General features: G+C 43.0%; 2 protein-coding genes and 1 long non-coding RNA gene across 5 annotated transcripts in view; 1 reads left to right on the forward strand and 2 right to left on the reverse strand.

Annotated features, from left to right (window-relative positions):
* The first annotated feature begins 2,017 nt into the window (after nt 1-2,017).
* On the forward strand, nt 2,018-117,824 carry CCDC9B (coiled-coil domain containing 9B). 3 transcript variants are annotated; one of them, XM_061611455.1, is made up of 13 exons: nt 2,018-2,110; nt 3,719-3,841; nt 12,580-12,693; nt 15,103-15,207; nt 16,901-17,065; nt 33,568-33,720; nt 70,370-70,554; nt 72,304-72,359; nt 73,330-73,383; nt 74,573-74,678; nt 88,363-88,420; nt 90,947-91,702; nt 114,264-117,824. In XM_061611455.1, exons 3-12 carry the CDS (start codon nt 12,679-12,681, stop codon nt 91,667-91,669), a joined length of 1,620 nt encoding a protein of 539 aa, XP_061467439.1. In that variant the 5' UTR covers nt 2,018-2,110; nt 3,719-3,841; nt 12,580-12,678; the 3' UTR covers nt 91,670-91,702; nt 114,264-117,824. The 3 variants fall into 3 exon arrangements, with proteins under 3 accessions (XP_061467439.1, XP_061467438.1, XP_061467437.1); XM_061611454.1 differs by lacking the exon at nt 3,719-3,841; XM_061611453.1 differs by lacking the exons at nt 2,018-2,110; nt 3,719-3,841 and adding an exon at nt 11,916-11,965.
* On the reverse strand, nt 17,468-24,230 carry LOC133377416 (uncharacterized). Its single transcript, XR_009760705.1, has 3 exons — nt 24,117-24,230; nt 20,383-20,476; nt 17,468-17,611 (listed from the first exon to the last, which is right to left on the reverse strand). It is a non-coding gene; the product is annotated as an uncharacterized LOC133377416 (long non-coding RNA).
* Nucleotides 117,825-141,179: 23,355 nt separating the features above from the next.
* Nucleotides 141,180-144,179, reverse strand: part of INAFM2 (InaF motif containing 2) — a 3,537-nt gene continuing 537 nt past the window's right edge. The window contains exon 1 of the mRNA XM_061611456.1: nt 141,180-144,179. This exon is cut by the window's right edge and continues 537 nt beyond it. Within this exon, the coding sequence (XP_061467440.1) occupies nt 143,896-144,179 (284 nt within the window). The 3' untranslated portion in view covers nt 141,180-143,895.

Raw genomic sequence — 144,179 nt, forward strand, 5'->3', positions numbered from 1 at the left:
AAGATCGATTGAGGAGACTATGGTGTCTTATAGGATATGTAGTTTTTATTAACACATATTCACAACCTGAACATAAGATGGAGGGGTTCTCAGCATTATCAGTCCAACAGATCTTGTTTTTCCATCAGGCTTGTAGGTGGCACCCTGAAGCCATGATACAGAGAACAGGCCTCTCTGTATGTCTTTCCAGTTTCACCACAAGATGACACTAAAAGCACAAGCAACTCCTTGGCTCCAGGATGGGGCAAGGAGGGCCTCTCCCCTGAAAAGAGTTCCAATAGTCACAGGATCTCTCTTTGCCACACCCTTTTGGATATACAGATTGCCCATTCAATAAATTCCATAATTCACTGACTAAACCATTAGATTAACAAAGGAAAATTAGTCAGACCAGTGGAGCAGGTTTTGCCCTTTGCAGATTCCAACTTCCAGATCCAAGGTTACAGGCTTGAAGGGGACCCAAAGAAATCATCCGTCTCAACCCTCAATCCCATAACAATAACAAATGACCATGTCAAAGTATATTTGATCAGCCTGCATGAATTCAAGTCAGCAGAGCTGGATGAAGGTCACCCAAGGATCACAAGAGTTAGCTGTGTAACTCCCTAAATAAGAAATCAAGAAGAAACAACAGAAACAAATACAAAAGCAAATGGAAGAAGGAATTATAGACCAGTTAGCCTGTGTATAGTAGTTCAGATCTTAGAAGACCTTTGAATCAATAAGCAGTACATTTGCAGGCATGAAGAGGAAATTAATTGGCAGAGAATACAGCTGACATATCTACCAGGTGTTGCCATCTACTCCTCAGGATATCTGTTATTTCCAAAAGCTGGGAAGTAATACTTCAGCTCATCCAGAGTTGGTAAGACCATTTTGAGTTGTGTCTTCAGGCAATTGCTGATGCAGATACAGCCTCAGAAGGGGAACAATTGTTAAAATAAAACTTCCCCCAATCCCTTCTCCGATTGCCCTTTTTTTTCTTACCCTACCGCTATCACATGGAAGGGCACCTGGGCGGCATGCACACACTCTATACATTTAAAGCACATTTCAAACACTTCACACACTCCCAAGCCCTGGGAACTGTAGTTTGCCCCTCTCAAAGCTTCACTTCCCAGCACCCTTAACAAACTACTTCCCAGGATTCTTTGGGGGATGTTTTAAATGTATGGTGTGTACACATAGGAAGACTTATGAATTAGCCCTCAAAGTCTGCATTTGTCTTCTGTGGCCAAGATACAATGAATTAATGCATAAGGAGGAACTGTGCACACAATCAGAGCTTCTCTGACATTTCTTTCTAATGAAGCTGCTTGCACTGTTGAAGAAGAAGGCTGCTTTTCAGGGTAAAACAACAACTGAGGCAGGCTGCCTCTTCAGCATGTGGTAGAAACCATAAAGATCTCTTCCTCTGTAGCATCTTCCTCTTTAATTTCTTCATGGTCTCATCTGAACATGTCCCAGGAACCAGCAGTGGTCTATCAACTGCAGAAAAACCACCAATACTTGAAATATAGGATATTCTCAATTATGGGAGGGGTGGGTTGATTTGCCCAGTATGATTCTATGGTTTCTAAACATGGGGATAGTGAAGATCAAGTTTGTCCTGACTCCTGGTCCAAACTTTCCAATGAAAGAACAATTTGGTCTCAGATTCACAAAACTCTCTGAGTTGCTATGAACATCCACCCACCAGTCAAACTGCTGTATACAGACCCTGTGAACAGCTCCAAGGGAAGTCCAGCTGTTGACATGCCAATATGCCCTTCCATGTCCCTCACAGCATCCAGCTTTTTGCTGTATGGGCTGCGTTGTGGCACCAAGGCATTAGGAAGTCATAGGGAGCAGCTAAGAGGTACATTCCCATCGCAAGGCAAATGAAGAGTGGAGCGGAGGACACACCAGCGCTCTGATTGCCTGCCTCTGCTTTCGTATATTAGACAGCCAGTGCTTTTGGCTGGGAGCCCAGACAGGGCTTTTGTAATCAAAACATGATCTTGTATGCTGTGCAGCCAGTACTGAGAAAGGCCGTCTGATGGCTCTCCTCTTTTAGCTCTGCTGTGGAATTCGCCGAGCTTCACCTCTGATGTCCAAAATGCACCGACCTGTGAGTGCTGCCTTTGTGGTAACTGGGAGGGATGTGGGGGAGGCATCCTTACATTCAGCAAACCCAAGAAATGACTTTTTTTGGTCCTTTCCCTTTTTCATTGTGTTGTCATTTTGGGGTGTTTTGTTTTTGGCCAGCAGATGTATATCTGAACGATGTGGGAGGGCAGAAATGTGGCTTTTGTACAACAGGTTATGATGTGAACTTCATTTAGGAGGACATCAGCTCCCCACAAGGAGGAGGAGGAGGGATTATTTTTAAAAAACAACAACAGCATAGAATGTTGGGCAACGATGGACATTTCCCATCCCAAAGATGGGAGATTGGTGCTGTGTCTATCAGCGCACAGACTGAGCATGTTTACTAGAGAGCTTGTGCATTGGCTTAGCTGACGAAATGCTGGGTTGAAGCCCTCTCCTTTCCTTCATTTCCCATCCCCCAGGTTTTTTCTCTCTCATGAGCCCTGCTTCATTCTGAGTCTTTCATATCATAAATTGCTGACTTTGAAAGGGGAGGGGGGAAACCTGTAGCCAGAGCCAAGATCTGTGCAAAAAATCCCATCCACCCTCAAATGACAGCAGATGGGTGAACTTTAAATGCTGGACACAATGCAAAAAACAAAAAGCTGATCTCCCTGAAGCTCCAGTATACTACCCCCTTGCTTTACTTAGCCCCTCCCTTTCTGTTGCATTTTAATAGAGAAAGATATCCCTGCATGTCTGATTCCCCTTCCCCTTCTCCTCTCCTATTGGCCCCTCTGTTTTCCAAGCAAGCAGGCATGCCTTCTGATTCACAGCCGCTGCACGTTTGTTCTGCTAAAGCCATTTATAACTTCCCTGCTCTAGTCACTGTGGCATACGGGTACCCAACTCCCCGGAAGAGCTTTATGCCAGAGAGTGCGACAGGAGTGTTTTCATCCAAAGTGGCAGCAGAGCCGACATTCTTTCCAGAAGCTGCTTGGCAGCATGAATATCCTCTTGTTACTGGGCAACTGCAACACAGCACCAACAGCCAGAAAGAAAATTGCTGACCATGCTTCAGTGTGCTGCTCAGTGTTCACCGGTGAATCAGTGCGTGTCAGGCCTCAAAGTGCTGCTTTGCAGTTCTGGGGTGATTCAGTTGAGCCTTTGTTGTTGCTGCTGCTGTGTATATGCATACATGCGCAAGTATAGAAGGGAGGAAAGGAATCTCTTCTTTGGGCCCAAATCTTGGAGACATTTCAAATAAGAAAAACAAGTGGGACCTGCAACAAAATGCTGCAGTATATTCTCACTGCATAACAGCAATGATGGGAGTTGTAGTCCAACAATATCTGGAAGGCAACACATTGGCTCCCCCAGCTTAAGACCTTTCTGTTTGGCAACCCTTTGTCTAACTACTATTTGCCATTTTTAGTGTTCTGGTGACAAAAAGTAGTATAAAATTTCATAAAGATATAAAAAACTCCAAAAACACAATTTTAAGTTCCAGCCACATTTCCCCACAAATGCTATCCCCACACTACAAATGGAAGTGGGGCTTATGGGAAATCTTAAACCAATAAGATAAATGTTTTTCATATCTTGCAGTTAAACCAGAATTTTATATTATTTATCTACTTACATTTAGATCCTGCCTTTCTTCCATCAAGAAGCCCAAGACAAAGTACATGTGGTTCCCAGTCACCCATCCAGGCACTGATCAGACTCAGACCTGCAGAGCTTCATCCCAGTGGTGGCCTCAAGTGCCTTTGTATTAATTTTTATTTTTTATTAATAGTTGCATGAGATCAAGCCCTCTTTGAAGGGGAGTTTGAAATGATACGTTGCATTCCTTCCTGGATTGAGCACTATTGCATTTTCATAATTCCACTAAAAGGTCCATTGCAAGAGCAAACACTGTTTTTGATTATTACACATTCTGTACTATCTAATTTTTATTAAATGTCACAAATGGCAGTGTATTGCTAATTTGGTTTACAAAACTACAACATGACTGTATTATATAGGTACCGAAGATAACAGGCAAGGACAATCTGTCACTCAATGATAGAGCACATGCTCTGCATGCAGGAGGTCTTGGGCTAAGTCCTTGGCATCTTCAGCTTTCAAAAACTGCTCTTATACGGCAGTGCTGAGAGTGTCCCCTCTCTGCCAGAGACCTTGGAGGGACACTTCTGAACACACCAGACAATGCTGAGCTAGATGGTCTAACTCAGCACAATGTGACTGCACAATGGGAAAAAGACTGACGTTCAGTGGTAGACCCCATGCCTTGCATGCAACAGGGGTCAGGTTCAACTCCTAGCACTTCAAGATAGGTCTGGGAAACAACCCTCTGTGTCTCAGACCCTGGCGAGCTGCTGTCGGTGCCACTGAGACATCGACAGCCTCAGGCCCAGGGACCAATTGCAGCCCTTCACGCTTCTCTGTCTGGCCCTCAGGAGCCTCTCCAGGCCAGGCCCCACCTTTCACCAGCTCTACTCTGCACCCTCCTTGAGTGCTTTTGCCTGGTTGGAATGTTGAATGGTGATCATGCTTTTTGCTTGCCTGAACGGAGGAGAGAGAAGCAGAAATCTCTGCCTTTGGTGTGCTTGGAATGTAACTGATTGTGCAAAATCACCTTTGCACAGTTCGCATCTGTCGCCCTGCCTACTTTTGTCTCTGCTTGTCTGCTTTTGTCTCTGCCAACCACTGGCACGTGGCTCTTGAAAGGTCGTCCATGAGGGAATGCAGCCCTCAGATTGAAAAAGTTCCCTACCCCTGCTGCTGACAATACTGAACTAGTTGGATTAATGGTCTGACTCTGGATAAGGCAGCTCCTTATGTTCCTATTATATGACTTTTTGAAAAGGCTTTAATAACCAATCTCTGCACAGATTAACAATGTCTTCTATGGAATGTGGCTTGGCCACTGCATATTTTTGTAATGTACACAATTACAGGAGTGTATTTCAGCATACACATTGTGCTGATTCCATTCTGCATATGAATGGACCTAACCCCTAGCTTCCCTACTAATTATATGCGGAGCTCACTCACCCATACAAAGAGTGCACACAGGTCAATGGGAACCCAGAAAATTATGGTCAGGTAAGGTCAACATCTAATTTAAACCAATTAAAACGGTAACAACAATATTTATGAATTTTCAAAAGCCACTTCCTCACTCTCTTTTCACTCACCTGCAGGTGAAAAATATTCCTTGTAAGGAAAATTTGCATATTGGGCTTAAACTTCCTCTTTCAACAAGCCTGTTAAGTAGAGACCTTATCCCAGTTTGCATTTGTTTTGGAAAGGCTTTTTAAGGTGTTTTAAAAGATTTTTTAAAATACGTTTTTGTTTTGTTTTTGAGACGTTTTAAGATGTTTTTAGTGTTTTGTCGTTTGTTTGCCACCCTGGGATTCTTCTGGAAGAAAGGGCAGGATAGAAATGTAAATCATCATCATCTGAGTCGGCATCCACCCATCCAGTTTCTTTATAAAAGGCTATTGGTACACTGTTAGGATCCAGATGTGTAACTAAATAACACATGGGTACGGGAGATGTGGCCTTTACCCCAGTGCTTATTCACCCTGAACAAGCCTTCCCCAACCTGCTGCCCTCTAGATCAGAGGTTCCCAAACTCCCCACACACACACAGACTCCTTGAAAAGTGCTGATGGCCTTACTAGACTGCTAATTATTTTTCTGCCGGTTGTAGCAACAGTAATGCACTGTGTCAGATGTTGTGTGATTTTTAATTGTATTTCTATTGCTTCCTTTATTTCTTACATTGTATTTTATAGTATTAAAATTATAGTAGTATAGTATAAGTTTATTCCAGGGCCAAAGGCCAACAGATAACGAAAACAAAAAAGTCACATAACAGTAAAATCAGTACAACATTTGTAAAAACTTGCAAAACCGAGCAAAGAATAATGGGATAAGATACAATCAAAATAAATTTAATAACAAGACACAAAGCTTAAAATAGAAAAGTTAAAATTCAATTATGAATTTGCTCCATTATGGGCAATATCCAATGAAATCGTACTTTTAAAATTAGCCCTTAAATTTGTGGCACCTATAGTAAACAGCGAGACATTATACGTGATCTCAGGATTAAGATCGGACATTAAGATAACTATATTTCCCTCGATTGAGATCGACCTATCATTGTACTGCACAGACCTAAGAAATCTGGCTCGGGGACCATTACAGATGGGGCAGGAAAATAGAATGTGAGGAAGATCTTCTGGCTCAGATGTACCACAGATGCAAAACTTTTGAACATTGGAAGTATCAGAGAGCCAGCCTTCTCTAGCTGCATTGGGCAGCGAGAAAAAACGTAGAGCTGTAAAGGCATGTCTTAAGGCTAACGGGAGGGATGATAAAAGATAAAGTGAGCATTCAGAGTCTGACTTAAATCTCCAAAACCATGGGGCAGTCTTTGAATTCATGAGTGATAGTCTATCTACATTGTGAGAGTGATGAAAAATGACTTCTTGGAGGTGAATGAAATTTGAGATCAAGTTAAATTCTCGAGGAAAAATATGATAGATATGTAGCAAATCCTCTAGATTACTAAGCCACAATTTAGAGGCCAAAGGTTGTGCAAAACATGCATTTAGAAGTTTTCCATCGGGGAGAGAATCGAACAATCTCAAAAACTTCAAAAGAGCATAATGAATGCGGGCAGATAATGGGGGAAAACCAGTCTCCGAACGCAACATTGCTGCTGAAGTACCTTTTGGAAGTACCAGAATGCGTCTAAGGAAGTCATTTTGAGAAGATTCTAAGATTTTTATAATATTCCTATCCCATCCCCAGACCGTTACACCATAAAGTAATTGAGGAATCACTTTAGCTTTATAAATTTTCAAAATTGGTGAGATCAAATTGCCTCCTGACGTACGGTAGAATTTTAGTATAGCTCCTATTGTTTTTGCCACCATAGTTTTAATATGATATATATGCGGTTTCCAGGATAGAGTATCTGAAAATAAAATTCCCAAGTATTTGTATGTTCGGGACTGTGTAAGCTGAGTATCTGCCATCCGCCAACGGTGGCTCTTGTATCTCTTTCCAAAAACTAGAATATTTGTTTTATCATAGTTTACTTTTAAGTTTTCATTAGTACAGTAAATTTGTAAACTACTTAATAACCTCCGAAGACCAAGAGGAGTTAAGGAAAGAAGAACCATATCGTCAGCATAAAGTAACACAGAAATTTTCCTGCAGCCAACGGACGGAGGAAAAAATTGCGGGCCTGATAATGCAGAGATAACATTATTCAAAAATAAATTAAAAAGAAGGGGAGCCAACAGGCAACCCTGTTTAACTCCCTTTTCCACCATTATTGGGTCAGATAAAGCTCCTGTTTTGCTGTCTCTCACCAGGGCAAAGGTGTTGGTATAGAGTGCTCTGATGAGAAAGAGCAGGCGAGGGTCGATGTTTAAATCGTGCAACTTGGACCACAATAAATTCCTATCTATCGAATCAAAGGCTGCAGCGAGGTCCACAAAAGCCGCATACAGATGTTTTGTTGGACCTGCGATGCTCTGATTCACTAGAAAATGAAGGGTCAGGCAATGATCTATAGGTGAAGACCCTTTACGAAAACCTATTTGTTCTGGGTGAATTAACTGGTGGAAATCTACCCAGTCATTCAGCTTATTGAGCAAATATTTGCTATATAATTTAGCAACTACATTCAATAAGCTAATGGGTCTGTAGTTACAGGGGGCCAAGGGATCGCCTTTCTTATAAATGGGAACGATTATGCTATTTTTCCATCCTTCAGGAATCAAGCCAGAGTCATTAATTCTAGTAAATAGGCGGGCCAAGAGGCCCACCACTCCGGGAATTGTCTAAAAATCTCAGGAGGGAGGAAATCTTCTCCAGGGGCTTTCCCATTTTTTAAGGAGTCTATTAAGGCTTTTATATCGTTAATTGTTATGGGGGGCCAAGAAGTCATAATGCCATTATTTAACATACTAGGGTAGGTATTAGTGACTATATTTGCATAATAAAGATTAGTAAAGTGAGAATGCCATATTGCCAGCGGGATCTGCGCAGCATTAGAATTATTGGCAGAAAAGGATCCAGATTTGACTATTTGCCAGAATTTACGATCCTGATGTTCAGAAACTGCTAAGGATAAGCGCTGCCAACTTAATTCAGCAAACTTAGCTTTTTTTTCTTTTAATAGGCTTTTATAAAATGCCTTAGTTGTTTTAAAGGCCAGATAGGTATACTGTGTCTTGAATTTCAAAAAAAGAGAAAGGGATGACTTGAGATTTCGTTTCGCGACTCTACAGTCCTGATCAAACCAGGAAGATGCCTTAGATATATGGGGCGGACCATTATTATAACAAGTTAAATGAGGTCTAAGATTAGAAAGAATAATTTGGAAGACCAGGATGGGATCTTGAGAGTCGTCAATAATTGATTTACGTAATGTTTGGAAAGAGCTACTATGGAAAAGGGAATTACAGATAATGTTAAGGTTTTCCGACCAAGGAATTCTTTTCACTGTTTTTTGATGAGCTTGTAATGGGGGAGTAGATGTGGTATTATTGTTAGAGATCTTCAATCTTAGGAGTAGAGGAAAATGATCACTCTCAACACGGTGATCCACGGACAATTCAATAACATCCTCACAAAGTTTATAAGACACCAAAAAGTAATCTATCAAGCTGGCGCCATGCTGTGTCCAATAGGTGAAAGAACCTTTAGAAGAATCAAAGTGAGTACCATTTAAAATTACCAACGAATGAATTGAGGCAAAATCAATTAACAAAGGGCCTTGGAGATTTGACTTTTGATCTTGAATACCAACAGAAAAATGATAGTCATGAATTATTAAATTATCAAAATGGGATATAGAGTTATAAGGCCAGGAGTTACCAATTCTGGCGTTCAAATCTCCACAAAGAATTATTTTATCATTAGGAAATTTAGTCTCCAAAAGGGATAGAACCTCATCCAGCCTGGCCCAAAGATCAGAAGCATCATCTACAGAACTAGTGATAGGGGGAAAGTAAACATTAATGCAGATCATATGATCAGGCCATGGACCTTTTATCCTCAACGTCAACACATTGAGTGGGAGGATTGTAGGGATTAAATCAATTCTTAAATTTCGAGCTTTAGATACAAAGTTGTGAGGCCCCCACTAGGGCGGCCCTTTCCCAAAGGTTTTACCGCTAAAATAGAATAGGAAAAATAGTCTGTCAGGTACATAGTTGTTAATGATAAAGCCCACGTTTCCTGCAAACAAATAATCGAAAATGAATTTAAATATTCAATAAGGTCACTATCATGGCGTTTGTTCGCCCAACCGTTAATATTCCAAGAAAGGAGGGAAAACGATCAGGAGGAACTGATTTCATCAAAGAAACATGAGGGAACAATACAACCATTTAGGGCTGAAGGTTTTAAAAAAATTCTCGGGGGGTCTACTGAATTTGTTACTACGGACTGTGGTTCTAAGGAATTTGATTGTGGACAAGAATTAGGAGTAGATTTAACAGACTCAATGTTAAATATATTAACAGCGTTATTAACATCCAACTTTGAGGAAGGGAAGACTTTAACTTCTGATTGGTACACTGTTAGGATCCAGATGTGTAACTAAATAACACATGGGTACGGGAGATGTGGCCTTTACCCCAGTGCTTATTCACCCTGAACAAGCCTTCCCCAAGCTGCTGCCCTCTAGATCAGAGGTTCCCAAACTCCCCACACACACACAGACTCCTTGAAAAGTGCTGATGGCCTTACTAGACTGCTAATTATTTTTCTGCCGGTTGTAGCAACAGTAATGCACTGTGTCAGATGTTGTGTGATTTTTAATTGTATTTCTATTGCTTCCTTTATTTCTTACATTGTATTTTATAGTATTAAAATTAGCATTCCATAGAATTCAAATTGTAATACAATACATTAGAAGAAATAAAAGCAATAAAAATACAATTAAAAATAAATATGAATGTTTAAATATGTATATTTATTTATTTTATTTATTTAATTAAGCTTATATACCGCCCGACTAGCAACAGCTCTCTGGGCGGTGAACATTAAAAATACAATAAAAGATAACACAATATAATATAACACAATACAAAACTGTACAGTCTAAAATCAGATTATAATAGTTTAAAATTAACATGAATTAAAATGCCTCAGAGAAGAGAAAGGTTTTAACTTGGCGCCGAAAAGATGATAGTGTCAGCGCCAAGCGCACCTCCTCGGGGAGACTATTCCATAGTTCGGGGGCCACCACTGAGAAGGCCCTAGATCTTGTCACCACCCTCCGGGCTTCCCTATGGAATATAAATATAAATGTATAAATATGTATATGTAAATATGTATAAATAAGAATGTGGCCATGCCATGGACCACCTGAATGAAGCTTGCAGACCACTTGTGGTCCATGGAACACAGGTGAGGATTTCCTGCTCTAGATGCTTTGAACTACAGCTCCCATCATCTCTGACATTTGCCCATAATAGCTGGGTCTAATGGGAACTGTAATTAAAAATGTCAGGGGTGCACCAGGTTGGGGAAGGGTACCCTACCTGACAGGATTTTTAGGGTTGCCAGATTACAGTGCTGCAAACTGGGAGACCAGAGACCTAATGTACAGCTCTTCAAGGTGCAGGAGCACTCCCAGAGGTTAGCCCTCATAATCCTATGTTCTCTTTTCACAAGCCCAAGGTCTTTCTGTTTTCAGATCACCCTTGCTGGCCTACTCCCTTCTTATCAAGAGTGCATCACCTCTTCTATCTGTAGGCCCTGCATTCAAGTTCTCCACAAAAGAGAATTTTTCTTCTTCTTAGCTCCTTCTTTCTTCAGCTGAGTTCACTACTCTCTCCCTTTCTTCATCTATCATGACTGCTCATGACAGCCTCTGTGCCAGCTCAGCAGTCATGTCCCTCCCACCATCGCTTCCCTGCCAAAATATGTAGCTACACTTGTCTTTAGGTCCTGCATTTGATCCCCATTCATTTATTGGTCAAGCCTTCTCCCAAATCTATTGGCTTTGTGAATAGCCCCAGACATCACATTTGTTGCCAGTTAGGTGGTTACCACCAACAAACCCTTAGAGCATTAAATACAGATTGAATGTTAAAATCAGTTTTTGGCAGCGGGATCTCATGGCTGTACAAGAGCCTGACGTTTGAGTGCCTCCTAAAATTCTAGGATATGATAAGTACTATAATCTATTTATACAAAATTCCAATTCCATGCAATATGCTATAATTGCTACTATATGGTTGCCAAAATGGGCAAGGGATTATCCTTATGCTGCAAATACATTAGACCAGCTTTCCCCAACCTGGTGCCCTCCAGAGGTTTTGGACTACAACTCCCATCAACCCCAGCCAGCACAGGCTGATGGGAGTTGACTCTGCTGGCTGGATGATGGGAGTTGTAGTCCAAAACATCTGAAAAGCACCAGGAGGGTGAAGGTTATTTATTAGGGATGGGGGATAACTTTGATTCAGTTTGCATTTAAAGGCAAAGTTACCTAATTTGTACTTTCTGAAACAATATGCAAATCGAAACACAGTCATCCTTCAAAATCACAAAACTTTTGCAGTGCAGTTCTACAGGCATGTAATGTGGGCAAAAATGCATATACTAAGGTAAAGAGTGCATTTAAGTGCATTTATCAGTGAAAAGAACATACAAAAATGTGTATATTAGGTAAAATTGTACACAAAAATGTGCATGTTAGGAGAAATTCACACACAAATATTGATGAAATTTCATGACTTTAAAAATAGCAAATTGGTGTGGAAATGTAGAGAACTGAACTTAAGAATGGAAAAATGAGAAACTGAGAGAAACCAAAATGGACAGATTCACCCATCCGTATGTGTTGATGGTAAGTAGCAGAGCAGAAGAAATTTGCACTCAATATATCTTGTTCAGAATCTGCCAGGTCACATTATAAAACTTGATATCCGCAGGAGATCTAGAGTCAGATGTCCCTGTCAACATTTAGACACCAATTCCATACTTGATATTTGACACCTAAATTGAATATCTAGCTTAGGAAATTGTGATTTACCATAAAAGTCTTTTAGGCAGGAAAATCCTTAGAAAGGAAGAGTGTTTTTGATTGAATGCCAAAATATATGCAAGCCTACATACCTCAGATATTACTGGGCTAGCTCTCAACCTATTCTGCAGAGACAGATAGCCACATCAGCTTTTAATATGGATTCTTCTTTTGTCTAGGTTTCACAGATTTTTTGTATAAGGAAAGGAAATTTTGCCTTCAAAATCTAGTATCAAATTTTTGAAAGACTATCTCATTGAAATTGGGGTTTATAGGCCCAGTATGGAGTGGAGCATTATTTCATGCGTCCATTATTGTTCATAAAGTTATCAGCAGCAACTTGAAAAAACTTTTTCTGTGGTAATCCTTGCAGTAATCCATGAGCTAATGGGACTTATTAGAATACTGCCCTAAAGTTCTTTGTTTGGTATTATTAGGATGCCACTGTAGATGATGCAGTACTGCGGAAAAAAGAACAGAAAGACGTTGAACTGGATAAGAAAATTATAGCTTTGAAGAAAAAGAATGAAGCTCTTATGAGAAGATATCACGTATGTTTGACTCTAGATTCTTGGATGTGGTGGTGTTCCATAGCTCAGTTTCAGACCCTTCTTGGTAATACTTTGAAGCCTAATGTACACTGATACTTTTTTAAAAAAACATCAGTTTGTTGCTGTCTTTGTTCAATTGGCACCAGTAACTTGAAGTATGGTTGGTGATGTCATATTCACTATTTACTACCACGACTGGAATTTCAAAAATAAGATTATTTTAATAAACCCTGCACAACAAATCAGGCTGCCAGAAATGTAAGAACCCAAAATAAAGTAACCTAAAAACACCAATTAAGGAGGGGAAGGAGAAGGAAGCCTATGGCTAGAGAGTTTATACTTGGGCACTGCTGCCAGAAGCTTGCTCAGCGACATAGACTCAAGGGGCTGTTGAGGAGACAGAATTATCTTCTGTATGGTTTACCATCTATTGAAGTGGCTGAGTAAGATTTTCCTGATCTTTGGAGTGTGATGTCATCAATAAGCTAGTAATGGGCTGAAATTAATAAAATGAAATTCAATAAAGACAAATGCAAGATTCTGCATTTAGGCCACAAAAACAAAATGCACGGGTACACGATGGGAAATACCCGGCTTAGCAGTACGGCGTGTGAGAAGGACCTTGGAATTGTAGTGGATCGCAAGTTGAACATGACCCAGCAGTGCGATGCTGCGGCAAAAAAGGCAATTGCGGTTTTGGGCTGCATAAACAGAGCTATAGTTTCCAGGTCGAGGGAAGTAATAGTCCCACTATATTCTGCATTAGTCAGGCCTCATCTGGAATACTGCGTTCAGTTCTGGGCACCTCATTTTAAGAAAGATATAGACAAGTTGGAGCGGGTTCAGAAGAGGGTGACGAGGATGATAGCCGGTATGGAGAACAAGTCTTATGAGGAAAGGTTGAAGGAACTTGGCATGTTCAGTCTGGTGAAGAGAAGGCTGAGGGGTGACATGATTGCACTCTTTAACATAGTCACATAGAGGAGGGTACAGATTTGTTCTCTGCTGCCCCAGAGGGTAGGACTAGGTCTAATGGTTTTAAGTTGCAGGAGCGTAGATTCAGATTGGACATTAGAAGGAACTTCTTGACAGTAAGGGCAGTTCGGCAATGGAACCAACTGCCTAGGGAGGTGGTGGGATCCCCTTCGCTGGATGTCTTCAAGCAGAGGCTGGACAGCTATCTGCGGGAGATGCTCTAGCTGTGGATTTCCTGCTGTGAGCAGGGGGTTGGACTCGATGGCCTACAAGGCCCCTTCCAACTCTATGATTCTATGATTCTACGAATAGCTCTGTATTTCATTCTATAAGTGTGCAACAGCAGTCTACCTTGGAACAATGTCTTGAGGCTGTGTTTGGGCATGTGAGATTTAATAGGCTGAAAATGAGACTGGAGACCAACAATAGTCTTTACAAGAGCTGAAAGTGGCTTTAGAGAGGCATCACTTCCCATAGCGTTCACATCTTTCTTTTGCTGCCTCTTGGTCAATCAGGTTTTGCAGGTTTCCAAAACAATATAAAAACCTGTTTACCAGAGGTGAAAGAAGTGTCCACATACGACATGAAACGAGGGGCTCCTCCGGACATCCTTTTCATTGTGTGTTCATGATTGTTTGTGCCGGTTATGCTATCAGGGCGGTGACACAGGATCCCACTTTCAATACTGTTTGCCCCTACAATGGCTTTGCGGTGCTCACACTGCTTCATTTTCAGTTAGGGCATATCCTGCTGAATTCCCATAACTTTTTATACCACAAATGTTCTAGTTTATTTTGGTCCCACTTTTGTTGTGTTGCTGTAAACTGCCCAGAGAGCTTTGGCTATGGGGTGGTAAGTAAGTAAGTAAGTAAGTAAGTAAGTAAGTAAGTAAGTAAGTAAGTAAGTAAAGAAAGAAAGAAAGAAAGAAAGAAAGAAAGAAAGAAAGAAAGAAAGAAAGAAAGAAAGAAAGAAAGAAAGAAAGACATAGACGACAGACGACAGACGACAGACGACAGACAGTCCCTCCAGACAGCAATAACATGGGAGCGTTGAGGAAGTACTGCAGAACAAATGAAGCAGGACAAATCCACCAGTAATGCACTATTATTGTGTCAAGAACATGTTGCAGAATATACCTTCAATAAAACACCAGTCTGGAAGGACCTTAAGCCTCTTTCAAACTATCTTCAACTCTGAAAAAAAACCCAAACGATCGCATGTCTTAGTAAAGCCCTGGTAAATATAGAAATCACCTGGAAGTTGCTATTGTCAAATGTCAAATATAGCAGTGGTGGCAACCCTGTGTTGGATGTACAGGTTCTCATAACTTCCTTATGTTTCTCCCTTTGAGACAGTTTGTTTTGTTTCTAGTGTTCAGCTTGTTTTATTGTTGTTAGGCTGATCTCATAGAGGATCTGGATATCACTTTTTCAGGAAATAGAAGAGGACAGAAAGCGAGCAGAGCAAGAGGGAATGGCTGTTACCTCAAGGAGAGCCAGGCCAGATGGTCTCACCATCACCATCACCAAAGCCCATAATGTAAGCACTCCACCTCTTCCTGCCAAGAAAAGATTTTTATATATTCTGTTCTTACAAGGTCAGAGGTCTGTACTGTGATAGAATATATAATAAATATATAGACCAAGAGGCTTCAGGCCTTATCAGCTCTCAAAACAACTTACAGATTCCTGAATATAACAGTGATATTTGCAAGCACATCAAGAGATGCATACATGCTCCCAAACATACAAGTCCAAGGGGATCCAAACATGTCAGCAAAAGTACATGTGCATGAACAAAGCATACATGCACGCAGTAATAGATGGTGCGGTTGGGCAGAGACACTTACCTGACCTCCTGACCCAGTAGGTGTGTGACGGCTGATTGCCAGGTGGGCGAGGTGGCAGTGAGAGTAGTATAGTGCAAAAGCACTGCCGGGAGCGCTGGCTTGGCTTGGCTAGTGTGTTTGCACTGTGCCAGCTTCACTGCTACCTCAGCCCTCCACATGAATGTTGTGGTCTTTTGTGAATCCAACATCTGATCCAGTCTATGGCTGCTATTTTTTCATGAGAGCTTGGGCTTCCCTCCCCCCAACAGGTGAGTGTTCAGCAGCAATTTCTCCCTTTAAACCAGCCTTTCCCAACCCGATGCCCTCCAGATGCTGCTGGACTACAGCTCCCATCATCCCTGACCATTGGCCATTCTGGCTGGGGCTGATGGGAGTTGTAATCCAAAACATCTGAAGGGTATCATGTTGGAGAAGGCTACCCTAAGCCAATGAAATGATGAGTAAAGTGATCAACCTGCTCCAAGCAGAGTCTTTGGCTGCTTGGTTGTGGGATATGTGTGGTGCCCACAACAGTTTTCCAGTTTGCAAATGTCTCCACTGGGCTAAAAAGATTGGTGACCTCTAATGTAAAGTCTTGCGTAGTTGTTCACAGATGCTTCTCCAATAGGAGATGACTCTTAAATTGATGAGTAAATTTAAACACCTCTATGAACCATGGTTAAAAGACCGTAAGAACATAAGACTGTAAGAACATCAGAGCAGCCTGCTGGATCAGGCAAATGGCCCATCTAGCCCAAGATCCTGTTTTCACAGAGGCCAGCCAGATGCCTATGGGAAGTCTACAAGCAGGATCTGAGCACAAGAGCCCTCTCCCCTCCTGTGGTTTCCAGCAACTGGTATTCAGAAGCATACTACCTCTGACTATAGAGGGAGAGCATAGCCAGGATAATAAAAAAGAGTCATTGGCGATCACTCGTGGCTGAGTAAGATTGTCTTCCAGGGTAAGGTCTTTAACAGTGGGTCTGTAAGTGACTGTGGAGGCCAATTCTGGATCCACACAGCCTCCCACAGTTAGGACATAGGAACAGCCCAACATATCCAAGCCATTGCATTCTCTATTTCTGATTAGTAAAGGTCCACACCACGGCAACGTCATTGGGGTCCTAAACCTTTGACATTTCAGACAAATGTCAGATTTATAAGTGAATGATGCTTTTTTCCTCATTGGATTTATGGGTTGTTCCACAACTTGAACAAAAGGGCTAGTTATTTCTCTGGAAAGAGTTTCATGGTATTTGTACTGTTGCTGGCAAAAAGTGTGTGGTCATAGATCTCTCCTGACATTTTCACAGCTTCTTCTTTTGCTAGCTGTTCAGACAAAAAAAAAAGTTAATATGAAGATGCCTTGACCTTTTCCTAGCCAAGTATGTGCCCCATTTTCAGGAGAAAAGAGTTGTGAGTGAGAAATGGGGAAGCAGCTGCTCTCCTGCCTCCAGCTTTGGGATTGGCAGCGAGGAGGAGGAAGATGATGAAGAAGCTGATCACTTGTTTACATTCAGGATGGGGAAGAGAGTTCAGTTGGCCGTTACCATGGACAATAAAGCCAAGGTGAGTCTTTTTGTTCTTAAGTGCTGAATGGGATTCAATTGCATACTGGCAAATTCGGGTTGCACAATTATAGTTGATTGGAAGGTCTTGCACAACAAACCAGCTTCCCCAGAAGACTGGACTTTTTGCAATAAGGAAAGTGATAGGGAAATGCACAGGAAAGTGTGGGATAATGCTTGATGCAACATCATCTAGTCTCCCTGCAAACTTATCAGAATGAATTATCATTTAATAATATTATTATTAATTTCATTTATGAATCACTTCCCATGAGGCATCCCGGAGTGATTTACAATATAATAAAAATATATAAAACAGTTCAATAGATAAAAGCAGTTAAAACAATTGCATATATAAAAAGAAGTTTTTAAAACACACACGTGTTTAAAACAACAACAGCACATATGTAAAACCAATTCAAATCCAAATCCAGACACCATTTGGAATAAAGATATCTGCTTAGAAGGCTTGAAGTAGCTAACGTTGTCTAATCTCTCTGCAAACAAATCAGGAGGCATGCTCGATAAACAGGACATCTGGAAGCACCTGTTAATGCAAGGAAAGGAGACTGAGGAGAGACTTCAGCTTTCTTCCTCTCCAATAAAACTTTATTGATGCTTTCAACAATATTGTTCTCCCCATTTCCCCAATGCTTTTTGTTTCTGTGTTCAGTTTCTGTTACAACTTTTTTCCCATGCCTGGGTACCACAAATTCAAAAAAAGATGTTGACAAATTGGATCTTTGCTGCTTAGCCCCAGAATATTTTCTTTCATGCCATCCTTTCTTCTGCAGGGATTTAATTTTTAGAGTTTCTTGGCTATATCCTGCTGTGAGCAGGGATCTCAGAACATGGTAGCTTTCTTTCAGAATTCCAAGAACTACAGTCCCCACCCCCTGTTCTTCTAAATCTAATCTTTATGATTGCTGGGGGGAAACATACAAAATTTACATGGAATGATTGTGAAAGCCCAGACACTACATAAGGTCTGGATCCTGCTTCCATAGCCAAGGGCCCAAATACTCTCATTTTGTACAGTTTCCTGCATCTTCCATGACTCCCCATCTCTGTTTCTTTAATAAATCTCTTTTTCATACCCACAGAGAGCATGAATTTCAAAAGTATCACATCCAGTTTTCTGGAGAACTTTGGATTTTTATCTGAACTTCTTTTCTTAGCTTCATTCTCAGGATTTTCTTCTCAGTTCTTTTACTGAGAATCAGTGGATGTCCAGTACAAACTATAGATAAGAGATCTCAATTACCCTGATATCTGTTGGAGACAAATTCTGCCAAACATGGCCCCTCCAAGAAATCTGACTTGTATTGGAGATAACTTTCTCCTACCAAAAGTGGAGGAAGGAACTAGAGGATCATCTATCCTTGACTTGATTCTAACTAATAGAGGTGACTTGGTGGATAAAGTGGCAGTTACAGGGACTTTAGGGGAAAGTGACCATGCTATACTAGAGGTCTTGATTTTAAAGGAAGCAAAAGCTGAGAGCAGTCATATCTGTACCCTGGACTTCAGAAAAACCGATTTTAATAAACTCAGAGAGATAGTAAATAAGGTTCGGTGGCAAGTGACCCTAATGAGAAAAGGTATCCAAGACGGGTGGGAGTTTCTAAAAGAGGAAATTCTAAACACAAAATGGCAAATAATTCCATCAAGGAAAAATGGAGGAAGACAGCAGAAGAAGACAATGTGGCTTCACAGAAAGATTACAGATGACCTGAAAACAATAAAGGACACATACAGGAAGTAGAAGGAAGACCAGACCACAAAGGAAGAATAGCACGGAATTGCATGGATGGCGTCAGGAAGGCTAAAGCTGAGAATGAGCTGAGGTTATCGAGAGATGCCAAAAGCAACAAAAAAGCTTTCTTCAGGTACATCCATAGTAAAAGACAGAGAAGAGAACTAGAAGTAAAAGAAATGGTGGTACAGCTACTCAATGAGGATGGCAAAATGATAATAAAGAAAAGGCAGAAGTGCTCAATTTGTACTGTTATGGGTTTGGGGTTTAGATGGATGATTTCTATGAGTCCCCTTCAACCTCTGATTTGGAACCCTGCACCTGGATGTGAGAAATCTGTTCTGCTGGCCAGATCTCCCTTTCTTAGTCTAGTAGAGTGGCCAGGTGAGTTAATGCACATATCAAGTGCCCATTAATTGGTGAATGAGCCAGGGAGATCCTATTGTTATTGAAACTCTTAAGGAGAGCCCCTGCCCTCCTGAGGCCAAGGAGAGGCTTGAGTTTTGAGTTGAGTCTGAGGAAAGGCTGGGGACTGGAGGCAGACAGAGATGCTGGCTCTCTGCATCATGGCTTTGGGGTGCCTCCTGTAAGCCTGATGGAAAATGCAAGATCTGTTGGACTGCTGATGCCTTGAACCCCTCCATCCTAAGCTCAGGTTGGAATGTGTGTAAATAAATAAAGCATATTTCATAAAGGCACCACAGACTCCGCTGACCTTCTTCCAAGGAAACCAAACCCTGGGTAAGCACAGTGATCCCAGGATCACTGCTCAGAGATTGGGGTGGCACACAACAGTACTTCAGCTCAGTCTTCTCCCAAAAGAGGGTCTATGACCCTCCTGGGAAAGGTGAAGTTGAAGGGGCAGGATTGCAGGTTAAGACTGATAGACAAATGGTCAAGGAATACCTAATCACTTTCAACAAGTTCAAATCTCCAGGGTTCCATGAACAGCATCCTAGGATATTGAAGGAAATGGCTGAAGAACTCTCAGAACCATGGTCTATTATCTTTGTGAAATTGTGGAGGATGGGTGAAGTGCTTCATGACTGGAGGAGGGCTAATGTCCCTATCTTCAAAAAGGGCAAAAAGGAGGAACCTGGGAACTACAGATCAGTCAGCCTGACATCAATCCATTGGAAAATTCTGGATCAGATTATAATGTAGTCAATCTGTAAGCACCTTGAAAACAATGCAGTGATTACTAGAAGCCAACATAGATATGCAAGAACAAATCCTGCCAGACTAATATTACCTCAGTTTTTGATCGGGTAACCTCCCTGGTAGACTGTGGGAATGCTGTGGACATAATATATCTCAACGTCAGCAAAGCTTTTGACAAAGTGCCCCATGATATTCTGATTAGCAAGCTAGCTAAATGTAGGCTGGATGGAACAACCATCAGGTGGATCCACAGTTGGCTACAGAATCGTTCTCAAAGAATGCCTATCAATTGTTCCTTCTCAAACTGAGGGGAAGTAACAAGCAGGGTACCGCAGACCTCAGTCCTGGACCCAGTGCAGTTTTTATAATGACTTGGATGAGGAGGTACAGGGAATACTTACCAAACTTGCAGATGATACAAATTGGGAGGGATAGCTAATACCATGGAAGACAGAAACAAAATTCAAAGGGATCTTGATAGACTGGAGCATTGGCCTGAAAACAACAGAATTAAATTTAACAGGGATAAGTGCAAAGTTCTACACCTAGGAAAAAGAAACCAAATGCACAGTTATAAAATGAGGGATACTTGGCTCAGCAATACTACGTGAGAAGGATCTTCAGATTGTTGTTGATCACAAGCTGACTATAAATCAACAGTGTGATGTGGTTGCAAAAAAGGCAAATGCTATTTTTGGCAGCATTGGCAGAAGTATAGTTCCCAAATTGCATGCAGTAGTGGTTCCCCTCTATTCGGCAGTGGTTAGGCTTCATTCTGAGTACTGCATCCAGTTCTGGACACCACACTTTAAGAAGGATGCAGACAAACTGGTTCAAAGGAGTAGAACGAGGATGATCAGGAGACCTGAAACAAAGCCCCATGAGGAGAGACTGAAAGAACTGGGCATATTTAGCCTTGAGAAGAGGAGACTGAGGAGAGATATGGGGCTCATCCAAACGGAGCGGGACAATCCACATTTTCCATATCTGGTTTGTCATTTGACAGTCCTCACTTTGCCTGTTTGTTCACTCTTTCCTAATAAAAAAACCAGCTTTTTTTGCACCCACACACACAGCGAGAGAACCCATACTACTTCTCGCTTTTTCCCAGCTCCGCCCATAACACTCCCCCTATCAGCCAATTGGTCCACAAAAATATGACGTATGCACCTCTCCCCCTTTGCAACAAAGCACAAGGTGCATGCGCTTGAACGTACGAGCGCGAAAGTTTGAATTTCCTGATGGTTTGGTAGTAGTGGCTGTAATGGAGTTCCTTGTCGCTCACCACTCTGGAGCAGCGCCGGCCGGGGGGGGGTGTCTCCAGGTGCCCCTGACCATCCAGGGGGATTGTGGGCAGTGTAAGTAATCAGCACAAGTAATCGCCGGGCAAATCCACCCCTAACCCTTGGGCTCATTCACTGCAGGGTTCAGCCCCTGACCGTTATGCGGCTCAGCAGCAGGAATGCTGCCCGAGGGAAGCAAACAGCCCCCTCCCATGGGTGGCCGCTCTTGGCTCGGGCAGGGAATGCGGGAAAACAGCTCCGCGTGCTGCTGTGTCAATCTGCGCTGAAGCAACCAGCACAGGCTTTGCAGTTTTCCCTCTGATAAAAGAAACATGCAAACCACTTATATGCCTATAATTCCTGTATTTTTGTTTGTTTGTATTTGCAATATTTCGCAAAACCGATGTTATGCTTTTCTACCTTTACGCATATTAACGTTTCTGGAGATACACATGATTGCAATTCCACTTATTTCTCCAGAACAGCAAGTAAAGACATGTCATGTCTAGGAAGGTAGACCACCAGTCTCTATGGTTGCAGGTGGCTGAGACTCTCTAGCAAACCACTTATATGCCAATAATTCCTGTGGGATTTTTGCTTGTATTTGCCATACTTTGCAAAAGCAACTGTATGCTTTTCAGCTCAGCTTGGCTGTGGAGAATCTGCAGGCTGTGGTTGAAATTGACAAGACTCAAAGAGAGTAGCCCTGCAGGCAGGAAAGCGAAATTGACTAAGGGTGCCTGAGTGTCTGTAATCCAAGAGGAAAGCTTCTATTTCTCTTCTTCCCCCCTCTCCCTTGACTCTGGATGCCTGGAAGCAAAGACCAATATGTTCAAAAAGGGCATTTGATGGGGGGGTGAGGGGTGGGAGGTGGAGGTTAGGCAAAGATAAATATTTTCTCCCTTGAAAAAGTTTACAAACAACCACAATTGCAGATCTCACCCTGAGCGGCTGCCCAGTTTGCAGGCTGGCTAAAAATTAACTGCTGTTGCTGCTTCTGCGCAAATGTGCTTTTTTACATCTGCGCAGTAGAAGTTGCAGGGGGGGCCCTGACACCACACCATTGCTCTGATAGGTTCCTTTTTCCCAGGCTTTCCCCGGCATTCGCACACATGTGCAACAGTGGAAATACGTGATTGGCTGAGAATGAGGGAAGGGATATGGGGAACCACCCAAGAACCGCCCATCAAACGCCCACAGCTGTAAAGTCTGCGGTATTGCATCCGAGCGCCTGAAGGTACAGCGGATGATTCCCGGTTTAAAAAAGCAAATCACATGATTTGCGGTATTGCAGGAGCGGATTTAACCGCGCAAATATGCGCAAAAGTGTGTGGCGTCATATGGACGACCGAAAAATAATGAAAACACAAAGCGATCATGTCACACATTTTACAGTCATCTGGATGGGCCCATGATAGCAATGTTCAAGTACTTGAAAGGTTGTCACACAGAGGAGGGCCAGGATCTCTTCTTGATCATCCCAGAGTGCAAGACATGGAATAATGGGCTCAAGTTACAGGAAGACAGATTTCAACTGAACATCAGGGAAAACGCCTTAACTGTTAGAGCGGTATGACAATGGAACCAATTACCTAGGGAGGTGGTGGACTCTCCAAAATCAGAGGCATGAACAGGCAGCTGGACAGCCACCTGTCAGGTATGCTTTAAGTTGGATTCCTGCATTGAGCATGGAGTTGGACTCCATGGCCTTATAGGTCCCTTCCAACTCTATGATTCTGTTCTATTATTCTATAAGAAAAATCCCAAGAAGGGTGGCTGATGCTTAGAAGCCCCAACAATATGAAAGGTTGCAACAAAAGCCTTAGGCATTGAAAAAAAATCTTCCCACAAATGCTAGCACAGAATCAGGATGTCAGAAGCAATGGCAGTTTTTGTTACACTTAAGCCAATCCAGCATCCAATAGATCTTCATTCATTCATTCATAGGAGAGGAAATCTTTTGGAATGTATTGATATTCTTCTACTCCATGTTGTTGAACTGTGTTTTACTGTAATATGATCTGTATTTTAACATGTTTTTTGTATTTTCCTTTTAAATGTAATTGTGGTGGCCTATGGCTCTGAACAATAAAGATTTCATTCATTCATATTGCCTGGAGGTCATTCATTCATTCCATTTGTATACCGCCCCATAGCTGAAGCTCTCTGGGCAGTTTACAACAATTAAAAACATTAAATACAAATATACAAATGTAAAACACATTTTTAAAAAGCAATTTAAAAACACATGCTAAAATGCCTGGGAGAAGAGAAAAGTCTTGACCTGGCACCAAAAAGATAACAGTGTTGGCGCCAGGCGTACCTCGTCAGGGAGATCATTCCATAATTTGGGGGCCACCACCGAGAAGGCCCTCTCTCTTGATGCCAGACTCCCAGCTTCCCTCCGAGTAGGCACCTGGAGGAGGGCCTTGGATGTTGAGTGTAGTGTACGGGTGGGTTCATGTCAGGAGAGGCGTTCCATCAGGTATTGTGGTCCTAAGCCATATAAGGCTTTATAGGGTAAAACCAGCACCTTGAATCAAGCTCGGAAACATACAGGCAGCCAATGCAAGTGGGCCAGAATCAGTTTTATATGTTCGAACCATCTAGTCCCTGTTATTCATCTGGCCGCTGCATTTTGCACAAGCTGCAGTTTCCGAACCATCTTCAAAGGCAGCCCCACATAGAGCGCATTGTAGTAATCTAACTTGGAGGTTACCAGAGCATGGAAAACTGAAACCAGGTTATCCCTGTCCAGATAACTGAAGTTGGTAGAAGGCACTCCATGCCACCGAGGCTACCTGAGCCGCAAGTGACAAAGATGATTCTAGGAGAACCCCCAAGCTACGAACCTGCTCCTTCAGGGGGAGTGCAACCCCATCCAGGACAGGTTGGACATCCACCATCCGGTCAGAAGAACCACCCATTAGCAGCATCTCAGTCTTGTATGGTACAGGCACTGGTTCAGCACATTCACAGCCTCACCTGAAGAAGATGAAAAGGAGAAATAGAGCTGCGTATCATCAGCATACTGATGGCAACGCACTCCAAAGCTCCGGATGACCGCACCCAATGGTTTCATATAGATGTTGAACAGCATGGGGGACAGAACTGACCCCTGCGGAACCCCATACTGGAGAGTCCAGGGCGCCAAGCAATGTTCCCCAAGCACCACCTTCTGAAGCCAACCCTCCAAGTAGGAGTGGAACCACCGCCATGCAGTCCCTCCCACTCCCAACTCAGCCAGTCTTCCCAGAAGGATACCATGGTCGATGGTATCAAAAGCCGCTGAGAGATCAAGGAGAATCAATAGAGTCACACTCCCCCTGTTTCTCTCCCGACAGAGGTCATTGTACAGGGCGACCAAGGCTGTTTCTTTCCCTAACCAGGCCTGAAACCCGACTGAAATGGATCCAGATAATTGGTCTCATCCAAGAATATCTCGAGCTGGCCTGCCATCACTCGTTCCAGGACCTTGCCCAGGAATGGAACATTTGCCACCGGCCTAGTTATTAAGTTTTTCTGGGTCCAGGGAGGGTCTCTTTCAGAGTGGTCTCACTACCGCCTCTTTCAGGCAGCCAGGGACCACCCCCTCTCATAGAGAGGCATTAATCACTTCCCTGGCCCAGCCGGCTGTTCCATCCCTGCTGGCTTTTATTAGCCAAGAAGTGCAAGGATCCAGCACAGAAGTGGTTGCATGAACCTGTCCAAGCACCTTGTCAACATCCTCAAGCTGCACCAACTGAAACTCATCCAAGAAATCAGGACAAGGCTGTGCTCTGGATACCTTGCTTGATTCACCAGCTATAACACTGGAGTCGAAGTCCTGGCGGATGCTAAAGATTTTATCCTGGAAGTGCCTAGCAAATTCACTACATCAGGCCTCAGATGGTTCTACCATGTCCTTGGGGCCAGTGCCCGGACAATTCTGAAGAGCTCTGCTGGGTGGCAGATTGATTTGATAGTGGCAGCAAAATATTGTTTTTTGCTGCCCTCACTGCTCCTAAATACAGCTTACCATAGGCACATACCAGTGTGTAATTGCATCCACCAGGAGTTCATCTCCATTTGCACTCAAGCCGTCTCCTATATTGTTTCATTGCTCTCAGCTCTTGGGTATACCATGGAGCCGTATGAGCTCTACACAGGAGAGGGCGCTCAGGAGCAATCATGTCAACCACCTGGGTCATTTCTGTATTCCACAGTTCAACCAGGGTTTTGACAGGAGCACCAGCCCTATCAGCCAGAAAACTCCCCAGAGCCCTTTGGAAACCATCCAGATCCATTAGTCTCTGGGGGCAGACCAACTTATTAGATCCCCCACCCTTGCAGAAGGGAAAAGCCGCTTTACGTCTAAACTTCAGCAAGCAGTGATCTGTCCATGACAGAGGGACTGATGTAAGCCCCCCCCCCAGTCAGATCACCATCTCCATGTTGCAAAAACCAAGTCTAGAGTATGCTCTGCTACATGTGTTGGGCCAATGGCATATTGGGACAGTCCCATGGTTGTCATGGAGACCATGAAATCCTGAGCCACCCTGGATAAGGTGGTCTCGGCATGGATGTTGACATTCCCCAGAACCAACATTCTGGGGGATCTCAACAGTACACCCGAGACCACCTCCGTCAGCTCAGCTAGGGAGTCTGTTGGGCAGTGGGGTGGGCGGTACACCAACAGAATCCCCAGTCTGTCCTGCTGACCCAACACAAGGTGCAAACACTCCAGACCAGTAGTCACATGGACAGGGTGCTTGCAAAGGGAGATGGAGCTCCTATAAACCATAGCAACCCCCCTCCCCGACCCTCAGGTCTACCCTGATGCTGAACCAGGTACCCTGGCGGACATAGCTGGGAGAGACTGACTCCTCCCTGATCTCTCACCCAGGTCTCGGCTATACATGCCAGATCGGCTACCTCATCCACAATTAAATCATGAATGAGGGAGATCTTATTATGCACCAATCTGGCATTTAGGAGCAGCATCCGGAGGTCTGAGAGCTGGCTGATAGGGCAACCAACAATCCTGCGGGTGTGGGGAGGACCAGAACAAGGCACAGTCATTAACTGCCTGGGCCACATTCCCCTTACCTGGCAAGTCTTCCTCACAATACCATATCTCCTCTACCTGTCACTACACTAATTGGGCCTCCCTCAAGTCTCCCCACTTGGCTCTGAGTCCTCTCTCCCAGGCACATGACTCAAGACCCGCAAAAAGCCAGGCAATCTGCAAAGCAGGAACCATCTCAGCCAGCCACCTTATGTATCCCCTCCAGGAAATGGGCAGGTAGATGATATCAGCAGCAGCTGGCTGAGTACCTGGGGCCTGGTCCTGCAAGATGTGACACCTGCAGAGCAGAAGTCTAACAGGGAGTGGGTGGTGGTGGTAGCTGAGCAGCAGCAGCAGCAGGCAGGCAGGCAAACAGCAGTAGCAAATGGCTCTCCTTCTTCCCTGGGTGCTGGTGGTCCCCTTTCTCTTACAGGCACTGGGTCTCGCTTTTCCATCAGGCTTGTAGGAGGTATCCTGAAACCATTGTGCAGGGAGCAGGCCTCTCAACATGTCTCTGATTCCCAGCCTTTTCTCTGACTAGCTAAAAACACAAACCTCTCTTTTGGAGAGTGGGCTCCCATGTAGAGTTTCAATAGGATCTCCCTGGCCCATTTGCCTGTTAATGGGCACTTGACAGACCCATTAGCCCACCTGGCCACTCTATTAGACTAATAAAGGAGACTCACCTGATCAGCCAAGCAGGCTTCTCAGCTGCAGACCCCACACCCAGCTGCAGAGTCCCAAATCAGAGGCTGGAAGGGGACTCATATAAAATAATCTATTTCAACCCCCAAACCCATAATAGTATTATCAGAGTACCACTACAGCGGCTTTCTCTGGTATCAGATGTGTTTGCCCATATAAATCTCAAATCCTATATGTACATCCTTAGATGTAAGTCCTGTTGAACAAGGCAGGACATCCATAGGATTGAGCTGCACAGGTACATTCAGGTACATTCAGATCTGCAGCTTTTTGCATGCCGCAAGCTGGGGATCAAATCTGCACCACATCTTGTGATTTGCTAGCATTTGTGCCCTGCTTCCCAGTTAACTAATGAAAAATCTTAATCCTATAAAGGAAGTACCAGCTTTTATGCTCTTCATGTGAACTGAAGTATTACCCTGTCCTGCATCCTTGCCATTATTTCATACCTCCCTGAGCCTTCTGCCCATGGGTGGGGAACCTTTTTCAGTCCAGGTACCACATTTCTGCATGGCCACATAGGTGTGATGGGTGGAGCCAGAGGCAAGAGCAAGCAGAGCAGTGAATGGAACTCTTATTTTTGTTCAGTAGGCTGCATTGCAGCCAGGCAAATCAATGCTCCATCAAGGCAAGCAAGAGGCATTATTACAATTCAGAGACTGAATTCAAGCTCCTGAGGAGGGTGGGGAGCAAGGCTGGTGAGGGGGTGTGGCCTGGGGAGAGTATTGAGTGTCAGATAAAGAGTCTTGGAGGGCTACATTTGGCCCCTGGGGCTGAGGTTCTCTGCCCCAGTACTCAGGCGTTCTAATCCCCCCACAATTAGAACCAGGGGTGTAGTCGTTTGGGATCTTGGGGAAGGGTCTTACATACCTTACTTTTTGGAAGCTGGGCCCCAGCAGGGCCCCTATGTCTCCACCATCCTATGAGCCAGTCAGTATGAAAGGGGGTGTTAGCCACTGAGAAGAGCCTTCTACATGCTTTCTTGTCTTTTCCTGCTGATTGGAGCTAATCAAAGTGCAAGGAGGTGAGTCAGTCATTAGCTAACACTCTCCCTTTTCATGTTTATTGGTTCCTAGGAATGTCTGTTTTGGGGAGAGAAGGCATTCACAAGGATCTCATTCTCAACCCAGCAGCAAAAAAATAAAAAGGTTGGAAGGAGGCGTGGCTGTGATTATCATGACAGGACCTTGCACCTCTGAATTTGCCCCTACACTACTGATTTGAACTGCATGAGAAAGAGAGAGTGGGAACACGCGTGCTAGCTCGGCCCCATCACTGTTCTTGTCACACTCCACAAGCTGCACTGAAGCACTGGCAGCAGGGAACCTCTTGTACTTATGCAGGTTCCCCGTGTGATCGAAATCTAACTCCAAGAAGTCAGAGTTCAAATAGTATGGCAAGGGGGGGGGACCTCAGAACTGAGGGTGTCAAATGTGGCCTGCCAGGCCTTTCTGTTTGGCACTCAGGGCTCTGTCCAGGCCATACTCCTTTCCCAGGTCACAAACCTCACCAGCCCTGCTTCATATCCTCCTTCAGTGGTTTTGCCTGACTAGAATACGGAAGGCTGGCTCGTGCCAACTCTGATAGACGAAAATATGTGTGCCTACTGGGCAAAGGGAGAAGTCACCTTCATTGGTCTGTCCGCTTTTGCCTCTGATCACTTTTTGGTTCTGGCCACACTCACCACTGACATGAGGTCCCCAGAAGGTTGTCCAGAAGGAAATGTGGCCCTTGGGTGAAAAGGGCTGCCCTTTCCTATTGTCTGGGAGGCCTGCATGGCTTTCCACTTCAGGCGCTATCCCTCCAACTTGTGGAGGGTTGATGGGGCCCTCAACAGAGGGGTGGCACTAGAGCTCTCGTTCCCACTTTCCATCATTGCTTGAGGGATCAGAACAACTGGATAGGGCTGTTATCTTCTTGTTTTATGCTGAATGTGCACGATTGCAACCTTGTACCCATTTCCCTAGAGCAGAACTAAACAATATATGGTGCATGGAACAGCCCCCTAAAACGGCAGCCTTGTCCTAGCCTAGTGGTTCCCAAACCTTTTTTTCCACCTGAAAATTGCTGAAGGCCTTGGTGGACCATTTAATGATTTATAGCCATTATCATGTGCTGTGCTAGATGCTGTATGATTTTTACCGGTATTTTTATTGCTTCCTTTATTTCTTATATATTGTATTTTACTGTATTCCACAGAATTCATATTGTAATACAATAACATACAATATAAGAAATAAGAGAAGCAATAAAAATCAGTAGGAATATTTGTGGCGATGGATATACCATATTCTGTCTTGAACTACGGACATACTGTGGACCACCTGAATTAAGCTCTTGGACTGCTTGTGGTCCATAGACCACAGTTTTGGAACCTCTGCCAATTTTATTTTTGTGTAAAACTGGTTATTAGGCATGAGATGTAACCCAAAATAAAACCCTCCAAAATGTTCTTAACTCCTGAAGATCATTGCCAAAGTGGGATCCTGTGAAAAAGGAATGTAGGGGGAGAGGAACTGGAAAGTTGCTATAAAACCTTTTCCTCATAATCTATCCCATGCTGTATTACAACGTGAGTGCAGGGAAAACCCCTGCCTGTCTTGTTTGCTTAAACAAATCAGGATGAATGCTCAATAAACAGGCCTGAAAAAAAGAGCTGCCCCTCCCATCTTCAGCCTGATGAGGTTTGCCTGTGTTGCAGCGTGCTGCTGAGGTACTTGGGGCACCTCTCCACAGCACGGTGGAACTGCAAGGGGATGATCTCCCAACCCCAGCTCCAACCTTAGGGTGTACGTGTGCATGTGCTGGCAGTGGGCCTGGTGATGTTGTGCTGCACTTTGGTTGTGTTCTTAGTGCCACAGATGAGTTGTGCAATATACACAGCTCTCTTCCTTGGCTTGGAGATGAGGGGGAGGGATTGTTCTTGATTTTGTGCTGCACTTCATGCTGTGGCATCAGAGACAAAGGGCTCACCCATACCGTCATGTAAAATACTAAAAATCCACATTGCCCTCATTCTGTATTGTCCCCTGGTAGTCCAAACTTGATCCTTCACACTCAGAGTAAACCTTTTCCACATCCATGCTTGTAGGCATGTCCTTTTCTGTTTACTCTGCCCTTTTGCTGTTTGCCTGCCTCTGCCCCCCCCCTTCCATGAGTCCACAAAGTGTGGCTGGCTTGTTTACAAACTCCCTCTCCCTCCTTCCTCCCCTCTCAGCACAGAGCTGACTACCACGCACATCAGCAAAAATGCAGAGGGGACGAGATGAGAGAAGGCAGCTGCATTCTCCCCATCTCATTGTCTTTTGGCTCAGGTAATAGAGGAAGAAGGGGGAGGCACGAGGCGAGCTGAGCCAATGGGAACCCACCAGAAGCAGGAGGCCTGGAAGGAGGTGGAGGTAGAACCACCCACATTGGTGTATATTAGGAAAAATTGCATAGAAAAATGTAGATATCAGGAGAAATTCACACTTAAATGTTCATGAGAACTTAAAAAAATCACATACTGATGTAGAAATTTGGAGAACTGAACTTAAGACTGGAAAAACGAGAAACAGAGAACAACCAAGAACCAATGAGGTGCGCCTGGCGCCAACACTGTTATCTTTTCAGCACCAGGTCAAGACTTTCCTCTTCTCCCAGGCATTTTAGCATGTGTTTTAATTGGCTTTTAAATATGTGTTTTTAAATTTGTATATTTGTTTTTATGTTTTAATTGTTGTCAACCGCCCAGAGAGCTTCGGCTATGGGGCGGTATACAAATGTAATAAATAAATAAATAAATAAACCAAAATTGACATATTTGCTCATCCCTAGTTATGTGGGATCCTGGCAAACACAATTTTGGACCCTTGGATGATAAGGGAGTCAAAGGTGTACTAAAGAACGATAAGGAGATTGCAGAGAAGCTAAATGAATTCTTTGCATCTGTCTTCACAGTGGAAGATATAGGGCAGATCCCTGAACCTGAACTAACATTTGCAGGAAGGGATTCTGAGGAACTGAGACAAATAGTGGTAACGAGAGAGGAAGTTCTAAGCTTAATGGACAATATAAAAACTGACAAATCACCGGGCCCGGATGGCATCCACCCGAGAGTTCTCAAAGAACTCAAAGGTGAAATTGCTGATCTGCTAACTAAAATATGTAACTTGTCCCTTGGGTCCTCCTCCGTGCCTGAGGACTGGAAAGTGGCAAATGTAACGCCAATCTTCAAAAAGGGATCCAGAGGGGGTCCCGGAAATTACAGGCCAGTTAGCTTAACTTCTGTCCCTGGAAAACTGGTAGAAAGTATGATTAAAGCTAGATTAACTAAGCACATAGAAGAACAAGCCTTGCTGAAGCAGAGCCAGCATGGCTTCTGCAAGGGAAAGTCCTGTCTCAGTAACCTATTAGAATTCTTTGAGTGTGTCAACAAGCATATAGATAGAGGTGATCCAGTGGACATAGTGTACTTAGACTTTCAAAAAGCGTTTGACAAGGTACCTCACCAAAGACTTCTGAGGAAGCTTAGCAGTCATGGAATAAGAGGAGAGGTCCTCTTGTGGATAAGGAATTGGTTAAGAAGCAGAAAGCAGAGAGTAGGAATCAACGGACAGTTCTCCCAATGGAGGGCTATAGAAAGTGGAGTCCCTCAAGGATCGGTATTGGGACCTGTACTTTTCAACTTGTTCATTAATGACCTAGAATTAGGAGTGAGCAGTGAAGTGGACAAGTTTGCTGATGACACTAAATTGTTCAGGGTTGTTAAAACAAAAATGGATTGCGAAGAGCTCCAAAAAGACCTCTCCAAACTGAGTGAGTGGGCGGAAAAATGGCAAATGCAATTCAATATAAACAAGTGTAAAATTATGCATATTGGAGCAAAAAATCTTAATTTCACATATACGCTCATGGGGTCTGAACTGGCGGTGACCGACCAGGAGAGAGACCTCGGGGTTGTAGTGGACAGCACGATGAAAATGTCGACCCAGTGTGCAGCAGCTGTGAAAAAGGCAAATTCCATGCTAGCGATAATTAGGAAAGGTCTTGAAAATAAAACAGCCGATATCATAATGCCGTTGTATAAATCTATGGTGCGGCCGCATTTGGAATACTGTGTACAGTTCTGGTCGCCTCATCTCAAAAAGGATATTCTAGAGTTGGAAAAGGTTCAGAAGAGGGCAACCAGAATGATCAAGGGGATGGAGCGACTCCCTTACGAGGAAAGGTTGCAGCATTTGGGGCTTTTTAGTTTAGAGAAAAGGCGGGTCAGAGGAGACATGATAGAAGTGTATAAAATTATGCATGGCATTGAGAAAGTGGATAGAGAAAAGTTCTTCTCCCTCTCTCATAATACTAGAACTCGTGGACATTCAAAGAAGCTGAATGTTGGAAGATTCAGGACAGACAAAAGGAAGTACTTCTTTACTCAGCGCATAGTTAAACTATGGAATTTGCTCCCACAAGATGCAGTAATGGCCACCAGCTTGGATGGCTTTAAAAGAAGATTAGACAAATTCATGGAGGACAGGGCTATCAATGGCTACTAGCTGTGATGGCTGTGCTCTGCCACCCTAGTCAGAGGCAGCATGCTTCTGAAAACCAGTTGCAGGAAGCCTCAGGAGGGGAGAGTGTTCTTACACTCGGGTCCTGCTTGCGGGCTTCCCCCAGGCACCTGGTTGGCCACTGTGAGAACAGGATGCTGGACTAGATGGGCCACTGGCCTGATCCAGCAGGCTCTTCTTATGTTCTTATGTTCTTAATTTTCGGCTGGTTCTCAAGGCTGGGCCAAAATTGTGGAAGACTACTTGTTTGAAGTTGAGCCTATGGGATTTAAAAACACCATATTTAGTTGTGAAGAAGAATGAATTCAATCAAAACCTGACTTGGTTTTTAGATGTCCTTGCAGATTCAATGGGTTGTATCCAATGTGCTCATCCATACTCAGAGTAGACCCATTGAAATGAATGGACATGACAAATTTAGGTTCAGTGATTTTAGTGGGTCTACTCTGAATAAAACTTAGTTGGAGACAACACAGTAAGTAACCTGTGTACTGCCATCAAAACCTAGTGAGATTTTTAATTACACAGAATAAAAGTTGTATTGTTTCTGCTATATTTTGCTTAGTTGTGTTGGTTTTCATCCAGAAAAACAATTCCCATGATGAGAAACTTTTTGGTTTGGAAGCTGAAAGAATTCACCAACCCTGAGGGGAATTAGCTGATCTTTACACAGCTTGGTAGAGGTGAGGAAAATTACATGCTGACAAAATGTTGAGAGAATTCTTGTTTAGTTTAGTGCTACAAAATGACAATTCCACAACAGAACTATCTATATGTTATCAACAAAGGTTTACCATGTTGAGTTTCTAACTGATATTTTTCCCCCTTAGGAACTAAATTGGTTACAACTGGTAACTATCAATGAGAACCTGGCTAAATGGAATTTGCTGTTAGTTATAAATCTTTATTTAGCACCAAAAAGGCATGCTTACTCTAAAAATGCACCTGTATATCCACATTGCACGAGGCAGGAAACTGAGCACACTCTTACTCTGCCTTTTATAGGGAAAGCGGATTGTCAGTGAAAAACAGGGATCCGAGTGTCTTGTGAGCCCTGAGGAGGCCCCAGATATCAGTAAAGAAGAGATGGATCCGTTGGTTGCTTTCCGCAGGGGAAGACAAATGCAGATTGCAATTGCAATGGACAACAAAGGCAGGGTGAGTATTTTTCAAAATGGCTTCCTCTGGTTCCACTTCTCTGCTTGGACTCAATCCCCCCCCCCCAATGTTAATACATGTTATCGGGCCTGTTTCTCTGGGAAGAGGGGCTGACAGTGGCTTAACCATTGGAGTGGTTTAGCCATTGGAGCTCTGTCGGGAATAGGAGTCTCCTAACAACTCTCAGCACCCTTCCCAAACTACAGTTCCCAGGATTCTTTGTGGGAAGCCATGACTGTTTAAAGTGGAATAAATGTCTGGTGTGGATTTGGCCTAACTGAAGTGCCATCGTCAGTCAGTTTAGAGTCTAAACTTTAGACATTACTGAGCTGGATGGGCCAATAGTCTGACTCAATTCAAGGCAGCTTTCTATGCACTATCTCTGCTCCTTTAACTTTAATACAGTGATGGGACACTTCCAGCCTGCAGTCCAGCTGCAGCCCATGGATCTGGCCCATGGTCTTTTCTTCTTGGCCCTGCCTCCCCTCCCCCTGCCCCTCCCAGCTGCATTTCAGTTAGGCTTTGGGGACAGAGAGAAGTCTCTCACTGATGCCAAAGGGAGCATTATTTCTAACTGTAATTATCACACTATGGAGTGGGGGTTCACACAAATGGTAGCTCTGAAAGGAAAAGCTAACACTTCTGTACTCATGCACAGTGAGCGAAAATGCGATGGGGGAGAGAGGGGGTAGCCCCACCCACTTTTGGCTTTGGCCCTGCCCACTCTTCATATGTGGCCTCTCCAAAAGATTTCTCTTGAGAGAATTCAGCTCTTGGCATTAAAAATACAACGCTCCTCAAGGAATACAGCCCTGTTTTAATAGCTGCTCAACCCATAGAAAAGTAGTAAGTGAAGCTTCTCCTTAGCATGAAGGCCAAAGCTTCACTAGCTACATTTTCTCAGATTGCTGTTATGCACAGGAACAAGATGGTAGCCTTATTTAGAAATGTTGTGTGTGTGTTTGAAAGTTACACAAGATAAAGAAGTGAAGTGTGTGTGTGTGTGTTTGAAAGTTACAGAGGATAAGGAAGTCAAGTACAAAACCCAGGTTTTCAGAATGACATTCCCTGATTCTAGCCAAGAGGCAAGACTTCCTCATTCAGAATAACACCAACCAGGAGGCTGCCTGATGTGCTTTCTGGGCCAAAAAAAGTAGATTAAAGTAGATTTCGGAGCTCAGCTTCAGCTGCCTCAAACTGATGGTGTCCGAGTGACATTCTGCTGATAGAAAAGGGGATTAACCCAAGAACAGCACAAGCTGTAATTCAGCTGCCGGGCCTACACTCTGCCCTGTTCAGGAGGAGAGAAAAGAAAACTTGTTGACATGGTGAGCGGGGGCATTCAAGAGTTTTACAATCCCAGATGGGCTGTTTTCTCAGGCAAGATGGATGACAGGCCTGCAGGGAATTCATGGGCACATTGAAACAGAGAGTGTAAATCATGCTGGGAGAGGCGGCTAGCACAGCCAGTTCAAGGCTCTCCCTCTCCGCTGGCACTTTCCCCCAAAACAGTGTGCCTTTGTGCTCGGGTCCAGGGCCTGTGATGCCTCCCAGCATGAAGTACATGCAGATTTGGGTCTGGAGTTTAAAAGCTTTTTAAACAATACGTTTAGCAGCAAATGCCTTTTTGTGTAAGGGTGCATGTGACACAGTGCTTTACAGACTTTGCCATTCAGTTGAGATACGTTAGATAAACACAGAGATGGCAAAGAAAGAAGTGGGGAGCCACAAAAGCGGTTAGGGGTGAGAGGAGGGGGAGAACCTTTTCTATTTTGTTCCGAAATAGGCTCCTATTACTGAATATCCTGAAGGTAATGTGTGGAATCTGTATCCTGCAGTGTGGTGGGCAATGTTTACAGTAAAAATGCCATGAAATGACCTTTTATCATCTGTCTAGGCTGCCCTGTGAGTATGAGCTTCCACAAATATTATTTGTACATTGTAGAACTTCTCTGAGCTAGATGGTTGCAGTGGGACAAAGTCAGCTGATTTCAGCCATTTATAGTATGTCTCTGATTGCCAAGTGTACAGTGTAAAGACACATCTGCCCAACAGACTCATGGGAATTTGTTCATGTGTGATGTAGCATGATGTTCCTAGAATGTAAAGTAGGATGGCTAAGTAGGGCAATATTTTCCATTTGCTGAATATTTACACTGCTCTTTTCCCTAAGTACTATAAACATTTCCCTGTTTTGTTCTAATCAGAACTTTCCCATCTCCCTTAAGTGAGTGGAGAATTTGAAATATGAGCTCGCCAGTGAGGGAAAGGGCTGTAGCTCAGTGGTGGAGCATCTGCTTTGCATGTCAAAGGTCCCAGGTTCAATCCCTGGCATCTCTAGGTGGGGGGGGTGTCCACTGTATGAAACCCTGGAGAACCGCTGACAGTCAGTGCAAACAACAGTCAGCTAGGTGGACCACTGATCTGATTCAGTACTGTATAAGGCAACTTCCTACCTATTCCTATCTAAAAGCCCTGTTTTTGAATCAGGCCCAGCCCTTTTTGAATTCAAGTCCCACTTGAAATGGGATTTGCTCATCCCACTAGGCAGCCCTTCCTGCTAGTTTCATTTGTCTTTGAGAAGGGGAATGGCTAACTGGCAGTGGGAAGGACTTGCGAAAGACAGGAGAGAAATATAGAAAGCTGCCTTATAGCAGGTCCAACTTTTTATCCATCTAGCCCAGTATTGTCTACCTTTACTGGTGGTGGCTCTCAAGGAACTGAAGCAGAGGTCTTTCACTTCACCTTCTACCAGGTACTTTTAACTGGAGATCTCAGGGATCCAACCTGAGATCATCAGCATGCAAAACATGTGCACTCTGCCACTGAGTTATCCCCCCCCCCCGGCCGATCACTGTTTAACTGAAAATAGTCCCCCTATACAAACTCTCAGGAACATCATTTCCTGCCAAGGAAGATGGGATTTTTTTTTCTGCACCAGGAATGCCATTTCCCATTTAGGACCAACTAAAAAGGTTTCTCCAGTTTCTCTGAAAACACTGGGAAAACTTGAGTAGTTTTTCAAGCATTTTCAAGAAAAGCACAAAAAATGAATGGTTTTGAAGTAAGCCAAGAGGGGTTTGCACACCATTAACCTCCCCTTACAGAGAGATGTGTTGGACTGCGACCTGGGAGACCAGGGTTCAAATCCGCACATAGCCATGAAGCTCACTGGGTGACCTTGGGCCAGTCACTGCCTCTCAGCCTCATGTAAACCCTATTCGTAGGGTCACCATAAGTCGGAATCGACTTGAAGGCAGTACATTTTTTATTTTATTTTTTACGGATGTCCAAGCTGTTCCTGCCTTGGGAGTTTGCACTTTCCCCAAGTTGGGAAATGTGAAATTTCTAATTATTAGATGAAGACTGGGAACAAGAAGGTCAAGGTGTTTTTCTTGCATTCCATAACATCCAAAGCTGTCATTATTGCCCCAGGTTTCAGATTTTCCAATCTCTTGACTGTACTGGCTCCTCTATCTTTTAATATCTAGACAGTCAGACATCAGGTGGGGATAATGATTATCTCTATGGCAATCATAGCTAACCTGTTACCTTCCAGATCTTCAACTTTCATCAGGCCTCAGCCAGCATAGCCAATAATATGGGATGATGGGAATTATAGTCTAGCCATTTCTGAAGAGCACTAGATTAGCCATCCCTACTCCGTGGCAACAAAGAGATTTACCTGCTTGATTGGTCCACAACCAGCTATTGTTAAAGGTTGCTTGCCCCCTCTGCCAGTCTGACTGGCAAACCTGTTGGGGATTGTGAATGAAAGATAGTGGCTTGCCTAAACTGGGGTAGTTGTGTGCCTATCATTCCAGCACTGGAGAGGCGGAGGCAGCCTGCATGCAACATTCAAAAGCACTTTTTCAAAAAAGCAAAAGGTCCACATAATTCAGGAGTAGCTCTACAGATGTTGCTGGATTCCATCTTACAACAGCCCCAGCCAGCATGGTCAATGATATGGAATGGTGGGAGTTCTAGTACGGAGGGCACCAGGTTAGCCACCCCTGAAATAATGATAGGTAAATGCAGCAGAAAAAGGTCAAGTCTTGGTTCTAAATTAGTAGAAATGTTTTTGATCAAAAGATCACGGAATGGATATTGGGCAAGTAATTCTGTGATCTGTGTTGCTAGCTATGCAACAGGTGCAACCACTTATCTCATAACACTCTTAGGCCAATTAAGATGTAACAAGAAACCATGGTTACCCACTATATAAGGAGTGGCTAACCTGTAGCCCTCCTGATATTGTTGGACTCCAACTTCCATCAGGCCCCAGCCAGCATGGCCAATTTGCCGTCCTGGACTCCTGCTGGGAGGAAGGTCAGGATATAAATGTAATAAATAAATAAATAAACAGTTGGGATGATGGCAGTTGTAGTCCAACAACATTTGGAGTACACTAGGTTAGCAACCCTTGATCTTGTTGTGCTGTGTGTAGTTGTGTTGCTTAATTTCGTTTAAAGGCAACACCACAGCAGCAGAGAGTAACAGCAGATGTTGAAATGCAAGTGTGCCAGCGTGTGCGTGCGTTTGCCTAAGAAAGCAGGCTTTTACCCTGCATCAGCATCACTGAGACTGGAGACTTGGTAAAATAAGAAAAGCTACTTTATTTATAGAAATACATAGTAGATAGAAAAGGCATACCTAACTAACTAGCTAAGTTGGAGGCATAACGCCCAGGTGCAGGAGTCAGCCCCATGCTTGGAGAGAGAGAGAGACAAAGGGATATCTCCTCTCTGCCGGACAGCCAGAGAAGAAAGGAATGGAAAGGGCGGAAGGAGGAGGGGCAGGTAAGCTTCCCTAAAGGCATCACAGTCTAGCGACAGAAGGAAGTCAGAGCATCACAGGTAAAAGGTAAACAAAGCCTATCCATCTGGAGGACCCTAGCTCTATCTTCCTTCTGGAGCTTAAACAAAAGAACAAAACAGGAGTTACTCTTGCCCCACGTCCAACAGATCTACATGAACAAACCATATCACATGCTCCCCACCCAGTCATGCACCAGAGGAAGAGACTGGAAGTGTCTGCCTCAGATTTTAAATAAACCATAGTTACCCAGGATGTCTATATTCAGGGAATTGTCGTTTGTTTATAACAGGAAGGCGAGCCTGTGGCCCACCAGGTGTTGTTGGACTACAACGCCCATCATCCCATACCATTGACCTTACTGGCTGGACTTGATGGGAGTTAGAGCCCAACGTCATCTGAAGGGCCACAGGTTAACCACCCTGGTTTAAAACTATGATTAATGAGAACAAGCCAGGATCAAACCATTGTTTCAATGCCTGGGTGTTCTCACACCATTGTCTAAACCTTTTTTTGTGCCACTGGCCATATTGGTTCATGGCCAACCCTTCAAGAGCTACATGGTAAAATAGGCATGGCCAAGATGGAAAATTAGGCATGGCGGAGGTGGGAAAATGGCATGGCCAAGGCAGAAAATTAAGAACTCAAGAAGAGCCTGGATGGACCAGACAAAAGGCCCATCTAGTCCAGCATCCTGTCCTCACAGTGGCTAGACCTTTTTAATACCTTTTCCACAACTGCCACTATACTTATTTATTTTCTATTTTCTTTTCAGTTTCCTTCTTCTTTGTTATTTAACTTTCTTCTTCTCTCCAAATCCTTGCCTTCATTGATTTGATTAACTCCTCCAATTCATCCCCTTTCATAAGAACATAAGAAGAGCCTGCTGGATCAGGCCAGTGGCCCATCTAGTCCAGCATCCTGTTCTCACAGTGGCCAACCAGGTGCCTGGGGGAAGCCAACAAGCAGGACCCGAGTGCAAGAACACTCTCCCCTCCTGAGGCTTCCTGCAACTGGTTTTCAGAAGCATGCTGCCTCTGACTAGGGTGGCACAGCACAGCCATCACGGCTAGTAGCCATTGATAGCCCTGTCCTCCATGAATTTGTCCAATCTTCTTTTAAAGCCGTCCAAGCTGGTGGCCATTACTGCATCTTGTGGGAGCAAATTCCATAGTTTAACTATGCGCTGAGTAAAGAAGTACTTCCTTTTGTCTGTCCTGAATCTTCCAACATTCAGCTTCTTTGAATGTCCACGAGTTCTAGTATTATGAGAGAGGGAGAAGAACTTTTCTCTATCCACTTTCTCAATGCCATGCATAATTTTATACACTTCTATCATGTCTCCTCTGACCCGCCTTTTCTCTAAACTAAAAAGCCCCAAATGCTGCAACCTTTCCTCATAAGGGAGTCGCTCCATTCATTCTGTTAATGAGTCCTTCCCTTCATTAACATCTCCCAAACTCATTTTATTTTACTTCCATCAAAGTCAGTCTGTTCCTTTCCTTAACCCCTCCCAAACCCATTCTATTTGTATTTTCTTTTTTTCTTTTAAAAGTCTTATTATTATCTCTACTTTGTCTTCCATCCAAAGTCAGTCCATTTCCTTCCATAACCATCTCCCAATTTAATTAAACAAATCACAGTTCCCAAAGTTCAAACATTACAGGGAACTGTGGTTTGTTTAAAAGTGGAAGTTTATGCTTTTGATATGCTCCTCTTTTGCATGTCAGAAAGCAGAGAGAAGGGGGGAGCACATGACCCTGAGCTCAGGAAAGCTTGTTCACATTGCAGGAAAATGTTTTCAGTTATGTCAGTCTGATCCATAGTCATAGTCTCAATTAATAGACTAGCTGCAGAGAAAAGCCAGTTTTCCCAGCAATACAACATGTAGCTTGAGGATGCCTGGATCTTCACAATGAATGAATGCAAACCAACCAATTATTGTATTAAAAACTAATTGCCTGAAAGGGCCCCAAGCCCTTAAGGCTTAATGTTACTTTGACATGCAATGCCATGCTATAACCCCCAGAGGGAGCTAAAGCAGTAGAACCGAAAGCAATATTTGCAAATTCAGGCTCTGGACACACGTGCACTTATGCTGGTTTCAGTGTGTCTCCACCTCTGTGTTGTGAATCTTGGGACATATGATGTCAGTCAAATGCCACACTTTTTACTCAAAATCTGGCATTTAAAACTTTTTTCAGTCCATTAAGGAAATCACACAATGCAGATCAAACAAAATGAATGCACAACATACATTAACAAAGATCAAAGCAGGGTGGAAAATCTGTGATTTTTGAGATTGGAAGCATTTTCCCTTCAAGCCAGCTTTACAGTAACTTCAAAACTGTTTGGTCAATTAACCCATTGTGATTCCAAGGTGTGTCCAATGGAAATGCTTTGCTGTGGTTGGTCCTAAAAGGTCTGTCAGCAGTGGGGCTGGGTATATTCCAATCAAACGATAAAGATGTGTACAGCTGGGTGCATATTCATTTCAAACTGCACCCAGACACAATGGTCTCGCTGCTTTTTAAGGAACTAGTGTAAAGGTAGCCTCAGTCTTCTAAAGGCACCATCATTGTAGTGTCTATGTTGATCCAATTTTTGAAAGTGTGGAGAGATGACAAAGAGGGAGGCCAGAGAATGCAAGCACATGCAGTTATATATACTTGCATTTGAGGGTAATGACTAAGGGTCTTAGGTAAAGGTTTCCCAGTAAAGCTACATTTTGAGGAGAAATATGAAGAGAGAGAAGTAGCACCATGTCAATACTGAAGGAAGGAGAGAGGAAGGGAAGAATTCCAGGCATTGGGAGACTTATCTTTTTAACACACACACACACACACACACACACACACAAATTTTATTTCAACATTTTCTATCCTGCCATTCTTTAAAAAAACTATTTAAGATTGATTAACTTTATTTACTATGGCAAGCACACAAAAATCAAAACAATATATAAAAATCACATCAAACAGCTTAAAAATAAAAATTAATTTGAAAAATCAGAATCCTATTGTGTTTGCACAACCCTATTACTTATTTATTTATTTATTGCACTTGTATACCGCCCCATAGCTGAAGCTCTCTGGGTGGTTTACAGCAACCAAAAACATTAAAACAAATATACAATTTAAAACACATATTTTAAAAACAATTCAAAACACAATTTAAAATTTTAAAACAATTTAAAACACATGCTAAAATGCCTGGGAGAAGAGGAAAGTCTTGACCTGGTGCTGAAAAGATAACAGTGTCGGTGCCAGACACACCTTGTCAGGGAGATCATTCCATAATTTGGGGGCCACCACTGAGAAGGCCCTCTCCCTTGTTGCCACCCTCCGAGCTTCCCTTGGAGTAGGCACCTGGAGGAGGGCCTTTGATCTTGAACGTAGTGTATTGGTGGGTTTGTATCGGGAGAGGCGGTCCATCAGGTATTGTGGTCCCAAGCCGTGTAAGGCTTTATAGATCAAAACCAGCACCTTGAATCAAGCTCGGAAACATACAGGCAGCCAATGCAAGTGGGCCAGAATCGGTTTTATATGTTCAGACAGTCTGGTCCCTGTTACCAATCTGGCCGCTGCATTTTGCACAAGCTGCAGTTTCCGAACCATCTTCAAAGGCAGCCCCACGTAGAGTGCATTGCAGTAATCTAACTTGGAGGTTACCAGAGCATGGACAACTGAAGCCAGGTTATCCCTGTCCAGATAGGGACGTAGTTGGGCCACCAACCGAAGTTGGTAGAAGGCACTCCGTGACACTGAGGCTACCTGAGCCTCAAGTGACAGAGATGGTTCTAGGAGAACTCCCAAGCTGCGAACCTGCTCTTTCAGGGGGAGTGCAACCCCATCCAGAACAGGTTGGACATCCACCATCTGGTCAGAAGAACCACCCACAAGCAGCATCTCAGTCTTGTCTGGATTGAGCCTCAGTTTATTAGCCCTCATCCAGTCCATTGTCGCAGCCAGGCACCGGTTCAGCACATTGACAGCCTCACCTGAAGAAGATGAAAAGAAGAAATAGAGCTGCGTGTCATCAGCAACTGATGGCAACGCACTTCAAAGCTCCGGATGACTGCACCCAACGGTTTCATGTAGATGTTGAACAGCATGGGGGACAGAACTGACCCCTGCGGAACCCCATACTGGAGAGTCCAGGGTGCCGAACAGTGTTCCCCAAGCACCACCTTCTGGAGCCGACCTGCCAAGTAGGAATGGAACCACCGCAATGCAGTACCTCCCACTCCAAACTCAGCCAGTCTCCCCAGAAGGATACCATGGTCGATGGTATCGAAAGCTGCTGAGAGATCAAGGAGAATCAACAGTCACACTCTCCCTGTCTCTCTCCTGACAAAGATCATCATACAGGGTGACCAAGGCTGTTTCCGTGCCAAAACCAGGCCTGAAACCCGACTGAAATGGATCCAGATAATCGGTCTCATCCAAGAGTGTCTCGAGCTGGCCTGCAACCACTCGTTCCAGGACCTTGCCCAGGAATGGAACATTTGCTACTGGCCTATAGTTATTAAGATTTTCTGGGTCCAGGGAGGGCTTCTTCAGGAGTGGTCTCACTACTGCCTCTTTCAGGCAGCCAGAGACCACCTCCTCTCATAGAGAGGCATTAATCACTTTCCTGGCCCAGCCGGCTGTTCCATCCCTGCTGGCTTTTATTAGCCAAGAAGTGCAAGGATCCAGCACAGAAGTGGTTGCACGAACCTGTCCAAGCACCTTGTCAACATCCTCAAGCTGCACCAACTGAAACTCATCCAAGAAATCAGGACAAGGCTGTGCTCTGGATACCTTGCTTGATTCACCTGCTATAACACTGGAGTCTAAGTCCTGGCGGATGCTGAAGATTTTATCCTGGGAGTGCCTAGCAAATTCATTACAATGGGTCTCAGATAGTTCTACCTTGTCCCTGGAGCCAGAGTGTAATAGCCCCAGGACAATTCTGAAGAGCTCTGCTGGGCGGCAGATTAATGATTTGATAGTGGCAGCAAAATATTGTTTTTTTGCTGCCCTCACTGCCCCTAAATACAACTTATTATTATTATTATTATTAATTACATTTGTGTAATAGCCCCTGGACAATTATGCCTTAAAATGCCTATTTTAGGTCTTGGCTGCTCACCATAAAGGAAGCAGCGGGGTGAGGTGAGGTGCTTTACCTTAGGCAGAATGTCCCAGCATCTTCATGCCACAACAGAAAAGGCCGTGTCGCTGTTACCCACCAGCACTACGCCAGACAGTGTGGGGCCTAGAGTGGGGCATCAGAAGGCTTATGGCAGGGACGGGGGATCCTCAGGCCTGGAGGCCCAATGCAGCCCTCCAAGCCCTCTGTCTGGCCCTTGGGACTCTTCCTGGGCCATGCCCCCCTCAGCCACACCCATTACTGGCCCTGGTTTGCATCCTCCTTGAGTGTTTTTTGCCTGGTTGGAATATGTCCTTGAACTCTTGATAATGCTTCTTGCTTGCCTGGATGGAGTATAGAGAGGGGTGTGTGCATGTGTGTAGGAACGAAGGTAGAATTCACATTCATTACTCTGCCCACTTTTGCCAGTGGCATGTGACACCCCCCCTCAGAAGGTTGTCCGGAAGGGTGCAATCCTCAGGCTGAAAAGGTTCCCCACCCCTCTTTGAGGGGCTGGCCAGATTCATATGGATGGATGGCTTCTTATGATACTCTTAAGATCCCATTTTACCTTCACAACAACCCTGTGAGGTAGGTTAGGCTAATGACTTGCCCGAGGCTGACGCTCATGGCTGAGCAGGATACTGGCTCGCCAAGATCCAGTGTATGTGGGACTTAGTACCATTTTCCTTAAAATATATGCCTTGACACCTGGGCTGATAAAGTGGTAGACTATGCAAACCAATGTACCACAGAAGCTTCCCAGCATTTGGCATCAGTCACTGTCCTGCTCTTTCTGCTTCAGTGGAGACCAAATGGAATTGCAGTCTCACTTTCCCCTCCCATAGAAGGTAATAAAGCAAATCCCGATAGTCTAAGAAGCAGAAACATTATTACTGTCATATCTTGCACACTTCTATTACCTACCCAGTGCCCAAGACTTTCCCCTGGCATCAATATCTTCCTTGTCAGCAGAGAATTAAGTAATGCCTCTCTGTATGGGTCTTTTAGTATCAGGTTTCCTCAAAGCCCTCTTTGTTTTCTGACTCCCCCCCCCTTTCATTTTGATAATGGCTGTATTTATGGCTGCAGTTTCATGCAACAGTGCATTTGAGCTTCAGGCTTCTGTATCTGCATCCAGTGGAGCATGATGGTTAATTAGTATGCTGCAAATCATCTTTAAATTGGACAACTTATATGGTTTGTGAACTCTTTTAATTGTTTTTCTATTAACAGTGTTTAGAGCGATAATATATCACAAGTTAATAAGCTTCCTGTCTATAGAAGTAAGTGCCACATGATGGTAGGAGTGTAATGAAAAATGGAACAAACAGAGGCAAGCCCTTCTGGGCTACTCAATACCTTCAAAATGTTCATTTCTTTTGAAAAATTTGAAAGTGGAGGAGGAAATGGGTGAAGGACAAAGAAAGAGTTAAGCAAACTTTTCTCCACTCCGTACCAGCTCAGAGTCAGGGGATATGTTCTAGGCGGCTCAGTGCCAGAGCACAATCCTTGCATGCAAAAACTCCCAGGCTCAGTCTTTGGCTCAGTGCCAGAGCACAACCCTTGCATGCAAAAACTCCCAGGCTCAGTCTTTGGCATCTCTGGATATGAGTGACAGATTCGTGTCTGAAGTCCTAGAGAACCACTGCTAGCCAGTGTAGTCTTAAAGACAATATAGAACTAGGGGAACTTCTAGACTGTTGCTAATTTTGGGTGGGATTCAGTCAATTAGTGGCAAACTCAAGTTGCACAATTATTGTTGATTTGGAGGTCTTGCGCAACAAACCTGCGTCCCGAAAAGATCAGACTATAAGGAAAGTGATGAGAAAATACACTGGAATGTGTGACATAACTCTTGCTTTGACACAACAGACCTCTCTCTCTCTCTCTCTCACACACACACACACACACACACACAGAGAGAGAGAGAGAGAGAGAGAGAGAGAGAGAGAGAGAGAGCTTTTCCCCCTCATCCCAGATATGTGTTGGCTGATTAGGCCTCCTTAGGCTCTGTCCAAGCAGCAGCTTCTGCTTCCTGACAGGTAATACAGGAGAGAGTAGGGAATGTCAGGCTCAGAGGCTGAATATGGCTCTCCAGGGTTCTCTAACTGTCCCTTGGAACTCCCCCAAGCCACACCCCTGACTGCTTCTGCCTGGCTGCAACGCGTCCATGAACTCTGATCATGTGTCTTGCTTGTCAAGATGGAGGATAGAGAGGTGTATGTGTGTAGAAACCAGCCTGTTGTACAAAGAGGAAAATTACATTCGTTGTTCTGCCCATTTTTTCGTCTGGGCCCCCCACCATTGCCATAAGGCCCTTCTGGATGTCCAGAAGGGAATGCGGCCTTCGGGCTCAAAGAAGTGCCCCACCCCAATATATAATATATTACTATCACATGTAGCCACTGCTAACCTGGAAGTGACATGGAACGTTATCTTGTCAAGGATCTGAGATGTAGTAACTCTCACATATTTTATGTTTTAGTTTTGCTACCTGTGTTGATCCTGCACTGTGGGCCACTTTGGATACAAATACTTGTGGGAAAGTGGATATAAATTCATTTCAACTTTATTACTCTTACTAGTAGTAGTAGTAGCAGCAGCAGCAGCAGTAGTCTGCTATTCCCTGGTCTAGGATTGCTAACTGACCAGACTAAAATGACCCCTGCCTGTTCTTGTGCCTTAAGCAGTAGCTATTAGAACTTTTCACAGCATGGAGACAAGCCCTTTGCTGATCCCTGCACATCAAACTGCTGCTAAAGGTACCGGGGCAGGGCCATTAACACATTACCCTGTTTTTCTGCTATGAAGTCAACACAGGAACTGGCACAATACCTGAGTGGCTCAAAACCCTTCCATCTGGAAGCACATGAATGAGGAAGGAAGGGAGTCTGCCCATGCTCAAAGACACTCTCTTATTAGATCACATAATGGGCTCTGCCAGGAGGTAGTTGTCTTCAGCAGCTTGACCTGCAGGAATCAGCAGGTTGACAATGTTTATTTCCCTGCTGTGACAATTTCATCAGCTGATCAAGCTGCTGTTAAAGGAGTAAGGCCTTTTTCCTGGTCAGTTGGCAACCCTATGTATTTCTTTGATTAAATGGAAGACAGCTCATCGTACTTTAAGGGGCTTTCCAAAGTATTATGATCCTAAGACCCTACTAGTCATAATCTGGCCTGGGTGGCTTGCTAGCTGACCAGAAAAAAAGATAGCCTGATCTCCTCCTGTATCTTGAAAAGAAACTAGATCTATAGAGAGCAGTAGGTGAAGCTTTTCACAGCATGGAGCCCCTGCATCATCGCTTACTTATATCTCGACTGCTCTTGTTCTTATGATGGCTTTAAAAGAGGATTAGACACATTCATGAAGGATAATGATATCAAAGGCTACTAGCCACCATAGCTGTGCTCTCCTTCCATAATCAGAGGCAGTATGCTGGAAACTGCAGAGGGACAAGTGCTCTTGCACTTAGGTTCTCCTTGTGCTCTTCCCATGGGCATCTGGTTTTCCACTGTGAAAACAGGATTCTGGACTAGATGGGACACTGGCCTCATCCAGCAGGGCTCTTAAAAGCACAGGAGAAAAAACAGGTTAAAAGTTGCCAACCTTTGCTCCTAGACAGAGATGAGGAACAATTCCTCCCCTTAAATCACAACATTAACACTTTAAAAGCTTACATGTGGAGACTTCCCAGGAGGATCCCTCCGCCTGTGCTGCCTCTGAGACGGGCTCCCGTCTTGGATGAAACTTTTTCAGTTTAAAATCCAGTCAAAAGGGCTTTTTTGACTGGGGATAATTTCTTCCGGATAAGGAAGAAACGTGAGATTTCCCACACAGCTTTGTTGTGTTTGTTGGAGACTGGAATTCATTAGAATTGTCTGTGAAAGAAGGTCTTCCAACAGCTCGGACGGAGCTAGGATTTCTAACTAGCTCAGCTGAATAAGTGAGCCGTTTTTTTTTCTTCAAAGAAAAACGGATTAACAGGCAAGCATCGTCCTGTCTATGCTCATTATTTTGTTATCTATACAGTTAAAGAGATTTGTCAAGGAACCAGCAATTAAGAAAACCTGGGTGAGTCAAAACCTTCTCTTTTACTCACAGAACTAAGGGGGAAGAAAATAAAAATAGCCTATCTTTTTTTATTGCAAAAAGCTGGCATATAAATCAGCATTATAACGATTACAACGGATGAGGGGTTTCTGATTGGGTAATTTTTTGATTTATAAGACTTCTGTGTAATATATGTCTGGGACTATTTTTTCCGGTCTTTTTTTTTTTTTGACGAATCTGCTCATTCCTTCTGCAACTAGTTATTTGGATGCTGTGAACTAAAGTTGTTTTTGCACTTCTGGGCATATAAGAGATAAGGAAATCCGTACTGTCTAGAGTGTGACGTCAGTTGGTTTGAAATATTAACTCCTTTGTAACTGGATAAAGAAATAAACTGCTCTTTGCTTGGGACATTGAAAATTGAAGGAGTTTTGTTCCTTTGGTTTTAAGAATGACAATTAAGAAGATCATGGATGTACAAGAAGGGACTTTATCTTTAGATATGTTTCAGAAAATAATGAATGGGATTAAGTCAATAAAACAAGAACTGAGAAATAATAGACAAGTGTTGAGAATTGAATTTGACGAAATGAGACAGGAGCTGAAAGAAATTCAGGATTCTATGAGAAAGGAGAATAAAGATAGATCTGGAAAACCAAAAAAGGATGAAAGAAAAATTAAAGGCAAGGTTCAAACTATGGAGATTGGATTAAATATGGACTTGGAAAAAGATTTGGATTTCCTGGCTGTGATGGATCCTGGAGACAAATATTATGGTTTGGAACTCAGTGCTATCCCTGAAGGAATTGATGAAGAGATTGGAGATAAAGATATTATCGGTTTGAAAAAATTCTTGGACTGGAAGGATTTGATGAAACTTGAAATGGAGAAAGTTAACAGAATTAATTCCTGTTTTGTGTCAATGGAAAAACCTTCAAGAGATGTGCTAGTGTATTCTGTAAAAAAGAGGAACAGAGATGCGGCTTTGCAACAATATTTCAGTGATACGTTCGGAATTGATGGCAAAGAAATATCTGTGATAAAGGAAATTCCTATCAGACTCTTATTATATGACTATGACAGCAAGATTATTGGGTGCGTAAAGATGGAAGAAGATGGAACCAACACGGATAATGGAAGAAGAGCGATTTGAAATTACTGGACTTAATAGACTTGATGAGTTGGATTAATTGACATGTTTATCTAGAAAAAAAAATTGATGGACATATATCTCAAGGATTGGAAACTTCTCTTTGACTTTTTGTGGAAGAATAAAATGATATGATGTTAATGAGATTTGATACCAACTAAGATAACCGCTGGAGGAAGGTGATTTTATAATCTATTAAGAGACAGGCTTGTTATATATTATAGAATTATAGCTGAACTACGACAAATCGGAAGTCAATAGTTTTTATTCTTTTTTTCTTTTTTATTGTATTGATCTGTGTTTTTTTTGTATTGTTTTGGTTTTGAAAATTTGAATAAAAATTACTTGAAAAAAAAATAAAAGCTTACATGTATGTCTATTTTATTGCAAATATGTATTTGCTTCTTGAACTTCAGGGGTGTTTAATGTGCTTTTGCTTTAAAGGTAGGTAAATTCCACAGTAAAATAGACAAGCATGTAAGGTAAACTATCTTTGGTGAAATGTGCACTCTTGAGACACAGGCCAAAAAAAAGAATGTTAGATGTAACACTGAAATGGAGTTTTCATCCTGTTGTTATTATTGTGCTTGCCTATATAAGAGTTTGATGTTCAACTAAAAAAGGCCCCAAGTAATTAACAGAAATAAACGTTGTTCGTTCAAGCTCAGACTTGCCTTCTCAGCATCCTCTGTTCCTTTGAACGGCTCTGGGGAATTGTCTTCTTTGTATTTTAGTCTTCATGTTTAAAGCTCAGGGGAGCTACTGACTCCATACCCTTATGTGGCATTCAAAAGCTGTCACTTGCAGATGTTGCAGAATCAGCTCAAGAATACTTTTATATTGGTAGCCTTGAATCAGCCCAATATTATTTCCCCATACCCAGGGCAGGAAGGATGGTGACTTTTTTCTGCATGAAACAAGCTTTACTATCCACTCAGCAGCCATTCATCTCTTCAGTAAATATATCCAGAACTAAATTATGTCAGACAGTTCTGTGTCATGTTTGGGAGGAAATTGGATGCTATCTAGGGTAATCAACTCACTGACTGGCTGTGCTCCTTTGTCTTTATCAGATTATTCCAATCTCGCATTTGCTGAGATGACAGGCATGCAGGGGTGAGCCATTGCAGGAAAGAATAGAAAACTTGGATACCAGTTCTTCCCTGCAAATCTCCAAACTGGATTGGAGCCCCACTGAGGGAGGAGGGATTCTAAAACAGGAGAGATTTATTTATTTAGCATTTATATCTTGGCCTTCCCCCTCTAGGATGCACACCTTAACTTGGTGAGGGGGTTTGAGAGTGTTGAAGAAGCTGAGAGCAATGCCGTCAGGGATCTAGACCAAGAGGCTAGATTCCTAGCAGGGGCACCCAAGGCAGAATGGTCAAAGCTGAGACACCAGACTAAGATGCATCCAGACTCAGAGGAAGGCAATGGTAAACCACCTCTGAATACCTCTTACCACGAAAACCCTATGAACAGAGTATCCAAAATGCAATGAGATAGTGCTGGAAGATGAGACCCCCAGGTCAGAATGCACTCACTGAGCTATTGGGGAAGAACAAAGGACAAGTACGAGTAGTGCTGTGACTAATGACGCCACTGGGTCAAAGCCAAAAGGAAGCCCAGAGGCTGATGCGCACAGATGCGAAAGGAGAATCCGGAGTTGTATGACGCACACAATAGGAAAAAGGAATTTGAGACATGATTCACTAGAAAAGGCAATAATGCTGGGGAAAACAGAAGGGAGTAGAAAAAGAGGAAGACCAAACAAGAGATGGATTGATTCCATAAAGGAAGCCACAGACCTGAACTTACAAGATCTGAACAGGGTGGTTCATGACAGATGCTCTTGGAGGTCGTAGATTCATAGGGTCGCCATAAGACATAATTGACTTGAAGGCACATAATAATCTTGGCCTTCACCACAAGGTCACTGGGCAGGTTATAGCATAATACCAAATATACAATAGGCAATACTAAAATATGTAACAATAAAACATGTTAAAATTAGCATTTCATCCATTTCAAAATACCTTGCATTTCTGAAAGTAAAACAGCCAGTAGTGCACTTGCTTCATCTAAAGGACCAGTGAAACAAAAATGTTTTTACCCGTCACCAGAACCCACTCAAAGAAGAAGCTTGCCTGATCTTAAATGGAAATGAGCTGCCTTCAAGTCAATTATGACCTATGGCGACCCTTTGAATAGGGTTTTCATGGTAAGTGGTATTCAGAGGTGGTTTAGCATTGCCTTCTGTGACGTCCTTCCCTGGCTCTCCCTGTCAGGTTCCCACCTGCTTGTGGCTACTGCCTTTCACTAGGCACCACCAGGGACACCACCAGTCCGGACTGTCCTTTATATGGTTTCTCACTCCGCTCTAGCACAGATCTCACTAGATCCCACTGCTAGGCAGCACCACCAGTCACGTCCTGTAACCAATACTCCCAGAGACTTTGCCTGAGTCTCTCTCTAGCTGGTTACTTTTGTGACTGAGCGCTTATGCTGTTCCCAACCCCCTTGTATCTTTATATAATAAGCATACAACTCTGGGTTGCTCTGGATACTTGACTTGTTACAATTTCTCCCTTCACCGCTGCCACCATTAGATACTGTTTCTGTTCAGCCTTGGTAATTACCTTGCCCTCCCTTCTGGTCTGTATATTCCCCAGCCAAGGATCAGGCCTTTGGTAAACCAAATAAGTATTTATTTACTAATAACAGGAAATAACAAGATTACTTCAGGAATGTTTCACAAGCGTATGGTTTCATATATGGTTACTCTTTATGTTTCTGTTCATATATATCCTCTTTAAATATCAGCCAAATCCAATCCAAACTTCCCTCAGAACTCTGCCAACCAACTCAACAACCTCTCTCCAACCGACTCTCTCACCGACCTTCCAACCCACCTCTCATCACTCACAAACCTCCATTTATACCTTCAGCCAGCCAGCCACTCAGCCAATCATCATCCAGCATACTTCAGCTTCTCACCCATGTACTCCCCCTTTCTCAGTCATTTACCATACATCACCCAATAGACCCGCACTTACCATATTTACAGATGCTAACTTACAGGAACATCACACCTTCCTCTGAGGCTGAGAGGCAGTGACTGGCCCAAGGTCACCCAGTCAGCTTCATGGCTGTGTGGGAATTCGAACCCTGGTCTCCCAGGTCGTAGTCCAACACTCTAACCACTACTGATCTTAAGAGAGAGAGAATTCCAAAGCTGGGCTGCCGTTGTTGAGAAGCAGCAATCGGTGGAAGGGTTAAGCTATTGGTGTCATTAGACCAGGACTTTGGGGCAGAAGTCCAGGGCCCCACTCAGCAAAATGAGCAGGAGGGCCTGCAAATGGAGCAAGCTTGGCTTTCCACAATTTGAAGAAAATCATCTAAATAGGAGAGCCTCCATAAGCAGGGATATTGTTGGGAGTGGTCCAGGGGCTGAGCCCTGTGTCTTTTGCACAGGGCCCAGGATCTCCTGCCTGTTCTCACTTTTCCAAAAGTTCTTTTTTAAAACTTTGCTTATACAGGGCTAGTTTCATCCTGAAAGTTGACCTTAATTTGCAGCTACACCCATAAATTAGCATATGTCCTTCCTCCTCTTCTCTCTCACTGACCTGCCACTGGGGTTGCGAGGTCACACACCCCTTTTTCTTTTTCTCTTCCCTTCTTCCTCTTTCCACTGTGCTCTTTGTGGTAGCCCTAATTCTCTTTGTAGTCTGTCCTGCTCCCCTCTACCTCCTCCCCTTGTGACTCTTTCTTCACTCTTGCTTTCTCCTTAGTTCTTCTGTCCCCCTCCTCCTTCTGCTTCCCAAAAGAGAGAAGACTCTCTGACGGTGCCCTCTAATCTGCTGTAGGACACTCTCAGCCTCCGCCTCCTCCCCCTGTCTGTATACACATAAACCAATACCTCAGCTTCAATACCTCAGCTGTGTGCCAGGCCAGCTGTGGAGCCTTGGAGGGTGCAAAAATGCCTATTGGGATCCCTTTACATTTAGGCTGCAGTCCTAACCATGCCTACGTGGGAGTATGCTCCACTGAATTCAATAGGACTTTGTGCTGTTAGTTTCCTCTCCTGTTAGTTTCCTGTTGCACCTGAAGAAGGCCTGAGAATCACTTTCATGCTATGAGTAGCAGATGGATCTGTTAGTTTTCATGATGGGGCATCCCTGAAGGGGAAGACACCAGAGTGGGGTTATACCTTGGGGTAGCTCCTTTGGGGTGTGTCCAGTGTGAGGGCACTCCCCATAGGCGATTGGTTGTAGATGGGTTTGCTCCTAGATGAGATATCAGAGCAAATGAGATGGGAATATGAGCTAACCTGGCTTTAGTGTGAGAACTGGGGCTGTGGTGAGAGCATAAACACAGCCCACAAACACATATCTGGTGTGCTTGATGGATATTGGGTGATTTTGATATTTCATATTGATTTATTGCATTTTAATTTTATCATATCTTCCTTTTGTATTAATATGCTGTTCACCATTTTGGAGGGCTTTGGTGCCCAAACGTAGTATATAAATAAACCCAAAATAACTTAATATTACATCTAGGGATGCCATTTGTGCAAATGCTTTCCTTGGTGTGATTTTTGTTACCATGATCCAAACCATGGATCTCTTCCTGTCTCTGTATAGTACTCCCTTCCATTTGATAGAAATGTAGTATGCACCTTGCTACATGTGTTTATTGTTGCTTGTTTTGCATTTATGGTGTTATCCACTGCCTTGCATGACATTAGTTTTCCAGGCATAAATGTTGTCAGGTGCTTTGCTGATGCTGCTCAATATTGTTGGAATAATAGTTGTACATCTTTGCTGTGACTGGGAACTAGTCCATGCACATTTTATTTATTAACTAAAATATTTATACCGCATCCTGTATCAAATTGATCACAGGGTGCAGGGTACACCATTCATCAGAACAACATTTCCATTAAGACAAAGGCAGGTGGAACAATAAATAACATTCAGCATAAAACAGAGTGTCAACTACTATAATATTCAGCTGCAAAGTTAACAATTCATAAATGCCTGAGAAAATAATTCACTAATAGGCAAAAAACCCCATGCTCACATGTTACCAAATTCTTCTAAGTTACACAGGAAGTGAATTGGACTGTGAAAGACCAAATTGTGTTTGCATTTTTACAAATTTGTAGGGTAGAACAATATCTGAGAGAGGTCAGGTCTCCTATTCCCCTAGTGCATTCACTAAAAAAAAATAAATGTACTGCCTTCAAGTCGATTCCGACTTATGGCGACCCTATGAATAGGGTTTTCATGAGGCTGAGAGGCAGTGACTGGCCCAAGGTCACCCAGTGAGCTTCATGCCTATGTGGGGATTCGAACCCTGGTCTCCCAGGTCGTAGTCCAACACCTTAACCACTACACCACACTGGCTGGCTGTGCATTCACTATAGCTGCCCAATTTCCCTGCTTTTTAAAGTTTGATAGCATAGCTGGTATAGCACAGTGGGGAGGAGAGCCTGGCTGGGAGTCCAGAGTCTATGAGTTCAAATCCCTGCTCATGTCTCCTGGGTATAAAGGGCCAGCTAAAGATTACCCCCACAGTGAGTGGCTCAGGGTTACGTGCCCTGCCACTTGTGCAGCCGTGGGCAAGCTGCATAGTCCCAAGGAGCCCAGTTGCCCCCCAGCTGGCAGTTACAGACAAGGAAGGGGCTGGCTTGTGCAGCTGTGGCAAGCTGAGCAGGCCCTAGCCAGCTGGGGAGGACTAGCCTCAGAGGGAGGCAATGGTAACCCCCCTCTGAATACCACTTACCATGAAAACCCTATTCATAGGGTAGCCATAAGTCAGGATCGACTTGCAGGCAGTCCCATTTCCAAAGTTTGATAGAAATACCTGTTGGCTATAGGTATGTTCTTAAATTGAAAGGGTTTTTTTTGCCTATTAGTGATCTGTTTTTTAATCCGGGAGGTAAGAAATGGGTTCCTGTGCAAGTTTGCTGAGAATGGATTGATCATTTGCATGCTTTCTGAGTTCAATGGGATTTACTCCCCTGCAATCACGCTTAGGATAGGTGAAACTGACCATGGGAGAGAGGAGGAGGAAGGGCAGAGGGGAGGAGGGGGATGGGAGCAGGCGGGAGGGGAGAAGCAAGGCAAGTATGACCATTTGCATGCTTATTGAGTTCATTGGGATTTACTCCCATGTAATCAAGCTTAGAATAAGTGAAATTGACCATGGGGTAGGAGAAGAGGGAGGGCTGGAATGGGGAGGGGAGGAAGAAGGGAGGGGCAGGAGAGAGGAGAAGAGAGGGGAAGGAGGGGAGGGGAAGGAGAGGTCTGATCATTTGCATGCTTATTGAGTTCAATGGGATTTACTCCCATGCAATCATGCTTAGGATAGGTAAAACTGACCGTGGAGGAGGAAGAGAAAGGGAAGGGGAAAGGAGAGGGAAGGAGGAAGGGAGAGGAGAGGGAAGGGGAAAGAGGGGGGGAGGGGATTGAAAGGGGATGGGGAGGGGAGAGAAGGAGCAAGAGGGCAGGGATAGGAGGGAGGAGGAGGGCAGGGTAGGTTTGATTATTTGCATGCGTACTGAGTTCATTTGGACTTACTCCTGTGCAATCAGACTTAGGACAGGTGAAACTGACCTGGGGAAGGGCAGAGAGGGGGAGGAGGGGGAAGGGGGAAAGAAGAGGAGGAAGGGTAGAGGTATGGAGGAAGAGGAAGGGGAGAGGGAGGGGAAGGGGAAGGGGAAGAGATGAGGTGGGTGGGTGGGCACAGGGCAGAGGGAAAGCCCCTTTCCTTTCCAAAAGAAAAACATTGTGATCATTGTTTTTCAGGGTTTTCCCCACCTTTTTATTGTACAACAGGCACCCAAATTTAAACCAAAGCTGTCCCTGGACACATCCACATCAGACCTTTATTTCACTTTAGATACTCCTGGCTTCCCCCAAAGAATCCTAGGAAGTGTAGTGTGTGAAGGGTGCTGAGAGTTGCTAGGAGATGCCTCATTTCCCTCACAGAGCTACAATCCTCAGAACAGGGGCTGACTGTTAAACCATTTTGGCCACTGGAGCTCTGTCAGGGGAATAGGAGTCTCCTAACAACTCTCAGAACCTTCACAAACTACACTTACCAGGATTCTTTAGATACTTCTGAGTTTTCCTGAGTGGTGACAAGTCCAGGAACAATGCTGCTGAGAGCTTCAGCTATGGGGCAGTATACAAATGTAATTAATAATAATAATAATAATAATAATAATAATAATAATAATAAATTTAATTTTTGTGTCGCCTATCTGGCCGAAGCCACTCTAGGCGACGTACAAACTAAAATTCAGTAAATTACAATACAATACAGATAAAATACAATAAAATCAGAACGATCATTAATCACAGCAGCATGAAATCAGTTAGGGCGATCAATAGATAATAAAATATCCCAAAAAAGTTAGCCCTCCCCGGAATTCCTGAAGGCCTGTCCAGAAAGCCAAGTTTTTAATGCCCGGCGAAATATATCCAGGGAAGGGGCATGGCGAAGATCGAATGGGAGGGAGTTCCAGAGAGTGGGGGCCGCCACTGAAAATGCCCTCTCTCTAGTCCCTACCAACCTAGCTGTTTTCGTTGGTGGGACTGAGAGAAGGCCCTGTGTGGCTGATCTGGTTGGGCGGCTTAATTTGTGGTACTGGAGGCGCTCCTTCAGATAAACTGGGCCGAGACCGTATAGGGATTTAAAGGTTAATACCAACACCTTGAATTGGGCCCGGAAAACAACTGGCAGCCAATGTAGGTGAAATAATACTGGCGTGATGTGATCACGGCGGCAGCTGTTTGTAAGCAACCGAGCCGCCGCATTCTGCACCAGTTGTAGTTTCCAAACCGTTTTCAAGGGTAACCCCATGTAGAGCGCATTGCAGTAGTCTAATCGAGAGGTGACCAGGGCGTGTACCACCAGTGGGAGCTGATGAATAGGGAGGTAGGGTTGCAGCCTCTGTATGAGATGTAATTGGTACCAAGCTGCCCGGCTCACTGCCGAAATCTGAGCCTCCATGGACAGCTTGGAATCAAGAACCACCCCGAGGCTGCGGACCTGATCTTTCAGGGGTAAACTCACCCCATTAAACTGTAGGTCAACAGCACCCAACCTCCCCCTGTCACCCACAAGTAGCACCTCGGTCTTATCAGGATTGAGCTTCAGTCTGTTCCTTCCCATCCATCCACTCACGGATTCCAGGCACTTGGACAAGGTCTCCACAGCCATCTCTGGTGAAGATTTAAAGGAGAGATAGAGCTGCGTGTCATCTGCATATTGATGACATCGCAGCCCAAAACTCCTGATGATAGCTCCCAGCGGCTTTACATAGATGTTAAATAGCATGGGAGAGAGGATAGAACCCTGTGGCACTCCACATGTGAGGGGCCAAGGGTCTGAAACCTCATCTCCCAATGCTACCTGTTGATGCCTGTCAGAGAGAAAGGAACGGAACCACTGCAAAACAGTGCCTCCTATTCCCAATCCTTCCAGGCGATCCAACAATATACCGTGGTCGACGGTATCAAAAGCCGCCGAGAGATCCAGGAGGACAAGAAAGGTGGATTCTCCCCCGTCTAATGCCCTCCTCATATCATCCACCAGAGCGACCAAGGCTGTTTCAGTACTATGTCCAGTCCTGAAACCCGATTGGTATGGATCCAAATAATCCGTTTCATCCAAGTGTGCTGCCAACTGGCCAGCCACCACTCGCTCAATGATCTTCCCCAAAAATGGCAGATTTGAAACGGGGCGAAAGTTGTTCAAGACTTTGGGATCCAAGGAGGCCTTTTTCAAAATAGGTTTTATAATTGCCTCCTTGAGGGCTGGTGGCAAAACATCCTCCTTCAAGGATGCATTTACCACCGCCCTGATCCCTTCGCCTAATTTCTCCCTACATTTCATAAGAAACCATGATGGGCAAGGATCAATCAGACAGGTGGTAGGCTTTACCGTTGAAAGCACCTTGTCCACATCCTCAGAAGGGAGAGGCTGGAACCGATCCCACAGAACCGGACTGCAATTGGTCAACTCTGGATCCCCCACTGCATACACAGCATACGGAATCGAGTTCTTCAGGTGCTCGACTTTATCAGCAAAGTGCTTTGCCAATTTGTCACAGGAAGCCTTAGAATGTTCCAAGGGTTCCTGAGCAACTGGACCGACCAGGCTTCGGACCACTTGGAACAGCTTCCTGGGACAGCACTCTGCGGATGCAATAGAGGCAGCAAAGAAATCCTTCTTTGTTGCCCTCACTGCCACCTGGTAGGCAGCTATTGCTGCTCTAACCTGTGTCCGAGCATCTTCAGAACGGGATTTTCGCCACCGGCGCTCTAGTCGTCTCACCTCCTGCCTCAGACTACGCAACCGGGGTGTATACCACGGAGCCATCTGAGTCCTATTCAGGGGGAGAGGACGTTTCGGAGCCACCCGGTCTAATGCCCTGGTGATTCCCTCATTCCACTCCATCACCAGGGTTTCGACCGGGCGACCTTCAGCAGGTTCCAATTCCCCCAGCGCAGTCAGGAATCCCTCTGGATCCATCAGGCGCCTAGGGCGGACCATTCTAATAGGTCCTTTACCCCTGCGGAGGGAGTGTGGCATCAAGATGTCAAAATTCACCAGATAGTGATCTGACCATGACACGGGGGTAAAAGAAATAGCCTCCAACTTCAGAACACTTCCTACCGCTCCCAGGACAAATACAAGGTCAAGAGCATGACCGGCTACATGGGTGGGCTCAGTATTATTAAGGTGCAGTTCCCAGGAAGCCATGGTTTCCAGGAAATCCCGAGGGGCTCCACTGAGGGTGGTCTCAGCATGCACGTTGAAATCCCCCAGTACTAAAAGCTCTGGGGTCAACACTCGTACATCCGAGACCACCTCGAGCACCTCGGACAGGGAATCTGCCGTGCAGCGGGGCGGGCGGTACATGAGCAAGATCCCCAAACTGCCCTTCGGGCCCAACCTCCAGTACATGCAATCAACAACCTTGGTCCTTGGGAGCGGAGGCCTGGTGAAAATCAAAGACTCCCGGTAGATGACTGCCACTCCCCCTCCCCGCTTACCTACCCTCGGTTGCTGTGCATAATAGAAACCCGGCGGACACATGGCCTTAAGGATGGGAGCTGAGGCCCGTGATACACACCAGGTCTGCGCACTCATCCAGTATCATATCATGGATGACAGATGTTTTTTGTGTCACAGACCTGGCATTACACATCAGTAATAATAATAATAAGAGTGCACTGGATATTTAAGGCGCCTTTGTAATATCTGTTTGTTTACAAATATACAAACAGAGCATATTGACAGCAAAGAAACAGCACAATTACAAATCTTGCGTGAGATCCTCCTGAAGCTGCAGTGGTACCTCCACTTTAGGCGACTCTAGCGAGGAATATAGGAAGCTGTCTTATATCAGGTTAAGCTATTTGTCTATCTAGTGCAATATGGTCTATTCTGACTTGCAATGGCTCTCCAGGTGTCAGACAGAGGACATTGCCACCACATGTTCTAGGACCTTCTAAATGCTCTACCACCAACAGCAGTCACTTCCTGAAGTTTTAGCTTTCTGCCTCTGTAGCAGTTCTCATGCTTGTACTTAGGGCCCTTCCAGAGGTGCTTTTTATTGTGCATTCATGATGATTTATGCTCATGATGCTATCAGGTTGGTCATACACAATCCAGCTTTCAAATACTATTTGTGCCTGAAAAAGTTTGGGGCAGTCATACTGCTTCATTTCCAATCAGTGTATATCCTGTGACTTGCTGCGGAAATCCCACAAAATTTCGTATCTGAAATGTTCTGTTGTGTTTTTTTGTCCGGCTTTTGTGACACTACAGCCCCTCCAGACAGCGATAATGCAGTAGCATTTGGGAAGAATCACAGAACAACTAATAAAACAGAATAAATCCACCACTAATGGAGTAGTATTGTGTCAAGAACATGTTGCAGAATACACCCGCAATAAAACACCAGCCTGGAGGGGCCCTTAGTCAAGATTTTTCACAAGCTTTTAGACAAGCAGAAGAACGTATTTGGATTAAATTTCCCTTTTCTTGTGTGCATTGCTTTAGCACAAGGTATCAAAGAGCCCTTCTGTGAGTGGAAGGTGCATCAATGTGATATTTTCAATATATAAAATCAGAATTATGACCTGCTATAAAATCAGAATTATGACCTGCATCACAATATTATGGTGAGGACAAACACAATAAAATCAGTGTGATACAGCCAAAGTTAAGCACTTTGCAGTCCCGTTTATTTTAATGGGAGAATGAAAATTGCACTTGAATCCCTCTCATGGAAAATATGGGTCTTCAGAGTGGCTGAATCATGCCCAGAATTTTCAGATCAAAAGTGCTATAAAAATAACAAGCAGTAACAACAAAAAAATTCAAATGCTGCACAGAAGCCATTTGTGTGTGCTAATTTTGGCTGAAAGTGCTCATATTAATGGTAAAGGCAAAGCTTTTTAACCACAGATCTGCTTTTCCTTTTTGGCAGCAGTGTGGAATAGAAGGGATTTGGTAAGAATTTTGCTTTTCTTCCCCTTACACACTTTGTTTCCCAACCTTTTCCTCCTTGCAGTTCCATTAACTGGATCTGGCAATCCTTGGTCTCTTTTGTTCCATCTATTCCTAAAAACAACAAATGCTGGCAGAACAATATGGCTTTCTTAGCTTATACTGAAGCTACTTTGTTCCTCAATAAATATTCCATTCTATGTCCTCCCAGGTTGATGACAAGAGACCTGTGGAGAGAAGGTGGTCAGAGGGTGACAAGCATTCAGAGAAAATGCTTGTCAGAAAGGTGAGAGCACAGAGCAGTCTTTAATGCCACTTGGTTTCAGCAAACAGAGGGCAGAACTGGCTGTTCATGAGGGGCTTAATTCACTAAATGCCAATAGGTGGATGTTCACAACTTACAAGACAGTACCTTAAACTGGGAGTACATAGTTTGGAAAGCCAGGTAGGCAATTTAACTCTTTTCTTTTTTCTCCTGGTGATCCATGAACTATCACTTCAGATTTGTAGCACATGCTGCTGGGATATGTAAATCTTGACATTATCATGCAATGGCATCATAACACTGACAGAGGAGCTTTGTTGATTAGAAGACTTCCTTAGCTAAATTCTAACTGAGGATTTTACCACGGTACCTACATCCACCACAGACACACACTTTTGGTATCATGATTCTATTCTGTTATTGACATGTTTGCCATCCTGGACTTCTTCAGAAGGCATGGTAGAATATAAATGTAACTAATAAATAATAAATATCCTATGGGTAGAGTCTGAAGTTCTGGCAGCTTCTCTGCATGGTCTGGTTCAAACAATATATTTGGACTAATCCAGCCCATCAAATGGAGAAGAGTGAAGGTCTCCTCCCAAATCTGGCATGCCATCTTTGGTTCTGCTGTCTGAAGTCAGTATATGTAGATCATATTGCATGATCAATTAATTGTGGCCTATGCTTACTGAATTTTATAAGTGTAGGATGACTGTGCGCATGCCATCCCTGCATGGATGCTAGGAAAGAGTAGGTGTATATATTGGGGTGAAGATATAATCCAGATTCCAGATCTGATCCATAAATTGTGGCAGTTTATAAATGCAGAAATTTGGCATGTAAAACTTTTCTGGAGCAGAATCAAACTGCTCTGCCCGTTTCTATAGGATATACTTGCATTTTCTGGATTGTGGATTAGTTCTTCATTTGGTGGTACTATATAATAATATCTTGATTTGGTAGATAGGATTGGGATCTCTTTGACAGCTCTGTTTGGGGTTGGTTTATCCTATCTTTAAAACAAGAGCTGAAATTAATATTTTAATGTTATAATTTTCATTTTTTCATCCTACTCATTGTTTCCCTTGCTGCTTCTTCAGTGCCACTTTTTCATTTTCTTTATTGCATCATAAATAATTTGGGTGTAGCAAACACAAAGTCAACACTATGCTGTATAGTCAATTAAATTTGGATATATGACATTGTCACTGAGGACAAATGAGGTCAATTCACACAATTCTGGTCACTTGAGAATCACTTAGTAAATGGGATGACATCACGGTCAGATCTGTCCCATAGCACTGATGGCAAACAAAGCCAATTCAGAGTAAAGCCAATGCTTCCTGAATAGGCAGACCATTCTGAAGCAATAACAGGAAGGGGAGCATTTTTCAACACTGCTGAAATTGTTCCTGAAAAGCACCCCTCTTATGGCTCAGTACAGTGTGTGTATTCATACAAATAGAACCTAACATATGCATAGATGTCCCAACTAGGACAGTCCTGGTATGCAGTTGCTAGCAAACCCCCAGGTATAACATGCACAGCTGAACTACCCCTAAATGAGGAAGATGGCTTTGCACTCTGAGAACACCCAGAGATGGCCTTAGTGCCCTTGTGTTGGCCACAGGGTTACCATTAGTAGTACATAGTCAATGCTGACAGGGAATGCATAGGAAGAGGGAATTACATTAAGTCCCCTCTTAGGGCAGAATATTTCCCATAAATAAATGCAGCCATTTTCCTTTCTGCTGTTCAACCCACATTGAGGTGACTTGTGGGCATGAGCCACATGAGCACTGTCAATAGGGAGCCTTCAGACGCTGAAGAGACAAAAGCAAGAGCTGGATGGGCTGCTGATCGATGGATTGGTCCAGCAAATCAGCCTTCACTATATGGTGCAACGCTAACTAATCCTGTTTTGATGAAACACCATCAAAGTACTGTGCAGCACACAGTCCAGCAGAGGGTGCCAGAAGCGCAGCATGATGTTAGGCACCCTTACCTGAACATTATATTTTCATACAGCCAAGGTACAGGAGGAGGATGTTGCTTGTCAAGTCCAGTCCTTTAATTTGACAGTGACTGCAGCCAAGATGCAGGAGGGTGGAGGAGAGATCTGCTTTACTTGGAGTACAAAATGAAGCTTGAGGTTGAAAAGGGTTGGGTGGCAATAGTCACCAAGCAGCAATAAAATGTTCAGGTTGTGCATGAGTGGGGTCTGTTTTGTTACTGTGCCCTCCTTGCTCCACAGTGGGATTTTTTTCACTGTTCTGTAAGCCATATGACTAAGATCTATCACATGTGATTCATTCTTACAGCTGTAGTAAGTTCTTTGGGAAGGAGGGGTGTTGTTCCACAGGCTGTGCTAAGTGGTGGTGACAACAACAACAACAAAAAACACATCATGGAATGCAAGGAGTTGACTTACTGTGCAATGGCTCAGGCCCGCTAGCTGTTCAGCAGAGACCCAGAAGGAAGGGCTGACTCCCTCGAGCCAGCAAACGCTCTTAATTAACAGAGCACAAATTGAATAAGCCTCCCTTCCCCAGTGATGTGATTCATTAGGAGAACACAGATGAGCTCCTTTGCTTCAGTCCCAGCTGCAACACTGCGAGGCTGACTGAACTCACTCCCTTATGGCCCAGGAAGCCCATCTGTGACCAAGCTGAGCTGAGCTCCAGGTCAGAATGGTAAACAGCTCCCCGCCCTTCTCCTGAGCTGGCTCCTGATGGTGCATATCTGCTGTTCACTTCCTTGGCACAAAGCACAGTCCTCTCGTGACAGTTGGGATGCTCCTTACGTCTCATACTGCCCACCCAGCAGACGTGTGATTCAGTGGGCAGGTCCATAAACAGGAGCTTCCTCCATTCAAGCCAGTTTCAATTAAAAGTGTTAGTTATGGCTATATTTTAAAAGTAGCTCATCATCCTATCTGATGGCAATTAGATATATATTTCTCCATCACCCTTTTAGACTAGGAGGGTGTCACCATTTTGGGAGTCTATCACTCTTCTTTAAGCCATTAAAAGTAAACTTATATTCTGGTCAAATCCAGAATCTTTCACTTGAGTTCATAAACAAATCAGTAGTGGGTAGCACCAACTGCGATGCTTTATGATCAATTTGCAAAATTTGGAATATTTATTCCAATTCCCCTGTATAGTAATCTCCTAGATGTCCTAGATTTCCCACCCCCAGAGTCATAGGTTTCATTCATATCATGTTCCAGTACTTCACGAGTTTCTCTGATATAAATACAACTCTTATTTCCCAGACTGCTTTCTTGTGAGCACCTAACTCCCAAATCTGGCAGGTGAGGTGTGCAGGTATGGTCATGGGAAGAACTTATGAGGAGGGTAGAAATGAAATGGCTGGGCCGTGTCTTGAAACCAGCATGCCTCTCTGAGGTGCTTTTCTGTTGCTCACAGTGGAGATCCTAATACTTGCTCCTCCACCCCCATGTGGGATGGGCTTCTTGGGCCCCTTGAGTCCCTTTGGTAGAGAAGTAAAGCCTTGTTGTTCCTTCCCGCCTTTGCCCACCCACATAGGTGTGTCTCCTTGGCAACAGGTTTCTCAGTCTTTAATTTTCCTCCGGTCTATTTTGATCTGCAATGAAATGCCAAGGAGATTAATTCTTCTTTGAAGGAAAGGTGGGGGTGGCCGTCTTTGAAGGGGAGAAATATGTAATATTGGATTACCCACAGACAAATAACGTCATAGGACTAGCTGTATATTTAACAGTCCACTATGGGGCCTTACTTTAATCCAGAGAGCTGCTGGTTGGCTCCCACCTCTAAAAGACTACATTCAACTCTTGCTGAGTTGATAGCTTTTCTCTGAAATTCATTCCTCCTTGTTCTGAGCAGCCGTTTTTTTGTTAATGCCTTAAAAATTCAAGCAAGACCAGCATTCAGTTGTTACAACACAGAATGGAACAATAAATCACGAGGCCTCAGGCACCGCAAGCAAACAATTCCCTGCTCGAAGTACTTTGTTCTGACTTGTATACTGGAGGCTCATGATGCAGGGTGCTTTGAGCTCACTGTTCTTGTGGGACCAGCTGTACAGGTACATGCATTTATAAGTAGTGTAGCACTATAGCAGGCTTCCCCAACCTGGTGCCCTCCAGATATTTTGGACTACAACTCCCGTCACTTCTGGAGGGCACCAGGTTGGGGAAGGCTGCTCCATACATACATAGTGGCTAAGTTCCTGAAGTCTGAACAGGAAGTCCCAGTGACAGCTGTGACCTTGCTAGGTGGCCAGAGTCAAGCCACTCTCCCTCCGCCTCAGAATCCCATCTGCAGTATAATGTTATGTAGTGGCCACCGTCTGTCTGTCTAACAACAGGGTCAGCTCTACCATTAGGCAGAGTGAAGTGACTGCCTCGGGCAGCTGATTTGAGTGTCATGAAAAGCCGGCAAATTGTCAGTCATTTAATTTATTATGATTGTATTTTTATTGTCAGGGAGGGGGAGAGGTGCGTGTGGGGCTTTCTTTTTCTCCAAAACAAAGTTAAGGTACAGACATAGAATGCATTGTTATAAAATAATATCAAAAATTTAATATGTATATAAACAATATAAAATCCTTATTCTCATATAGTAATAAAAAGATGGCCAAACAATATGTAAAAAAATCAGTGCCCAAACTCAATGAATTACAAAATATGTAATATAATCAAGGCAATATCAATGTGGAAATAAAAGGCAACTTGTAAACAGTGGCCAATGTACATAAATCAGTGCCCATATAATGCACAATGTATACCATAGCCAGACGTGTTTCGACAATTAGTCTTCTTCAGTGGCTTTCATAATGAGTATACATTTTGTATATCATATTCTATGAACTGGTGTGTGGGCTGTTCATTAACTCAATTATTAATTTCCTCCTGTCAATCAGTTATAAAGAATGTATTGAGAATGTTTTTCTGCCTCAGGTGCCAAAATAGCCAGCCTTGGATATTATGTTCTTGACTCAGGAAGGGCATCATTTACTGTTTCACCTCAGGGAGCAAAATTCTAAGGACATCTATTTTAACAAGTCTTGTGAATAATTAGCTGTGCAGACCCTCTCAAAAACATTGCAGAAGTGTTTGATTATAAATGTTTATTGATCCAGTATTAAGTACCTATACAGAATGGTCAGTTCTGATATTACATGTTGCAAGTAGGTGTTGAATCCTGGTGTGATTCCTAGAACAGCATACACACAAATGCATGCTGTTTGCATGGGTCATTGTTGGATAACCCACACAGAGGAGATAAATATTCTTACTAGAGTCACTTCCAAAAACATTGGCACCTAGATGCCTCCATTGCAGAGCATCCTTCTAGATGCCATAGCTCAAAAGGACTTAGGAAATAAAGAGCATTTTAACTACTCCTCAAATTACTCAAGCGGGGGATCTTGATTGCAGATAGGAATATATAAAAATGATGTAAGGAAAATAAAAAATATTATTTTAAGTTGGCCTTTTAGAATTAGTGTTGTAGTCATAGAATCATAGAATAGTAGAGCTGGAAGGGGCCTATAAACCATTGAGTCCCATCCCCTGCTCAATGCTGGAATCCAAATTAAATGAGAAATGTACCCAGTGTTGTGATGTATAGGAGCCTACAAAAGACATTTTTGTTTAAGAAAGCGTTCTCTGAGGTGCAACCCAGTCATTTATGGAATATCAATTTTATATGTGAAGAAAATTGTATTGCTGTTTTTGGAGTTTATAGGAATGGTTTTATTGTTTTTAAAGTTTGTTGAACTGATTTTGTTTTGAGAGTTTTTATGTTTTATTCTGTTTTTATCCTGTACATTGAGTCAATGGCTATAAATTTATATAACAGTAACAATAATATAGTTCTGCACAAGGATCCAGTGACTTCTTATCTGTGAGATCCCAAACACATACAGAGAGCTCCCTTTGCTCCCAAGGGCTGCTCCATTCCTTTCAATCTTGTTATTTTGTGCATGCATTCCTTTGTATGCCTTAATCGCCTGCCTCCATTGAAATGAGTGGGGCAACCGACATGTACTAGAGTTCCATGCACAAGACAGTGTTAGAGCAGGAACCTGAGGCGGGACAGGGACAGCAATATGCCCAAAGCTGGCCAAATAAGCCAGTTGTCAAGTTATATCAATTTTTTTTCTTTGAATTGTTTGCATCCACTACCAGTCTATTCAACATCTGAGTAAATAACACAGGAACTGAAGTCTCAGATTTTGAAATGGAACACAAGAGATTTCAAAAGGAGCTTGTATCCAATGCAGGACAAGCAAGCATTCCATCAGCGTAACGATTTCTGCTTGTGCAACAGGACTTTCCTCCCTCTCCTTTCCCTGTGTGCACCCCGCTTCCTCTCCTCTATTCTGGAAGGTTGAGAAAATCTCGGAACAAATTTAGGGTGCAAGGGTGTGGGAGGAAAGGGGGAAAGTCATGTTGCACAAGTAAAAATCCTTGCATTGATGGGGCACTTCTGTAGTGCTGCATTGGATACAAGCCATAGGTAAGCCCCTGAAGAGCCGAGGAGCCATGTTGTTATAACCCATAGTCTTGACAACTAAAGAATCATAGAATTGTAGAGTTGGAAGGGGCATATAAGGCCATCAAGTCCAACTCCCTGCCCAATGCAGGAATCCAACTTAAAGCATACCCGACAGGTGGCTGTCTAGCTACCTCAATGGAGAGCCCACAATCTGCCTAGGTAATTAGTTCCATTGTCGTACTGCTCTAATAATGAGGATTTTTTCCCTAATGTCCAGCCAAAATCTGGCTTCCTGTAAATTGAGCCCATTATTTGTTGGAATTGCGGCTTGCCTGTCAGGGCAATGCCACTGCATATAACAGGAGTGAATAGAGACAGAACGCTAGAAGTGGTGAAGATGAATCTTTTACTGATTCAATAGCTTACAGATACACAGATACACAGATACACGAGCTCTCTCCTTTACATACATCAAATGCACCCCCCACACCCTGAGCTGTTTCTATGGAGGTTTTATAGCCTTGGCAGCTTTCCTGCCCAGCCACCTGCAGCCTTCGGTCTGCTCTCTGTCCTTGAGCCCCAGAGTGTGCTTATTTTAACCCTATCCATGTCTTTTTGGAACACTTCATGTCTCAGCATTCTAACATTATTCTGTGTCCTGCGCCCTGGGACAATCAAGAAGAGGTCCTGGCCCTCCTCTGTCTGGCAACCTTTCATGCACTTGAAGACTGCTATCATATCTCCCCTCAGTCTTCTCTTCTCAAGGCTAAACATGCCCAGTTCTTTCAGTATCTCCTCATAGGGCTTTGTTTCCAGTCCCCTTTACAATGTTTTGCTTTGCTGTTTTTCTTGTTTTGTTGCATTTTAGTTATTGTACTGTATTATTGTACTAGGATTTTATTTTAGTCTTGTAAACCACTATGATATCTCTAGTGGTTATATGGAAATGGAAATGGACTGCCTTCAAGTTGATCCCAACTTATGGCGATCCTATGAATAGGATTTTCATGGTAAGTGGTATTCAGAGGGGGTTTACCATTGCCTCCCTCTGAGGCTAGTCTTCCCTAGCTGGCTAGGGCCTGCTCAGCTTGCCACAGCTGCACAAGCCAGCCCCTTCCTTGTCCACAACTGCCAGTTTGGGGGCAACTGGGCTCCTTGGGATTATGCAGCTTGCCCATGGCTGCACAAGTGGCAGGGCACGTAACCCTGAGCCACTCACTGGGGGGCATGATCTTTAGCTGGCCCTTGACACTCAGGAGACACGAGCGGGGATTTGACCTCACAGACTCTGGATTCCCAGCCAGTCCTCCTCCCCACTGTGCTATACCAGCTGTAGTGGTTATATAGTAGCATATAAATATTTTAAATTAAAATATTTTAAATTAAAAAAATTAAATGCAATAAAAAGCTACGTAGTAAATTTTTAAAATGCTGTTTATTTTAAACATAAAAATCTGCCTTTTGACTATACAGTCTTCCAGGTGGCTTACAATACTAAAACCCAATTGACTCAAATTATAATAAAAACCAATTAAAACAGCATAAAATAGTGGGAGATTTAAGCAAAACAACAAAAATAGCAGGTAAAAATAGCTCCCAAACAGAAGCAGGAAATAGCTGTGGCAATAGAGCAATGGAACAGCAAGTGAATAACAGCTCAATGCAATGCTTAGCTATCATGAACTACCTTCTTTTGGTTCCTAGAAGCCAATGATGTTGGCAACCCTATGATTATGTCTGGGGAGGATGTTCCATAAATGGGGCACTGTTACAAAGATGACCTTCTTCTCTATCAGCACCTACCTGACTTCTGAAGGTCAGGGCACCTGGAGGAGAACCTCTGAAAAAGATGACCTCACAAGATTCACATGAGGAAAGGCAGTCCTTAAAGTATCATAATACCTTCAGGTAGCACAAATATTGCCATTCATCATTGTAAGTGTCCCTGTGTACATCCTTTTATTGTGCATTCATGATGATTTATGTTCATGATGCTATCAGAATGGCCACATGTGATCCTGCTTTCAATCCCAATTCCACATGCAGAAGTTTTGGGGCAAACATACTGCTTTGTTTCCAGTCAGTGCATATCCTGCATCTTCCTGCTGAAATCCCATTTTTCATACTACAAATGTTGGGCAGGGTGGGAGTTGTCCTGCTTTTGTTGTACTATAGCCTCTCCGGACAGCAATAGTGTGACAGCATTGGGGAAACATTACATAACAACTAATAAAGCAGAATAAATCATACTGCAGAATACACCGCAATAAAACACTAATCTGGAGGGACTCTACATCATGACAAGGATAGTCACTGTACTCTTCAGAGTATGCTTAGCAAAGGGAGATATGGTAGTATAGTGATTTCCATACACACACCCATAATATGACTGTGATGTATTTTTCAAGAATTTAATGGTATGCTAAGAGCTGTACACTATTTTTAAATGGACAGGTTCCTGCTTAAACTGAATAATAAAAGCTGAAAGGGCAAGAGGAAAGCATGGACAAGGAGACCTAACAAATCATTATGGTCCTTAAGACCACAGCAAAAATAATAAAGAAAAGGGGTGAAGGCCTTTCCTACAGCAAATAATCACAAGCAGGAATTAAAACACAACTTGGGGAAAGAGGAAGCACATTGCTTAGTAGGCAATGAGTAGGTGTTGCTGAGGTTTTTTTCCAAGACTGGTTTCTCAAATGTTGCCAGAGTTGCCACATGTAGCCATAAAAGACCTTTGATGTGGCCACTGAGGCTTTTATGGGATATGATCATGCTATGTGACCACACCTACAACCACAAAATGTTCTGTGGCCATTGTTCAAGACACACTATTGAGGGTCAATCAAACTGCCCCTGAATAGTATTTTCTTGATTGACAAACATCTTGGTGAAGTGAAACTTGTGCAAGCCTAGCAATGCCTACTTGCTACTTGTGCATTGCTTCCCCTTTCATTCCCATTTATGAAGCCAGGATAACTGTATCCTAGTGGAGAAGGAGATGAGTTTTAACTGAGAAGCCATTCAAACAGCCACTCATTTGGTAGGTTGGCCATAATGTAAGAAAACAAGGTGGTCAGCCAAAGGACAAGCTGATCAAAACAGTACTACAGAGATTGAGAACTGCTGCAGTAATCTTCAGCTTGAACTCTGGACATCCAGGGGTTCCTTCCACATTAATTAGCTGCCATTTTTTTTCCAATTAGGAGAGAGGAAAATCTCCCCAGAAGAGCCCAGGGGACAAGGGTTATACCCTGACTGGGAGAGAGCGGTCAGAATACATGCGGTGGAAGAAAGAACGAGATCAGATTGACCTTGAGCGACTGGCACGCCACAAGAACGCAAGGGGAGAATGGCGACGGGCTTGGGACACAGAAAAATCAGAGCGCATGTAGGTCATTTCCAACATACACTCTGCATGCTATAGCCCCGCCTTCACCAAGTTGCACCCTCCAGAGGTTTTGGATTACAACTGCTGTCAGCCTTGCCATCATTCAGCTTCGCTGGCTGGGACTGATGGGAGCTGTAGTCTAAAACATCTAGAGGGCACCAGGTTGGCGAAGGCTACTTGTAGTCTGACATGAGATCAGTGGTAGAGATAATATCCTGGTGGGAGCTAGAAAGCTGATGAGAAGTAATATATCTAATGCCACTCTTGGGGCTTTGTGGGCTTTATGTGGCTTGTGATTGCTAGAGAAAGAGGATCATATATTAATGTCTCTGTCTAAATAGATGGCTCAGACTCAACGACCCACAGAGGATCCATTATAACGTTGGGGCATGTGCAACTGATGAAGGAAGAGATATCTCAAGATGCTAAGAAAAAAGCCCCTTAGAAAGGAAGACATCACAGCTTGTTTTCATTCTAGCAAAAAGACAAAGTGATTTATAAATCCCTCCCCTAGCAGTGAATGCCCTCCAGGGAGTCCACGGGATTTTAATGAGAGATGTTAGTTATCCTGTGCTATACAATCCAGTTAGAAACACTGACAGAACAAGTACTAGAACTTGTAGCCACTTGGTGAAACTGATTGACACAATAGGTTGAGAGCAGACAAAAGAAAGTAATGTTTCATAAAATCCACAATTAACTTCACAACCATGAGATGTTTCAGTGGCCACTGTCAAAGAAGACTCTTAAAATTTTTTATGGACAATCACTCTAATCAATGGATATTAGCCATGACAGCTAAACGGAACCTCCCTTTTCAAAGGCAGACAGTATACCTCTGAAAGGCAGATGGTGGGGACATACAACAGGGGAGGAATGTTGCCTTCATTCCTTGTTTGTAAGCAGTGGTGCAGCTAGGTAATTTTAGAATTTAGACTTAAAGGTCTTATTTCCCCCACCACTTGAGATGGTAATGTGTATAACTTCACTTACTTCAAAATGTGGTTTGCCAGCCCTGCTGCATTTCAGGGCCCTCTCTGTCATTTTGCTGAGTGGGGTCCTGGACCTTTGCCCTGCCAAAGTCTTGCCCTGATGGTGCCACTGTTTGTATTGTTGGAAGCAGATAGGGTGGCCAGGTAGGCATTGCCAAAAAAAAGAGGAAATGCATAATGACAAAACAGGAGATTTGTATGTGCTAATTCATAGGTGTGGGTGGAAATTTAGAAATGCTTAAGTGGCCTGTGTCTGCTGTGGCTCAGTCTGCTGTCCAGATGCTAACTTTGATGGGCAACTAATGTCAGGGCCCCTGCTCTTCCTCCGTATAGTTCTTTATCTTGAACCAGGCAGCCTTTCAAATACAAGACTGTTATCTATAAAGGCGAATGCATGCCTATGCTACACACAGAATGCTGGAGTAGACAAACCTTGGCCTGATCCAGCAGGGTTTTTCTTATGTTCTTACAGCATGATTTCCTACCACCTTTTACCATACTGAGCTATGTTGAGTAGAGGAAAACACCGAGGGTGCAGGAAAGGGGACTCTGAGGCAGGAATCAAGTTGTACAGGAGAGTTTAATTTTTTAAAATAGACTGATCCATTGCTTGCCAAATGGAAAGCATGCCAGAAAAAGTGGGGAGTCATACAGTCATATTTTTATGGGTTATATTCAGCATGAATATCCTTTTTGGAAGATTTTTTCCCACACGTGCTTCAAAACTGAAATTAATTGTTTGTTTGTTTGTTTGCAGGTTTGAGGATACTATGGATGGCGAACCAGCCTTGGATTGTCTCCACAATAAGAAAGGTCAGAAAGACCTTTTATTAACCCTAAATATGTTGATATCTGTTGTGCAAAATGCAGCTTTTGCATATCTTGTCTGCTTGGTCTCAGACATACAGGCCTCTGCCAATGCAGTTCTGAGTCTGAAGGCTTCTATCATGTCTTCAGCTTGAGGTGTGTGTTGACAAGAGTGTTTCCATGTCTTTCAAATGCATGGTGGAGGACAGCTCTCAACTGGTGTGCAAGCTTCCAAGAGCAGTTGCTGAGCCAATCCTGCTTCTGTATGGCTCTCTGGGGGGGGGGGAAGGCATAGGTGTGAAACAAACTTTGTTCAGCAGCGTGCCCAGCGTTTTGGAACAGAAAAAAACCTGGGAGTACTCAAAGTCTTGCACTGTACAGGTGATTTTCCTCATGTGGTTTATTTCTATTCCGTTTTGGGGATTCAGGGCATTTCCCGAGTAAAAGTACAAACAAAGCAATCAGTCATATTCTACACCATTAAAGAAAAGTTAAAGCATAACTTACTTTCACTTGTGCTGTGTGGGATTCCCTTGAGACATTCCCCATAACTCCATCCCTGAACTCTGCCACCAGCAGGGACACTCCTGTTGTATGTATAGTGGTTAGCACAAGATTGGCTGTCTTCACAGTATAATCAACCTCACAATCTGGCTAGTATAAAAATTGTAATGTGCAAGGTATAACCTATGTGTGGTAGGTAAAGACAAATAAAGAAATAAATAAATCCACATTGTAATTCACACCCACACATTTTTGAAGGCAATGTTTCAAGAAAAGTAGCTGCTTTCTCAGTTCTCTTTGCCACAATGTACAGATTTTCATATTAGATGATCATCTCTTTCCTAGATGTATACACAGCCATGCTGTCAAATTATGCAATCTATGCTATGCTGCTGCTGATGTTGTGGTGTGTGTGGTGAATGGAATTTGCTGTTACATGATCCTACTCTGTTACGTACTTTGTCCTTTCAAGGGGGAAGAAATGCCAGGAAGTCCCAGCACAGTTCATTGCCTTCTGAAGGAAAAAGTGAGTAGGGTCCAGTACTAGGGCGGAGTTCAGCTGTTATGTAAAAACTGACTTTCTTTTCACAATCAGGAGTCTCACAAAAACATTACCAAGATAGGAAACTTTATCTCCAAAACCTCTCCCCACCCCCATTACTCCAGGCCCAGAGTGAATGTTGCCTTTGTAGATGAACTGGGTAGCATTCAACATTTCCAAACATTCAGCTGCTAATTGCAGATATTTTTGTGGGTTTTGTGGGTTCCTTCCCTCTTCCATTGCTGTGTTGCTGCTGTTGTGGCTATGCTTTTCCACCTTTCTGTGATACCACTGCTTGACGGGGATATTTGTGACACTGATGTAAAGGAGAATTTTATCCTCAACAGGATTTTTCAATCCTATACATTCTCTCTGTCTCTCTCTCTCTGTCTCTCTCTCTCTCTGTCTCTGTGTGTGTGTAAGGGGGGAGTGCATAGTTGGCTAGGAGCCAAGGAAAAAGCTGATGAGAAGCACGGCAGAAATCCTGTATGCTTGGAGGCACGCTGGGAATGGTTTCATATGAGAGACAGAGTGGGCAAATTGCAGGGCTTGTAGTTACTAGACATGTACACGAAAGCTCTGCAAGCAGGGAGCATGCTGGAAATTGTCAAAGAAGATGACAGCATCAGAAGGTTACATGGGATTTGTGGCTGAAGAACATACAGAGAGTTGGCACAAGGGGAGGTGGCAACAAGAGTGGTGTTTGGATAATTCTAGAAGTGGGTAAGGAACATATTTGAATCAGGACAGGAAGCATCACAAAAAAGAACTCTCTCACAGTTTGATTTTGGAAGTCTGTTTATGACATTTGTATCTTGCCTCCTCCCTAACCCTATTGAACTCAAGTTGGCATACATGGAGTGCCAGGCAATCTCCTATCTAGGCACTGACCAAAACCAGACCTGTTTTGCTTCAGCAAGCTTGCCAAATGGTGTGTGCCTTCAGACCAAATCCTGGGACTGATGAAAGTTGACATTTTCATCTTTCTCAGTGCAGCTCCTTTGTCTCCTGCTAACTGCAAGTTCTCATCAATGATTCTGTGGATCTCCCAGTTCTAGTTCTCATTGCTACTGGGCCTCGCTTCAGTCATGGCTGTCAGGACTGTGAGGTTTATCTCTTGTGGCCTGGTGCTCTCCAGTCTAGGCACTAGCTCTGTTCATGGCATGTTTTTCAGGTGGAGCTCAGCTCAGAAGGAGCACGAGCGAGTCTACTTCCAGCACCTTGCCAGTAATGAGCAGTAAAGCCAAAGGGAAGAACAGACTAACAGGCAGAGCCAGAAGGTAGGAGAGCAGCTATAAATGGGATTTCATTGCCTCTTGGATTTGTTCTATGCCTTCATTTATGGAATGGAGTTTCAGCCCAGGAGCAACTACAGCAGGGACAGTAAACGTGGTGCCTTCCAGATGTTGTTGGACTACAACTCCCATAAACTCCCCCACCATTTCCAATGGTTAGGGCTGATGGAAGATGTAATCCAGCAACATCTGGAGGGCACTGTGTTAGTTACCCCTGAATTACATCACCCGTTTATTTTACCCCCACACACCTTTTGTTTATTTACATCCTGCTTTTCCAAAATATTCTCAAAATGGGTTTATGAAAACAGTGAACAGGTAAATATATAGTCACCACAGAAACAAGTGCATTTCCTAATGATATTAAATCTAACTTAGCAAGCTAACAAAGACATTAAAGTTAAAAATGTCCCCAAACATATGAGTATTCCTTTAAAAAAATAAAAAGAACACAAAAAGTCTTATTTTGCTAATGAAACTTTTCACAAACTGATCGAAATCACTAAAATATCAGGAACAAAAAACCCAAAATGAAATACATAAAAACCTTTGAAAGGAAAACTCTTGTTTTGAAACATACTGCTAAATTACTATGTTAAAGTAAATTTATTAAACAGGACTATTTCATCTGTCACCTTAACGTTCCAAAATTGTATAAACAAGGCCCATCTTTCTAAAAATTTATTTTGATAATTATGGTACACAGCATTCTGGTTATATGTCATTTTTATCATTAGTATTGTTTCCCAAGTTTTTCTCAGCCGTTGTATCAACGTTGGGGGTTTGTTGTTTTTCCATTTTTGAGCAATACATATTTTCACCACTAGGGTTGCCCGGTCAGGAGCATCCCAAACCTGAGATTTCAGGGGCAGGCCCTAGCGATGCCACAGGGGTGGACCCTAGTGATGTCACAGGGGCAGGCCATAGTGATGTCATTAAGCATGTTACATTAAGCATCAACCACAGTTATTTGGAGCATACAATTCAAACAAAAACATTTCTCTGATTGGAAATTAAGACAGAAATCTTAGCTAAAGGATGAAGCCTGGGTAGGGAACATTTAATCTAGCCTACTTGCTTCTGGCAAAAAGGGTCCAAGTGCCCTCAGGCCAGGCCAGACACCAGAAGGTCATTGTAGGAAGAAAGGAGCCTAGTTTTGCGCAGATGTTAGATAGGAGCACTCAGGAGTAAAGATGGATGCCCCTGAAGGCTGCAATTCTACACACTTACTAAGGGACTAAACCCCATAGAACTCAACCAGTCTTACTTCTGAATAGATATAGTTTGGATTGTGCTGTTGCTAAAGCTTGACTAGGGATCATCTGAAAAGATATCCATATCCAAGCAGAGTTGGCAACTGCCCTGCCCCTATATTTTAACATGGCTGCTCCAAACTTTACAAATTTGACCCTTCACTTCAGAAAGAGGTCTGAGAAATGAGTAAGAGTAAGAAGATTCTCTACCCTTTTCTGCCTACTCTGTGGGCTGCTATAAACTCACTTTGACAGCCAACTCCATTCCTGTGAGTAATAATTGACAGAGAGAAAACACACTTGGTTTGGTCTACCTTTACATGCAGCATCTTGGGAACAACAATTTCAGCCACACTTCCAAATATGTCAATTCTCTTTTACCACTATTGGGCAAGAAACAAACCGTCATGCAGCCAACAAGATGCATCTTCAGTGGGTTTAAGGGGGTTGAGCTGAGCACATGGAACCACTGTTATATGGATGTAAGGGAGTGAGTTTAAAGATAAATGAAATGCAAATAGAAAAGATAAAGAAAAAACAGTGATGATTTCCTAAATGCAATACCATAGCAACCACAACAAGATTCCTATGAGTATGTCAGAAAACTCAGCATCCCACAACCAGTCAGGATTCATAACCAAAAACCAAAACTAAAAAAATCCTGTCAGCCAGTCAGCCAAGGTCACAGAAATCCCCATGCAGCACAACCTGACCCATGGGCTGCAGTTAATGCAGAAAGTTGCAGCATGTTTGCTGACATGAGTGAGACCCTGTCAGCACATAATACCTCTGCTCTGAAATCTGCACTGGTTGCTGATTTGCTACCAGGCCAAGTTCAAGGTGTGCTTTCCATGTTATGGGTATCACATAATGCTTGTTCTGCTCTTGTAAGAAATCAGTCCTTTAGTGTGGCAGCACCTATGCTTTGAAACTCCCTGCCTGTTGACATTTCTTGACATCATTTTTGTTTAGGCAAACCTATCCAGGCATATAGAAGCTATTGTTTCTTCTTGGGAACGGTTTCAGTTGATGCGGCCTGATGACGTAGACAAGGTGCTTGCGATGATGCGGCCAGTAACGTGTCCTCTCCACCCTTGCCCTTCTTGGCTTATTAAAGCTTGCCGAGGGGGTCTGACCGACTGGATCCAGGGTGTGGTCAATGCATCATTGCGAGAGGGAGTGGTTCCAGCCACCTTGAAAAAGGCGGTGATTCGACTGCTCCTGAAAAAGCCCACCCTGGACCCATTGGTTTGTGACAACTACCAACCGGTTGCAAATACCCTCTTCTTAGGGAAGGTGATTGAGAGGGTTGTGGTGCAGCAACTGCAAGTACTCTTGGATGAAACAGATTATCTTGACCCATCCCAGTCTGGGTTCAGGCCTGCTTATGGGACTGAATCGGCCTTGGTCGCCCTGATGGATGACCTTTATCGGGAGAAGGACAGGGGGAGTTACTTGATCTCTCAGCAGCTTTTGATACCATTGACCATGGTATAGTTCTGGGCTGACTTGATGAGATGGGTATTGGAGGCACTGCTTTACAGTGGTTCCGATCCTATCTTCAGGGTCGTTCTCACAGAATAGAATTGGGTGCCTGTCTTTTGACCCTCTGGCAGCTGTGCTGTGGGGTGCCACAGGTTACCATCTTGTCCCGCATGCTGTTTAACATCTATATGAAGCCCTTGGGAGCAGTCATCAGGAGCTTTATATGCCGAGTCGATCACTGCACTCTGCAGGTGAGGGCCTCCTGCAGATACCATCTTATCAGGAGGTTCGTTCTGCACAATATAGGAAACGGACCTTTAGTGTGGTGGCACCTACCCTGTGGAATTCCCTCCCTTTGAATAAAAGGCAGGCACCATCTCTGCTATCTTTTCGGTGCCTTTTGAAAACTTTCCTCTTTCAACAAGCCTTTTAAGTTGAGACCTATCCCAGTCTGCATCTGTGTCAGAATTGTTCAATATGTTTTTAATAATGTTTTAAACCCCTTTTAAGGTTGTTTTTTAAAAATGTTTTTAATGCTGTTTTGTTTTAATGTATTTTAAGATCTGTTTTTATGATGTTTTAAAGTGTTTTAGTGCTTTGTTTGCCACCCTGGGCTCCTGCTGGGAGGAAGGGTGGGATACAAATTAATTAAATAAATAAATAAATTGTGTTTTTAATGAGTTTTTAACTCATTATTGGTTTTATTATTTTGAATGTTTCAAAATACCTGACTTTAACTGTTTTTGCCAATAATTTTATTATTTTAATTCCTTCTGTAAACTGCTTTGAGATTTTTTACCATAAAGCGGTATATAAATGTTGTAAATAAAATACATAAATAAATTTTGGAGTCACTGTGGCCCATGAATCTCTTCCCGCTTTTAGGAGCAAAGGAATCTGCTTTATACTGACTCAGGACATTTGGTACTATCTAGCTCAGTACTGGTGACATAGATTAGCATTGGCTCTCCAGAATTCCAGGCAATAGTCTCTTCCAGAAATTGAATTTTGGACCTTTGCATGCAAAGCATATGCCCTACCACTGAGCTACAACCCTTCCCCGTTTAAATATCATGGGAACTGTAGTTTGTTAAGAGTGGTGAGAACTATAACTGTGAGCGGGAAACTACACTTTCCAGGATTCTTTAGGGGAACTCATGTGCTTTAAATGCAATGTAGATGTGCTTTAAATGTATTGTGTGGATCTACTTCATAATCTACTTCATAATCTGAGAGCCAGTGTGGCATAGTGGTTAAGGTGCTGGACTACGACCTGGGAGACCAGCATTCAAATCCCCACACAGCCATGAAGCTCACTGGGTAACCTTGGGCCAGTCACTGCCTCTCAGCCTCAGAGGAAGGCAGTGGTGAACAGAGCCAGCCCCAGGCATGCTGGGGCCCTTGGGTACCAGCCTGCCCTGGGCCCCTCTGCTACCCTCCGTGATCCGCAGAACTTAAGCATCCGTGGACCACAAGACAGGAGCTTCCGTGCCACCCGCCATCTCCCCGCTATCTCCACGCTTCACCTACCTTTCCGTTGTTTTTTGCAGTGTGCGCAGGTTTGCCATCAGCCAAGATGGTGGCAGAGGCTTCAGCCACTTAAGGAAACCTCGGCCGCCATCTTGATTGATGGCAAATCTGCGCACCTCAAAAAACAACGGAAAGGTAGGTAAAGCGGGGGGATAGCAGAGGGATGGTGGTCCGCAGATGCTTCCGCTGATTGCGGAAGGAGAGCAGAGGGCCCCCTGTAGCTCCAGGGGCCCTCGGGCCAGTGCCCCACCTGGCCGCCCTTTAGAACTGACCCTGGTGGTGAACCACCTCTGAATACCACTTACTATGAAAACCCTATTTGTAGGGTTGCCATAAGTCGGAATCGACTTGAAGGCAGTCCATTTCCATTTTCACTTCATAATTTTGCCTGCATGTAAATCATTTTAATTAATTTTTCAAAATGGAAATGAGCTATAACGTTTACTGGGTGGCCATGGGCTACTCACCATCTCTCAGCCTATCTGCCCCTCAGGATGAAAACAATGGAGGCGAACCATGACGAACCCAAGGAAAAAGGGCACACTTAAAATGTAGAGGAAATAATAATCTACAACCATAGTGTGAAATCAAATATTTATTGGAACACAGTATGAAGAAATATTTATATAAGCATGACTATCAAATATGTTTATTATTTACACAACCTGTAAAGGTATTTATAGTGCAATCCTATGTTTGCTTACTCAGAAGCAAGTCCCAATGTATTCACTGGGGCTTACTGAAACAGGGAAGCTTGCAGAGAACTGCAACCTCAAGTGATAAGGAACTTCATTCATCCAACCCAAAATTCGGAATCATGCCACTTTAAGCCGTTTTGCAACTGTTTATACTTGTTTTTATGGTTATTGGATTTTAAAGGGATTTATTTCTTATTGTGAGCTCCCTTGGTTTCCAATCACCAACCCCACCTCACAGGGTTGTTGGAAAGACTCCATATACACACGCAAACTGGAGATGTCAAAATACATACATTCCATATAATAGTTTATTGTCAAACCAGTCATGGCAGAACATTTTTTTTAAATCAGTATTAGTTTCCTACATAGTAAAAACTGTGATACCTAAGTAAGACCTGCCTAATTGCTTTAAAAATAGGATTGGAAGGGGATAGAAAGATTTACAACATAAACACAATTCTTTGCTATGTTCACTCAAAAGTCCCATTAATTTACAGCACAATCCTAACCATGTCTACTCAAAAGTAAAATGGAAATTGACTTCCTTCATGTCGATTCTGACTTATGGCAACCCTACAAAGAGGGTTTTCATGGTAAGCAGTATTCAGAGGTGGTTTATCATTGCCTTCCTCTGAGGCTGAGAGGCAGTGACTGGCCCAAGGTCACCCAATGAGCTTCATGGCTGTGTGGGGATCTGAACCCTGGTCTTCCGGGTCATAGTCCAACACCTTAACCACTACACCACACAGGCTCTCACTCAAAAGTAAGTCCGATTGAATTCAATGAGGTTTACTCTGGGTATGTGGGATTAGCACTGTATCCAGAAAAACGAGTATTGGATTAATTCTTCATATTGGAAAGGTTTTCAAAACACTGCCCTCTTCAACAGCCCAGGAAAATTTAAACTTGTTTGACTCCTGCACACAAGAGAAAAAAACCCTGAAAGCTATGTACTCACTCAATTTATGAGATTTTCAGATAAACAGGAAAAACACAACCATTTTCTGGCATTGTAGTGGGGTCTAGGCATTGCCTGAAGGTCAACAAATCACAACCCTGACTTCACTTACTGGCTACACACCTGAAAGGGTGGGGTTAGAGCACCCTGCTATAAGCTGATTTAACGGAAGTTGTGGGGGAGCAGCTGACATTTTGGTGTATATCTCATGAACCAGACCACCTAGAAACTTAATCTTTTTTTAAAAAAATAAAAAGCTGAGAGTCTAGAGATTAAGGTGACTCACCCAGAGGTCCAGAGAGGACCCCCACAATTCAGAGTCTTCAGGCAAAAAACGGACACCTGGCAACCCTATTCACCACTGTGGGCAAAGTTGCTACTAACTGGGAGTCCACAAACATTAGGCAAGCCATTATGCACAAGAAGTGGAACTTATTCCAGTAGAAATATATTGTTGTTGGGCTTTTGTGGCCATTATATGCAGTCTTGTAATTCAGCTTGTATGTGTATGATTCACAAATCACACTTATTTATTTTGTCCCTTGCTTGCATTGGAGTTAGTGTTTTCAAATTAAAGCAGTATGTTTGCACTTGCTTTTATAAATAAGATTGTTCCTGAGACCCAGCACTCCTCTGCATAGCATGCTTAAATGTCTTGCTTCTTCCAGTATTAGTATTACTTCTTCCAGTAATTAGGCCTAGTTTCTTGTTTCTTATAGCATAAAATGCTTTAGGAAAAAGGCGAAAACATGGCTGTACTTGAATTTTAAGGCTCCACTGGAGTTGTAAAACAATGGTTTCTTCTTCCCCATTTCTTACTAAAGCAAATCAATATCAATACCATGAATATATTGTATTGTTGCGTGCCTCCCCAATCTCCAAGAGGTGAGATTTCAGGGGTCCCTGCGCTCATCCAGGGTTGGTTTCCTTTGGGAAGAAGGTCAGCGGAGACTGTGGTGTCTTTATGAAATATGGTTCATTTATTTACACACATTCCAACCTGAGCTTAGGACGGAGGGGTTCAAGGCATCAGCAGTCCAATATCCAGCTTTCCCGTCGGTATTACAGAAGGCATCCTAAAGCTATGGTGCAGAGAGACTGCCTCTCTGCCTGCCTCCAGTTCCCAGCCTTTCTCTAGACCAGCCTTTCCCAACCAGTGTGCCTCCAGATGTTGTTGGACCACAACTCCCATCAGCCTCAGCCATTGGCAATGCTGGCTGAGGCTGATGGGAGTTGTGGTCCAACAACATCTGGAGGCACACTGGTTGGGAAAGGCTGCTCTAGACACTCTAAACCAGCCTTTCCCAACCAGTGTGCCTCCAGATGTTGTTGGACCACAATTCCCATCTTTCCTGACCATTGGCAATGCTGACTGAGGCTGATGGGAGTTGTGGTCCAACAACATCTGGAGGCACACTGGTTTGGAAAGGCTGCAGTCTAAACACACTCAAAGCACAAACTTCTGCTAACTGCCAGGAGGGGGGGAGGCTCTCCTGAAGAGTTTCAATGGCAAAAGGATCTTCCTGGCCCATTCACCCATTAACAACTTGGCCACGCTATTAGCTTAACAAAAGAAACTCCAGCACAGCCAGCCCCTCACCCCAAGGCACAGGATTCCAAATCAGAGGCTGGAAGGGGACTCACAGGTATCATCCATTCCAACCCCCAAACTCACAACAGTATACTCTGCTTTGCTAAATTTTGTTACATTTTAACAGAAATACAATAAACTATTAATAGAGTCTGCTGAATCAGGAAAATCAGCAGCAAATCACCTGCCATTTTTTTCTTTCTGCATGTCTCTCTGGGTGAAGTAGAAGATGCTCTGGAATATATTCTTCTTCTTGGTGTTAGTTTGCAAGCTGTGGCAGACAGCTGCACAAATCACTGGTACATGCTATTAGTCTAATGACAAATGTCTGGGAATAGAAATAGGATTTTATGGGTTTTTATTATATTATAGTTTTAACAACCAGCTTGTGAAAGATTAATGGCCTCTGATGAGCCTTTGGAATTAAGATAAATATGTTCTCTAGATGCTGTGAGTGCAACTGAAGTGATGAATCAGGACAATTTGAGCATCTTTATAGTGGAGATTACTGCAAGATCTAACATGGTTTGTAGCCAGAGTTTTCAAAAAAGGGGAGGCAAGAGGAGACTTCCCTGGGGCTAACCTCTCCGGTTACTGAGAATTTCTTGAAGAAACAATAACAGGGACCACATACTTAATCCCAAATCATGCCCCTCTTCCTCTGATGTAATAGTTAACTGATAGTCAGCAGTTGTTACTAGTGGGGTCACATCGACATAATACATTTAAAGCACATATCTTTGGGGGAAGCCTTGACTTTTACAGTGCTATAAATGTGCTTTAAATGTATGGTGTGGATGTGAACTGAGACTAAGGGCTCATCCAGACGACTGTAAAATGTGTGACATGCCCGCTATGTGTGTTCATTATTTTTTGGTCATCCAAATGACATCTCACGCTGTTATGCATTTTCGCGGGTTAAATCCGCTCCTTGCAATACCGGCAAAAATGCGATTTGCTGTTTAAAATCGGGAATCATCTGCTGTGCCTTCAGGAGTTAGGATGCAATACCGCGGACTTTACAGCTGATGGGCGGTTCTTGGTCATTTTCCCCTTGCCCCTTCTCCTCATTCCAGCCAATCACGTATCTGCACTTTTGCGCATGTGCGAGAATAAGCCCGGGAAAATTGAACCAATCATCGCAATGGTGGGGTGTTGGGGGGGTTTCTGCAACTATTGCGCAGATGCATTTTATTTTTTGCCAGCCTGCAAACTGGGTGGCTGCTCTGGGTGAGATCTGCAATGCACAGCAAGCAAGAAAGGGGGGAGGGTCGGTTTCAGCCTGCCTCCAGAAAGCTTTGTCAATTTCATTCTACTTGCTGGGGTTTTTGCTTCAAATCAGAAAAGCATACATTTGTTTAAGTGTAATATGGCAAATACAAACAAGAAAAGGTTTGCTGGTCAGTTTCAAGCCTGCTCAGTTCTCGGGAAGGAAAGGGAGAAGGAGGGGGGGCGACAGTTTCTTGTTTTTTTGGAGAAATAAGTGCAATTCCCAGCCTGTGTATCTCCTTAAATATCAATAAAGGCAGAAATGCATACATTCGTTTAAGTGTAATATCGCAAATACAAACAAGAAAAGGTTTGCTGGTCGGTTTCAAGCCTGCTCCAGAAAGCTTTGTCAATTTCATTCTCCATGGGAAGGAAAGAGAGAAGGGGGGGGGTGACACGTTTCTTGCTTTCTTGGAGAAATAAGTGCAATTGCCAATGTGTGTATCTCCTTAAATATCAATAAAGGCAGAAAATCATACATTCATTTAAGCATAATATCGCAAATACAAACAAGGCAGGCATGAAACCGACAAGCAGCCTTTCCTTCCCAGGCGAGAACTCATTTACAGCCATATTGTGCTTTGTTGCAAAGGAGGAGAGGAGCATACGTAATTTTTTTGCTGACCAATTGGTTGATAGGGGGAGGTTTTAGAGGCAGAGCTTGGAAAAAGCGAAAAGAATGCAGGGGTCTTACCGCTGCGGGTGCGGGTTCAAAAAAGCGTTTTTTTTTTCATTGGGAAAGAGGGAACTAAAAGGCAAAGTGGGGACTATCAGATGACAAACCGAATATGGAAACCGTGGATTATCTCACTCCGTTTGGATAAGCCCAAAGACGCATCTTCCTATTGTAAGGTATATTTTCATGGAACCTTTCTTATATTTAGATGGTGACTTCTGCTCTTACCAGTTGCTTCTTGTCTCTGCAGTAAAAATGGATTTTCTTTTTGTTGTTACAGTTAGGTTTAGGCAGCAAATGCCATTTTTCTCTCCATGGCATGGGGCAGCTCACTGTGATTAACATGTCCTGACTCAGCATGATTTAGTTTACTCAAACAGAAGCTAAGGTGGCCCTTTCATGAGCAGAGTGGGGTGATTGCCTTGGGTGGCAAATATTGGGGAGTGGCAGGAAGGTGTTGGAGAGCTGGGCTATTTTTGCAATACATGGCCTGTCTTGTGCCTCTCATGCTAGCTTGCTACCCTCAGGTGCGTGGAGGGGCCCGTCCTGTTGCCAGTATTGAAGTCAGTTTCAGCTGCCAGCCTGGTTGACTTTTGTAGTTGGAATCTCATCTCATCCTTTGCTATGGGCAGCAAAATGTGTTTGGCTGGTCCTGCTGATTGTGGGACTGTACCATGCCAGAATTCAGGTAGGGGAATGACCAGCAGACTGAAGTGACACAGTCTAGGAATGCTTATTTCACTTTATCTGCTGTTCACGTGAACTTGGTCTAAGATTAATTCTATAGTAATGAATGGACTGTCTCTTCCCATACCAGCCTGCTTGCTTTCAAAGATCGGCTAGGGTATATGTGTGTCTTCTTATCTCAGCAGCAGCCAAGACACAGGTAGGTGGGATGAAAGAGGATCTTCTCTGTGCCAGGACTATGGAATTCCTTACCCCAGCTTCCTCTCTGCTTGCATTCCATTGCCTGATTAATGTTTTATTTTATTGTTCCAGCAGGCATTTAACCTGGTTGGCTTACAGTGTTTGTTGCTGCTGACTAAACTCCCTATTTTAAGATCACTTCTGGGGCTCTCCATACATCCTTTTTATTGACCATTGATTATTTGTGCTCATGGTGGCATTGAGGTGGTTCTATGCAATCACACTTTCAATACTGCTTGCACCTGCAAAGGTTTTTGAGCAGACATATTGCTTCACTTCCAATCAGTGCATGTCCTGGAGCTTCCTGCTAAAATCCTGTAACTTTTCATACAATAGCTTTTTTGTCCCATTTTTGTTGGGCAATAGCACAAGTAGTGAAGGCTGGTAGCTCTGATGTCAGTGCTTTCTGAACTTTCAAGCTGAGTGCTTTGGACAGGTTCTTGAAAGTTTGGACTAAAACCCAGAGTGGATTCACTGACATCGGAGCCACCAGCCTCCACTGAGCACAAGAGTGCCCCTCCAGACTGCAATAATGTGGTAACGCTGGGGAAACATCACAGAACAACTAATAAAGCAGAATGATTTGTGTATGGTCCAAGATAAGTCTGCTACTAATGCACTATTATTGTGTCAATGGGCCCCTCCAGGCATCCTTTTTATTGTGCATTCATGATTATTTGTGCTCTTGATACTATCGGGGCAGTCATACACGATCCCACTTTCAATACTATTTGCACCTGCAAAAAACTTTTTGCAGGTCATACTGCTTCATTTCCAGCCAGTGCATATCATGTAACCTCCTGCTGAAATCCCATGACTTTTCATTCCACAAATGTTTTTTTGGGGGGTCCCACTTTTCTTGTGCTATAGCCCCTCTGGATAGCAATAATGTGGTAGCATTGGGGAAGCATAATAGAACAACTAATTCCTGCCTTCATGTTTGAGGGTGGAAGGTCAGTGTCACTAGACTGACGCTTGTATCATTTATTGATGCTAATGGCTGAGCTGAGAGAGCCCAACTCCCACCCCAGCATAAGGGTTTAAGGGATTACTCTGTTAGTCATTTATTATTGCCATAAAACCCATCACAGAAAATACTGATAAATATCAATTGTTTTGGCATCCCCCCTCCTTTTTTGGCTACTCTGTTTCTTGAGAGGAAGGAATGTTGGCACTTACCCTTCTATATTCTAGGGTGCTACTCAAATATACATCCTCATGTTTTCTGTTCAGATTTTCCCTCTGGCTGGAGGATGCCATAACTGAACCGGGGGGGGGGGTTAAGAAGCACACTTTTGCTAGTCAGAGGCTCAAAGGCAAGAGATCATTTTCATCTCCCTCTTTCTCATTGGCTGCGAGACTGGCAGCTGCTCACTTTGTATAGTTCTCACATGGCGCATACATTTTGGTGGCAAATTTGAGCAGGCAGTTGAAAACAAGGCAGGACTCTTTTGCAGCTGTAACTATTGTGTAAAAAAAAGGCATTTCAGCAATTATAGCTTGCATGATAAGCTCTACCTACTGAAATTCTCTATTCTGTTAAAGGTGCAGGAGCCTGTCTTCTTTTTCACCTGGCCACACTTCTACGGAAAAATGTTCGAGATGGGAATATTTCTTTTTCTTCTCTTGCTGTCTTTGAAAACTAGTATTTTGCAGGGCAGTTTTCTCCTACGGCCTGGGCTATATATATTGAGAAATATAATTTAGGGTCACTTTACATGTTTCTTTTCTGGAATCTGTTATCAGGGCAAGTGCCTTAGGCCAGTGCCAAGCATGCCTGGGCCCTTGGGCACCAGCCTGCCCCAGGCCCATAGTGCTGTAGCCCAACCCCTCCATATAGGCAGTGCAGAGCTAATAAACCCGCCTGTGAGTTCCACCTACCTCTACTGTCCCTGCAAATGATGTGTGCGCATGCCTGCCATCAACCAAGATGGTGGCAGGGGCATCACCCCCTTAGGGAAGCCTGTGGCACCATCTTGGTTGATGCATGTGCACGCAGCGCACATGTCATTCACAGATATGGGAGAGGTAGGTAGGGTGTGCTTGTGGGCTTATTGAAGCCTGCACTGACTGTACTGGGGTGTTCCTGGGAGCTCCCTCTCTGTGATCCTTAGCAGGGTTGGGAGCTGACGCTGACGCGGATAGTAGAATGGGAGTGCTACCCTCTCACCCTAAGGAGGGGCCCTTGCCCAGGGCCCAGCCTAGCCGCCCCTGGTGCTGGCCCTGATATTTTATATTGGGTAAGGCTGCAATCTGATATTCATTAATCTGGGAGTAAGTCCCACTGAATTTAACAGGGCAAAAGGATTGCCCTGTAAGAGGCTTTTTGACCATGTCAATGGATCAGGAAGTCAATGTATGCAGTAGCTCCCAATCTGCACTTACAAATTCCAGAATACATAGTTTTACCAACACTGGAATCATTGTTTGTACTGAAAAAGGCAACATCTGAAGTTAATACCTTAATGCTGCAACACTATACCTACTAGAGAATAAGCTCAATAAATTCAGTGGGACATGTATCGGATTGTACTGTAAGAGATCTCTCTTTTTTAAAAATTCAGTCAATGCATAATTACAATCTATAATATAAAAAAGACAAAACATCATAATATTCATACAAAAACATTTTCAGAGATTTCAATTTATGTTCATTAAAAAGTTGCTAACAATAGTTTATTCATTATGTATTGGATTGCAGGTTCCCAAGAATATAAGGTATTAGTAGAATGATATTAGCAAGCAGTCAGTTTGACCATGAAAGCTGATAGCAAACTTTAAAAAGTAGTTTTGTTTTCTTTACCCTTTCATTATTTTTCCAATACTTGGCAAAAAGAATTCTTGTTATGGTTGAGTTACACAGTTCCGGTTCTTGCTTATCAGCAGGAATGGGCAACTTTCAATAATTCAGCAAAAAACCCTTAGTCTAATATTAAGAGATTTTTGTTTGGTTTCCTACCATGGTGACCTTTGACCAGTATGGGTTTGCATACTGGATCCTCCAAAAACAAGTTCTGTGGTCCTTCTTGACAACTGTGGATTAAATAACCAAGAAGAAAAACTAGCTATAACCAAGTGATAACTTTCCATAGCTGAATATACCCGTTCTTCTAAATGTATAAAGAGCCAGGTGCAGCAGGGTCCTCTGCTCTGTCTAGATGACTTTTCTTCGGGCTAGGAAAGAAGACAGCACAGGGAAAAAACTATTCTCCAAAAAAACAAACCAGAGACCCTTTTCTGTCAATATTTGACATCTCTAATGTTTTGTGTGCTGTTTTACAGGTGGGATGCCAAGGAAAGTGAAAAAATGGCCTTTGTAAAGGATTGGCCTGATAATCAGGTGAGTCTCCTTGTACTTGTTAATTAATTCAGAAGAAGTAGTTCATTTTAGCTCATCAAAGTAGAGTAGAATTCCCAGTTAACTGAAGGCCAACATAGATGAGACTCCCATTGATGCCTGACCAATCTCCTGGTATGCTTTATATTTTTAAAATTGAAATGCAGCTACTATGGGGCTGTAAATCAGACTGGAGCAAGGTGGTGAAGGAGAGAAAGAAAATGCTTTGCTCTGTACCCTCAGATTGTTATTTTAATAGATCACGCAAACACACACCAGCTGCATCCCACCCATGATAGGAAAGAAATGAGGATCCTCTTTCCTGCCCTACCTGCCATGGATGGGATTTGTAGCTGTGCCCTCTGATTGTGACCAGAAAAATAGAGAACAAAGAATTAAGCACCCTCCTCCATTGCCACTGCTCTGATCAGAGTTGCAGCTCCCTATAGATACGTTTCAGTTTGAAGAAGCCTTCAGCAGACTGATTGTACAGCTCCCAGCATCTCTTCTACTTTGGTGCTCCCAAATGTGCACTGGAATGGTGAGAAAAGCTAATCTTTAACCAATCATTATGGCTATGAGGATTGATCCCTATGTTGCCAGAGAGTAGTCTGGGAATTGCTTCCATGTTGTCAAGTCCCATGTCACCCCATTACAGCAGAATTATTTACTACAATAAAAATAATTATCATATATTAGTATCGTTATAGGATTGTGGGGTTGGTCTGGATATCTGTGAATCCCCTCCCAGCCTGTAATCCTGTGATCTGAAGAGATGCAGTTTGTATTGGAGAGACATGCTGGTCTAGTCAAACCAGTTCTTTTCATAAGTTATAATTCTGGTTAAGCCAGTTTCTTTGGTTGCTTGATGAGCTGATCTACATATCTAAAGAAGTGGTCCTGAGAAGTCCCGTTGCTATAGGAACTCTGGTAGGAGAGTGATTTCCTCCCCATTCCTGGGGCAAGGAGGTTGTTTATGTGTTAGTGACTAGTGTCTAGCTAGTACCTGGAAAGATATTAAAGGCTTGCTGTACTCTCTGTGCTGAATACGAAGCTATGGCTTTGGAGACTCCCCTAGAAACCTAATGGGGAAACAAGATATGTTGGGGTATAAATGCTGTGAGCCCCTCCATCTTATGCTCAGGTTGTATATATGTGTAAATAAACCATTTATCATGAAGACACCACAATCTCTGCTGACTTTCATTCCAAGGAAACCAAACCCTGGACAGGAACCCCTGGAAGTCTCGCACTGCTCAGAGACTGAGGTGTGCGCAAGCAGTATGTATTATATCAAACACTCCAATAATATATTCTGAATAGGTCAACTCCTAAGCAGTATATTTCAAACTATGCCAAATATATTGATAAAGATTTGACCTATTAAGGATTTATTGTTGGAGTGTTTGTATAAATGATAATTATTTTATTGTAATAAAGAATGGTGTCTGTTTTTAAATACATTTTCCCCCTTTACTCTGATTTTGGCTCCTAGGATGTTTTTAAAGGACCATTTGTGCCTCAGTTGCTACCATGCTCCAGCACTATTTATAAATAGGAATTATGTGAACCAGGCAAAGGATATGTCTATGTCAGTGTGGTGTAGTGGTTAAAGTGCTGGATTAGGACCAGGTTCAAATCACTACTAAGGCTGCCATCTTAATCCTAATGGTCAGAGGCAGTATCCTTCTGAAAGCCAGTTATTGGAAGCCGCAGGAGGGGAGAGTGCTCTTGTACTCATGTCCTGCTTGCAAGCTTCCCGTGGGCATCTGATTGGCCACTGTGTGAACAGGATGCTGACTAGATGGGCCACTGCCTGGTCCAGCAGGCTCTTCTTATGTTCTTAACCCTATATACCTGGGAGTAAGACCTTTTTAATTCAATAGGATTTACTTCTGAGTAGGCATGGTTAGGATTGTGCTGTAAGCCATGAAGCTCACTAAACAACCCTGGCCTTGTCACTATCTCTCAACAACCTATATCATAAGGATTGTTGTGGAGATAAACTAGGTGGGGAGACCGACCTGAGCACTCTGGAGGAAGACTGGATAATAATGGAATGAATTAATTAATGAAACCCCAGGAAGGGTCAGTGCTGATATATTTGCTGATCCTTGTGGTTCCGGGATACAGACGTTACCAGAGCAGTGTGGGATCTAGCCATGTGGAAGAAGAAACCATGTTGTTCTGGTAGCATATGAATCAGGTTCTTAACAGAAGTGAAGGAAAATGAATTCATGTTAAGTGATCTTGAATATACACCTTAAGATAAATGGATAAAGCAAGCACATTGCTTTATTTAGCACATGATGTTGGAGAATAAGGAGAAATTCTATATGAGCCTAGTCATAACTGTTATTTGACATAGTCAAATTCAGTAGCTGTGCTTTGGCTTTCTCACCAATAAAAGGGAGACTTCAGCCATCTCTGGTAACTAAGCTAACTACTGATGTTGATAGCTTTGGATGGGTAATGTTATTTCTTTAAATCAGCAAGTCCTAAACAGAGTTTTGTCTTCTGTCATTCTAGAGATCCACCAGCAATGAGCAACTAAATAACCAAGCTCTGGTTAGTGAAGCAGTCAAGGAACATAGCTGCCCAGCAGAGTTAGAGAAGAATATAAAGCCTCTGGAACACAGTGTTTTCATGCCACAAGGCAAAAGAGATAGAAGGAGACCATCTGCACGTGGAGAACAGGGCACAAATGAAAAAGCCAAGTGTCTAACCCAGGATGTGTCTACCACAGACGGTATGGATGAGACTGAGGCAGATCCCACACTCAATAAGACAATAATTGGGGCTGATTTGTCCCCCAAGCGTAACTATATGAACAGCAGCTCTTGCCAGGGAGTGGCTGGGAATATGGCGCAAGCTTCTGGGTGTGACCTTCAGGAAATCAAATCCACAGTCTATGAAGATGGTTTAGACAAAAGTATACATTCTAAAAGGAACCCTTGTGGGGAGCACACAGGAAACCTTAGTGAGCTGTTGATGAAAGCAGAAGGAGGTGGTGAAGACCAACAGCTCTTAAAAGTAGGACAAGGAGGACAGAACCAAATTACTGGCCTCAAGAAGCAAACAATCCATGTGAAAGGAAGTGATGCCCCTGCCTGCCTTGTTCAAATGGAGGAGTCCAGGCCTCCATGCAAAGAAGTGCCAGACAGAACTAATGAATCTGTAGAGGAAGGGGCAAAAGTGAGGAAGAAGAAACAAGACCAGTCCCAGTCATGCAGTAATGAAACACAGAATTAAAACAGAACATACGGGGCTCCCAAGAGGCTGATGGTGAGTGTAATCCTAGCCACTCTACATGGCACTTTATTTATGTAGATTTAACCTGCCTGGTCCCAACAACTCAATACTGGCTCAGTTACACCTAAAAGATATGGGGCGCAAGCATCCAGGAAGTTCTGTTGCCCAAGCCCTTCTGAAATGAATCATACCTTGCTCTTGCACTGCTAGGGCTGTTTCCATCTGTATTGAGGCTTAAACAGGAGAACCTCCTGGTGAATTCAGACCTTGTAGTTTAAGAGCACAGCTCAGAAAATTTGACTAACCACTTTGATTTCCAGTGTGTTGAAGAGCTAGCCATTTAGCTTATTTATTTATTTTATTAATTTATTATTTGATTTATATCCCACCCTTCCTCCCAGCAGGAGCCCAAGGTGGCATTTAGCTTCTAAGGAAGGGCTGTAGCTCATTAGCACAACATGTGTCTTGCATGTAGAAGGTCCCAAGTTCAGTCCCCAGCATCTCTAGAGAGGGCTGGGATAGACTCCTTCATGAAACCCTGGAGAGCTGCTGCCAGTCTGTGTGGACAATAGTGACCAAGATGGACTGATGTTTTGTTTCAGTTTAAGGCAGCTTCTTATGTTCCTAAAGGGGCGCTCCAAAACTGCATTATGTGCAAGCTAGTCAAGTCCTACATATTAGGTCTGGATCCAAATATAGTAATTAGCAGTATTTCATGTGACATACTGATGGTGCATCTGGCACCTGCAGTATGCAGCTTTCACCATACGCTGAAGATGCACCTCTTCACCCTGCCTTTAATATTGTATTTGTTATTGTTGTGACTTGCCCTGAGACCTTCTGGCGAAGGGCAGGTAATAAATCTTATTCTTATTTTAATAACAGAATACTGAATACAGAATGTCAATAATTCCAGATCTAAAAAGAATTTACTTTTTAAATTGTTTGTTATTGCTTGTTCTTTTAAAATTCCAAGGTCAACAGGCTATATGCCATGCACTTATCCTATACTAGAAATTGGGCTTTTAGCATTGCAGCTCCAGCTCGCTAGAATCAAGTACCAGCTGAAATCAGAAAGGTACTCAGTGTTGTGATGTTTAGGCTGCCTACTAAAGACATTTTTGTTCAAGAAGGCTTTCCCTAAGATGTGACCCAGTCATTTATGGAATATCAATTTTATATGTGAAGAAAATTGTATTACTGTTTTTTGAGTATGTAGGAATGTTTTTATTGTTTTTAAACTTTGTTGAATAGATTTTATTGTTTTTAGAGTTTTTATGTTTTATTCTGTTTTTATCCTGTACATTGCGTCAATGGCTATAAATTTATATAACAGTAACAATAATATAGTTCTGCACAAGGATCCAGTGACTTCTTATGTGTGAGATCCCAAACACATACAGAGAGCTCCCTTTGTCCCCAAGGGCTGCTCCATTCCTTTCAATCTTGTTATTTTGTGCATGCATTCCTTTGTATGCCTTAATCGCCTGCCTCCATTGAAATGAGTGGGGCAACCGACATGTACTAGAGTTCCATGCAAAAGACAGTGTTAGAGCAGGAACCTGAGGCGGGACAGGGACAGTTGTCAAGTTAGATTTTGATTTGAAAAATCAATTGAGTTTACTATTTAATTTTAAAGATGGGATTTTTTTTTACTTTGAATTGTTTGCATCCACTACCAAACTATTCAACTGAACAAATAACATAGGAACTGAAGTGTCAGATTTTGGAATGGAATACATGAGATTTCAAAAAGGACTTGTATCCAGTGCAGCACAAGTAAGCATCCCATCAGTGCAAGCATTTCTGCTTGTGCAACAGGACTTTCTTCCCCCTCCTACCCGTGTGCACCCCACTTCCTCTCCAAATCTTTTCTGGAATGTTGGGGGAAATCCCAGAACAAATGTAGGGGGCACAGATGGTTAAAAACACATACATCATAAGAAAGATTTTTATGTGGCTTTGCATTATTTATTTTATATTTTATAATGTATACTATAGCCAGCATGGATTTTCACATTCCGCAATGTTAAATTGAAAATACCCCCTATGCCATTCTGCTGCTTCCTATAAGCGCATTTCAAAACAAAACCTTACAAAACTTATAGTCATGAACACAGAAATGCTTGCTTAACAGCCCTCTAAGTTTTCATGGCAATACACAAAACACTCAGAGAGAATCAAGAGTTCAAAATGTAAAACTAGAGGGGGGGGAATTCAGAACCCTGTTGGACTTTTTTCTGTCAGTGGTCTCATAATTTGCTGAAATTAAATTAAATCAGCCATGTTCACAGAGTACCTGTAATCTTATTACTGACCTTTCCCCATACTCTGACCTTCATCTTCTGCAGTTTAAAAGTTAAAAAAATGCCTGGCTGATTTTTAATCTAAGAAATTTAACATTGGAGTCAAAGATAAGTGTGGGCATGCTCAATAAGAACCAACTGTCACTATTCTAAAAGCCAGACTTACAGCTGTTTGGCTTGGCTAAACAGGGGGCCACACCCATGCCAGACATTTATTTCACTTTAGGTAGTCATGGCTTCCCCTAAAGAATCCTGGTAAGTGTAGTTTGTGACGGGTGCTGAGAGTTAAGAGACTCCTATTCCCCTGACAGAGCTCCAGTGGCCAAAATGGGGATTGTAGTTCTGTGAGGGGAATAGGGCGTCTCCTAGCAGCTCTCAGCACCCTTCACAAACTACACTTCCTAGGATTCTTTGGGGGAAGCCATGACTGTCTAAAGTGAAATAAAGGTCTGGTGTGGATGTGGCCAGGGATAGCTTTGGTTTAAATATGGGTGGGAGGCTACATGTGTCTGCTGTAGAATAAAAAGATGTGGGGAACCCTGAAAAAGAATGATACTGTTCACAGTGTTTTCCTCTTGGAAAGGAAATGGGTTTTCCCTCTGCCCAGTGCCCAACCACCTAATTTTCTCCCCCTCCCCCTACCCTTCCTCCCCTTCTCTCACCCTTCCCCCTCCCTGCCCCTCCCCCAGGTCAGTTTCACTTATCCTAAGCATGATTGTACAGGAGTAAATCCCATTGAACTCAAAAAGCATGCAAATCTGCCCTCCCCTCCTTCTCCCTCCTATCCCCTCCCTCTTTCCCCTTCTCTCCCCCTTCCTTGGCTAATCAGGTGGCCACACCCATGCTCCTCCCCACCACTCACCATATGCTCAGAGACACGTTACCAAATTCTTCCAAGCTACACAGGAAGTGGATTGGACTGTGAAAGACCAACACAAATGGTGTTTGCATTTTTACAAATTTGTAGGGCAGTACAGTATCTCAGAGAGGAGGTCAGGTCTCCTGCTCCCCTGGTGCATTCACTATAGCTGCCCAATTTCCTTGTTTTTTAAAGTTTGATAGAAATATCTGTTGGCTATAAATACGTTCTTAAACCGCAATGGTTTTTTGCCTATTAGTGAATTTATTTTATACTAGCACTGGTCTGCTGATCTGCAGATGCAAGAGATGCTAAGAGGAACCATATGTGAGAGACTATGGCAAAATCCTTTGCTCGTATAGACATGTTTTTGTCATTAAATAACAATAATATAACCCAATATTAACATTATTAATTATTAATAAGATGTCTAATTTGAACATCTGAAATTGCTTTAGGAAAAGTATTTTTGTGGCTTGGTAGAACGTTGAGGGACCTTCTGATTCCACACATTCCATGTTAGTTTGTAAATCTGTCTTCATCCTGGCATCCATTAACAGAGTCCTTATGCTGGTGATAGATTTCATGTAAAAAGTTGTTAGCTGCGACCTATTTCTCCAAGGAAACAGCTCAGGAACACACGACTGTAATTCTTGGCTACCACCAGTGTCTTAGCCATTGATGCAATTTCAGAGAATGATGAAATGCTGCTTTTATTCAAAATAAAGATTGTTCCAGAAGCTGCCTAAGTATATTTCCCAGGCCTAAAAGATATGATCTCCTGCCCTTTCCCTTGACACACAATTGCATAAAGAAATAATGCATAGACTAGTGGGAATTCCTAATAACACACAGTAGGTGGGCAAAAGAGAGGCAGGGAAGAGCCTTTCCCTTCCTTTGCCCTCATCTGCTACCACCCCATCCTTCAAGCGCTTGCCAGAAGCTCTCTCTGGTAGCCATCTCCACAGGGAGGGAGTCAGTGTTGACCACTACCAGAGCAGTTATACTGAACTCAGAAAATCTCGAACTTAAGAGTCAGTGTGGTACACCAGTCAGTGTCAAACTAGGAGTGAGCAGATATCCACTCAGTGGGTTTGAATTCCCACTCAGCCATGCCACTCACTGGCTGGCATTTTTGGAAGGGACATAACTCAGTGGTAGAGTATCTGTGCTGCATACAGAAAGTCTTACTGCCCTGGGCTCCTGCTGGAAGGAAGGGTGGGGTATAAAGAAAATAATAAATAAATAAATAAAATAAGGTCTTTCTATGGCATCTCCAGGTAGGGCTGGGAAAGATCCTGAAACTCTTCTGTTCCACACTCCTCATTCCTTTAAGAAAGCTGCAAATGCGCATCTGCAGAGCGTTTGTGCCTTAGATTTTACCTTTTCAAGAATATTTCCTTCGTCCTGCCCCAGTTGGCGCAAGAACCCTAAAAGGAGAATGTTTTAAAGGGACAACATGATTTTATAAAATTGAGTAGAATATAAATCATCATGGCCAAAAGGGAGCAAAAGAACCCCTTACTTAGCAATAAGAATGCCCTGGAGGTACATATGTCTGCAAACCTGCTGGGTAGAGCATATCTGCAGTTCACACTTACCCCCAGCAGGCCATTGGGAACTGCACATCCTTCACTCAAGTGAGTCTCAGGCGGTGGACACAAAAGATAATGGAAAGAAGGGGAGGGATGGGACACTGGAATACTCTCCTTACACCATCAAAATTGCAACAGAGGACTGTGGATAAATAGTGGGTTTTCTTTTTCTGTGGTGCCTGACTCCCTTCCAATTTATTACTTGAAAATATTTACAAGTTAAACATGCAACAACTTGTTGCAGTGTGGAGTGCTGCTGTTCATGATTCCAGCCACCCCATTCCATTTCCTCTTTCACTTCCCCATGGTTTTATTTATTTATTTATTTATTATTTAATTTATATCCTGCCCTTCCTCCCAGTAGGAGCCTAGGACAGTTTTTTGTCCACGTTGGCATTCCATAAGCACTGAGCATGCATAGCCATCACTGGGCTATTTATTTTTGGAGTGTTCTCTCCTCCCCCCCGCCCCCGGTTAAAGTTTTTTCCCTAAAGAAATTTTGTAGTTCAGCAAACCTCAGGACTCCCTATGCCTGCTCATATCTCCTTCCTGTGCAGGTCTGGTGCCTTTTTTTGGCTACATAAGCAATGGCACTCACAGCCCCGACACCAGAAACAGAGGGAATGATGGTGCAGGCCTCTTCATACCATGTACTTGCATGAACCCTCCATTGTAGCATTGCTAAAACAGGGAGGGAGGGAGTTAACATGTAAATTTGGGGGCGGGGCTACAAGGAAACAGTGATACCAGATGAATGCGAACGTGTGTGAATTCAAAACAGCGGGTTGGAGGTAGGGAGGACGGATGTGTGTGGACCGTGGAAATCCATCGCGATGGAAAAACCTGCGTCTTTAATCCGGATTTCAGGTCCCAAGTGAACCAGCCCCTAGATTGGCAAGTGTTGGCACTGCTAGGATGTTTAGTCAGCAGATCCACCCAACAATGTCCCTGAGTGCTAGTAGCTGGAGCGTTGTCCTGAGGGAGAAGCAGTGCAGGAAATCTGAAATCAAATAAATAAATAAATCAAATAAAAATAAATAAATCACCATGAAGGAAACTCCCCCACACTGTAGTACCAAACTCTCTCTCTCTCTCTCTCTCTCTCTCATACACACACACACACACAGCTTTTAGCAAAAGAAGCCAATCACAGATCTCCCATATGACATCAAGTTTAGCCTTAATTCTTCTGACTGTAAACACCAACTGCAAAAAAGTCACCCTCAGGAGTAAGGGGAAGAAGTTCTTCCTGTCACAAAGGCAGCAGTCCCACATAGCTTTATAAAGCAGAATCTTTGTGTAATTACCTCTAGAAGCTACTGGAACTTGGCACCAATGAAAAAGGAAAGGCATGGCCCCAGCACAGCATCAGGGATGAGGCCAGTGTGAAAGTATGTAGCAAGCATATATGAGACAGATCTACTGGGGACAGGGGGGGAAATCACAAAGAGAAAAATGTGCATTTCTGCAGGACTCTGTCCAAATGATTCCCTGAGATAGCAGATCTGCAAGTTTTGACTTAGCTAGTTCTTGGTCTTGCTTAGTCAGTTTTAATCTTCAGATTGTATACCCCAAGCAGCTCCCTAGGGTCAACCCATCCAAAAGTCCATTTCAGCAAATAACAGTAACAACAATTCCAAGGTGCACAACCTCTTCTGATACTACAGAGATCGTCTACTTCTATTCTTAAGAACATAAGAACATAAGAAGAGCCTGCTGGATCAGGCCAGTGGCCCATCCAGTCCAGCATCCTGTTCTCACAGTGGCCAACCAGGTGCCTGGGGGAAACCAGCAAGCAGGACCTGAGTGCAAGAACACTCTCCCCTCCTGAGGCTTCCGGCAACTGGTTTTCAGAAGCATGCTGCCTCTGACTAGGGTGGCAGAGCACAGCCATCATGGCTAGTAGCCATTGATAGCCCTGTCCTCCATGAATTTGTCTAATCTTCTTTTAAAGCCGTCCAAGCTGGTGGCCATTACTGCATCTTGTGGGAGCAAATTCCATAGTTTAACTATGCGCTGAGTAAAGAAGTACTTCCTTTTGTCTGTCCTGAATCTTCCAACATTCAGCTTCTTTGAATGTCCACAAGTTCTAGTATTATGAGAGAGGGAGAAGAACTTTTCTCTATCCACTTTCTCAATGCCATGCATAATTTTATACACTTCTATCATGTCTCCTCTGACCCGCCTTTTCTCTAAACTAAAAAGCCCCAAATGCTGCAACCTTTCCTCGTAAGGGAGTCGCTCCATCCCCTTGATCATTCTGGTTGCCCTCTTCTGAACCTTTTCCAACTCTAGAATATCCTTTTTGAGATGAGGCGACCAGAACTGTACACAGTATTCCAAATGCGGCCGCACCATAGATTTATACAACGGCATGATGATATCGGCTGTTTTATTTTCAAGACCTTTCCTAATTATTGCTAGCATGGAATTTGCCCTTTTCACAGCTGCCGCACACTGGGTCGACATTTTCATCGTGCTGTCCACTACAACCCCGAGGTGTCTCTCCTGGTCGGTCACCGCCAGTTCAGACCCCATGAGCGTATATGTGAAATTAAGATTTTTTGCTCCAATATGCATAATTTTACACTTGTTTATATTGAATTGCATTTGCCATTTTTCCACCCATTCACTCAGTTTGGAGAGGTCTTTTTGGAGCTCTTCGCAATCCCTTTTTGTTTTAACAACCCTGAACAATTTAGTGTCGTCAGCAAACTTGGCCACTTCACTGCTCACTCCTAATTCTAGGTCATTAATGAACAAGTTGAAAAGTACAGGTCCCAATACCGATCCTTGAGGGACTCCACTTTCTACAGCCCTCCATTGGGAGAACTGTCCGTTTATTCCTACTCTCTGCTTTCTGCTTCTTAACCAATTCCTTATCCACAAGAGGACCTCTCCTCCTGTTATTACATGACTGCTAAGCTTCCTCAGAAGCCTTTGGTGAGGTACCTTGTCAAACGCTTTTTGAAAGTCTAAGTACACTATGTCCACTGGATCACCTCTATCTATATGCTTGTTGACACTCTCAAAGAATTCTAATAGGTTACTGAGACTGGACTTTCCCTTGCAGAAGCCATGCTGGCTCTGCTTCAGCAAGGCTTGTTCTTCTATGTGCTTAGTTAATCTAGGTTTAATAATACTTTCTACCAGTTTTCCAGGGACAGAAGTTAAGCTTAGTAGGAACTGCCAGCTTTGTTTTGCCTTGACTGCTCCAAAACTGAAATACTTTCGAAACTCCATACCAGAGCTAAAGCAGGGATTGTGCACAGTACTATTTCTGCCTTTGTATAGCCATAGAGCTGGAAGGTACATGGGGACGGAAGGGTGAGGAGTTAAGGCTAGATGGCAGCGAGTCATTTCAGGTTCAGCCCCATAATAGAAGGCATTCCCAACAGATGATGCGAGAAATATTTTCCTTATGTCTATCCTAAATCATGTTCCCTGTAGTTAATGTCCATTGATCCTTTAGTTGGTCAATTAGAAGGTCTTACACTACAGTTGCCTTTGAAGTTCAGTTCTTGTTTTCTTTCTCTCCTGACTGCAAACAGCAACTGTGTTCACTGAAAAAAGATGAAAATTATTTGTTTCTAACTTTAAAAACTGTTGTCACACCCATAGTCTTCTTTCCTCTCAGTCAGAGGTAGGGAAACTCTGGCTCCCAGGTCTTGCTCTCAGGCCTCTCTCTCAATCATGCCTCTCACAAGTCCAGCTCAGACCTCCTCTCAAATGCTCTTGCCGAACTGGAGTATCTTTTTGAACTGTGATAATCCTGCTTGCCTGAATGGAGGGTTGTATATGTGTGTAGAAATCTCTGGTTTTTGCATGGCTGTAATGTAACCTACTGTAAGAGTTGCATCCATTGTCCCATCAGGCCTGAAGCCAGGGGTGGGGGCAAATGTGGGTGCCACCTCCCCTAAAGCTGTATTTCTCCCCCCCCCCGGATTTTTTGAGGAAATTGTCTTCTTTTTAATTTTTGACATGACAGACAATGACAACCTCCATTTAAAACATGATAGCTTGTTTTAAGATCAGGAGCAATTTAAGAATAGGACCCTCTGAAAAATTCAGTGGATAAGGCAGTGTGAATGCACAACAAAAGACTCATTTGGAAGACCCCCCAAAGTCTACTCACTCAAGATTTTCCCTGACCGAGGGAGGGTTTTTCATGATAACAATCACCCTATAGTTACATGTGATCCCGAAAAAAGCCCAGCCTGTATAGTAACATGACCCTTGAAGAATTAAATATTAGAACTTTGTAGTATGAGCCAGAGTTAGACTCCACCCCGGTGGACTTTCCTTTCCTTTCCTTTCCAGATTCAGTTTCGGTTGTGTTATCTACGCAGCCAGAAATAAAGAAGCATGTTGTTTGCCTGCATTAATAAGTAAGAGTTTATTTATTCTGCAGTAATTATGATGAGTAGAGCAGGATTAGGTGCTTATTGCTAAAGAGCTAAATAAAGAGATAACTTAAAGTGATCTGAAAAAATGGCTACCCTAAGTTACCCTTTACTCTTTTAAAGCACTCTCTATACTCACAGCCATAGCAGCTATTTTTTCTTCTTCTTTTTCTTGATTACTTGATGGCAAAGGATGAAAACAGCACTAGAAGAACAGAAACATTGCTGTGTACACTAAAGTTAGCTAGCTGGAAAGCTGGACACCTAGTCTGTAACTCAGACCTAATTTCTGATTTTCCCAATATGTGCAGCTCAGCATGAGGCCTTTTCAGGGTTTCTGGACAGAAAAATCAACATAGCAACCAGTAAAAGAAAATTCCAATTGTTTTCCACAATTAGTTTCCAATTACTTAGTTAGTCCTTATATAGCAGCCAGTTACAGAGCAATCCAACTCATGGGATGTGGCAGAAGGGGTTCTGGGGAAGGAGGAAGTGTGGGAAGATCTGTGGCATCCAATTACAATTCTGGAACCTCCAGGTGGGCAAACATGGGGTCAGCTGGGAGCTGCGCATGGAGACCAGAAAGCAAAAGTTGGCTCTCACGAATACCCTACCAGGAAGGAAGCGCTCTCCATAGACTTCCATTGTAATTATTTTGTTAGACCGACCTTTTTTTGGCATAACTTTGGCCCGGATTGGGACCCACAGGAGTGCTCTGAACTGGAGTTGGATGTTGCGTAAGTTCCCCCCTTGGCCCCTCCTCTGACATGATCCCAGAACTCCCCTTTTTGGGGCCTTATGCCGGCTTCTGCTGGCACTCCTTCTTCCAGGCTGGGCTCAGCCAGGGTGAGGAGCTTCTGCCAGTGGAGCCCAGCAGAGCCAGGTCACTGCCAGCCTGGGCCTGGGGTCCGCCATATCCAACTCCCCTCAGTTCGGTGTTGGGTTACACCTTAAAAAGCTTTCCTTTGACTGTCCAAAAGGAAGGAAAATCTAAAAACCAGGAACAAGACTAGAAGGAGGGACTCTCAAGGAGGAGTTAACAAACATACCCTATAGTATTTATTTTCCCCCTGCCCTTCCTTAAACTTGTAGTATGGGCAAGTTTACTTTTCAGATGGAATCTAAAACTGAGAAACCTAATAAAGCATCAAAACTAAGCTCAGGAGGTCACTATCTTTACCAAAGTAGTTCAGTTCATGAAGAATCATAACACAGAAACAGGCCACAGGTGAAAGGGGACTGTAGCTATAGGCAAAGTCAAGCTTTTGAGTCTGCTATTCCTGGGATCTCTCAAAAAAGGGTGAGACAATTCAACAGATTAAACTTCATTCATGTAAATTAACCTGTATGGAGGAGGAGTGAGGTCCCTGTCTTTCCCTTACCCTAGCCTGGCCTTTACATCCTCTCCACCAGTGGGGAGGGAGATAGGCTGGTGCTATGTGCCTTTCCTCCCTCCCCCCAAAAATTCCCCATCTAGAAGTGTAGCTGCTCCACCTAACAAGGAAGGCTGGCTACAGGGCTGTGTCCCACCAACTGTCGCCCTGGCCCTGTAATTGCCCACCCCCGAAGTTTGCCCACAATGGAATTCTGGGGCATGTGGCCCCTGAAAACTTGCCCATGAGGGAATGTGGCCCTCAGGCTGGAAAATGTTAGCCATTCTTGGGTAAGTCAACATTTTCAGACTTTTTTCCTTCAGGGAACCTCTGTCCACATCATCTCACTTGCCAAGAGAAACCTGTGTGCCTACCATGGCACTGCGGTGAGCTGCAGAAGGTTCTGGGTCATGTTCTTAAGCACACAATGAGTTTATGAAGAGCTTTAGCCAGGCTTGTTGGATCACTCTGTTATCAAGCACGGACTGAGAATGCAGTCTAGAACAGTGGTTCCCAACCCGGGGGCCATGACTCCCGGGGGACTGCAAAGTAATCCAGAGGGGGCCACCAACAGTAAAGAATTTATTTATTTATTTATTTATTTATAAAAGTTTTCACTCCCTGGACACTGTCTGATCCACGCTACCACTGCAGATGACATCTCCCCCTTGCTCCAAACGATAGGGGATGACTTTTGCTGAAGTGCCAGAGCGTCTTTCAGGTGCGCCGAGGGCAGGCATCTGCCTATAAAACACGTGGCAGACTCCGGAGGAGGCTGAGGGTGGAGCTACCAGGAAAAAGAGGGGATTACTATTGCTGACTCCCATCTCCTTGCACTGCCACTGCTGACGACACTCTTACTCAGAAGGAGAGGAGAGGGCTTTTCGTGAAGCACAACGAAGCAAGGTTATAAGGAAAAGCTGCTTTCCCCCTTCCTTCCTGGCAGCCAGTCTGCCTGCCTTTCTTGCTCCTGATTCACTGCCATCTCCTTTTAAAAATTATTCTTATTTGCGAGGCCACCCAGATCTCACCAGACAGAGCCAAGGAGCAGTGAGGAAGCTCAGGACTTGCTCGCCCCCATCTCTGAGGCTAAGTGTGTGTGCCAGCATCCCTCCTTTCTTCCACCTACACTCCAGCCCCCCAATCTCTCTCTCCAAGATGCTGTGGCAGTTGAGGGCTTCCCCCCTCCCACGTGCCCAAATGCATGCACGCCTGCAGATGCTTGCAAGAGGGGCAGGTGTGTTTGTATGTGTACATGCGCTGATCTGTCTTCTGCTCCACTCTCATTCCGCAAGTGCACGCTAACCAAGTCATCATTTGTGATTATCATCCTAAGGCCTAAAAACACTAACCCGCCTACTCAATCTATCCACCCTTTCATCTTCACAATCAAGTATCCCCACCACTATCACATTACTTTATTGTTGTTATTTAAAAAGCTCAGCAGGTTGGCTGAGGCTAGGGTCCCTATACTGGAACCGAAATGTATTTATTTATTTAATTATTATTGCATTTATATCCCACTTTTCCTCCAAGTTGCTCAAGGTGGTGAACATAATCCCCCCCTTCCATTTTACCCTTACACCAACCCTGTGAGATAGGTCAGGCTGAGAGACTGTCTGGCCCAAGATCACCCAGTGGGCTTCATGGCTGGGTGAGGATTTGAACCTGGATCTTGGTCCAAAACTGTAACCCATTGGTGTTGGGAGATAGGACTGTACATCTTCAGACTGGGGGAAGGAGGGGAATACCAATTTGACGAACCTTTGCATTAAGAAAAGAAAGCAACACCTCCCTGTTTGGAAGGAGCTTTTTATGGAAAGGGATATTTGTAGATGTGATTTTGCTATGCACCATTTTTTCATTAACAGAGGCTAAAATTACAATTAGCTTGGGGGGGGTCACAAATTTTTTTGAGCTTATAAAGGGGGTCATGTACTCATAAAGGTTGGGAACTACTAGTTTAGATCACACCAAATGTCATTCAGAGATGCTTGTCCATCATCACAAATCTACTCACTGATGAACCCTGTTAAGTATTGAAGGTAAATAATAATAATTTTTTGTTGTTATGTGCCTTCAAGTTGATTATGACTTATGGCAACCCGCTGCTGCTGCTGCTGCTGCTGCTCCTACTCCTACTCCTCCTCCTCCTCCTCCTCCTACTACTACTACTAATAATAATAAAATCTGGACACAGTTTGAAATTCCTACACTAGGCTAAGCACAGCCAGTACCCTCAGCCTTTCTTCGCATGATTTGTCTTCTCGGAACTTGATCATCCTCATAGCTGCTCTTTTCCTCTGCTTCAAAATGACAAGAAATATTTACCCAAAATACAAGCCCAAAATCCCCTGCAGATTTTTTTTTTTTTTTAAGTAGAGTGCCGGGAAAATCAACAAAGGAAACAAACCACAGAGGCTTTTCACTCAGTTCTCTCGAGACTATTAATTTCAACATCTCCAGAGAAAATACAGCTTGGGTAAACTTCCAATGCACAGCATGATGTTGACGTCAGCATTCTCCCCTGACGTAAACAATAGTAGTATGGCCAAAGCCTTGTGTGCTGTGAGTCAAAGGGCATAGGAGTTCAGTTTTAGAATCCAAGGCAATGCTAAAGGAATTTTAGCATGGCTGAGCAACACACAGAATCCCTCTCCTCAATAAATGCATAGGAAATTAGACAACAAAAAGGCTATTCCACCCCACCCCCGTAGAAAACTAATTCCTCTCTTAAATATGAAAAGATGTGCGTACAATGTAACTGTAGTTAAAAGCATTTTTTTTAAAAAAAAAACCTGAGATTCTCAGGATACTGAATTTCTGTATTGAACAACAAATTTCACATGTGCACAGGGTGATCAACGACCAGAAATGGCAGCTACGTGGCCCATTTCTTCATATCTTTCAGGGCAGGGGTAGGAAACCTTTGGTCTTCCAAATGTTGCTGGTATACAGCTCCCATGATCGCTCCCATGATCCCTCCTCATTGGCCATGCTAGCTGGTGCTGATGAGTACTGGAGTCCAGCAATATCTCAAGGGCCAAAGGTTCCCCACCCATTTTAGAGAATGCCAACATGGCAGCTTTCTATAGTTATATATCCTGCACGCCTAAGTCTGCAGTGCTACAACACAATGAGACTTACTCCCAGATAAGTGTGTGTATAGGATTCAGGCCTTATACAGAAATATTTATTTGGGGTTGTGACATATTTGGACGGACTTCCTTACTGACCAATTCCCTCTTTGTATAAGAGTTCCTTCAAAATAATTGTGATAGGCTGCTACACCCTAGTCAATCCAGTTGCTTGGGGAGCTTTTGAGCCCTGCTTCCAAGGACCTCTTCATTTAGCCCAGCTACAGAAAAAATAAGCAAGGAGATGGGCTTTGGATTTACTTTCTCCAAGCCCAGAGGAAATAAAACTTAATAAAAATCTTTTGATTTTTATGATGCAGGGGATAGCTAAACCATGCCCTCTGAAGAGCATGGGGAAGATTCTACAGAGAAATACAAGATAATCACCTTTTAAAACCAATGTTGACAAACGTCAAAATCATTATTGTCTTTCTGATCCTTCTGGCCTTTCATGTGTTCTCCCCCAGTCGATCTTTGTGATTAGTGGCAAGAAGCAAGGTAATGCAAGGTCATGAGTTTAAACATAGATGTTTCAAAATGCTAGTTTAGCCATTCTGAAAAGGCGCTGCAAAATCCAGAAAAGTCAAAAGACAAGAAATTCTCTCTCTCTTTCCAAATAAACAGGCATATGGCTATTATTTTCTTCCCTACCTGCATTCAGGGGGCAGCTCTAGACTAGCTGCCAGAAACAGGTGCACTCAGCGAACCATACAGTCAGCACGCCCACTCCCAAACCCCAAGGCCAGATCTAGGCTGAGGTTTTTGGTAAACTGTGAAACATTTTGCCCCTATATTCCATTAAGAGTATTTTTTTAAAAAAAAAAAAGAGGCATAGTTATTAGGTTTGGCCATTCAGCCAATGTTTCTGAGATGAGATAAAATAGACACCCTAAATTTTCAGATTAGATTTGTACACAGCTGCTAGATGATATTTCAGTTCAATTTCAAATAAAAATGCATTTAAAATGTTAATTACAATTTTTATTATTACAAATCCAAAATCATCCATTATGCTGTGCTGCTTTAACTGCCATTACCACCACATCCAATATAGAAAGAAAACTCTTCAATGAACTTTAACCTGCAATTACAAAATTACTCTGAATCAAAAGCACTCTGTGCTCTTAAAACTTAAAATTTAAAACTTTTCTTGCTTTTTTTGAACATTGCCACTTTTCTGTTGACATTGTGGCAAGTCCAACAAGTCTCTCTTGCACCATTGTTGAAAGCAGATACGTTTTCAACAAATATAACTTTTTGTGGACACTGCCAAAAGAGGGCTGCCTTAGGTAGGGCAGGGCCAGTCACAAAATGGCTGCCATGGGGGTGTGAACAATCCCCATATTTACTACTGGAAACAAAACATTCATTTCACAGAAGTCCTAAAGACAAGTAACTTGCCTAAGAACCTTAGTAAAAGTCTGAGGTGCAGTAAACCCCGAAACATACAGTCCTTTGAATCTACAATCTTCTGCGCCAACATAACATGGAACAGGTGGGAACGGGCCCTTTATAAAAGAAATTGATGCCAAAAACACTGGGATGTGTTAGAGACACTTGAGAACAACATTTAGGAACAAAAACCATTCCGATAGGATTTTTATTAACCCTTTAACAACCAAAATGCCCTCCGGAACAGAATGAAACAGCCCGGAACGGCAACTTCCCAATGAGCCAGACCTCCCAAATTCACCAGTCCCACACGACTACATGGGATTCATGCAACAAGACACAAAACTTCCATAAAAACCACGTTCCGATACCCATTCCGGGCTATAATAGGCTTTTACGTAAAACAGCCCTCAACGGCGACTTCCCAGCGAGCCAGACCCACCAAATTCACCAGTCCCACATGACTACATGGGATGCATGCAATAAGACTCAATACTTCCACAAAAACCACGTTCCGATACCTGTTCCGGGCTATAATACACCTTTACGTAAAACAGCCTGGAACGGCGACTTCCCAGTGAGCCAGACCTCGTGTAAGTTTCCTTGGGTTACTTGGAGGAAAGAAGGCAAGATATAAAATATAATAAGTTAAAAAAAAACAGTCTGACAATGGTTTGTCTGGGTTGCTACTATTAGCCCTGCCTGTGGCTGCAACCGTCTTGCTCGTGCTGTCGTGACAAAGGACATTAGCACCAGTAAGGATGCTTTGTGATTTTTTTCCATTAGGAACCAAACAATTATGGTGCTCAAGATAATGGGATTCTGAAAGAAAAGTGTCTGCAACAATGCAGCAATGCCAATGATCATGTGGCCCCCTCCATGTGTGAGGCCCTCCTCATATGTAAGGCCCAGGACAATTGTCTTCTGGGCCCCTCCCCTAAAGTGGTCCTGGTTAACACTGCTACTTTTCTTTTATAGACCACCTTATTATACTTATAATTCATATTCCCTCTGTATGTGCACAGGAATTAAAATAATGACAGATTCAACTAACCATCACGTTAGAAGGAGCCATTGCAAGGATTCCTACTAGCAGAAGATGGCTTCCGCCCTCTCTTCCCTTTGCCCTCCCCCAAATCAGCCCCACAGTGCACGGGGAAGAGAGGTGAGATCCTTCCATCAGGCAAGCAGAAATGTTTGCACTGACAGAGCGATCTCATTAGTGCTACATAGAATTGAAATACAGTAATGACATCTTCGTTCTTTTATTTGTACTTTTTATTTGTATTCCCCCCCCTCAAATTTGGTGTCCCCTTTAACTTGGCACCCTAGGTGACTGCCTAGATCACCTATATGAACAGACCACCTCCGCCTGCATTTCATGACCAAGTTTTTGGGCACCAGTGATTATTTCACATTTTGAAATATGTAATTATTACAGTCTATGGCTAAGCACCGTACCATAAGCTGTCTTAAGGTACATTTGCACAAAACAGTGGGATATAAATATTTTAGATAATAAGTAATTAGTATGTTCATTCTAATTTTACAGATGGGAAACAAAAGCCAAGAAAAGCAGGGTAAAAGGCAGGTAATAAATGATGATTCTATCTGAAAGAAAAGCAGCACTCAAGGGAGGTGTTCTAGGAATACATAGAAGTTGGTTTCAGTCTGTTTAGTATATGTTCTGTTTGAATCCAAGGAGAGCAATGGCTTGGGTCAAGGCAAGCACAATTGGTGCAACTCAAGACAAATTACCTTGATTAGTTAAGATGCTTACTACAGAGACATCTTGTGATGAGTTGGCATTTTGTTTCTTCTTTTCTGTTTTGCTAAGTTCCTGAGAAGGGACAGCAGTGGTGGAGAGGACTGAGGGACATTTGCTGTCCACATCTCCCTGCCACTTTGAAGACACCTTTGAAGCATACTTAGATCAAATCCAGTGGCGTCACTAGGGGGGGTGTGGACCGCACCAGGTGACACCACGAGGGCGTGATTTTCAGCTTTAATTTTAAAAAAAAAAGTTTCAAGGTGGTCCGGTTCTCGAGATATACATAAAAACGTCAGCCGCCCTCGTTAAATCTTTTTTTAAACTACTGTATAGCACTTTGTAGCTTTAACCCCGCCCGTTCAGGATTGCAGCCAATCAGTGAAGTGTTTGTTTGACCTGTGGCAGTGTCTAGTAAGCCTCATTGCAAGGCCAGAAAATGGTGGTTCCCCCCAGTTTATCTGAAAATCTCATAAATTGGGTAAGTATATACATTTCCGTTTTTTCCCCTCTTGTGTGTAGGAGTCAGATCCTGGGCAGTGTTTTGAAAACCTTCCCAATACTTGCTTTTGTGGGGGTAAAAGCATTGCTAATCCCATATCTCCAGCAGAGTTTGGAAAAGTTACTTTTTTGAACTACAACTCCCATCAGCCCTAGGCAACATGGCCACTGGATTAGGCTGATGGGAGCTGTAGTTCAAAAAAGTAACTTTTCCAAGCTCTGATCTCCAGAGTAAATCCCATTGAATTAAATAGGATTTACTTCTGAGTAGACATGGTTATGAATGTGCTGAAAATCAATGGGACTTTGGAGTGAATGTAAAAAAGAATTGTGTTTGTTCTCTTTCTGTGTCCCCCCCCGTCCTATTTTAAAGCAAGTAGGCAGGGCTTACTTAGGTATTACAGTTTTTATTCTGTAGGAAACTAATACTGATTTTTTAAAAACTAATACTGATTTTTCTGCAATGACCAACTGGTTTGACAATAAACTATTATATGGGCTGTATGTATTTATACATCTGCAGTGTGTGTGTGTAGTCTTTCCAAGAACCCTGTGAGGTAGGGTTGGAAACCAAGGCAGCTCACAACAAGAAATAAAGCCATTTAAAATCCAATAACCATAAAGCAAGAATAAACAGTTGGAAAACAGCCTAAAGAGGCATGATTCTGAATTTTGGGTTGGGTGAATGAAGTTTATTTATTTATTATTTGATTTATATCCCGCCCTTCCTCCCAGTAGGAGCCCAGGGCGGCAAACAAAAGCACTAAAAACACTTTAAAACATCATAAAAACAGACTTTAAATTATATTAAAACATCTTTGAAAATATTTTTTAAAAGCTTTAAAAAAACATTTTTTTTAAAAAAAAAGGCTTGAAAACATATTAAAAAGCAATTCCAACTCAGACTGGGATAAGGTCTCAACTTAAAAGAACAAGTTGAAAGAAGAAGTTCCTTATCACTTGAGGCTGTAGTTCTCTGCACACTTCCCAGTTTGAGTAAGCCCCATTGAATACATTGGGACTTGCTTCTGAGTAAACAAACATCGGATTGCACTATAAATATATTTACAGATTGTGTAATTCATAAACATATTTGAGAGTCATGTTTATATAAATATTTCTTCATACTGTATCCCAATAAGTATTTGATTTCACACTATGGTTGTAGATGATTTTTTCCTCTACATTTTAAGTGTGCCCTTCTTCCTGGGGGTGGTCATGGTTCTCCATTGTTTTCATCCTGAGGGGAGGATAGGCTGAGAGATGGTGAGTAGCACATTTAAGGTCTCTTCACCTCCCCCCCTTTTTAATTTGTATTTATTTTATATTTCTCCAATATCTTCCCCTGGCTGTTTTTGTGTATTTTAAATATTTTTAGATTAAATAAATAGGAAATCATAATTGTGAACCTCCCTAAAAGCAATTTACCTATCCTTATGTTTTGGCAAAGTGATGGTGTGAAGGCATGCTGGTAGAACAAGAGACCATGTTCGAGGCATGTTATAAGGTGTTTGAGGACTTTGTCAAACATTACTTTTTGAGACCTGTAGATTCATGTTGGAAAGAACACGTGCACGTATTGAACGGTGGCTTGGGTGCTGTTTATTCAGTCTACACTGCATGCGTAGGGAAGGTGATACATCATCTGGCAGCTAGCTTCATAACGTGAGAATGAAAAACATTTGAATCACCATTCACTTGTCTACTTTTCTCACTATTGAGACCACTTCATATATTACTTTTACATACACAGAAATTTAATCTTTGTATAGGAAAAAGTATTTTGTAAAATGTGAAGGACAGTGGCTGTCCAGTCAGTATAACCACTGTACAAGATCTACTCAGCCACTGTAATTACCTTTTTGTTTTAAGTGCCCTTTTGTCTGGGTCTTGGTTCAGGTGTGTATCCAACTTTGATGTGCTTATGGAAGGGGTGTGCAAGTAGTGCCCCCCCCAAGTGTGGAGGCTTGGACAAACATTGTGTTATGGAAAACCAAAGTCTGTGTGAAAGTACATATTTGGGAATGCCATCAGTGTAATCCTAAACACACTTAATAAATAATATCGAACTTGCACGTCACAAAATATATTACGGTCATGTCCATAAGCACCAGGAGGGTAGTCGCCCAGGGGATCTTAGTCCCTCTGCTTTTTTGGGAGCAGGGTCCCTATGTCTCCAAGCATCCTACAGTCAGCATGAAAGCAGAGCATGGAAAAGTTACTTTTTTGAACTACAACTCCCATCAGCCCCAGCCAGCATGGCCACTGGATTGGGCTGATGGGAGTTGTAGTTCAAAAAAGTAACTTTTCCAAGCTCTGGAAAAGGGAGTGTGTTAGTCACTGAGAAGAGTCTTCTAATAGGCTTCCTTGCCTTTCCTGCTGATTGGAGCCAATCAGAGTGAAAGGAGAAGAGTCAGCCACTGAGAAGACTCTTCTCAATTGCTAACGCTCTCCACCTACATGCTGATTGGCTCCTAGAGATGTTTGTTGTTGTGAGAGAATGCATTAACAAAGATCTCATTCTTAATCCAGGAGTAAAAAAGGGTGTATGTGGCTGCAACTATCATGAAGGGACTCTGCACTTCTGAATTTTCTACTAAACAACTGATAAATACCTATGTAACTTTGTTTCTGGAGACTTATCATTAAGAATCACTTTCCATAATTGTAAGGAGGTATGTCCACACGCATGCATCCCGGGCACCTAAATGAGGGGTGAGAGCAGCACAGGGACATAAGCAGATGTCTTACACCATGGGTTCCCAAACTTTTCTTCTACATAGACCACTTGAAAATTGCTGAGGGTCTGAAAATATCTGAAAATTTACTATGGGCATATGCAAGATAATTAATTCCCATTAGTGATAAGATCAAGAATTTGGGCTGTGTGTATGATATTGTAATTTAAAGGTGTAATTTTAATTTTGCTAGTTGTTTATGTCACTACTATTGCCATTACATTCAGTGATATACGGGAATTACAATTTACGAGTAGCGTTAGTACAAAAAACATTACTAAGGATTTTGTATAGTCTGGTACGGGAGAAGGTCCATGGGGGTGACACCATGAGTTACCGCACCGGGTGACACCAACCGTAGTGATGCCACTGATCAAATCTTGCAGTGAGGCTGGAAGTGGGAGCAGGAAACGGGGAAGGCTGAAAGTGAACCCAAAACTTTGTCAGTAATATTACTCACAACTACCCAGGAGTTGGAAAGACTAATACTTTGCTCTGACCAGGGGTGAGGAACTGCGGGGGGGGGGGGGGTCCAGGCCTCTCTGATTGGTCTTCTGGACTCTTCCCAGGCCACACCTTTTACTTGCCCTGCTTCCTACTCTCCTTCAGTGCTTTTGTGTGGCTGGAATGTTTCCTTTTGTGATAATGCCTCTTGCTTGCCTTAATGGAAGAGAGAAAGGGGTGTGTGAGTGCATGTAGAAACTAGCCTACTGTACATTGCTTTGCTCACTTTTGCCTCTGGCCCTCTCCACGATTATGCGGCCCTGAAAGGTTGCCCAGAAGGGAATGTGGCCCTCAGGCTGAAAGAGGTTCCCTATCCTGCTCTAAGCTCACAGTCTGGGTCTCCTTGAGCTGATCCAATATGGTGACTGCCAATATTTCTTTCTGCAAAGATGTCCTAGAACTAGATCTAAAGATGTGATTGTGAAACACCCCTTTGGTGCCTTTTTGTGCATGCATCAGGGATTGGCATAAAAAATACCGACCAAGGCCCACACTCCTGCAGGGGAGACACTGCTTGGTCCAGTTGCTCCTCCTCCATGCTGTCACTGTCTCTTCACCTTCCTTCTCTGAGCATGCAAGCAGGAAGAGATAGAACAGCATCCTCAACTCACCTTACATTTTCCCAGTCTAGACATTTGGGTGGGTTGGCCTGAGAGGGAGAGGCCAAGAGAATGGGCAGCAGTGGCAGTGGAGAAGAGGAGGTCGCTCCTGTCAAAGAGAGGAGCCTACTGAGGGCATCTGCCCAAAAGCCCCCCTCCCCCCAAAAAACCCTAGGATTGGCATGGGAGCCTGCCTTAAGCTCCTCTCCTGTAATAGCTTAATTAGAATTAGTGACTTTTCTCCTGCTACTGTGCCATTAAAAAAAAAACCAAAAGATATCCCTTGTATACCATAGGCACACATAAAACACGGAAGGTGAACCTCATGAGCAGCACAAAAAGCACCAACTAAGCTAAATACTAGACAGGAAAAGACTTGCAGATGATGGAGGATCCCTCAAGCATCCTGGCCACAAGCAATTTGGGCCCTTGAAAATGATGAAGGAAAAATGGATTTCTTTCCCTATATTCACACACAACAGGCATTAAAAGCAGGCCTGTGTGTAGGAAAAGCAGGAAAATTGTCAAGTTCACCTTGCTATAAATTCCTGAGCTCTTTCTGTGCCAAAATTGGCCAATGCGTAACTGGTAGATCATCAATTTGGTGTTGTTTTATGCAAAATGCGTACAATCTTTTGATTAATATACTTTTACTATTTGATCTTGGAAAAGAGGTTTCTGGTCTTGTATGCTGCAGAGCAATGGCCTCATCTAAGGGAAGTCTCCATAACAGAATAAAGGTAGAAGGGAGATAAAATTTGAGCTTGATACTGATTTTTTACAATAGCATGATGTGTATAATTTTACTTCATAAATGTAACTGTGTTCTCGAGGTGAGAGGTATTCTGAGGTGGGCTGCCTTCTTCATCCCTCTGTGTTTGATGAAGAGTGGCTGACTAGCTCCCTAGCAAGAGCTCAAAAACACACCCAGAGTCAGCTCTGCACAGGTGCAGAGACCCTCAGTGGAACTGCACAGACCACAGAGAAGAAAAAGTACGTTGACCAAGCTCAGTCATGAGTGGATAGATGTACTCCCACACCCAGCGACAGCGTTCTGTTCACTAGACCACCACGCTAGCTCCCAGAGGTACTCAGTTGCTATATATAGGATCACAGCAATAATGTAAAACTAGGTCCTTAATGACTGGCTCTTTTTTTCAGCCTTTACCAAATAACTAACCTTTGGAAGTGGGGGAGAAAATGGGAACGGTTCCATTCTCTGTCTTCTATTTGGGGGCACCTACAGCTTACTCATTGGAACATCTGAACTTCTAGACGATAAGCAAATTGTGTTGGATGGAATCCCGGCTGAGCAGGAAACACACATTAGAGTCCAGCTGCTGCTTTAATTTACTGCACAGTCGTTTCTTGTAGGGCTACCATTGTGATGTTGCTTTTGTTTGTTTCTTTGTTTTCCAGGACAACTTGCTAAAGCAAGGCTGGCTGCAGAAGAAGATGAGCACAATCTCCCCCTCTGACACTATCCTTCAGCACCTGACCTTCAGCCTCCAGATCCCAGTAACACCACTCAATGCAAGCAAAGCTTGCCTGCTTGGGAGCCAGTTGTGACCTGAAATTGTCTAATTAGTTTTGGCATCACTCCCCAACAGCACATCTCTGTGGCAAAGGACAGGGGGGGATACATAAAAGCAGCCTCCTGAAGAGAAAGGAAAGATGATACTTTTATTTTGCACCTAACTTGGGCCTCCCCCCCCCGTATCATGGGCATGTGACAAGCCATGAGTTGCCTATTGTATGCACTTTATTTAATAACTAATATTATTTATAAGTTGAGTTTGCTTTGAAGATATTTCCCTTCTTTTTCTCCTCTACAGTAGCCAATGGATATACTGCCACAGCAATTCAGAAGAGGCAACTGTTGACTTAGTAATAAAAGTGGCTAAGGAGATAGTAGGTCTAGCAGGCAGGAAGGTTGTATTGTGGCTTCGTGCAAGTGTGACAGAATGATGAGAAGGGACCAGTGGTAGCACAGGTTCTGCACGGTTTAGGGCTACAAGCTCGCAAAGGTTTCTCTATATCACTTATTCTCTTTAATTTTGATTAAAGATTTTGAACCTGTGACTATCATTAACTTCCTAGTTTAATCCAGGAAACAGTACTCCCTTCCCAGGTTTTTTGTTAGAGCAAATTGATGGCCATGCGTATATGAAGGGAACAGGCAGATTAGCATCATTCCTGATAGCAGAATATCCAGGCTTCACTCCTTGAGGTGTGTGGATTTGATTTGGGTTTCACTCCCAAATCAAGACATGGTGAAAGGGGAAATCAGATGTGCACAAATGTTTGTTTGTTCTTTTTAAATGGTTGTGTTGTAAATGGTTGTGATGTTGGAGCAGAGATGTATGAAATTCAAAAAGTAATATTGGCATCTCCTGTGAAAGCACCCAAAGAGTTTTTTGAATTACAAGTGGAAGTATTAGATGGGCCAGACAACAGCATGATATGACCGGGCAAGTTACATATCATTTCAGTCGCTGGTCTGCAGGGTTCCCTGTATAGGAGAAATGGTATTGTAGCGTAATTCCATAAAGTAGAACAAGGTTTTGGCAAGGCATTATCTTCTCCCTTCAAAGATATTGTTGGGGCCACTTACACTTGAGCATGAGAGGGTTTTCTGAAACAAACCAGCTACATGTGAGAAATGGCTAACAGAGATGACTCCAAGCACCAGCAGCAAATGCTCTACATTATGGACTAGCTCTCTAAAAAAATAGTGGGCACAGGCCAACAGAGGTTCTGCACTGTTAAGGCTCATTGATTCCAATGGGAATGTGAAGAGTGTATTCAGCACTACTCTCCCATGAAAACAATGGGACGTGACTCCAGATCATTTTTAAGCTGTTCATAAATGACCTGGAGTAAGAGGTGAGCAGTGAGGTGGCCAAGTTTGCCAATGACTCCAAATTGTTCTGGGTGGTAAAAATCAAAAAGGGATTGTGAGGAGTTCTGAAAGGATCTCTCTGAACTGGGTTGATGTGCATTAAAATGACAAATGTGGTTCAATGTAAGCAAGTGTTAAGTGATGCATGCAGATTTGGGGGCAAAAAAATCCTAACTTCACATGCTTACTGATGGGGTCTGAGGTAGAGATTACTAATCAGGGGGAAAAAGGATGTAAGAGTTGTGGTGGATAGTGCAGTGAAAATGTTGACCCAGTGTGCAGAGGCTGTGAAAAAGGTGAATTCTACCAAGGATCGTTCGGAAAGGGTTTAAAATATAAAACTGCCAGTATTGTAATGCCTTTATACAGTTATGTAATGTGGGCACACTTGGAATACTGTACACTGTTTTGGTCACTACATCTCAAAAAGGATATTGTAGAGCTGGAAAAGGTGCAGAAAGGCAGCCAAATTTATAATGTTACTGCAACCCCTCCAAGGAGTAGGGACTTCTTAGTTTGTTTTTTAAAGGAAAGTAAGGGGGGGCATGATGACATTTTATAAAGTATGCATTGTGTACAGAAAGTGGATAGAAGTTTTTCTCTGTCACATAATAGAACTCTGTCATCCAGTGAAGCAGAATTATTTGAGATACAAGACAGACAAAAAGAAGTACAGCACATAGTAAAAATAAGGAATTTGCTACCACCAGATATGGTAATAGCAGTCACATTAGATGGCTTTAAAAGGAGATTCTTATCAGAGGAGGCTGTCAGTGGCTACAAGTAATGATGGCTGTATGCTTCCTCCAGGGTTAGAGACAACATGCCTCCAAATTGCCAATTGCTGGGAAACAACAGCAGGAGAGTGCTATTGTCTTCATGTCGTCCTTGTGAGCTTTCCATAGACATTTGGTTGGCCACTGCAGAAACAGGATGCTGAACTAGATGGGCTTTTGGCCTGGTCCAGTAAGACTTTTTCCTCTTACTATATATATTTTTTCTTTTTAAGGAAGTTTTTAACTTTGGCTGGATTGCAGAGTGGTCGTTAACTCGGCCAGATAGGCGACTTATAAATAAAATTTATTAGTAGTAGTAGTAGTACGTTTTTGTGGACTCTTAATTTGCTTTCTAGTTTTTCAGTAAAACATATACTGCTGGCAGATTTTTAAAGTCTTTCTCCACAACCATAAGGACTACAAACGTACAGAGTGGTGTGTGCGTGTGTGTGTACGCATGCATGCAGAGTGGGAGGAATCCATGATGAAGCAACCCCCATATCCAAAGCTCTTCTAGCTGTGGCCAGGATGGAAGGTCCCAATGCTGGCAGAGTTTGGGGTCTATGTTGGGGGAATGAGGGGGCTTAGGACCCTGCAAATCCATACCCTCCCTGACATGCCCAATACACTCTCAGGCGGCCCTGTTTTAGCTCCCACTATTAGGGGAACAGCGACAGCTGTGGAGTTTTCCACCACCACACTGGGGAGGCCTCTAGTGGCATACCTCCCTCTCTGCAGAATCCTGTGGTCCCTCAGCTGCATTCAGAGAATATAGGATTGCCCTGTCACCTAACAAATAAAACTGAGTTCTCCAGAATTTATTCTGAGTAGGCTAGCTATGAAAAACATGCCTGATGTGGAATGGTTTTCTTGTTAACCTTTTATTAGAACGTTATGTATGTGACAGAGAAGCAGGAACAGTTTTAGAGGACTTAGTGGCAGTTGGGGCATGGAGGAAGTAGGTACCAGGCAAATGCACTATGGCTGATGGCTAATTTTGAGGAGTTATTTAATTCAGTGATTACTGCAGGCCTATTCTGACAACCCTCTCTAGTGTCTTCAGCTCCAGTTGACACACATCGCAAAAGCTGATGCTACATAGAACTCCATGCAGATTTGCTTTATTTTTGCCCGGGCCTGATGAACAGCTTTTCTAGAATGGTTAAAATATGTATCCCTACCATACCAAGTCCCTTGAGTGAGTCAGCTTGCCCACAACCACCTCAATGTGTGGAAGCTGGGCCTACCCTTAGCACAGGCACAACTACCAGACCACAGAGCACCTTGAGAATAGGTTTTTACGTAGCCATTAAATTAATTTTAACATGCTGAAGTCATTACCAAGTAATTTTCCTATATAATTTTTGCTTGGTGAACATACAAGTGCTTTCTTATGGATCAGGAATTTCAAATGAAATGCAATTAAATATTAAAATTCTCCATAAGGCAATTCATTTCTCATCCATGTAAGAAAAGATTCAGATAAAACTAGAGGCCTGCTGCCTCAACACTGGCTGGTTATTTCAGACCATGATTAACATCGGCCTTTTTTATTTCTGAACCTTCTGGCCACGTACACTTGTGTCATTCCATTTATATCCCATCTTTTTTTCCTCCAAGCTCAATGCAGCATATGTGGTTCTTGCCTTCCACACACACATTTTATTCTCACAACAACTCTCTGAGGTGAGCTGAGAAAAAGGGCTTATTCACATGGGAGCGTAACTTTGTACTAACAACACTGTTTTTACCTCCATTTTCTATTTGCACTGGCCACAGTAAGGGCTCAATGCCAGCTGTAAACACGGTGTTTTCTATTCACACTGAGGGGAAGGATCAATCATGCAGTTTCCTAATGACCACGCCCTCTAATTTAACACTTCCACTCCCTCTGGTTACTTGGCAACCGAGTTTTTTTAAAAAACTGTTGCCACCGAACCATTTGCAGTATCTCAAAAATGTGTTTACAGTATTAAGCCCCTGTCTGACAGTCAAGCTGTAGTTTAGTGGTGGAATCCAAAAGAGCTATGGTAATTTAAATAGTCAATTAACGTTCCCCCACAGAATTTCATTTGTGGCAATTTAATGTTAAAGAAATATGCCATTGTTACTTAGACTAAATTAATAAGTTGAGTGAGTGTTAAATACTGTAGAGGGCTGAAGAATCCATGGAAAAATGCTGTTTGCTTATGATAGATCAGCAGAGAATGGGGGCACAAAGAATGGCTGCCCCAAGATCAGCTAATGGGCTTCATGGCTGAGGGAGATATGAAATTGGATTTCCCCAGCCCTAGCCCAGCACTTTAACTCAGCCTGCTCCAACCTGCTGCCCTCCAGACGCTGTCAGATTCCATCTCTCATCAGCCCAGTTGGCACAGCCAATGGTCAGGGACGATGGGAGCTGCAGTCTAATCACATCTGGAGGGCACCAGGTTGAGGAAGGCTGCTTCTAACCACTCTGTCACACTACCTCTCAGTCTTTTCCTCATTTCTTTAAATTGCTTTTTTTAAAATGTGTCTTTAAATTTGTATATTTGTGTTTAAGGTTTTAATTGTTGTAAACCGCCCAGAGAGCTTCGGCTATGGGGCAGTATACAAATGCAATAGACAGACAGACAGACAGACAGATAGATAGATGCCAAGTTATGGGCACAGCAATCGACTGAAACATATACAATTGTGTATACCTGATGCACTGATACAAAGTAAAGAACAATAGTCATTTTCTTTCACTGTACAGATTACAAAGGTAATGTTCAAGTGGACAGAATTACATATTGATGGCTGGCATACACGTAGTTGTAATTCGAGCTTTCAGCATTATAAACACAAGTTTTCCCTAACTTTTGCTCAGGTAGTGAGGTATCAGTGCTAGCAATCTGTTGCATTAGAATTGCTCCCTCCACCCCACCAGCATTAAGACAAAGGAGTTAGATGAGCTTTTTCTCCAGCTGACCTAAGTTTATTTTTGACTACTAAATGGCCATGGAGAGTGCAAAAGAAGGACGTTAACATTTTTTGCAAGGAATGTCTGGACTTCCATATCTATCCTGTGACATAACTTACTATAATATTCTCCACTGAAGTAATTGAGCATTTCAGGAGTACGCACACAGAGATATCTACTTGGCTTCCCAACAGCAAATTCTTACTAGCCAAAATAGTAAATGTGCTTTATTTTTAGCAGAAATGAAGTGAAACACTGTGTTTGGCTTTATTATGCATTATTTATTTATGCATGCATTATTTATTATTTTTCCCACTCATTCAAATGCAAAGTACCCAGATGGCGTCCATTCTGGAGAATTCAGAATCTGTTCAGGAAGGGTTTGCTACCCCCATAGACAGTCTGTTAGCAAGAAAGCAGAGAGTACCATGCAATTAGCGCATGCTTTAATGGAAATGATAATTTGAACTGGCCCACATTGGCTTCCTTTGGAAACAGGCAAACAGATCAAATGAGTGATGATAAAAGATTTTCAGGTTTAGAAATTCTTAACCTGAAAACACTTGATTTCTATATCCCATATGTGTATATATATGTATACATATTACCAGATTATGAACTTGAAACCTCATGATACAACTGAAAGAAAAATAAACACAATCCTCATTTACATCCCCTTGATTTTCAATAGGACTTAAAAGCTTTTGGTTTGTACTCATTGTTAGTACATTAATTTGTATGTCTATCATTTAACATGATGCTGAGCAGTATTTCCACCAGTTGCTCTTCCAGAATAATGGTAAGTGATATTAATAGTGCCGTATGGAAAACGTGAATTGCTAAATTATCTCATTTGCAAAAATTAGAGAGCTATTCTCTTGCCTAGTAATATGCTCTACTTCAGTTCACTTATGGAAGAGGAAATGTTATTCAGCCTTTTGTCCCTGAAGATGAAAATAATGCAGAATCTAGTAAAACTAAGTAGCATATGGGCAGGGAGCAACACTGCAAAGTGTGAAAAGGCACTGTAAAATGATGTCTTCTACACCAGTGGTCCTTCTTAAGTTTAGACTCTCTCTGCATATCTACACTACAAAACTATCTACAGAACAGTCTGTCATGGCTTTCTCCAACAAGGATTTTGAGAATTCTGTTAGCGATCTTTATCTCTGTGTCTGCCACCAGCCCCACCCTTAATAAAAGTAGAGTTCCCTGTGTAGCAGGAACAGATACTAAACCAGTTTATGTCTGCAGAGTTGATAATATCCATTGAAGAGTCTGCATTAACTTGGTTTACTGACATTTTTGAGAAAATCACAATAATGATTTTGTCGTTTCCCAGAATTTATATGAGATGACTGAGAGGTGAGTGAAATGGTGAAGGAGGAAATGTTGTTTGAGAATAAAAGTATTGTGCTTTCTTCTTCTTTTTACAAAAATCCTGTTTGGGAGAGTTGAGAGATTAGCAACTGCTGCACTGTTAGGCTAACAAATAAATGAAAGATTCTGCAAAAATGCAAGGAAACAACAGTTTTTAACACCAAGATTAACTTCTTGACATTTACTGAGCTGTGCTCTCTGTCCCCAGAAACAGGAGTTGTGGCTAGCCGCAGAAAACATTGTCCAGAACATTTTTTCAGCAAAACAAAATGAGTGGCTCCCACCTCAGGAGCCTCAGAGGCAATTCACAATGTCCTAAAAATGAGAGAACATGTATAGTATATTCAAGCCACCATCTGCTGATGTTGTCCTCAGAAGAACAGAGCATGCCCTCTTTCCCAGCAAGAAGCACAGGGTGGTTGCATAGCAAAAAGGTTCCAGCTTTTTCTTGTAAAACCTGATGCCGCTAACAGCATGGCACCACACAATTGCCATCAATGGCATTGAGATGATGGTGGTATTCAATTATACTGATGAAGGACTAGCTTGGATTGGCACGTTCATGTCTGGAAAATATTGTTATGTGCCTTCAAGTCAATTTCGACTTACGGCAACCCTATGAATCAGCAACCTCCAAGAGCATCTGTTATAAACCACCCTGTTCAGATCTTGTAATTTCAGATCTGTGGCTTCTTTTATGGAATCAATCCATCTCTTGTTTGGCCTTCCTCTTTTTCTACTCCCTTCTGTTTTTCCCAGCATTATTATCTTTTCTAATGAATCATGTCTTCTCATTATGTCTCCAAAGTATGATAACCTCAGTTTCATCATTTTAGCGTCTAGTGATAGTTCTGGTTTAATTTGTTCTAACACCCAATTATTTGTCTTTTTTGCAGTCTATGGTATGCGCAAAGCTCTCCTCCAACAACACATTTCAAAGGAGTTGATTTTTCACTGTCCAGCCCTCATTTCCATATATAGAAACCGGGAATACCATGATCTGAATGATCCTGACTTTAGTGTTCAGCGATACATCTTTGCATTTGAGGACCTTTTCTAGTTCTCTCATAGCTGCCCTCCCCAGTCCTAGCCTTCTTCTAATTTCTTGACTATTGTTTCCATTTTGGTTAAGGACTGTGCCAAGGTATTGATAATCCTTGACACGTTCAATGTCCTCATTGTCAACTTTAAAGTTACATAAATCTTATGTTGTCATTACTTTAGTCTTCTTGATGTTCAGCTGTAGTCCTGCTTTTGTGCTTTCCTCTTTAACTTTCATCAACATGCGTTTCAAATCATTACTGGTTTCTGCTAGTAGTGTGGTATCGTCTGCATATCTTAAATTATTGATATTTCTCCCTCCACTTTTCACACCTCCTTCATCTTGGTCCAATACCGCTTTCCGTATGATATGTTCTCCATATAGATTAAACAAATAGGGTGATAAAATACACCCCTGTCTCACACCCTTTCCGATGGGGAACCAGTCGGTTTCTCCATATTCTGTCCTTACAGTGACCTCTTGTCCAGAGTACAGGTTGTGCATCAGGACAATCAGATGCTGTGGCACCCCCATTTCTTTTAAAGCATTCCATAGTTTTTCATAATCTACACAATTTATTTATTTATTTTATTTCATTTATATACCGCCCTAAGCCTGACGGCTCTCTGGGCGGTGTACACAAGAGATAAAAACAGCACAATATATAACTACAATAAACACAATAAAGTCAAAAACCAAAAACAAACAAATAACAACAAAAAGCAAACAGCATCATAATACAACATAAAAAGTACAGTTAAAATACACTTTAAAATGCCTGGGAGAATAAAAATGTTTTCACCTGACGTCGAAAGAATAGCAGCGTCGGCGCCAGGCGCACCTCATCGGGAAAACTGTTCCACAATTCGGGGGCCACCACCGAAAATGCCCTAGATCTAGTCACCACCCTCCGAGCTTTGCTGTAATATATAAAGCACAAGATGATTTTCTTCTGAAATTCTTTGGTCCATTCAATTATCCGGTGTATGTTTACAATATGATCCCTGGTACCTCTTTTCCCTTTCTAAATCCAGCTTGGATATCTGGCATTTCTCGCTCCATATATGGTAAGAGCCTTTGTGGTGGAATCTTGAGCATTACTTTACTTGCATGGGATATAAAGGCAATAGTTCGATAATTATTGCATTCCCTGGGATCCCCTTTCTTTGGAATTGGGATGTATATGGAACGCTTCCAGTCTATGGGCCACTGTTTTATTTTCCATATTTGTTGACAAATTCTTGTCAAAATTTGGACAGATTCAGTCTCAGTAACTTGTAGCAACTCTGTTGGTATGCCGTCTGTTCTGGTGATTTGTTTCTTCCAAGTATTTTAAGAGCAGCTTTCACCTCACATTCCAAGATTTCTGGTTCTTCATCAGTTCATCATTCCAAAATTTCTGGTTCTGTGAATGAATCTGTCATCCTTACATTTCTTTTATATAGTTCTTCAGTGTATTGCTTCCTTTTATTTTATCTCGGCCAGTCAATGTGTTCCCCTGTTGATTATTCAGCAACCCTGCTTTTGGTTTGAATTTCCATTTGATTTCTCTAATCTTTTGGTATAGGCCTCTTGTTCTACTTTTTTATTATCCTCTTCTATTTCTGTACAATAATTATTGTAGTAGTTCTCTTTGTCCCTATGTACTAGTCACTGTATTATTGCATTCAGGGTTCTGACTGTGTTTCTATCTCCTTTTGCTTTTGCTTTCCTTCTCTTTTTAACCATTTGAAGAGTTTCATCAGTCATCCATTGAGGTTTTTCTCTCTTTTTAACTAGAGGTATTGCCTTTTTGCATTCTTCCCTGATAATGTCTCTGACTTCAATCCATAGTTCTTCTGGTTCTCTTTCAGTTGGGTTTAAAGCCTGTTCCTTATTTGATCTTTATATTCTTCTGGGATGTTATTTAAATTGTATTTCGGTATTATGATTGCTTTGTTGTTGTTCTTTAACCTTACTTTGATTTTTGATATGACCAGTTCATGATCTGTACTGCAGTCTGCTCCTGGTCTTGTTTTTGAAGGAAGTATGGAACTTCTCCATCTTCTGCTCCCAATTATATACTCAATTTGATTCTTATATTGACCATTTGGTGATGTCCATGTATACAGCAGTCTTTTGGGTTGCTCAAAAAATGTGTTTGCAGGAAACAAATTATTGGCTTCACAGAATTCAGTAAGTCTTTCTCCTGCTTCATTTCTCTCTCCTAAGCCCCATTTCCCCGTAATTTCTAGTTCTTCTCTGTCTCCTACTTTTGCATTTCAGTCCTCCATGATTATCAGAACATCTTGTTTTAGTGTGTGATCAATTTCTTCCTGTACTTCTGCTTAAAATCTCTCCAATTCCTCTCCTTCTGTGTTTGCCTTTGGAGCATAGACTTGGATGCTGGTCATGTTAATAGGTTTCCTGTTAAATCTCATTGATATCGCTTGCTCAGACCTTGCATTGTAGCTCCTAATTGCTTTTGCTATATCACTTCTCGCTATTAAAGAAACCCAGTTTTTCTTAATTTCTCATTTCCTGCATGAAATATTTTGTAGTTGCCTCACTGAAAATGTCCCATTCCCATCCATTTTAATTCACTCACACCAAGTGTTGTAATGTTGATGCGTTCTATTTCTTTTTTGACAATTTCTAACTTTCCCTGGTTCATGCTTCTCACATTCCATGTTCTTTTTGTATATGTCGTACAACTCTGGACTCTCCTTTTGCATCTGGAAAATATACACAACCCTTAAGTGTAAAGAAGGGCTGATCCTATGCATGATTTCTCAGAAGTGAGTGCCACTGTTTCAGTGGGGCAATTACTCTTAAGCAAGTGTGCTTAGGAGTGCAGCATTAATGTTTAGCTACAATCTCTGCAAATCTATGGACATATTTGTTTGTTTATTTATTTATTACTACATTTATATTCCACCTTTACTCCAAAGAGTTCAAGGTGACATATATGGGTCTCCCTCTCAGCATCTGATCTTCACAACAGCCCTGTGAAGTAGGCAAGACTGAAAGACAGTGACTGGCCCAAGGCCACCCGGTGAGCTTCAAGACTGATTTGCCCCTAGGTCTTACTGGTCCTAGTCCAACACTGTAACCTCTCTACTACACTGGCACATTAGAACATGGAGACATAGAAATTTGCCTTATACCAAATCAAACCATTGGTTAGTCTATCTAGCTCAGTATGGTCTACACTGATTGGCAGCAGCTCTCCGGGGTTTCAGATTGGGTTCTCTTCTAGCCCTACCTGGAGATACTGGGGATTGAACCTGATGCCTTCTACATTCAGAGCAGATGCTCCATCACTGAGCTATAGCCCTTCCCCATAAAAAGGTATGGTAAAACCCCCTACACAGCTGCACAACCTATACAGTATATGTGAATGTCTAGAATGTTGGGAGAAGGAGGGGGAAGGAGTTAGCCTGACTGGCACCCTCTAACCACCTCAGACCTAGCCAGCTGAAGTCCTAGGAGGCCTGAATGTCCAACTCCCCTGGACAACCTTCTGGTCACTGACATGCAAGCACTGAGTATTCCCCTGGACATTCCTCCTAGCAGAACCCTTTATCAGATTCCTCTGTCTGCTTGTGGATGAGGACGAGCAAGCACGACTAGGCTTGGATAAATTGGAACAGGTTCAGAGGAAGGCAATGATGATGGTCAGACACAGTGGTATGGAAAACAAGTCGTAGGAGGCCAGGCTGAAGGAACTAGATACATTTAGCCTTGAGAAGACAAAACTAGGAAGACATGATAGTATTCTTCAAATGTTTGACAGGCTGTCACAGAGAAATGGGCAAAGTCTTCTTCTTTTTTTTGTCTTCTGTCCCAGAGTGCAGAACTAGACCTTATGGGCATAGGTTACAGTAGGGTAGGTTTTGGGTGAACACGAGGAGAAATTAGAGCAGTTCAAACATAGAGCCAAACCCCTAGAAGCTCTCCCTCACTGGAAATCAAGCAGCAGCTGGGCAGTCATCTGTTGCTGAGCTCTAGCTCTGGATTTCCTGCATCACGCAGCAAGAGGCGCTACAAAGCCCCTCTCTAGCTCTGTGATTCTATGGACGCCCTAGCAGCCTCCCATCACCATACTGTTGGCCCAGTGGATAGCTCTTGCACTGACTTGCCTATGGCACAAATTTCTCATCCACGCACATCGCCAAAGATGGACACAGCCGTACATGTGCCTCATCTTACAAAATCACTGCTCTGAGGGAAGCTAACCTACACAGAAAAACACATGCAACTGCATGTTTATTATGCTATAAACAGATAATCCTGTCCAGCATTCTTCTGTGGAGAGGGCAAAGCCTCCTTTTTTCTGGTTGGAGTTAACAGAATCACAGACGGAGCAAAGGGAGTTTGTGGTGCACAGGCGCCCACTCAAAGTCATGATCTCCAAGAGGTAGCTGTTTCCTCTCACAATATTGGCTGGCAGCCCAGAGGTTCTTGCTCCTCTTTGAAGCTTTCTGAGAATGGGAAAGCTGCAGGGACTGTGCCAGATGGAGCAAACACCAGCCAGTGACCAGCATGTTACTGGATGGGGCTGTTCAGAAATGGTAAGATTTACCATCAATTCCCAGCAAAGAATCGCAGCAGGTCAATACTTGTGAAAGAAATCAATATTATAGATAGGGGAATACTGAAGTCCCATCTCTGTAAGAACAGATTTCTAGAAAAATGCATGACTATTGAAACGAGAGAGAGAGAAATCTTTTCAGGACCTGGTTTTTTTTTTTTTAAAGCATGCTACTGGTTCTGGACTGCAAGTGGGTGGATTTGAAATTCCAGACAGATAACAGTTCCACTCATATTACTCAAGATCATTCAACATGGGTTTGTTATTCCTTATACTTCAGTCACCTTTCTCACTCCATTGGTGTAGCTATTGACATTAGCCAGAGACCCCGACTGTACTCTTTTAGAGGATGATGGAAACTTTTCTGTTTCAGTGGGCCTGTCTGGACCCATAATTTGGTTACATCTGTCCTTAAATTTTAGATGTTTTTTGCTTTTAGATTTTTTAACAGTTTTTAAATGTTTTCAGTGTGTTTTTATTTTATTATTAATTGTCTTTTTATCACAGAAGTGTTTGCCACCCAGGGTTTCTTTGGGAGGAAGGGCAGGATATAAATTCAGTAAAGAAAAAATCCCAGGCTTCCTCAAGAGCTTATCAGGAGTTCTTCAACAAGATCAGTGATGGCAGAGAAGTTCATTGGAAGACAGCTTGCCTTCCTCTATTGATCTTGCCCGGCCATACACAATTGGGGGATACTGCAAAGTGCACTTAGCACAGAGGTTCTTAAATGACAGCCCATGAGCTCCATTCGGATGTTTCACAGCAAGGTTGCAAAACAGCTGAGAATATCTGTACTTGTCCTGCTCTTGGTTTATTTTTTCTGATGACTGAGATTAATGCTCTTTTTACAGAATTATTGAACAAGTTGCCAAGGCTATGTGGCCTAAAGGCTGTGATGGTCATATTATGGTGCCGGTACCTATTACAGCCGTGCTGGCTGGGTCTGATGGGAGCTGTTGTCCAAGACATCTGAAGGGCACCATGCTGGGAAAGGCTGTTGTATGCCTTTAAATCACATGGCAAGCAGAAATCCAACTGGTGCACAGGATCATAGGAAGGAGGAGAGGAAGCTGCCTTACAAGTTAGACCATTGGCCCATCTACTTCCGAACACAGACCAGCAGTGGTTTTCCAGAGTTTCAGTGGGGGCATTTCCAGCCCTACCTGGAGATCCAGGAACTGAACCTGGGAACTTTTTACACACAAAAGGTGCAACTTCTCCCAGTATGAATATGCTGTGATGGGAACACAAGGAGTTCACACTATGGAAATGTCTACGCCATCACGCCCAGAATTTGCAACCTTCTTCTCTTGGCGATCATTTGTGACCGAGTAAGATTGTCTTCCAAGATACAGTATAGTCTTTAACAATGGATCCGTCTGAATCTGTATCCACCGCCGATGTACCAGACCATGACTAGCGGCTTCTGGATTTCACAGTCCTGCCCCCGTCGCCATTTGCCAATTGCCATGGGACTTTTGTTACGGAAGACGCCTCTGCGTGAATTTGTTTTATGTGGGGAGATCGGTGCACCACGATCGACACACAGTCTTGACAGAAAAAGGCTTTGATCCAATGGCATGGGTACCATGACGATTGGAAGTCCTTTATCTGCTGCAGCCTTCATCCGCCTTCACAGCCGTTGTAACATACACATTGTTATCCTCCGCCTGTTCTGCCGTTGAGGAAGATTTATTCTCAACATGTACTCAACCCCTCCATCATCCAGAAAGTTCATTTTCACATTTAGATGTGTGCTTTTTGTTTTTAAGTACATTTTAATTATTAAACAACATCTTTCTACAAAATGCCAAACATTTCAGAAGTTCAAAATACAGCACACAGTAATAGAGTTCAGCCTTGTGCCAGGCAGTCTTGTGACTAGTGGAAGATAGTGCTTAAAGTTAAAGTTAAGCAGTCAGTGCCTAGAAGGCCCAACTAGAAGTTTCATATACAGTAGGGCCCCACTCATAAGGCGGGTTACGTTCCAGACCCCTGCTGAAAAGCGAAAACTGCTGAAAAGTGGAACTCATTGAATAGAATGGTGCATGACGCCTGAAAACCACTGTAAAAGCGGAACAAGCACCGTATGAGTGGGGCTTTAGTCTAATTGCGTCTAATTGAGACCGCTGCATTAGCGAAGCGCCAAAAAGCGAAGCGCTGTAAAGTGGGTCCCTACTGTAACAGTCCCCAAAATCACTGAAGGAAGAGTGAGATATAAGTGTAACAAAATAAATATGCATCCTTGTCAGATAGACTGAGATATGATAGCACTCTTCAAGTACTTGAAAGGTTGCCACACAGAGGAGTGCCAGGATCTCTGCTCAATCATCTCAGAGTGCAGGACATGGAATAATGGGCTCAATTTGCAGGAAGCCAGATTTCGACTGAACATCAGAAAAAACTTCCTAACTGTTGGAGCCATATGACAATGGAACCAATTACCTAGGGAGGTGGTGAGCTGTCCAACACTGGAAGCATTCAGGAGGAAGCTGGACAGCCACCTGTCACGTTGGGTATGCTTTCACTTGGACTCCTACATTAAGCAGGGGCTTGGATTGATAGTCTTAAAGGCCCCTTCCAACCAGGGATGTAGACGTCCAGGGTCTTGGGGGGTGTCTTAGACCCATTACTTTTTTGGGAGCACGGTCCCAATGTCTCCAGCATCCTACAAGCCAATCAGCATGAAAGGGGAGTGTGTTAACCACCAAGTAGAGTCTTTTGACATGCTTCCTTGTCTTTTCCTGCTGATTGGAACCAATCAGAGTGAAAGGAGGTGAGTCAACCACTGCGAAGACTCTTTTCAGTAGCTAAGGCTCCCCCCCTTTCATGTTGATTGGCTCGGGGGTGTCTGTTGCTGTGGGAGAAGGCATTAACAAGGATCTCATTCTCAACCCAGCATCAAAAGAAGGATGGGAGGGGACAGGGCTGTGACTATCAGAAAGGGACCCTGCACTTCTGAATTTGCCACTACATTACTGCTTCCAACTCTACTATTCTACGAAACTCCAGTACTACGCAGTGTTTCATCTTAAGATGCAGTTTTTGATGGGTCTGCAAATCCTACCCACTAATCCCTTATGTATCAGAACTGGCTACTGTAGACTATGGGGAAAAATACTTTGTACTTGGATGGAGCACATGGATATTCAATTAAATACAGTTGAAGGGCACTGGAAATATTCTCAGCTGCTGGGTCTACCATACAGTTCATTTACATATGAAGTACCCCAGTAGAATCAGATACTTTGCTGATACTAAGTTACTGTTGTAGTTTTTAAAATTATTATTATGTTCTGAATTGTTTTTGTTATATTGTTTTGTTCTTGCTATGGAAGCCACTTTGAGGTCACCTGGTGATGAAAAGCGGCATACAAATATACTACATTAAGTTGTTTCTGTATAACTCCTTGCTATCTCTTATTCTGCATTACGACTGTTATATTTTAAAATTGTTATTTCATTGCAAGTGTTTTGTTGGAACTGAGATGTTAAAATTATTTTCCACACCTATTCCTCCCTGGACAAATGGACTGTAATTGGTTTGCAAGCCTGAAGCAAGCTGTAAAGACTTTTAATTAAAGGAACATTTTAGTATTTAAATAGCAGAGTATGAAGCTTAAATAAAACATGGGAAGGCCATTTAAATCCAACTACTCAGCACAAAGCATTGGTAAGCCATCATCATCGTACACCATTTGTCATGTAGCATTCACAAAAGGAGATACTTGGCATCAATTCACATAGGCAGCTACTCTATCCTGGTCTCAAAGGCACTCAATATTCAAGGCTGATTCTCCGTTTACCTTTTATACACATAACTGAGTAAAAAAAATGCACGCATGTCCTGTCAAACACAATGTGTGCATGTACAAAAAGAAGAAAAGTGCAAGAAGCAACCAGGAAAGCATCATGCCACTGCTTCTGAATTATTACTCTTCACACAATGGATGGAGAACATTTGTGTTTGGTATGTGTGTACCTGGGCATAAAAATGAAAACTGACCATCCAAGCTCCTACTGCCATTCTTAAAGGTATGTTAGTACTCTCATTTGTTGCACTGAAATGTCAGGTCTGAATAGAAGTTGCTATATAACAATTAGGGTAGAAAGTATCCCTAAATAGTTTGATGACAGGGTCTATTGTGAAACATCTACTAGAACCCTAGTCTAAACGTTTTTCTGCAGTAACTCTCTTCACATCTCTCCAGTAACTTTATCTAGAATACCCAAATACAGTAGCTCATTTACAACATTAAGTGGTGGTGGTGGTGGTGGTATGGAATAGGTTGGACTATCAGAAAGGGGCATAGGTCCAGGGTGGGGAAACTAGGCTCTCTAGATGTTGTTAGGCTACAACTCCTAGCAGCGTTGACTATTGGCCATGCTGGCTGGGTTGGTGGGAGATGTAGTTCAGCAACATCTGGTCAAAGGTTCCCCATCCCTGGCATAGGTGGACAGCATCCTGAAAAAAGCCATTCCACACTGCAACATTTTGTTACAGGTCCTACTTGTATAACATAAAACTGAGATTTAGAAAATTCAGTAAGCCCAAGATATCTACTGTACCTCTCCTCTTTATAAGATAACTAGTGCAACAGCACTAGATAACTCATTGGTTGTTGCTGTTTATGAACAACATACAAAACAAATTCAGAAAAGAAAATACAGCTGAAAAGTTATTTGGCTTCTGTTCATTTAAAGCACATGACTTCTTTCAAAGAATCCTGGGAGCTGCAGTTTACCCCTCAGAGCTACAATTCCCAGCATGCTTAACAAACTACAGTTCCCAGGATTCTATTGGGGAAGTCATGTGCTTTAAATGTGTGGTGTGTATCCTTAAAACTTTAAAAAGTAACTTTCAGTTTGATATATTGAAAATTACATTTCCAAATTACATTCCCAACTGCCTATTTTAGCAATTGATAGTGACTAGCTTGTTTATATCTTTATATGTTATGGCTACCATTTGAAGGCTGCTTTCAATTGCTTCATGTGATGGCCATCACCATCTCATCTTCAGTGACAGAAACCACTCATCTTCAGTGACTTACACTCTTGACATCCCTCACCCCTTTGAACATTTATGATGTTATGGAGAAAATAACAAGATGAATATGATTAAGTACATTTGGTTAAGTACATACAGCCAAACATGTGGCAAAACAGATAATCTGTAGCAATTTGTACTACCCTTCACAGGGCAACCATTATATGCACAACCAACCCTAAGAGCTCTTTTCACAAGGTTTTGAATGCTAAGGATCTCTAGAACTGATGGGTTTTACTAAGATGCTCATCTTGGACTTTTGGCTCCCACTAGATAGGCTTGCCTGCTCTAGGATGCACACCTTTAATGTGGTGAGGGGGTTTGAGAGTGTTGAAGAAGCTGAGAGCAATGCCGTCAGAAGTCTAGACCAAGAGGCTAGATTCCTAGCCGGGGCACCCAAGGCGGAATGGTCAAAGCTGAAACACCAGACTAAGACGCATCCAGACTCAGAGGAAGGTGATGGTATACTACCTCTGAATATCTCTTACCACGAACACCCTACAAACAGAGCATCCAAAATGCAACATGAGATAGTGGATGATGAGACCCCCAGGTCAAAAGGCACTCACCGAGCTACTGGGGAAGAACAAAGGACAAGTACGAGTAGCGCTGTGACTAATGACGCAGCTGGGTCAAAGCCGAAAGGAAGCCCAGAGGCTGATGCGCACAGATGCGAAAGGAGAGTCTGAAGTTGTACAACGCACACAATAGGAACATGGAATGTGAGAAGCATGAACCACGGAAAGTTAGAAATTGTCAAACAAGAAACAGAATGTATCAACACTACAACACTTGGCGTGAGTGAATTAAAATGGACGGGAATGGGACATTTTCAATCAGGCAACTACAAAATATTTTATGCAGGAAATGAGAAATTAAGAAGAAATGGGGTTGCTTTAATAGTGAGAAGTGATGTAGCAAAAGCAATTAGGAGCTACAACGCAAGGTTTGAGCGAGTGATATCAGTGAGATTAAACGGGAAACCTATTAACATAACCATCATCCAAGTCTATGCTCCAACAGTAAATGCAGAAGAAAAGGAATTGGGAGAGGTTTTACGCAGAAGTACAGGAAGAAATTGATCACACACCAAAACAAGATGTGCTGATAATTGTGGGGGACTGGAATGCAAAAGTAGGGAACAGAGAAGAACTAGGAATTGTGGGGAAATGGGGCTTAGGAGATTGAAATGAAGCAGGAGAAAGACACTGAATTCTGTGAAGCCAATAATTTGTTTCTTGCAAACACATTTTTTGAGCAACCAAAAAGACGACCGTACACGTGAACATCACCAAATGGTCAATATAGGAATTAAATTTATTATATAATTGGAAACAGAAGATAGAGAAGTTCCATATTTTCCACAAAAACAAGACCAGGAGCAGACTGCGATACAGATCATGAACTCGTTGTATCAAAAATCAGAGTAAAGCTAAAGAAGAAGAACAAAGTAATCATAATGCCAAAATAGAATTTAAATAACATCCCAGAAGAATACAAAGATCAAATAAGGAACAGGTTTGAGGCTTTAAATGTAGTTGACAGAGAACCAGAAGAACTATGGATTGAAGTCAGAGACATTATCAGGGAAGAATGCAAAAAGACAATACCTCTAGTTAAAAAGAGAGAAAGACTTCAATGGATGACTAAAGAAACTCTTCACATGGTTAAAGAGAGAAGGAAAACAAAAGCAAAAGGAGATAGAAACACAGTCAGAACCCTGAATGCAACAATACAGCAACTAGTACGTAGGGACAAAGAGAATGATTACAATAGTTATTGTATAGAAATAGAAGAGGACAACAAAAAGGGAAGAACAAGAGCCCTATTCCAAAAGATTAGGCAGCCTTTCCCAACCAGTGTGCCTCCAGATGTTGTTGGACCACAACTCCCATCAGCCTCAATCAGCAATGCCAATGGTCAGGAAGATGGGAGTTGTGGTCCAACAACATCTGGAGGCACACTGGTTGGGAAAGGCTGGATTAGAGAAATGAAAGGGAAATTTAAACCAAGAGTAGGGATGTTAAATAATCTACAGGAAAACACACTGACTGACCGAGATGAAATAAAATTAAGATGGAAACAATACACTGAAGACCTCTATAAAAGAGATGCCAAGATGACAGATTCATTCATGGAGGAACCGTACGATGAGGAAACAGAAATTTTAGAATGTGAGGTGAAAGCTGCTCTTAAAATATTTGGAAGAAACAAATCCCCAGGAACAGATGGCATATCAATAGAGTTGCTACAAGCTACTGAGACTGAATCTGTCCAAAATTTGACAAAAATCTGTCAAGAAATATGGAAAACTAAACAGTGGCCCATAGACTGGAAGCATTCAATATACATCCCAATTCCAAAGAAAGGGGATCCCAGGGAATGCAGTAATTATCAAACTATTGCCTTAATATCTTACCATATATGGAGCAAGAAATGTCAGATGTCCAAGATGGATTTAGAAAGGGAAGAGGCACCAGAGATCATATTGCAAACATACGTTGGATCATGGAACGGACCAAGGAATTTCAGAAGAAAATCACCCTGTGCTTTCTAGATTATAGCAAAGCCTTTGACTGTGTAGATCATGAAAAACTATGGAATGCTTTAAAAGAAATGGGGGTGCCACAGCATCTGATTGTCCTGATGCGCAACCTGTACTCTGGACAAGAGGCTACTGTAAGGAAAGAACATGGAGAAACTGAATGGTTCCCAATTGAAAAGGGTGTGAGACAGGGGTGTATTTTATCACCCTATTTATTTAATCTATACAGATTAAAGAAAGCAGGATTGGACCAAGATTATGTGAAAATTGGAGGGAGAAATATCAATAATTTAAGATATGCAGACGATACCAGACTACTAGCAGAAACCAGTAATGATTTGAAATAATGCTGATGACAGTTAAAGAGGAAAACACAAAAGCAGGACTACAGCTGAATGTAAAAAAGACTAAAGTAATGACAACAGAAGATTTATGTAACTTTAAAGCTGACAATGAGGACATCGACCTTGTCAAGGATTATCAGTACCTTGGCACAGTCATTAACCAAAATGGAGATGATAGTCAAGAAATCAGAAGAAGGCTAGGACTGGGGAGGGCAGCTGTGAGAGAGATAGAAAAGGTCCTCAAATACAAAGATGTATCATTGAACACTAAAATCAGGACCATTCAGACCATGGTATTCCCAATCTCTATGTATGGATGTGAAAGTTGGACAGTGAAAAAAGAGGATAAGAGAAAAATCAACTCATTTGAAATGTGTTGTGGGAGGAGAGCTTTGCGCATACCATGGACTGCAAAGAAGACAAATAATTGGGTGTTAGAACAAATTAAACCAGAACTATGATTAGAAGATAAAATGATGAAACTGAGGTTATCATATTTTGGACGCATAATGAGAAGACATGATTCACTAGACAAGACAATAATGCTGGGAAAAACAGAAGGGAGTAGAAAAAGAGGAAGACCAAACAAGAGATGGGTTGATTCCATAAAAGAAGCCACAGACCTGAACTTACAAGATCTGAACAGGGTGGTTTATGACAGATGCTGTTGGAGATCACTGATTCATAGGGTCACCATAAGTTGTAGTCGACTTGAAGGCACATAACAACAGATAGGCTTGACCAGTTTTCCTTTTTTGCCGAATGGAGGCTTGCTAGGGCCCAACCCAAATGGTACTGTCTTCGTATCCATATTCAGGCCTTCATCGCCCATGCAATTAGACTCACATGAGGGGAAGATTGGGGTGTGTTCACTGGCCCCGCCTACTCCCACTGCACCGCTGTCACTTGGCACTGTCATGCTCAAGATGCCAGGAAGGGTAATTTCTGCAGCAGAGGTTCTGCACTACTTGCAGAGGCTCCCTAAACAATTTAGGACCCTCCCTGATTAGGGTTCTAATGCAGGCTCTCTACTGCAAAATTTACCTGCCAATGTGTGGAGGGTGATGAAGCCAAGCAATGGGAATGCGATGCAGCCTTTCTCTCCCGCTCATGCAGTTCAAATCATGTGTGGCTGTGGGTGAACCCTGGAACATGGCTAGCGCAGAGGCTGTCAAGAACACTTCCATCTGGTGTCGGTACCATATGAGTTTATGAACGGCATCCCCTACAAATGCACCTCACTGCATGGAATCTTCCCACCCAGACTACACAGCCCTGAAAGCTGCTGCCATGCACATGGGGACATCCTCTTTCTGTTCTTTTCAAAATCTATGGCTACCCTGCAGAGTGCTGCTGAGAAAAGGTGATTTTCAGCGTCATGCATATGGACAGTATGCAGTCGAAACTGAGTCAAGACAATGCTCTAAAACAAACTCACTCTCTATAAAACTTTCCCATAGAATCAGGATTTTTGCACAACGGCACCCCTTCCCCAGACACTACACAACAGGGGTATGTATGCATGTATGCAGGGTTAGGCATGTGGTGGAGGTAGGGGAAAATATCAGGGTCACAGTCATAGCACTGGCCAATGGCTGTGCCTCTACCCCATAAGTTTCCAGCAGCTCAGCTCACACCCACCTTCCATTAGGGCAGGATTAGCTAGTTGCAAATGGGCAAAGTAGGCATTTCTGCACCCCCAACTCTCTTTGTTCTTGGGGAGGGATTTTTCGCTTCCTTCCTTACCTGCTATCCACTGACACACTCATGGAATGAAGTCATCTCCCTTGTACATTCTGGTTTGGTCACAACAGGCTGGGACAGTGAGAGGGGAAAACAGAATGTGAACTATTGCTGGGCATCCCAAGACATCCAGGTTGCTGGCTCAGGATGTTGGGCGTGGACTTCCTCGACACACCATAAGGCGGGAATGGGGAACCTCAGGCCCAGGGGCCAAATGCAGCTCTCTCTGGCCCTCAGGCCTCTTGCAAGGCAGCACCCCCTCCCCAGATCTCCTGGAGTGTTTTCACCTGGATGGAACTCATTCATGCCTTTCGCTTGCCTGGATGGACAACAGAGAGGGGTGTAGAGAAACTAGCCTATTGCATGAAGGGAACACTGACGAGTGTGGCTTCACCCACTGTTGCTCCTGGCCCTGCCTGCTCCTGGCATGCGGACCCCCAAAGGGAATGCAGCCTCCTGGCTGAAAAGGGGTACCCATCCCAGCCAATAAACTATTATTCCTTCATGCAGGGGCAGGGAACTTTGTTCAAGCGGAGGGCTGCTGTCCCTCCTGGGCAATCTGCTCTGAGATGGTTCCCTTGATCAATTTGATCTACTGTATCCTGGTTGCATGCCAGCAGTGGCCACAGCCAGAGGCAAAAAGCGGCAGAGCAGTATATGGAATTCTTACCTGCTTGCAGTAGGCTACACTCCAGCCACACACAAAACAGAGGTTTCTACACCACTCACACACATGTCAAGGACACATTCCAGCCTGGTGTGCAGGAGAATATTTGAGGAGAGCACTGAGCAGGGCCAGTGAAGAAGCATGACCTGGGTAGAGTTCCCATGGCCCAGATGAAGGACTTGGAGGGCTACTTTCGGTTCCCCAACCCAGCCTTCATGGGGTAGCTCTCTGGTGTACTAGCCAGGAAAAATGGCTGCTTATTACAGATCCCTTTAAGCATTGAATGTTGTGGCTCATTTTTCTATCAAAGCTTGTGTCTTGACTCTTTAGTCATCTCTCTGTCCGCCAGATACCATTGTTTCTCGTTTGTTGTGTACAATCTGATCATCTACTTTTGAGGCCTTCAGTGGTAACAATTTCCAGAGGGAAGCCATGTTAGTCTGCTGCAGCAAAAAAGAAAAATTCTTATGGCATCTTAAAGAGTGACACATTTATTGCAGTAGCTTTCATATAGCAGAGTCATGCATTTGATGACATGGACTCCGGTCCACAAAGGTTTATGCCACAATAAATGTGATTGTCTTTACACTGCCATGAGACCCTTTGCTCTTGTAAGTCTCACATTTACCTTACAAGCAAACCACATTTTTGTACCCTACAAACTACGATTCTTTCACCAGATAGCGCATTTGTGGCTATCACCCTTCGAATGTGGAATGCAATTGCACAAGTTTCATAGTGTTTGTGACATAACTATTAGCAACGAGCAACATAACTCTCTTGCATATGCTCCGGTATCATTCTGTGAAACCTTTTGACCTTTAAAAAACTGTTATTATATTAGAAATGTAAACTCCTGTGCTTATCCAGCAGTGTCTTTTTAAATAGGATTAATGGCACTGAGGCTCCTACACAGTGACACCCTTCCATTTTGTGAACATTTTCATTAACCTTATAAAACCCTTTAGAAGCTGCTCACTTCCTCTAAAAAAAAGAGAGAGGAAGAGAAAATGCAGCATATTTAAAAATTGTTTGTGAGCTTAGCTTGTTGTACTGGCAGTCTTAATATCATATATACTCCCCACTACAATCCTGTTTCTATTACAAGTAGAAAAGATTGAGCAGAGTCGTCATAAAAAATGAACTCAAGTATCACGCAAGGAAGCGCTAACATGATATTTGACGTAGGGTGGAGAACTTGTGGCCCTCCAGATGTTGCTGGACAACTCCCATCATTTCTGACCATTTTGGCTATGCTGGCTAGAGCTGATGGGAGTTGAAGTCCAACAACATCTGGAGGGCCACAAGTTCCCCAAGCTGAATCAATATGACAAAGCTTACAAGTAATGATTCACACACTCCACCCATCCTCTGACCCCAAAGGGGCACACACCGATTCATGAGCTGTTAAACTGGACATGCAGCTATTATGGTTCATACAGCCAGCTCATCTCTCACAAAGTTAGAAAATCTTGAATGTGTTAAAACAATTAATAAGCACACAGGCTATTTCAGTTACATTAATTGTTTTAACATGTCCCAGGCTCATTAAAACTGCTTGGTTCATAACAATGAACACCAAGTACTAAAAAAAGAAAAACTATCAACATTCAAATTTCTGCATGACTGCACTCCTGGAGGTGGGACTGCTACATCCTGAGTACCAACTTAGGCAGGAAAAGAAGGTCCAGACAGCAGACAGGCACGTTTACAAGGAATGTTTACAAAGAATCAACCAAGGATTTAACCAGTTTCAGCATCTGACACAGCCATGAAATTCACAGCAAATACCCTGAAAGTCTCCCATGACATATCTCAACCCTATGTTCTTTAGCTACATGTCTTGGGGGGAAAGCAGCCAAGCTCATGCAGCAAGAATTCTCAATTTGTCATAGTTAACTACCCTAAACTCATAACCACATGGCTATAATTTTGTGAACTGTGTGATCCTTGCCATTCAGAGTGCCTTCTTCCACTGATGCCATGCTGGTCCACAGGATGTAAGACTGTTATAGGCTGTGCAGTGTGCGCAGCTGCCTTCCCTAGTAAGCATAAAGTTGTTCCGAAAGGAACCTGCCTGTCCCCCAGAATGTTCACTATGTTCCTGGTTTTGAGAACAAAACCCTACCTGGACCTCAGCAAGTTGATCTGGGATACAACCAGGTAATATAGTCAAACCTGTTCGAGTGTCTTCTAGAGACTGAACAAAAGATGCTTCACCTGTCAGCACCAGCAGCTCAAGAACAAGCAAACTGTAGGAACATAGGGTTAGAAAGTTGCCTAATATGAAGTCAGAATATTGGTCTATCTAGCTTGCTACTGTCTACACTGACTGGCAATGGATTTCCAAGATTTCGGACAGGGTTCTCTTACGGCCCTTCTTGGAGATGCCGGCGTTGAACCTGGGACATTCTGTACACAAAGCAGATGCTCTATGACTGAGTTACAGCCCTTCTCCATACCTTTGCAAAGTGTGGTGAGTTGGCTCATGAGTCCAAAGAGTGCAGTCAGTGTCACCTGTTGGAAGAATCCCAGCAATAAGAAGTTCTGGAGGATGTCACAATAATCCCCAGCTATTCCTACCTCCCTAGCATGGCGTTTCTTACACTTTCACTGTGACAGAACGATCCCCACCATCCTGAACTGTCTTCGAAAGAAATATATTGATTTTATGTCCGTCATACTTCCCTTATCAAGCAGTGATGGGTATACAGACATTTGCTATATGTGAGTGGGTCTGTCATGCACATGGAATATATTGGTCTCTGGAATGTTGGAAACAAAACCAGTTTTCAGCTCCAGTTTAAAAAGTGAATTTGCTGACCAGTTAACAGTGAGTCAACAGGACTCTCAGGACAACCTCTCCTTGTATGGCAGGCAGCCTTTCTAGGAAGGGCCTTAGTCTGAAAACACATGAAAAGGTCCTCAAATACAGGAATTCCAGGCTCTTTCCCTGACAAAGTCATGATGGAGTCTGTTAAATAGTGCTCACTTAATTTGGTTTATTTATCTCCCCCTTCCATCTGTTTTACTCCACAGTCTTCAGAAAGCCACTAGCTGTTTGTAAAAAGAAAACATAATTGAATGTTCCTAAGTCCCTGTCCTCCCTCTCACAAGCATCCCACAGCCTCTGCAGAATGCTCAATCACAGAGCAGTCCTAGCTTCAGGAGATTTCAATCGAGCCTTTCAGAATATATATATCTGTAACTCAGTGAAATGACTTCTCAAGTACCATGGGGCCTTGTGAACTCACATTTCCCATAAGCCCAGCTTCTAATTGTACTGAACTGTCCTGGCACCACATGAGTCTGCTTCCTTTCATTTACTCCCACTTATTCCCCTTTGATGATGGTTTTACCTGGGATTCATCTCTGTTTACTATTATGCAAGCAGCATTTCTCTCTACTTTAGTTTCTGACAACTTGGAGGACCAAACTGTACAACAGCCTAATCCTACTTGCAACACAAACTGTCACCATAATAATAGTAAATAGCATCCAATCGACAGACATGTAAATAGTTGTTGGGGGGGGAGGATCTCATGAGCATGCAGAAGTTTCTCACTCTACATACATCCACTAGGAAGCCACAACTGGCCACCACACAAACAAGCATCAAAGAAGACCATCTACAGGAATGTAGGAATTTTTATACAGTAGGGCCCCACTTTGCGGCGCTCCGCTTTGCAGCGTTCCACCAATAAGGAAGTTGTCAATTGCAGAAAGGCCCCGCTCTTATGGCGCTTGTTCCACTTTTACGGCATTTTTCGGGTGTTGGGCGCAATTTTAGACAATGTTAGTCAATGCGTTCCGCTTTACGACGGATTTCACTTTATGGCAGCGGTCCGGAACGGAACCTGCCATATGAGCGGGGCCCCACTGTAACAGATGAAGCAGTTATATCTCCAACTTTCTCTCCTGCCGTGCCCTCAGTTATCAAAGACATGCAAAGCAAGTGGAAATTCAGTCCTAAACAGTATACCCTCAATCCACAGAAAGCCAAGCATGCTTTAGTCCCAGTTACAACTAATTTGACTCATTGATTCCATGGGACTGAAGCATTCTGGGGATTGGAGTTCCTGTGCCCACCAAGACTGTATTTTCTGCTACTTGGACAAAGCGTTCCTACTCCTGACCCCTGACACATATAGGCCTCTCCACAACAATATTTAAATTTGCCCACCCTCATGTCTGTCTGGAGAATATACAAACCAAACAGTTGGTTAAAGAGGATGTAGAATGAAAACAGTGAGAAGCTTGACAGCCTGTTTCCATTCCCTGCATCTGTAAATAGGGAAGGATAATACTGCTTGAATGAATGAGATGCTGGTTTTTTTTAAAAAAAAAATGTCAAAAAGCATACAAGTTTTAGGCAGAAATCTCAGTGTATTTTTTTTCACCTTAAAAATATTTTTTTAAAAATATACAGAACTTCTGAAGACAGACATAGCTTACATGGCTGAATTAGATATAGACAACAGAGCATGTTTACAACTTTAAATTTAAATCTATTCAAATCTGACGTTCAGTGGCAACCGTACAGAAGGTTAGTTGCTTGACAGCCCAATATCAAAGCAATTTTCCCAACATTTCATTTCATTTTTTTCTGAGCATTAACCATTCAGAATGTCACAGATTTGTCCTTACATGTTCAAAATGTCTGACTAGCAGTATTAACTGTACAACATATCAAAAAATATACTGAAAATCCCCCTAAGGGCACATATTTTGCTATTTACTTGAATAAATAAAGGGGGGAATTGTCATGTTTTTCCCCCTCAAAGGCCTGTGGCCTCCCCAACATAATGCACCCATCAGAGGTCACTATTATATCCTTCAGTTGTAAAATTTCTGGGGTTTTTTTGAGTTTGCTACTTCAGCCACTGGATACAGGTGAACAGAAGGAGGCAGCTTGCAAGCTTGCTTAGTACAAAGCCGTTAAGTAAAGCAGTTAACAAGTATTGAGCAGCTACACAACACACTGATTCAGTGGTTTCAAGACCCACGCAGCATGCTGCTGTCAGTGCTCACGCCAGTCAGGCTTCAATCTTATACACACTTACCTGGGAGTAAATCCTACTGAAATCAGTGGGGCTCACTTCCAAGTACACATGTATAGGATTTGCATTGCATACTTCCAAACTTCCCTCTACTGCAGCATGGTGGACTTAGGGCTACTTCATTGGTTACCGTTTCCTATGGAGAAATCAATCTCCTTGTCACTGCAGGACCACAGATCAGGTAGCTGCTGTCCATCCCGCAGCAGACAAAACAGAGGTGTGACACATGACAGTGTCCAGGTTCCAGAGAGGCAGCCATATTAGTCTTTTCCAGTAAAAACATCAAAAAGAGGCTTGTGGAGCCCTAAAGGATAACACATATATCTTGGTATAAAATGATGTCTCTGTTACATCTGATGCAATAAGCTTTAAGGGACCACAAGATTCTTTGTGTAGATAATTTTTCCGACACCAAGAATGATGTGTCTGTGGAAAGGTGTAGTATACAAAGCAACCATGGTGGAAATGATTAGAAACTAATCTAGAGAACTTAATGCTATGAGCTGCCAGGAAAAAAACATTTGTTTTTTAAAAGCCTGCATTTCAACTATGCCTAAGCAGTGGGTTTTAAACCATGTTCTTCTCTCATTAGAGAAAAGCATGACTGTTGTCTGTTCATACGCTAATGTATTTTAATTCCCTAATCAAGAAGCAAATAAAATAAAATACCAGGCCTCTGACATAAGTTCAAGAGCAGAAGCTAGACAGTCAGATGCTGGGGAACCTAATTCCAGATACATCTACATGTCTATACAATAGTGGCTACATTAGCTGTTTTACCAATCTAGCGCTGGAACGTTTATACCATCGTAGAATCTGACCTTGCAGCAATGGCTGTATGGCATTAAAATCCAACTCACTTCTTTCTGGAAGCCCCAGGAATGGTTCCAGCAAGCAAAGAGAGCAAAAGGGGAGAAGGATGGTTTTGGGATTCCCATATGAAAACCATAGCCAAAGGGTAGCTACTTCCACTTGGCCTTCTTCACTGCTGGGAAGAAGAGGATAGCCATTGGCAGCAGGAAAGGTAAAATCAACACAAATTGGGAAAAACAACATTGTAAACCTAAGCACTGAAATCAATGTGAGTTTATGCCCAAGATTTAGGATGGGACAGTGGGAGCAATTACAACACACAACTGAAACAGAAACGTGAGAGTCCGAAGTACTTTGCTTGGGAAAAGGTCGGGAACAAATATCCCAAAGGTTAACCCTCTAAACAAGCATAGTCATGAGGCCAGAGGAACATGACAACTCTAAAATGACAGGAATAAATTCCCTTTGGACATGTTTATAGCACAAGATGAATTCAAGTGTCGGCTCTGCTGAAAACTGAGAAAACAATGAATTAACAAAGATGTGTCAAGCTTTGCATCAAATCAGCAGTGCTATACCTGGGCTTTGAGGAAGAGGCAACCCTTTTGGCCCCCACATTAGCTGTGACTTTCAAAGCAAGCTTTCCCCAATAGCCCTTTAAATACCATTCAGTATCTTCCCCATCTCTCTGTGTGTACAGGATATAGATTATATAGCTCCTTTCTATGCATTAACTAAGTGCATCTGTATACAAAGAGGTTTATACACAAGGATACAAAGGAAATGCATCGGGGTACATTTCAGATAGGCTGTCATACCTGAGCTCCATTTCACGTGGCTCCCCCCTCCCATTTACTGATTAATAAAGCGTATTTGTAAAAACTAAAAACCGTCACAGTTTTCCCTGCTCGAGTCCCAGGGAGGGGAAGCCAAGGGACAAGCCAAGAAGAGAAGTGTCTCTAAATCTCCCAGCGTTTCCGAGTCCAGCGCCAAGAGCGGGGGCCTGCGTCCAGGACAACATGACTGCAAGAGATCGGGGAGGGGGGGGGCGAGGCAAAGGCCATCCGGGGTCCTCGCTTGCTCCAGCGGCCGTCGAGCTCCGATCGCGTGGCTTCCCTTGTACTCCGCGATGAGTGCCTCCGACTGAGCCGGTGCAACACGGTGGCTTTGGGGGGTTGTACCTCCGGCCTCCTGGGCCGGTTCGAGTCCCTACGGCGTCCCGCCATCTGGCTTACTCGTGGGTGTGGAAAAGGCTCCTTCTTCGAGCGTCCTCGTCGTGGGGTCTCCGTGGCTGGGTGCAGGCGCGCCGGGGCCGGTGACCGATCCGGGGGGCTGTGGCTGGGTGTGCGTCTGACTGCCGCCCCGCACCGGTTGCCAAATCAGGCTGTAATAGACGGCCAGGACGATGGCGGCCAGCGAGACGGAGAGTACGTAGGCCAGCACGGTGGCTAAGCGCACCCACTTCTTGTTGGTCTTGGCCGCCATGCGCGCCT

This window comes from Rhineura floridana, chromosome 2, assembly GCF_030035675.1.
Source record: "Rhineura floridana isolate rRhiFlo1 chromosome 2, rRhiFlo1.hap2, whole genome shotgun sequence".
Classification (NCBI taxonomy): Eukaryota; Metazoa; Chordata; class Lepidosauria; order Squamata; family Rhineuridae; genus Rhineura; species Rhineura floridana.

What these genes read in the sequence shown, in the direction of transcription:
- CCDC9B (XM_061611453.1), top strand. Translation starts at nt 11,933, where the DNA reads ATGGACAGATTCACCCATCCGTATGTGTTGATG. An exon ending in CCATGGACAATAAAGCCAAG is followed by an intron (nt 17,066 to 33,567) that starts GTGAGTCTTTTT and finishes TGCCTTTTATAG; the next exon opens with GGAAAGCGGATTGTCAGTGA. An exon ending in CTAACAGGCAGAGCCAGAAG is followed by an intron (nt 74,679 to 88,362) that starts GTAGGAGAGCAG and finishes GCTGTTTTACAG; the next exon opens with GTGGGATGCCAAGGAAAGTG.